This window comes from Ammospiza nelsoni, chromosome 4 (assembly GCF_027579445.1).
Source record: "Ammospiza nelsoni isolate bAmmNel1 chromosome 4, bAmmNel1.pri, whole genome shotgun sequence".
In the NCBI taxonomy this organism is placed as follows: Eukaryota; Metazoa; Chordata; class Aves; order Passeriformes; family Passerellidae; genus Ammospiza; species Ammospiza nelsoni.
In genome coordinates this window covers 67,886,791-68,026,260 of record NC_080636.1, presented here as the reverse complement: position 1 = coordinate 68,026,260, position 139,470 = coordinate 67,886,791, and the positions used below count along the sequence as shown (strand labels likewise).

General features: G+C 45.1%; 9 protein-coding genes across 13 annotated transcripts; 1 reads left to right on the top strand and 8 right to left on the bottom strand.

Moving 5' to 3' along the window:
- Window positions 1–27,859: 27,859 nt before the first annotated feature.
- On the bottom strand, window positions 27,860–31,222 carry LOC132072730 (3'-5' exoribonuclease 1-like; the record flags this gene model as incomplete). Its single annotated transcript, XM_059471220.1, has 3 exons — window positions 27,860–28,745; window positions 29,929–30,040; window positions 31,107–31,222. Coding segments are annotated over 3 exons (516 nt in total), but the record flags the coding sequence as incomplete, so codon positions are not given.
- A 3,384-nt stretch (window positions 31,223–34,606) lies between these two features.
- Window positions 34,607–38,742, bottom strand: LOC132072249 (alcohol dehydrogenase 1-like). Its single transcript, XM_059470404.1, has 9 exons — window positions 38,695–38,742; window positions 37,684–37,782; window positions 37,085–37,226; window positions 36,896–36,983; window positions 36,576–36,795; window positions 36,191–36,451; window positions 35,766–35,901; window positions 35,262–35,400; window positions 34,607–34,850 (listed from the first exon to the last, which is right to left on the bottom strand). Exons 1-9 carry the CDS (start codon window positions 38,710–38,712, stop codon window positions 34,826–34,828), a joined length of 1,128 nt encoding a protein of 375 aa, XP_059326387.1. The 5' UTR covers window positions 38,713–38,742; the 3' UTR covers window positions 34,607–34,825.
- Window positions 38,743–43,031: 4,289 nt separating this feature from the next.
- LOC132072259 (alcohol dehydrogenase 1-like) lies at window positions 43,032–47,170 on the bottom strand. The gene is made up of 9 exons (XM_059470423.1): window positions 47,004–47,170; window positions 45,993–46,091; window positions 45,394–45,535; window positions 45,205–45,292; window positions 44,885–45,104; window positions 44,500–44,760; window positions 44,075–44,210; window positions 43,571–43,709; window positions 43,032–43,159 (listed from the first exon to the last, which is right to left on the bottom strand). The coding sequence occupies exons 1-9, from the start codon at window positions 47,019–47,021 to the stop codon at window positions 43,135–43,137; spliced, it is 1,128 nt and encodes a 375-aa protein (XP_059326406.1). The 5' UTR covers window positions 47,022–47,170; the 3' UTR covers window positions 43,032–43,134.
- Window positions 47,171–51,223: 4,053 nt separating this feature from the next.
- LOC132072241 (alcohol dehydrogenase 1-like) lies at window positions 51,224–55,478 on the bottom strand. Its single transcript, XM_059470383.1, has 9 exons — window positions 55,312–55,478; window positions 54,301–54,399; window positions 53,702–53,843; window positions 53,513–53,600; window positions 53,193–53,412; window positions 52,808–53,068; window positions 52,383–52,518; window positions 51,879–52,017; window positions 51,224–51,467 (listed from the first exon to the last, which is right to left on the bottom strand). The coding sequence occupies exons 1-9, from the start codon at window positions 55,327–55,329 to the stop codon at window positions 51,443–51,445; spliced, it is 1,128 nt and encodes a 375-aa protein (XP_059326366.1). The 5' UTR covers window positions 55,330–55,478; the 3' UTR covers window positions 51,224–51,442.
- A 4,054-nt stretch (window positions 55,479–59,532) lies between these two features.
- On the bottom strand, window positions 59,533–64,271 carry LOC132072231 (alcohol dehydrogenase 1-like). The gene is made up of 9 exons (XM_059470371.1): window positions 63,933–64,271; window positions 62,523–62,621; window positions 62,178–62,319; window positions 61,774–61,861; window positions 61,454–61,673; window positions 61,069–61,329; window positions 60,644–60,779; window positions 60,188–60,326; window positions 59,533–59,776 (listed from the first exon to the last, which is right to left on the bottom strand). The coding sequence occupies exons 1-9, from the start codon at window positions 63,948–63,950 to the stop codon at window positions 59,752–59,754; spliced, it is 1,128 nt and encodes a 375-aa protein (XP_059326354.1). The 5' UTR covers window positions 63,951–64,271; the 3' UTR covers window positions 59,533–59,751.
- A 2,604-nt stretch (window positions 64,272–66,875) lies between these two features.
- Window positions 66,876–78,579, bottom strand: LOC132072093 (alcohol dehydrogenase 1). Its single transcript, XM_059470094.1, has 9 exons — window positions 78,353–78,579; window positions 75,365–75,466; window positions 74,031–74,169; window positions 72,917–73,004; window positions 72,589–72,808; window positions 71,632–71,892; window positions 71,001–71,136; window positions 69,421–69,559; window positions 66,876–68,007 (listed from the first exon to the last, which is right to left on the bottom strand). The coding sequence occupies exons 1-9, from the start codon at window positions 78,368–78,370 to the stop codon at window positions 67,983–67,985; spliced, it is 1,128 nt and encodes a 375-aa protein (XP_059326077.1). The 5' UTR covers window positions 78,371–78,579; the 3' UTR covers window positions 66,876–67,982.
- A 3,605-nt stretch (window positions 78,580–82,184) lies between these two features.
- Window positions 82,185–93,162, bottom strand: TRMT10A (tRNA methyltransferase 10A). Of its 4 annotated transcripts, none has more exons than XM_059471088.1 (9): window positions 93,133–93,162; window positions 91,734–92,025; window positions 91,549–91,600; window positions 90,573–90,731; window positions 90,071–90,142; window positions 89,547–89,621; window positions 88,425–88,574; window positions 87,756–87,861; window positions 82,185–86,434 (listed from the first exon to the last, which is right to left on the bottom strand). In XM_059471088.1, the coding sequence occupies exons 2-9, from the start codon at window positions 91,994–91,996 to the stop codon at window positions 86,268–86,270; spliced, it is 1,044 nt and encodes a 347-aa protein (XP_059327071.1). In that variant the 5' UTR covers window positions 91,997–92,025; window positions 93,133–93,162; the 3' UTR covers window positions 82,185–86,267. The 4 variants fall into 4 exon arrangements, with proteins under 4 accessions (XP_059327071.1, XP_059327070.1, XP_059327072.1 ...); XM_059471087.1 differs by lacking the exon at window positions 93,133–93,162 and adding an exon at window positions 93,034–93,109; XM_059471089.1 differs by lacking the exon at window positions 93,133–93,162 and adding an exon at window positions 92,692–92,857.
- A 1,927-nt stretch (window positions 93,163–95,089) lies between these two features.
- On the top strand, window positions 95,090–123,920 carry MTTP (microsomal triglyceride transfer protein). 2 transcript variants are annotated; one of them, XM_059471352.1, is made up of 18 exons: window positions 95,090–95,192; window positions 101,479–101,666; window positions 102,233–102,376; window positions 104,400–104,507; window positions 105,262–105,378; window positions 106,421–106,560; window positions 107,389–107,539; window positions 110,842–110,999; window positions 111,870–112,038; window positions 112,626–112,733; window positions 113,638–113,850; window positions 114,862–115,073; window positions 115,657–115,754; window positions 115,856–115,977; window positions 116,745–116,972; window positions 120,748–120,872; window positions 121,223–121,393; window positions 122,277–123,920. In XM_059471352.1, exons 3-18 carry the CDS (start codon window positions 102,233–102,235, stop codon window positions 122,443–122,445), a joined length of 2,433 nt encoding a protein of 810 aa, XP_059327335.1. In that variant the 5' UTR covers window positions 95,090–95,192; window positions 101,479–101,666; the 3' UTR covers window positions 122,446–123,920. The 2 variants fall into 2 exon arrangements, with proteins under 2 accessions (XP_059327335.1, XP_059327334.1); XM_059471351.1 differs by lacking the exon at window positions 95,090–95,192 and adding an exon at window positions 96,928–97,204.
- A 2,942-nt stretch (window positions 123,921–126,862) lies between these two features.
- On the bottom strand, window positions 126,863–138,827 carry C4H4orf54 (chromosome 4 C4orf54 homolog). The gene is made up of 3 exons (XM_059471219.1): window positions 134,407–138,827; window positions 130,229–130,351; window positions 126,863–128,120 (listed from the first exon to the last, which is right to left on the bottom strand). The coding sequence occupies exon 1, from the start codon at window positions 138,825–138,827 to the stop codon at window positions 134,415–134,417; it is 4,413 nt and encodes a 1,470-aa protein (XP_059327202.1). The 3' UTR covers window positions 126,863–128,120; window positions 130,229–130,351; window positions 134,407–134,414.
- Window positions 138,828–139,470: the final 643 nt, after the last annotated feature.

Here is a 139,470-nt window from a genome sequence, read left to right as displayed (position 1 = left end):
GCTTCCCTTGCCTCTGCAGCCCTGGGATGGGAGGAGCCCCGAGCGTTCTCTCTGCTCCCAGGTTTCCCCACTAATCACTGTGTTCCCGAAGTGCTCTTCACTCTTCCCCTGCTTGCAGTGCCAGGAACAGCCTTTTCGGGTTTCTCTGCTTTTGTTTTCAGTCAATCTCCCTCTTCTCCCCTTCCCCCACCTCGGCTTGATCTGGGATCAGGGCTTTGCTCTGTGTGCTGGGCTGTGATGGATGCTGGGAGAGGTGTTGCAGAAGGGGGGGCAGGCTCTTTTCTAATACCAGGATCAAGTGAAAGTTAGGCCCTTCCTTATGTCTAAGTCATTATCCTTGTCACTACAATAAGAAGCATGAGGAGCAATCGTGCCCCTTTGCAGAAAGGGAACAGCTGCTGCAAATGCCAGCCAGGGGGCCAGCTTTGGCATTCGACCTGGCTCTCACCACAAAGACTGAGCCTTGGTGATGCTCTGAAGGTGTATTTCAATCGGCTCCTGAGCTGGGTGGGATTTGCTGCTTACAGATAAGGTAAGGTGGGAAGCTGTGGGGGAAGGGGAGGGAGGTGTGTTTGTCTTGGTGTGTGCTGGTTTGAGCAGCTCTAGGCTGTGCTTCCCATCTTCCTGCAGAGCCTTGCACAGAGTGAGCTTGGCCTTTGCTCTATACAGTGATAAAACCGAGCACCTCCTGTCTGTGGCTTTCCCCAAGTCCCTTGCTGTCATAAAAGTACTTTTTTAACAACTGTGGTTCTTTTAATCAAGCATACAACACAGGGCTCTTTTAAAAGGTAATTGGATTGTTTTTCTGGCAGCATAAAAGAAAAAAAAATTAAAAGGTATTTGTGTCCCTGCCTCAGGTGCTTGGGGTGGCTTGGCCAGGGCTGTTTTCACATCTGAATGCTGGCCCAAGCTCATGAATGAGAAAACTGCAGCTAGACATTTCCTGTAACAGCTTTGTGGCTGAAAACCCCATCTGAGGACAGTTTCAGTTTAGGACATAAGGGAAGTCCAAGCCATCTATGGTAGCTGAGGAGATGGTGCAACATTAGAAGGGCCAAGAGAGCTCAGCTCTGGGGTTTCTCCCTAATGCCCAGGTGTGTTATATGCTAGATGATACAGATATTGCAATTGCTGCATTTATAAAGCCCTTGGTGGCAGGTGTGATTGTGTACTTGCTGGTTAATATACAAAGATTTCTTAGAATGCTCATGCCATTGCACCCCCTCCCCCAACCACTTTTCTCTCTGTATCCTGAGAGATTTTGATGCCACCTCTGGGTAGAGATAACTAAGCTGTGGTATCATGTTGATCTTGGATGTGTTCGGAGGTTCTGGTTTCCAGAGTTTGTGTTCCAGGCACAGTTTGGTTAAGGAGAGGAGGGCAAATATTCCCTGCTCCATGTCCGCCTCCCATTGGCCTGGGGATGCTGTCCTACAGGGGGGGCAGCTCTGCTGAGCCACTGCTGTCACAGCAGCCTCTGGAGCACACTGGATTGATTGCAGGGCCTGGCTACAGTGACAAAGGCAGGATGTGGGCTCCCTGCACCTGCATCCTGGCAAAGCAGAGTCCCAAATGTTGTGTAAATGTCAATTCATGAGCACCCCACATTCTTGCTTCAGATGTTTGCCAGGGGGACCCATGTGGGAATGCTCTAGGGAAAACTGCCCAGAATGAGAGAATATGCAGAGGAATGTGTCTCTTCCAAATCATGGGAGTGTAAATGTGTCCAGGCAGTACTTTGCTGCTGGACCAAACTTTTCCTTGGTTTTAAATGTAGCTCTTAAAGGCATTTGCAGTGGAGAGTGATGTGTGGAAGACGTGTCTGCCTTGCAACCAGTGAGCAGCACAGAGCAGGTCATTTCCCAACAGCAGTCAGCTGTTCTTCAGGTTTCTCTCCACAAAGCAGCAGCAAATGAGCCTCTCTAAGACTGGGTCTTTGGGGGAAAGTCTCTTGACCACAAGGCAAGGGGTAAACAGGACCAGCATGTTTCAGCATGGCCCATGGAGTTCCCTGCTGCTCTGTAGTGTCTCCCTTGCTCGGGCACTGCCCTTGTCTCTCTTACACACCATGATGCTGTTTCCAGTGTCGCCATCACCAGACTGAAGCATCAGCTTGATTTCACAATGTCTTCCACAAGCTTGTGTGTGGTCACAGGGGGCAGGAAGGGCACTTGTGTGTGGTGGGAGGAGGCTGTGCTGAGGACACTGCTCTCAGCAGCCCCAAGAGCACTCTGTACTCCTGGGAACAGCACAGAGTTTTGCCAAAAAGCCGGCAGCATGGGGCTGGGTTGTGATGCTCCCAAACTCCCCTGGTGTTTTCACAGACTTGTTCCTATTGGGCAGTTCAGCTGGCTCTAAATTATTACAATAAACCATATTTATGTCCTTGGGGTTTTTTTTATGGAGCTAAGCTCCAAACCAGCTGCTCTGGCCCAGCAAGATTCTGCTGCTCTGCAGCCAGAGAAACTGCCCAGCCTGTCTTTATCCTCCCCCTTGGAGGGGTGCCCTGCCAAACAGTTAGCTGTTTCTAAAGACTGGTTATTGACATTTACACAAGGCTTAAAGAAAGAAAAAAGGTGTCTTTGTGGAAAAATAACTGCAGCTGGCCTGTTCCTTTGGCACAGATAAGTCAGACCAGTCACCAGTTTAAGTACTTTGGCTCCTGGAATGGGATTTGGGCAAGCCCTTCCAGCTGATGCATTAGTCACGGATCTCTTCTCCCCTCTGATGCTGCTATGCAGTCTCAGGAGGACGGAAGGCTCCAACTCCATAACTCAGGAGAAATATGTTTAAAAGGCATAAGAGGAGGGTGAAACATGCATAAATGCTTTTATAGCTTCCCACTGTTTCTGGTGTGGGAATCTTGTTGTGACCATGGTGATGCCTTCTACCTAGCAAATCCTTGACAGGCTCAAGTGGGAGGAGGTCTCTGAGATGTCTGCTCCTAGCAAAACCACTCTCACAGCTAACTGTGGTCACTCAAGGCCTTACCCATGTGGATGAACTCAATGTTGGAGATGCCACCACATCTCTGTGCCCTGTCTCAGGGTTGCACTGCCCTCCTAGGGGAAAAGACCTCTCCTAGGTCCTCAGGAATCAAGGGACTCTGCACAATGTTGTAGTCTTGACAAAACACCTGGTTTCTTCCAGCTCCTGGCCAGATTCAGGACATATAGTTGTGGGTGTACAAGATAAGCAGCCACAGGACAAAAATATTTCAGGGCTGGCAAGTCCTAATACATGTAGTTTGGAGCAAGGGAGCAGCTGCCATGTACATACAGCAAGATCCTTGTCATCTTCCAAGGCATCCTGCAGTAAAAGATAGAGCCATATTCCCAGTACAGTTGCTGGAAAACCCCACTGTCAAGAGTCAAAGGCCTAAACTGACCTACAGCCCACCTCCCAATCTAAGCAAAACAGAGCCCAGTTTCCCTCCCAACACTCTATTTAGCAACGGGGAACTCATGATCTCCTATACCTGCTTCCCATCATTATGGCTCCTGCCAGGACAAAACTGGAGCATTATCAGCAGGAGTGTAACTCCTCAGTGTTTGTGTGGTGACACTCCAGTGCTATGGAGACAGCCACTTTCATAGGGAGAAAAACAACAGCCCCCTCCAGCCCACTGAGGGTTTTATGACATTCCCCTTTCACATGGTGTTCCCTTGGACACCTAGCAGGTGCTGCTTCTCCTGCATTTCCCTACTTGCTGTGAGTTATTGGCATCTGAATGGCCATCAGAAATGCAGTGTTTCTTTATCCATGAGTTTGGCAGAATGTGTCCCAGGCCAGGCTCCAGGGTAGCTGTAGGTGATGTGGCACCTTCCACCCCTCGTGCCACAGCACACTTGGTCACTGGGGTGGGAGACATTGGAGCAGGGCTCCCTCTTGAGCTGAGGACTCTCACAGTGCAGCTTTATTTTCTCCAAGAAGCTGTCTCTGAGTAGATCAAGTCACAAAAGGAGGCAAGCTAAACCCAAATAAATCTACCAAACCCTCTGCTTCTCCACAGTGGCTTCGGCAGGAGAAGAATTTCACTTCAGAGACCACAGCAATTATCTCTTGAATGCTTTATAGCCATGCAAGCAATCATAGCAGACACACACTAACTTTTAAGCTGGTGGTCAACAAGATCTCTTAGACAACCAATGAATCTACACACAAATATTTCAATGCTTCTAAATGCCCTGCAATTACAGCCCAGTGCTGATAAACTGAGCCATAAAGCCAGCAGGGATGCACTCCTGGGGGTGCAGGATGACTGAGCACTTTAGTAATTTTTCCTTTTTTTTTACAGGACAGCAATGCAGCAGCAAGGCAAGTTACAACAAACAGAAATAATGCCTGGTCTAGTACAAGTGAATGATCCAGGCTGCAGGCCTCTCCTGGAGTGGAGAAGATGGTCTCACAATGTAGGGCCAGGGACAAGCCCCTCAAGCTGGGTTATATAACCTGGCATCAGAAACACTCACTACTCTTGCTTTCTGTGGGCTGGAAGGACTAAATCTATCAAAGCTGTAGCTGGAGACAGCTTGGGAAAATCCTGCATCATATTTGAATGTCTGGGATGAAAAAGTGCCAACATGCTTGCACATCATGCCAAGCTGAGCCAGCAGAGGCTCTTGGGTTTCTTCTGTCTGTGTACAATTATGGTCACACTCAGCATGAAAGCACTGCTCAGATCCCCAGACTTTGCAGCTGCACGGCCACACTGGAGAAGGCACAGAACCTCTGAACACCTCTAAGCCACCTGTCAACTTGAGCCATGCTTCCTAAGGGGCTGGGAATGGGCTCCCGGTCACTCCTGACCCATCCCCTTGGTCTTCTGTGTCTCAGTGATCCCTTAGCTGAGTGGAGTCATGCTGGCATTCCAGCACAGCACACGCAGTCACTCATCTCTTCTTGCCATCAGCCAGCTCCCCACAGCAAAGTCCCCCCAGTGACGACAAGCATCTTCCCCCATGCTGGGTAGAAAGAGCAAGGAAGAAAGAATTAACAAAATGAGAAATCTCCCAGAGTCTGGAAAAAGCGCCCATCTGGCAGCATCTCGCAGCTCCACCCTCAGGGAATCTGCGTTTCTGACACTCAGTCTGCCTGCTTGAGGGAATACCCTCCTAGAATCAGCCACGAGCAGAGAGACTTGTGAGCCAGTTCTGCACAATTTGCTCTAAGGGTCCTCCCAGCTCTATCTCCAGCCAAACAAAAGCAAAGGCTCTTTTCTTCTGAAATATACAGGAGGTCATGAGCTAACCTGCAGCTAATCTATATTTTCAGCTCTGATGTTGCTTTTCAGCTCTGCTGCTTGTGTTTGTGCTTGGCTGCTTCTTCCTTTCCAAATTCCAGAGGTGGGTTTTTTTCCTTAATAGAGAATGAAGAAATTTGGGTATGGTCTTACAGGAAAAGATCAGATGCAGTTTATAGCATCTTGCACCAAAGGAACACTGAGAACAGCTAGAATCATCAAACTCATCTGTGCTTGAATCAGTAGCCAGATTTTTCGAAGGTGCAGAAGACCCAGTAAGAGGAATGGGTGAGCAGTCACCAAGGCAGGTTCCCATATACAGTACAGATTCTGAGAACAGAAAATTTGGAATCCTGGAGATATCTCCATAACTCAAACTTTTCCATTGATTGGAGAGAATGATCTCTTCTGTTTGGCTCAGAGCAGCTCTGCAGCCCAGCAGACCAAGATGTAAATAGAGCCCCAGGGAACCAGACCACTCCAAACTGGTGCAGTTTTTGAACTGTGGGCATGAATCATCCAAATAACTTCCTTCAGGCAATACGGGGAAGAAATGTCACTAACCATGTGAAAATTGAGACCATATGTTTTTAGGATATTTTTTGAAAGGAGTATCCTTGAGAAAGCTACTTGAGTGACTTCAAGGCTGGTTCCCAGGTCAGACCCCAGCAGATCAGTCCCTCCTCCTCTGGTGCCAGGGACTCTCTCGACTCTGGTCGTTATTTTCAGTGCAGCCAGTATCTATCTTTTTCTGCACCACCTAGTCAAAAGCCGCAAGTCCTTCAAGGCCAAGACAAAGCTTGTGTTTTCTTTGTTTGGAAAAAAAAATGAATGCCGGAAAAAACCAGATGCCTGAGAGCTGCCTCTGGCATCTCCCATCTGTGCATGAAGGCAACTCCTCCACAGCAGCAGCAGCCTCTCCTTCCACTTGGCAGGTGTTGTTGGACCAAAGCCATGGGTACAGGATCTATTTTCTGTTGAGCTTGCAAAGGAGACGTGGTTGCCTGGCACAGCCTTGTATTTCAACAGCTGATCTGATAACACAGAGGTGCTGGCCTCTGTTCTCTGTGATCATTCCCTGAAGAAGCAGGGTGATTACTTTTTCTTTCCATGAGGAAGCTGTTGAATATAACCTGGCGCCTCAAAGGTTTTTTTTTACCCTGTGCAATTAGGAATTTGTGGTTTTTTCACATTCTGAAAGGTGGCATTTTGTCCCTCTTGGGAAGCCTGTCCCTCATCATGCAGCTCTCTGTGTGCCATTAATGCAGCCACATGTGGGTGTGCCAGTGCCTCCCCAGTGCTTTGACCTGGTTACCCCACCCTGAACAACCTTGGCTATAGCACCCACATTTCTAAAGGGCATGCACCAATGGCTGGGAATCTGGGAGAAGTCAAAGTGAGCCCTAATAAGGCAAGGCAGCTAGTTATTACTAAGCTGCTATTTCTACTGCAAGAAGCCCTGGAGCAGCAAAACTGCTCACTTCATATATGTTCATTAGCAGCATGGATAAGAGCAGCATTGATTGCAGGCTATAATTAGATCTCTGGGACCTTTTTGGACTGGCTTTCTCTGGCATTGTGCTACTTTGAAAGGACTTCCAGTTTCTTTTCTGAATGGTTGGGATGGCATTTCCCTATTCAGCAGATTTGGGACCGTTTCTGTTTTCTCCATTGTGGCTCACAGAGCGCTCCCAACTTGGTGCCACAAGCCCCACGCCACAGAATTATCAAAAGCTCCATTGTTTGACCACTCCTGGTCCCTTGAGTTGTAGAGTTGGCCAGACTGCAGCTCTCTTCTTGGAACTGCATGGCCAACCTGCCAGGCAGCCCTCCCTGATTCACTTAGCTTGCCAAGATGTAGTTTTGTGAGTACCTTCCTCTGGTGATGACTCTGATTCTCCTGGAATCACTTTCTTAGCGTGCTCTGTGCAGCCAGCCTAGAGCATTCCCACAAGGAACAGATGCCTCAAGCCAGCACTGAGCACGTACTCAGGGAATGGTGGCCTACATGGAAATTCTTACTCCTCTCTTGGAATGCTGGAAAACAGCCTCAGCATCCACTCTGTGAAAAGCAGGAGAGGAAGAGCCAAGGGAAAGATGCATAGCATGAAGGGCTGGAGTTGAGGTATCAACAGCTCACGTGGTAAACAGGACCCAAGGGTGTCTCTGCCCGTGGTTTCCCCTCCCAGTGCTGGTGCGCTGGAGACAACCATTAAGCACAGCCCTGTGGTGGGCATCTTTCCTTCCCATGTTCCCAGATTCTTCCTGTATCTTCTCGTGCACTGCCCACTCAGGAGCTGGCAGGCAGGGGCAGAGGCGCTGGGAGCCGATCTGGGATTAGGAAGCCAGAGGCAAACGTGCACATGCCAGATCTTGGCTGACCTGTGTGCTGAGGGAGGCTATCTGAGGGAGGAAGTTTTTGTCTCTGGTTTTGAACCCAATGCATCTGGTCCTGGTAGTTCGATTTGCAAACTGCAGACTGAGATGCAAATTGAGCTCTGGGTGGGGGCCCAGGGAGACAAGAGGCCAAGAACTGCCAACCTTTGGGATAACAAAAGGCACGAAGAGGGGTGGTGCCAGCCCGGTGAATGGACACTTGAGAGACACAGCGAGCTGAGAATTGCTGACCTTTTTGATAACAAAGGAGATGAGGAGGGGTGATGCCAGCAGAGAGGGGGCTAGGAGCCCGGAGGAAGAGTGACACTTGAATGAGGGTAGATGTTGAGGGTATAAGAAGCCCAGGGGTTCCATTGTTGGGGTCCTCCTCGAAGGCACCAGCTCCAGGTGTTTCTGTGTTACTGTGCCATGAGTAAATGGCTTTATGGAATGGGACATCAGAGACTGCTGTGGGAAACCTGGGGTCAGACTGGTAAGGAAACCTGGTCTGACCGTGTGTGAGTGGGGTGTGCAGGGAGTCATGGGGGCACCTGTTGGGTCACTGGAGCCACTCACCATGAAAGGGCTTCAGTCCCAGCAGTCTGGCCTTGGGAGTGTGACTCTTGAGAGTCTCCTGAATGGTCAGACTGGGAATTTTCTTTAACACCCAAGGCCAAACCAACTGAGATTAAAGCTTATTTCTGAGTAGCACTCTCTTTGAGGACAGAAATTCACCCAGAACTAAAGCTTTTGGAGATGAGCCTCTTTAGTCTTCCTGCCTTGTCATCAGAGACTTGTTGACCTCATGCTGATGTGTGACCTGAACCAGAAATGAGTGCCTGCCTCTTAGCAGTACCTTCACACAGCAGTACAAACTCTGGCCCACCCAATGCAAGTTAACTGTGCTATTTTCTGCAATGTCAACATGAATTTTATCTATTGTTTATCCTTTAAAGCTATGCAAATAATTTGAAATAAGTTTATCTTTGTGCCATAGCCTCCTCTTCCCTTCTCTCTCTATTCCCTGATCTTAAACTGCTGTTCTACCAGTTTAAAGCTAAAGCAGTTTAATGTTAAAGCTCTGCTCTAACAAATGACTTTGTGAAACTATTTGCTTACGTTTTAAATTTGTTCTCTGTGTGAGATCTAAGCCAGATCTGCTGAGGTTAGTGGCTGTCACAGGGGCTTATTGCCTGTTACTCCTCTGAACTCAGGAAGAACCAGTCCAGCAAAGGGAGCAGGTGTTTTATTCTCGTGTTTTTTTAATTACCTGTATCAGCTGTTCACGTGCACATCACAGTGTCTAGCCACAAGGTCATCATTGGTAGAACATGGCTTGGCTGGACCTGAGAAACTCTATGATAAGCAAGGGGTGAAAAAGAAATTCCAAGCCTGAGTTTCAGAGGCCAGCACAGGTTCTGACCTAGCTCATGCTGATTAGCAGGCAAGAATTTAACCAGCAGAGGCAGCGCCTCTCTCTGTCAAGACAACCATGGGTTGGAGGAAGGGATGGCCACAACCATTTTGTTCCAAGGCATTTGACAAGGCAATGCTTAGCTTGCACTGGAGCCAAAGTCCATTAGTTTAGCAACAAAAAAACCCAGACTTTCTAATGTAATCTGATACCACTATTTAATGTCTACTGTGTCAATTATTAACAGAGTTCCACCCAATGCCTTATCACTGGGACACTGGAAGAATTTACTTCCAAGGGCAGGTTTGATATGCTTTGCATAACCTAGATTTTATAATTACCCCCAATACCTTAGCCTTACTTACACTTATAAATTCTCAAGCATGATGTGGCTTACTGCCCCTTCATGAAAAGTAGAATGAGGGGAAGAAGTGAGTGGTGGAAGAGAACAGGCTGGAGGAAAGGCAGAGAGGGCAGCTCTGTTTTTTATTGGTATTTAGTTTGCACTGAAAATGCACACACCTAAAAAATGGAATATTTAAAGGACACTCAGGCAGGGACGTGTTTACAAGGTAAACACAAATCCTTTTCTGGCCAGACAGTAACTCAGGCTGTCTCTCTCATACCATAAGACACTCCTGGTCTACTCTCCCTGCCTTGGTTTCTCTCTGGAAACCCACTGTTTCTAAAGGAGCACATCATACTCCCTCACTTCTACTGGGGCAAGGTTGCTCCTGAGATGTCCACAGCATAGTGGTACCCAAACATCTGGTGCTCCTGCTGAGCAGCCAGCCATGCCCTGATGTGAGAAACGTGACAGCCATGCTGCTCAAGGGCCTGGCTTCTCACCCAATAATTGGCTTGAAGAAGGAGAAAAAATAGTTTGCAGGAGTATCATGGAGAGACATCAGGATGGGGTTATTAATAGCAGGCAAGACAGAACCTGCAGGCCACGTGTCACAGGGCTGCGTGGTGAGGCCATCGTGTGGGATGTGCAGCTCAAAGGGCTTCATGGAGAGGCACCCCTGTGCACCTGCACCTACTCAACCTTCACACTGAATATCCTGCTGCTTTGGGAGGTTGTTAGGCTGCCTCACCCCTGGACCTGCTAACTGTCAGGGAAGTCCCTCTGTCCTCAGGACTGCAGATCCAGATGCTTTTTTGCCAGAATATACTGCATTTATTTGTGGCACCTCAAGAATTTTCCTTTCCCTGTTTTCTGGCCAGCTTCCTATTTTTTTCCGGGCAACTTGGGTTATTATCACACCATGTTAAAGCCCTAAAAAGTTACCTGAAGTGAGTGTGCTCACTTGCCATTGAGATATGCCATCTCAAACTCCCCTTTACAGAGCCCTCACCTTTGCACACAGACCACAGCTTTCTTTCCATGGGATCTGCACCTCACATGTCTCCGGTGATATTACAGCATTCCTCACAAATCATTCCCCCACAGAGTTCAAGTCTCCCTTTACTGCCAGCACTGTGCTGGCTCCCACTTTACAGCAGTAAAACCAGATTTATTAATTTCATTGTGTTACTAAAAAGTGAAATTTTTTCGCAGTATTTGCAAACTACCCTTCTTCCCAGATTTCACCATGACCAGGAAGGGGAGGAAGATGCTACTCTAGTTTCATTTACTTGAAGAAGTGTTTGGCAGGCAGCTAAAGAGAAGAACATGGCACAGTTAAACAAGAAGAGGGTATATCTGTGGCCAGAAAACAAATCTGCCTAGACAGACAGCCTCTTTCTTTCCATGGGGCAGGTCCCAGGGAAGGCCCAGCTGCCCATGTGGAAATCATCTTCCAGGACAGCCTCAGGGGTGACTCCATCCACATACCCACCCTGCTGAGAACAAGATGCCCTGCACAGGGGCCCAGCTAAACAAACATCTACTCCTTTATGGAGAGCACATGGAAGGGGCCAGTGATCTGGGAGGGACTGGCAGGCATGCTGAGGGACAGAAAAGAGAGCCTAGGAGAGGCTGGAGAAGGATGATAAGGAAAGGATTCTCCTTGGTGGCTTTGCTCTCCCCTCGTGCCACTTCCAATACACAGCCACCAGGAGGGCAGTGATGGGTGGGTTGGTGAGGGGCTGTTCTCATGGGCTGGTGGAGGAGGGAGGGACCTGGAGAAGGAGCCCAAGGCCAAGAAGGTGAGTAGAGATGCCCCAGCACCACGGAATGGGAATTATGGGAGACTGAAGGGAATGGCAGTGAGAGGCCTTTTCTGTTTCCACTGTGTGCTTTCACAAGTCTGAGGAAGGACAGCAGAGTTCCCCAGGCTCACCAAGGCCATCCTCCTCCACCACAGTGCTCCACGTCAGAGGAGAGTGAGGAACTAGTGAGAAGGCACTCCTCTCCCCAAGACACAGCAGCAGCCACAGACAAGGGCGCCTCAAGGTGAGGCAAGCTGCGCATTTCTCACCTAACCAGCAAGCAGCACTGTCCATCAGATTTCCCCGAGGAAAGGAGGAGAAAAAATGTGTGTCACACCCTGACCAGAGGGCAGCCAGCAGCTCTCAGTCACACCAGCTGTCACAGAACTGCAAAGTAACCCTGGGGCTCAGTTGAGCCAAACCCTGTTGCACCAAAATTATTTTAGGAAAGCATATGCAACTCTAAGTCAGAAGGTCCATGGGAAACACTCAGTGGGAGATGGATGTAAAGTTTCCCCAAAGTTTCTTGTAGGGTGGGTTAAGAAGCCTTTCCTCAGGTGGCCATGAATAGCCATCTAAACACAGGGTATCAGGATCAGCTGTGGTTCTGCTGGAGCCAGCTTTTGCCTTTTTGGAGGCAAAAATTCTCCCCATGAACTAATATTAAGTCATTTAGGAGCAGGGTTTTCATGAAAAAAGTCTGGGCCAAGGAATGAGTTGGTTAAGAGGAAAATGAAGATATTTAAAAGACCAAACATCAAATGTTTGAAAACTGTGTGGTGAAACATGTGGAGAAATCCAACCCAAAGTATCCCTTGAGCCTTGATTCACATTCTCTTTGACCCTCCATCCTGGTTTGGGGTGAGGAAAGAATACAATATTGCTATTTTTGTGGCACAGGCAAACCCCTCCCCACAAGGGTGTTTGAATTCACCACGAGAGAGGCCTGAAGGCTTGTAGGGAGCAGTGTCTGCCTGTGGCACAGCTATGGCTTTCTTCCCACTGAAACAAACACATGCCCTGAACTTAGGTCTTTCATTCACTCTTCAGGGAGTTTTTTAACCAAAAAGAAGGATTAGAATGGAAAAAATATTTCTGTGGGTACTGCATTGGAGTCTGGGGCTTCCTTGACTCATAGTGTTGGCAGAGCAAACCCTGGACATCAAAGCTGGACCCATACCTTGGAGTCTTTAAAATCCCATTGGAACTCAGCTCCTGCTGTCTGGAAAGGCTCTGTGCCAGGCTCTGAGCCTGCTGCTTCTTACCCAGGGCAGGGTTATTACTGCCTGCTGGCTCCAAACCTTTTCCCTGGTGACAACAGTCATATTTTCCCCAGCTGCTGCAAGTTTCCTTTCCTCAGCTAACCCTCACACCAGAGAGAGCTGTGGACTCACGGGATACCGGTCCTCTCCCTCGGTGTGAATCCCCCAGAGGGAGATGGGGAGAAGACAGCCCTCCTCCTCACTCCTCCATGGCACAGGGGAACGTGAGCATGTGCCACTGTTCCTCTCTCTGAGATAAGATGGACAGAGCCCAATGCAGACACAGATGTATAGCCAGCCATCCCAGCACTCTCCTGACCCAGCAGGGTCAGATCAGTGGTGCTGGTAAAGCACTGAAGCCACTGCCTTGCACAGAAGTAACCAACAGAGGTTCCCAGTTCTTCACTATGAGAACTGATCCCAAGAATTCTGGCAGTGATCAGTGCTCAGACACAGAGATGGGAGAAGCCTGGAGAGGTAGGGGAGGTGAGGTTTCCCAAGAGGCAAGGAAGAAATGGAATCTTTCTTCAGTGAAGTCATGAGGCTGAGATGGCGGCCTGCAAAGATGGGCAAGGACACGCAGTACTGGGCCTTGGTGTGGAGGATCTGTTCCATGACCTTGCCAGGCACAGGGCTGAGGCTGACAGGTCAGTAATTCCCAGGGTCCTCCTTTCTACCCTTTCTTAAGATGGGTGCAGTGTTCCCCTTTTCCAGTCACCTTTGGCTGACTGCCATGACCCGTGGCAGGCAGATCAGGGGCCAGTGTGGCTCCAGCAGCCTTTGCACAAATGGGTTAATGCAGACAGAACAAAGGTCAGACAGGAGACAGACAAGAGGGAAGCCTGGACAACTGAGGAGCAGTCCAGGGGAAAGATCAGCGCTACAAAGCTCTAAGGAAGGCCCAGCACTGCTTCTCTGGGTTTGCTCTTGCAGCAGGGCTGTGTGACAGTCTCCCAGCCCAGCTCACGCTGAATGTGACCACAGAGGAATGCTGCCAAGCAAAGGCATTCATAATACATGAAGGCTGTGGTGGACATTCTGGTGATAATCACCACATTTTAAGCCTGTTGGCAACGTTTTCAGAGTTGGCATCGTCCCCATGAAGTCATCTAATGAGCCTGTGTTGGAGTGAGAATCTCACTATCTTCCATATAGGGAATGAAACCTCGTGTCACTCCCTGCTGCCCTGCCCCTGAGTTTCTAAATCCTGTTTAAAAACAAGATGCTTCTGAGTTCAGACTCCTTTAGTGAAAGCCATATGAACTGTTGCTATCCAAAACAGTTTGAATTGTGTACACTGAAAGACTGTAAAACTGGAATCAGAAAGCCACTCAGAAGTGGTAAAAATGGCTGCAGAACTACTCCCTCTTCATTTCTGCTGCTTTCTTAATGAGTACCTGCCAAAGGAGACAAATGCTTTTTAATTGTTAATTCCTCAGAGCTGCTAAGTAGACTAATACCAAGCTAGCTGAAGTCTGACATATCTGCTTTTTAAAATATGTTTTTAAATAAGCACACAACATTTCCTTCAAAAAACATCTTTGCTGTGCAAAAGAGCAAAAGCCAGCAGTCTGTGTTTAATTGAGTCCCTCTATGTTTGGCTTGCGTGCACTTTAGAAGACTGACAGAAGTATGCAAACATGGGAACAGTGCCAGCTTTTGCACAGTTAATGAGGAAAAAATCCCACAGTCTCTGCTTCTGCAGAAGCACTGCCTCCCATGAGCTGATCCTTACACAACCAACAAAGAGAAGAGAGAAGCAGTCAGCACAGTCACTTGTGCTGAGCTCTCCTTCCCTTCTCCCTCCAGCAGCACAGGGACATGGGGTCTGGGTCGTGTTTTAGCCCATGGTGCTGTGAGATGGTTTGTTCAACTCTCCGGTAGGTATCTGTAGTCTTTCTGTCAGTCATCTCTGCCTTGGTCAAACATTGCTCCTGGGGAGGTCAGAGGTCTGCAGGAAGGTGAGAACTGCTGCAGTAGGCTGTCAGTCTGCTGTAGCAGAAAACACCCATGAAACTTCTCTTCCAAGCAAAAATCAAGGCTGAGCATACCAGTAGTGGGAATTCTTCTCCAGGGACATCGCACTCCATGAGACTTGGTGCAGGACCACTGGTGGTGAGAGATTCCCTGCTGCTCTGGCTCCTGAGAGCAGAAAAGGCAGACTGGAAGTGCAGAGATCAAGGATGTTTGTGTTGCTCCAAACACAAACACTTGACACGTGGCAAATCCCATGGCCCATTACAGTTTTCAGCCCTCTCCCAGGAACAGGGCAGGGGAGTAAGTCTTGGTGCCAAACCTGAGGTGACATGTCCAAGTGCCAGAGCCCCACAGTGACCAGAAGTGAGAACAGGCATAGCAGTGTGGGACACAGCTGGGCTGCTCTGGTCAGGCCCTCGTGCACCCCAAGGCACCAGGGCTGCACAGGAGACCCCCAAGAAGGAGTCACTGTGCAGCTGACACTCTGTCCAAGCTGTAAAACCAATCACTTGCCTCTGGCAGAACAAGTGTTCTCCACTCTCAGCTCTGAGCTCTTGAGCAAGGAGACCTCGCTGCGTTTCCTCCCTCAGAGACCTTTTCTGTGCTGCTCTGAGGGTGAGCTAAGGACACACCAACCAGCTTGCAGTCAAAGACATGGCTGTGAGCTGACCATGTAAGCAGAATTCAGTATGAGCACAGCCTACCAGCAACTGCAAGGCCTTCTCAAGGGAAAAGGCTCTCAAAATCATTCAAAAACATCCAGAGCCCTACAGCCTTGTGTGGCAACACCAAGAAAAGAAATTCCAAAGAGAAGATTTACTACTGGACAAACACAGAAAGGGACTGGCTCTGAATTTTGTAACACCTCTGAAACTCAAAGCTTCCTTCTCAGATGATGTTTTCTCTTATGCACAATCCTTAAACAGAGAGTTTTCAGCAGTACCAGCAGAAAGTATTGCAGCTGGCTTAAGCTATTGCCAGCACAGGTGAAAATGCCTACAGTGGCACAAGGATCCAGTGGGATCTATTTTCTGGAGGTTACTGACCTCAGATATATCAGTGCTTTTCATCTCCCACTGCTAGTTGTGCTTGCCTCTCCGTGAAAGATTGCCTGAACTCACTTGGACAGCATTTTGCTCCAGTTAGATCTGGAAAAAAGAACACTTGAATAAGCAATGACCCTTCTCAAAGTGAGATCCTCATTGCCCCAGTGACATTTCCAGTTGTTTGACATCTTGAGCAACACAAAATGCATGAATTTGTCCTCAGCTGATTCTTACAAACTAAACAAACCAGAACACAATGCTGCTACAAAATTGCTACATCACAGGAGACTGCAAATATCTGAAAATGGAAATAAAGTGTAAGGTAAACATGATTTCAATACTTTCTTATATTTTCCTTGGTAGAGAAAAGACTTTCTGTATATTAATGAAGAATTCTTGCAAGAATTCTTGCTTGTTGAATGTTTCAGTAATCCACAGACAAATCAAGAACCTGTGGTATCAAACATTAACAAATTTAAAAAAGAAGCTAGGGCTGAAAAAAAAAGAAAAAAAAGATTAGCAATTTGGAAAAAATTTCAGGAAAGGCTAAAACTTGAAATTGGCCTGAGCATTTTGAGTGATGCTTATGGCTACACAATGCACCTTCCTGCTCTTTCTGGAGAATTGGCTACTAGCACTTCCATGACTTGGAAGCCATTGTTCCTGCTCACCTCCAAGTCCTTGTCGGTTAACCTTGGAAATGTACTTGGAGTCATCTTGGACACCTAAGAAAGGGCCAGATATAGGCAATGAACAAAACTATGAAGTTCCATGTCCTGCCTTGACTCTTTCCTCAGTCCTGTCTCTCTCTGAGCACAGTCAGACCCTTCCTGCCTGACAGGACACTTCCCCCAGTGCCAAGAGCTCAGAAGTACATTGAGTAAAAGGTGAGAGCAGCATTATTTCCCCACACCCTGCCTCTCCCTGCAGCCATGGCTCAGAAGAAAGGCATGTCTCTCCATCACACATGCACCATTTATAACAGAAACCACCCTGTCCAAGGACTGTTCCTGCCTTACCAGTAAGGACTGTGGTTTTCTGCCAACTTGTATTTTTGGAGGCTGTTTACATATAATGACTGCTCAGATCACTCCAGTTTGTTGACATCTTTTTTTTTTTTTTTTTTTTTTTTTTTCTGGAGATCCTCAAACTGGATGCTGTTCTTCTGAAACAAAGCTACAAACACCATCTCCTTTGCTCCTGTCAAGTGGGTGGAGGCTCATCAGGAGAAATCACCTCTGAGGGCAAACAACATGTAGCTGTAGCTCTAGAACGTCAAGGATACTTTTTGTCCTGTCCAAAAACAAGAGTGAGGCTGGATAAGCACCAGCAGGAATTGTCCTTAGAGGTGTGACAAGCTCTGCAAAAAACAGGGCAACAGCTGGGAGAGAGGGTGTACTTGTGGACACAGAATCCATGGTAACATGGACTGCAGGAAAGGCATAGTCACTGGCAAATATGCATCTGGGTTTAAGGTTTATGCTACCATTACATTTGCATACTATTTATTCATTTTCTTGTCCATATTGTGCAATTTTGTTTTCTTCTGAGTCCCTTAGCATTCGCTGAAGACTCCTTTTTGTATTGAGCCTGCCAGTTTTGGGGTCATTTGAACTGGAATGAATCCTATAGTGTTATATACAGAGGGTGTCCTACAGCCATCAGAAAAAGGCAAAGAGGAAAGAGGTGCTACCTGGAGAAACCTTGAGACAATTCAAGAAGTAAGATCTCAGGGGACACTGAGCGAATTCCACCGCCAGTGGCAAGATGGCATTGGGAAGAAAAATTGCTGAACTCCAGGAAGGTGTTTCAGATGCCCACCTGCAGCTAGCATCCATCCCCCCACCTCCAGTCTCCTCTAAAACAACATTGGCTGCTTTACTGCTTTGGTATTAGCAGCCTGGTGAAAGAATTTGTGCCTGATTTGTCAGGCAAAAAAGGGAACTGGTTTGCAGTGATGCTGTCACACAAGGTGAAAGCCACCTGTGAAATAGTGCAGGCCCCAGGCCAAACACAGAGACAAGTCCATAATGGCATTAGCTGCTAAATTTGCAAAGCCTTTGACTGCAGCACTATTATCTAAATTTAAGTGTAGCAGGACTGGTTGAATTATTCACTGGTAAACCTTAGCCCTGCTACCTGTTCACAGATGTTTACAGATGTCTGTTACACAGAACAGTACAAACTGTTCATGCAAACACATTTCAGCCTGGGAGCTGTTTGCCAGTCTTCACTTCTGTAGCTCCCTGCCCCATGGATTGTGCCAAGGATGGTATCCATGCTCCCTCCAGTACCTAAATCCTATCTAGGGGCAGAAGAGAGACACAACCCATAGGGAGGAGCAGGATTCTGCCTGTAAAGCACATGGCTAAGTTTCACCACTGTTTTTGCAGATGCTTATGCATGTATTTGCTTATATCCACTTTGTGTTCTTTCTTGTTCTCGTGTGTCAGACCATCCTCTTTCTCTGGAGGGGCTTTTTTGCCCATCTGAGGGACCAGACTGAAGAGAGTGAAGAGTCCATTGTTAGATGCACTTCTCTTACTGCTGTCCCTCTGTTTATAGCCAGCCCTCTGTCCTTTTCTGCCTTCAACAGTCTCACAGTCATTCCCAATTCTCTTGGCTAAATAATTAAAACAAAGCACTCCCATGCTTGTGCAAGAGGCTAGGGCTGTACCACCAGTGTCACATGCATATCCCTTTGAGGCCTTGCACTACCTTTTCCAGAGGCAGGACTCTGTTACCAGGAACAGCCTCTAGTGCAGAAAAACTGCTTTTTGAGAAGGAGGGATGGAGCTGAAGGGAGCCCAGAAAGACCGGCTGCTCCAAAATTACAAAGGGGAAAATAAATAATATAATATAATAAAATAATAAAGAACTATTTTTTTTCCTTCCATTTTTGGGGGGCATTCATTTTGCAGGTGAGGGACAGTTCTCTTGCCAACACCTTCACCTGTAATCAGCTGTGACTCAGTGTCTTGCAAGACTGGGTTCACTGCCCAGTGCTATGGTTTGCTTCACTAGTTTTAACACAGTTGCACAGAAATTAGCTCTGTCCCACCCATGCAGAATGTACCTTTTCATGTTCCACCAGGAGAGACAATAGTCTCAGTCTTTGTGGTTTTTGCAGACAACCACAGAGATACTGTAGCAGCCATAAGTTGCCCTGAGAGGGAGTGACACCTAAGCATGAAAGTATGAAGACCAGGCATCCCAAATGAGATTGAAGAAGAACCTTCAATCTTCAATCTAAGATTCTGAAAAGCTGAAATCACTTCATCCCAGCTTAAACTTTAGCACCAAACCATTATCAAAAAATAAGCACCATACTTTTGTCACTTCAGACTCTCCCCAGCTTTGAACCAGTTCAAGATTTTCTAAAGGCCAAAGGCTAAGCACCTCGATCTGCAGTTGAGGACTGTGGCAAGTAATTGACCTCCAGATCAGCTCCTCCACCACCCCTGTGCAAAGTGCAAAGTATAGCAGAACATGATCTCAACCTTCACAATCAAAGAGCAGTTGTCACTATTGATTTTCACTGAAGCGCAGAAATAAAACACCTAAATCCAGACCTAGCCATCTTCCTCCCATGCTTTTTGAGACTGCTGGTGAGTGAGCTGCAGAGAGACACATCCCCATTTCCCAAAGCCTTTGATGTCTGGGAAATCATGTGTGGGCCTCAAAACTGCATTCCCTCTCCTGGGTCCCTGAAATCCCCATCTCTCTAGCGAAAGTTCTGTGGAAGCTTGGATGCTGCACAGCACCAGCAGCAGCAAGTTTCCACCTCCCAGCGAAGTCATATAAAGAGGCAGCAAAGACCAAGGGGACAGTTCATCCTCTGACAGTACCTGTCTCTTCCTGTTAAGCTGACTGGGCCATGGGATTGCTCCAGGGACACCATTCCAGTGCCTACACATGGGTATGAGCAGCAGCGCTACTGGAAATGTCTCAGGCCTCCAGGCTGGCCTCCAGCTGCTGCTTCAGATGACAGGAGGTCCTGCAGGTCCCACATGCTTTGTGCAGACACCTCAGATACCAGAGGGCACCAGACACCTATGTTTAGGTAGCTAAATCTTTCCCCTAGCAGGCCCTACAGGTGTAATTCTTAAAGAGCTTAAGATAGAGGGACTTATGTGTTGTTTGTGCCAAGCTGTTCTGAGAGAGGAAGAAATAAAGTGGAATTGGAACAGGACTAGTTTGAAATCTATAACTCTATGGTAAATCCAGCAAGTGACAACCATTTCTAATCAACAGGCATCCTTCTGTCTTCTTGAGAGAACAACTCCCTAGTTGGTCTCTGTTTACCGTTAAACTCTGCTGAAAATGCATGCTCCATCATACTTCTGTGCACCATATCTGGAAAGACTCACAGACTCCTTTTCCATTTCAAAGCCTGTCATTTTAGGTTGTACCCTTTGGAGTGGATCAACAAAATTGTTTTGTAGCAGGAAACTACAGTCCCCTGCCATCTTTTGAGTTTTCTCTCATGTCAGTAGGTTTTGGAAGGATGGCTCCAAACACAGCCACATTGCCCTCTGTATTTGTGTGGGATGTGTACAATCCAGTAAATCATCAGTGACTTTACAGCATCTTAAATGGCCCACAGCCACCCTGTAGCTTGAGGATTTATCTGCATATATACTCCTAAGACCAATTTCTATGCTCTCATGAAGCCAAAATAAATCAAACAACATGGATGGGTAGAGAATCCTGGCATAACTATAATTCTAGGATTATCTTGTCCTAGCTCTGTGAATCATTAGGGTAAACTCACTGTCTTTTGTCTCTTTATCTCAACAACTAATAGTGCCAATCCCATTCCTTTATTATCCAACCAGCATATTTTAATGCCTTGAGATTTCAGATTTGTCTTGTCAGGTTTAGGCTGTCTGTGGTTTATTCCATGTAGGTATTCCTGGAAGTGTTAGAAGCCAGGTTGGATGGCCTTTGAACAACCTGATCTAGTGGAAGACGTCCCTGCCCATGGCAGAAGTGCTGAAACCAGATGATCTTTAAGGCCCCTTCCAATCCAGACCATTCTAGGATTATTTGAGCTGTAGGTGTGCTAATTTTGATGACCTGCTAACACATGTGCCATCAGCACCTGTCATTCTCAGACACCTCTAATTATTTCTTTCTGATGCTTCTAGACATTCTTTCTATTTATGTCAGTGTGTCTTCCACTAATCTTTACAACTCTTGGCAGCATAAAAGAGCAGAAGAGCAATTGCTGATGTTCTTTGCAGTCATCACAAACACAGTTCAGAGGGTTTTATGCTGCCAGCTGAAGTGACTGCATGCACTCAGAGCTCTTGGAAGTCTCAGTGCTAGAGCCAGAGCAGACTGCAATGCCCCATTGCTCAGGAAAACATTCCCAGAAGACACATCCTGCAAGTCCAGAGAGGATATGCAGAGCCAGCTGCTTTGGAGACAAGGAGCTTGTGTGGAATTCCCCCAGGCAAGGGCCTGCCTTCAAAAGCTCAGCCAAAATTACAACAGCAGCAGCACGGCTTCTTCCTCTGGTGGCAACCTACACTAAAATGTTGCCTACTGAGAGGAAACAGTAGAGGGCTTAGGGAAGACAGCAGCTGGGTACGCAAGGCAGCTGGTTTCCATTTCTTGCACTTTCCTTAGTCATTGCTTAAACTTGAACAGCAATTTAATTCTGTGCCTGGATTTCTTCTTTAGAACACGACTAGTAACTTCCCTGAAAACCACAGTTGGTGTCAAAAAGTCACTACACTTGTCCATTTCCTTAAAGCAACCACAGGGCTCAGCACACGCTTTTGGAGGTTGTGTGTCTGACAGCGAGGAGCTGCCCAACTGTGGCAGGATGCCATGGTCAGGACCACAGCATGGGGAAGCAGAGGAAGAAAGGGAACAAAAGGGAAGCTGCATCCCAGACATGCAGAGAAAAGCTGGTGCAGGACAGAGTGGAAAGCTTGAAAAGCAAAAGTGGGACAGAAAAGCAAAAAGTGGGACAGAAAGGAGACAGTTGTACTTCAAGGTATGTATGTTATAGACACTCTGTCCTGCCAAAAAAACCATAAGTGAACAGAGCAGGGGTTGTCTGCCAGGTTGAAAGTTAGGTGGTGTGGATAGAGGAACAGAGGTCAGCTAGAGTGCATGAAGACAATTCAGTCCATTCTACACATGCTCCAAAACTCAAAGATTAGGGGTGGGGGGAGCACTTTAAAGATTACAACAGCTTATATGGCCCTAGAGCACAAGGAGCTGGCTGAACTGTGGGATTCAGTGCTCAAGGAGATTTTGCACAATTAAAAAAATATTCTGCACATGGCAGAAGAGGAGGAACAGATGGAAAGGTCCCCATAGCAATGGCCATGTGGCTGCAGCCACCAACTCAGTTGTTAAGATGTGAAGACATTTCATATCCAGTATGAACACGGTGGGATAAGCTTCCTTTATACCCAGCAGCACACAGCCAAGATTCATGCTCTTCATCTCTTGGACACAAAAGCTGATGTTTCCATCTCAGAGCATTTTGCTCACTACCACAGCTACCAAGAGCGTCTGTGGCCTCTTGAGTCAGAAAAGCAGTTCTACAATCTTGAGCATGACCACCTTGGTTGAAGGCAGAAGTTTCATCCAGTATGACACACCTGCTACACCACCTACAGAAATGTTTCACGCACAGACTGAACCAAGCACAGGGGAACTTATTCAGTCTCTGCCAAATCGTGTCACTAAAAGACAAAAACTCCCATGTCTCTGTCAGTCAGTATCCACCAAGGTGGGGCAGGTTCTCTTGGCAGGAGGACAACATGGCAGCATTTCTTTTTTCTCCCTGAAAGGGAGCTAAATCATAGGCTTTTACAATGATTATGTTCACATAGTGAAAGAGCACTGTCTGGAGATCATTCATTTTGGAAGCCTTGATCCAACACTTGCAGGGACATCACCATCTCCCAGACTAGAGTGAAAGAGAACTACCTCCTGCTATGTTAAAATCATATGCAGACCTCTTCATCTTCCCAATCCCTCAAATACAAAATGTTGAAGAGTTTTCTCAGTTTAAAAAACGTTATTTTCCTCTTTCAAGGCCAACACAAAATTTTCCATGCTTGAAGACTAATGACAATCTATCAGAAAAATCAAAGGCATTTGAACAGGTTTACTTGCAGAATCTAGTAAAGTGTCACACTACTTCCTGCACATGATGCAACATTTACCAATGCAGCTCTAGTGTGGAAATAAATACCAATCACACAAATACCCATCACACATCTAATTTAATTATCATTTCGTTTCAAAATGTCCTTCCCATGATTTTTAATCTCTAATGGTGGCAGCCCCTCTAGCGATGTGCATGTGGTAGCATGCTTGAATGAAAGTGCCATTAAACCATGAGAATTTGCCACAAACTGTTTGCCATAACATGTGAAGGAAGCCAACAGAATCTCCATTTACTTATACTGTCTTCCCTACTGTTGGTGTCTGCTAAATGGTTGTGGCAGCATTCAGGAACCCCAGCACCACACTCCACAAGGCAGCAGTCCCTGATCTGATAAGGTTTCTGTAAGACCTGTGCGTAACAGTGAGGCCAGCAGTGCAGACAGGATTGCAGCAGAGAGTACAGCTGCTTCCAGACATGGCTTGTTAGAAAATCAGTACAGGCAGGGTCAGAGAAGGACTATTTCATATATGCAAAACAAGCAAGAAAAAGGAGCAAACCAGCAAATTTCAGGGAAGCCAGCCCCCAATACCAGCAAATGTGAAGTTTTTGAGAAGGGTCCAAAGAAGAAACATGCCCACATGACTCTGCAGGGAAAAACCAAAGCATCAGCATAGCTGAAGAAATCAGCTCCCAGAGATCTGCAGCACACCACCAGAGAGGCTTTGCAGGCACCACCAAAATTCCCTCCAATGCAGGAAGCCTGATTTCTGTTTCAGCTGTGCCCCTCCCAGGCTTCTCAGCTCAAATAAATGCTCCTTTTCTTCAGGTCTGCCTGTTTACTGAAGTGTGCCTAGAGTAGTGTGACCCAGATTGTGCTTAAATACAGCCAAGCTCAGCACAGTAGCATGTCACCTCTCTGGACATGGTGCTTGGCATCCCAAAGAGCCTGTTGTCATAGATCAGCTGTATCAAATGCTCAGACTATATGGACAGGTAATATCTGGCCTAGACTGCCTAGATTAACTAGTAAAATGTCACTTCTCCCTTCTTTTGAGTCCTCTGTCATCTCAGTCCCTATATGCACAAATGGAAATGAATCACAAACATAGGAGTGTTTTCAAATGAGCAAAGGAGGGCACACTGAGTCTCACAGCAGGCTGCTACACCTGCCTCTAAATTACATATAAAACACTTTCATGCTGCACACAGCATAAGTATTCAACTACTTACCTAGCTTGAATTCAAGCTAGGAATAAAATAATTTTTACTCAGCATGAGACTCTCTGGGAAGGTGTGTCATGCTCCACAGCCCAGGTCCTGCATACCACTCCAAACCTGAGCACAACCACAATGAAGCAATTCCTGCTTATTGGGACATCTCTGGCTCATAGAGATCCATCTGGCTACATGTGCTCTTTAAAAATTAACATTGCTGAAACAGGGCAAATAAACAAAGGAGGTCAGAATCACCTGCAAATACTTTACCAATGCAAGATCACTACTACCGTTCACTTCAAACAGCAAAACCTCATAGTTAGCACTAATTTAGCCAGCAAAGTAGGCAAAAACTTCACCATGATATATCTGCAAGTCGCACCACAAGCTTTACAATTAAGATGTGCAGTCATGACCACACCAAGTTAAAATCACAGGAGCAGGACATGGTGCTCCCCATGGGCATTCCTGAACTGAGTGGCCACAGAGCAGACAGATGCCTGACCCATGGAATCACATCCCTAATCAGAACACACCCAGAGGTCATCCCTGCCGTAAAGAGGTGTTCAAGGCTCCTGCCATTTACTCAAAAAAGACTTTTTGCCATATGGAGCCACTTTAGTGTGAAGCAATCACAATCTTTTTGTTTAAAAAGCACATCCCTTAAGCTGTTTCAGGTTTTCCTCACACAACACCAAGCCCTCCAATTTAAAAAGGGCAAAAGCCAGTCAGCATTGGAGGCAGTGAATGGGAAAGGACTGAACTAGAAAGAACCCAAGAGAGATGCAACCGCTCAACCTCCAAAGTCTTGTGAGCACCCATACTTGCAGATCAGCACCCCGTTTTCTGTTGGAGGAAGGTGTTCTGGACAAAGTGTGAGCCTGTTCCCAACCATGGCTCTGCAGCTGAGGCCACAGCTCAGTACAAGGCAGAGCAGCAGCGTGCACTGAGCACACCCCGGGCACCTCATGGATCTCCATCTGGGGAGTTCTCCTGGCGAGATGTCACTGCCACCCCATGGGGCTGCCAAAGGTGAAGTCCCTGAAAAGAATGGTTTTGGTTGCAGCAGGAATGACGTTCTATACATTTGGCCCATCTCAAAAGCCTGCAGTCAGTAACTGGGTCTCCTCTACCCTCCATACTTCCATACAGATTTCCAATTTCTCTATAAAGGGCCTGTCAGTTGTTTTTAGAAAGAGCATACACGATCTTACCTGGCACAAGCCTCTCTGCAGAAGAGACAAATGTTTATTAGTGGAAGAAAAAGGGAAAAGGAGGAATTAAAACCAGCCATGGTGTGTGAGAGGGTGAGAGAAATGAGTGAAAAAACACTGCTTTCACAAGGTCACCGAAGAGCTGTCAAGGCCTGCAGGGAAACACAGAGAGCTCTCCAAGGGCATGACAACAGTGAACTGAGTTTTTACTTATTTCCACTGCTGAGAATAGCCCCTTCCTCATTGCAATGTTCATTTCCAACAAAATATGGAAACAAATACCCTGTTAAACCAATTTATTAAATTACCTTGCTATCAGACAAGCTCAGGCAAAAGCAGTTTCTGTGGACAGCTGAGCTGCTGTGAGTGGCCCCTGTAGCCACACCTCCAACAAGGAGTTAATGGGATGCTATGAACTGTTGTAACCTCTCTTTCCCATTTGCTCAGGCATTTGCTCACTGAAACAGAGGCTACTGCTCTTTAACCTGTCTGAGAAACCTTTTCCCCTAACATAACCCCAAGATTCTGTGAAGCCCTCTCACGTTCATATAAATATACATTAAGAAATCTACTTGAAAGCACGCATGTTGAAATTAGTCTGCAATCCCTTTGTTTAAAGTTGCTGCTGTTCCACAAATGCTGTCTGCAGTAGAATTGCTCAAGTACAGCTCCTGAAATGTGAAATAAAAAGCAACAATAGAACAAAGCTTCTAACTTGAACAAGGCAATCAATGTCTGCATGGGTTTTTTTCTGCATAAAAATGAGATTGGATTTTTTTTTACATAGTTGTCAATTATTTTTTCCAGCATGGGAAGACTCCTGTAATAAATTAAAATATTCATTACAGCAGATGCTCTCAGCAAGCTTCTTTGGATGAACAAATGAGATCAACTTGAAAAAACACTGTTTGGCTGAATATGAGCATCACTAGTAAAATCACCAAACAATTTTTTCCCCTGTGGTCTGAAGTATCCAGGAAAATTTATTTCAAAACTGAGTGTTGTGAACTAGTCACATGCATGGGATTTAAGCCATCCATCCATGGCAATGTTGCTGGTCTACTGGAGAAGACAAATCATGAGTTGAGCTGATGCCAAGACCCCCCAAGACTGTTGAAATCATCTCATGCTTTACAGACCAAATTCAGTACCTGACATGTTTAAAAATATAAAATTATTTTAATAAGTTTGTTTAAATTTTAAACAAATCAGCAAACATTTTTAAAATTCATTTCATCTCAAAATCACAGAATCAAATACTCTGTGAAAATACTTACACCTTACAGTTTGATATTAATTCAACAGATAAAATAGTGTCTGGAATGATTCTACTGATTTCTGCAGCTCACTGATAGAAAACATCCCAGCCAAACAGAAAACAGTTATGATTTAACCCTTATCTCAAAATATCTTTTTGAAGTTACTTAGCAAAAATAAACAACTCTGTACTTAAAATAAATTATGTACAATTACAACAGCTCTTATGCAATCTGTAGTATAATCTGTAAAAAAAAAAAGTTTCTCATTTGACTGTGAGCCTGTTCCAGACCTGTAAATAAAGACTAGTGATAAAGTCTCTGGCTGCCACCATGCCCTGGGGAGACCTGATCTGCTGAACTAGACTCAATTTTGTCAAAGAAACTTGCACAAATGTAACTCAGACACAATAAAGTAAATTACCATGGTACTTCAGAAAAAGGGGATACTACAGTCACTACAGTGAAAAGCATGTATATAGGAATTTGTACAAAATCTGGGCTGGCAGATAAATGGCATTTGAGGAGAAAGCATATCAGAGATTTCTATTTTACCTTGTGAAAATCCATCAAGTAGGGCTACAAAATGAAAAACAACTATAAAGTTCAACAAAGTTCTCTACAATAGAGCAACTATCTGCTTTCAGGCAAAAAACCAAAACAAAACAAAACAAAACAAAACCAAAAACAAAAAACCCCCCAGAAAACCCAAACTTTCAGGGAAGAAAAACTCAACACCAAAAACCATAACTCAGAAGCAGTTATGACTGTCCAAATCTGTGACTCAAGAAAGAAATCATATGAAGCAACTGAGAATTGACTAATATTTCTCCCGCCTCCATGAACTTAAAATGGAAGTTTTCACAGTTCCATTGATGCAGTTTAACAGTCAGAAGAGCAAAACAGGGCTGAGAGGAGTTGGATTAGTCAGTCAGTGTTCTTAACAAAGTTTATTAATTGGTTATTTTGTGTCCTGAATGTAGGTGGTAAAAAGGGTGAATTGTAATACAGGGATAGCAAATTTTTTTTAAACCAAGAGCAACCAAAATACATTATTTCACTTTTCAGAACAACCATTCTAATGCAAAGTTGAATCACATTTATGGTGCACTTTGTAACAGCCCTCTGAGACAAAGCAAATTAGTATTTTGGCCTCCTTTGAATATCATCTTATCTGAGGCCTGAGGAGTAAGCAGAAGTTGCTAGTAATTAACTGTGGCCTTTAGCAATAAAATTATATTAATCTTCCAATGCTAGATTTTGTAATAAAAGCATAGCTCCATGGTGGCAGAAGCACAAGAAGATACCAAAAATAGCTGGACATGTCTTCAGCCATGAATGAGAAGCTTCTTGTTTTGTTTTATGTAATAATCACAGAGAATGAAATTTTGGCAACTTGGCATGTTTTGAACTTACTTTTACTTCACTCATTTTTAAGAGCAAATGGCTGATGGTGTTTAAAAACAACATTAAATGAAGGACAGCTTTGCAGGAATAGGAGATGGGATCCTTAAAGTGAAAATCTAAAGAACCTTTTTGTTTGAAACAATAGAAAAATACCATCATTCTACATTGATGAAATTTTTATTCAACACCCAGCCTTTCCATTTGATGGGGAAGCAGACAAATATATCCCTTAAAGAAGAACCTCAAACAACAGAATACTCCTCTACTGCTTTAGAACTGATGAATGCACACCCATTTCTCCTAGACTTCGTAAAAAATAAAAAAATTGATAGGAACCCTTAGCAGAGTGCCTCATCAGGAAGGGCCAGCCCAACCACTGCTCTTTCAGTTCTCCCGGGAATGGCTTATTTGTGTGCAATGAATAAGCAGATAGATGCTGGATACCATTGGAGTACATCACAGTGAACAAATACTGCCCACAGGCTGGGGTGGCACAGCAGCACACAGGCCCAATCCCTCTTAGCAGGTGCTCAAATTACACCTTCTTAAAAGCTCAACACTTTGTCTGGATTCCAGATATCAACCTCACTGCTAGCAGAAGTCACCAGTACAAAAATAAATTGCTGTAATAGGCTTCAAAGAACAAACAGCTTCCATGCTCCTCTTTATTTCAACAGAGATGATTAGTTAAGGTGCTTTAGGATTCTGCACGGCAGACAAGCTGGCAGAGGTGCCCATTTAACAACTCTGGAGTCTTTAGCGGGTATGTGAGGGCAGCCCCCGGGGCAGAGCCCTGATCTGCCAGTTTCTGTAGCGGGGCATCTGTGGAGCAGGGGCTCCCTCTAAGGGGCCTGAGGAGGAGACTGTCATCAGCTGTCCACCGTGAATTCTCTCATTCACCCGCAGGTCACAGCCATCCTGCAGCATCCTTATGGCGATCCTCGCAATGTTTTTAGAGTCATCAAGTCCGCTGTGAGGTCTCCCATCATAACTCATGCCCAGATTTTCAAGCATGATTGTCAGCTTGGTCTGACTCCTAGGAACCTGATGGAGAAAGTGAGTAACATTCAAGGATTAGGTTGGGTACCAAGTCTTTTTAATCTAACACGGGGCAGTAGAAACACATGCAGATTTTAAGCCTACTTAAATCACAAATGACTTTCATGTTGCCTTCTGTCAGATCACTTACCATTTAACTTCAAAGCACCTTGGTGAGACAGAGACTCTCATTTTAACAGAGGAGATATAGTCAACAGGAGTTTGTCTAGACCTGGGACCTGGGTCAAGAGCCTCTGACCAGCACCAGCTCAAGATACTCTTGTGCTGGCAAGGGTGGAAGCTGTGACCTAGATAAGTTTAACCATCTTTATAAAAAACAAAAAACATTGACATTGCAGAGTGAATCTGAGTTTGGTTTTCCTTTTAAATTCTAGGTGATTAAAGAAGCACCAAGCTCCTGATTCTCACTGACATCGAGCTCCTGAATGCTTTCAACCTTCACAGGATCTGATCAGCAACACCTACAGCAACCCTGTAACATTTGTCCAGCACAAAGTAAAGCTCTTCCCTAATTAAATGTCAATCTCTCTTTTATCTAGAGCTTACATTTTGGATGAAAAGGCCCTTCAAATGAAGACCATTAGCTATGCTGAAATCCCTTTCAAAAAAAGTACTTTAGTGTAGGCTGATTGGGAATTTGCTAGAATCTCCAATAACTCATTTTATGGTAGTCTGACAGAAAGCAGCAATAAGGTCCAGCACTGAACTCAGTATTACTTTTCTCTTGACAATTTGATTCCACTGTAGATACATCCTAATCTTTCTCTGTCTCCATTACACTGTCAAAAGTCAAGATTCTATGAGGGGAATGGTACAAATTAGTTTTTTAGTGTATTGCATGAAAACAGGAAAAAGTAATCAAAAAATCAAGACAGTCTTTCCAGCTGAACTACTTGATCTAAGAGGAGTGGTATAACATTTTTAGACAATCCTTGAAGGAGCACATCCCGATTCTTAAAAACAAGATTAAAATAAAAATGTAGTAATTATATGATCTTCAATTAGTGAAGTGAGATCTGCACATGAAACACATTTGAAAATCAGGCACCAGGTAAGTAGTTCAAGTACTATAATTTTATACTACACAAGTAGAGATGACAAGCACAGCAGGTCATTCTAGACTTTTAAACCAAAACTTCCCGTAAGAGAAACAACAATTTGTATAAACCTTGTACAGGTTCCCATAATTGTGAGTATTGATCCACTTTTTGGCAAAAGAAGGGTATTTGGTACGGCTAATAAAGCACTGGATGTTCAAAAATTTACTCATGTCCCAAGATCTTAGAAAGTCAAAAGAGGAATATTGTTAGTCATATATAATCCTGTGTTCAACATATTGTACTGGTGTAGAACTAAAAGCTGTCTTGTCTCTGGTGATCAGTAGAATGAAAACAGTTTGGGAAAAGCTCATTTGCTGTAATCCTGGTAAAGAATTTTTTGATACGAATTTGTTAATCATGGGGGAAAAAATAATGACAGGGGCAAGACTTTCACCAGGATGATTTCACAGTGCTTGGGACAAAAAATAGCACACCAACTACCACATCAACACTGAAAACTGCCAGTAAATTAGATGCTTACACAGCCCTCGGGGAAGCAAGCAACACCTTAAATATTCGTGATAATCTGTGTATGCATTTATCTCTCTACTTCAGGTAGGTTATTGAAACTAGACTGCACCAAGTTTTATGAGAAATCAGATCTCTATGAAAATATGGAGAAATTATAATCCTATTTATTTAGCAGCCTGCCTTCATGAAGGGAACCACCCCAACAAGTTTTTAAGCTGCAAGCTAAAGTAAAGCTTTTTTCCTCCCATCTCTTCCAGTTGTCTATGCAATCTCACCTATACAACAGATATTTTAATGCACCTGTTTTCCTTTAAGGAATTTCACCGAGAGGATTCCTCTGGAGGGGAATTCCAGAGACATTTAGGCCCAGTAACATAACCAGTCTTGCATCAGATTTTCTTTAGCATTTTCTTTTTTTAATTCTGTAGCTTCCAAAGATAGCAATGTAATTATAGGTTAAAAACTAAAAATTGCAGAGTGTTATTTTTAGGTATTATGTGCTAGATATAAATGGAGAATTACAGCAGCAACAAAGTATAAAGTCTTCAGCATCACTCTGTTGCATACAGACCACTAGGAAAGAAATGGCGCCCTCTGATGGATTTAAGCTTCATTTTGAATAGTTCAGTTCAGCTTTACAAATTTTACTAAAAGCTTCAATTAAAATAAAACCAGCAAAATGGCAGCGTCCTGATCCATCTTTAGCAGTACTCTCACAAATATTAAACGTGGTTTTGCAGTTTTAGATTGTGCTGAAGGCTGCATAAGGACATACCCATCAGTCAACATGGAATAGCTGTACTTTGTTCCCGGTTCCCATTGTCTCATCCACTCTATGCCATTCTGCAGAACTTGAGGAAAAATATCAGCTTTATCAACAATGTCGTAAGGGAACAAAATTAAAAAAAAAAAAGCCCCCCCCCCCCCCCCCCCCACCAAATCCCCAAAATACAACCAACAAAACCAAAACCCAACAAAGTAAGGAACATTTTTTCAGGAAAAAATCCCTCAGCATATATAAAACTTATAACCTAAGAGAAGGTCACAAACACATCATATACTACCTGAATTCTGCTTTCAATTTTAAAATCACAACAATTGCTAAATAGCTATAGAAATGTAATCTGTTTTACCAAAAATTTTCCCAAGTAACGATAAGATTTTTTCCTCCTGAGGCACTAAATTAATTTAACCAACCAACTCCCCAGCACTACTTCCTCATTCCTGCTGCCTACAGAAACAACACACTATTTTTCTCAGCTGACCTTCTTCACAATATCTCAATATCTGGCCTGGCCACAGAATTATTAATCTTGCAGGTCATTGCCAGTACAGTAGGAACTACACTATACTCTCGTGCTTCTGCCCCAGTGAACACAAACCCATCTTATAGTACGTTCATTTTTTCACATTTTTCTAGCACACATATTCAGAGTAACAAACTCTCCATCTAAAGGTACTTCTCTGCAGTGATTAAATCCTGAGCCCCATCACCAGGGTTTGTAGCAAGTGTCAGATCTGTACTGGATGGGGTCAATTTTCTACTACTAGCATAATACTACATCTTTTTTCTAACTGTTGCAAAAAAAAAAAGCAATAGCAAATCCTCCAGGTTTATGAATTCCAAAAGGGTCAAGACCAAGACATTTGTTTAACTAAGGCAGGACAGTAGCTTGATGTCCTCCCACAAATTTTTCTTAAAGATTACATCAAAAGAAATACAAGACTGAATTAAAAACCACATAGTTTTAACCTGAGACCAAAAAGAAGAATTAGGAATGAAGTTTTGGTTCCATCAGCACATTATTCCCTCATTTGGTCATTTTCTGAAGGGACTGCCAGGGTGGATGACTACCCCCCACCTCCCCACAGTCCTGGCATTGCTCACTACTTCTTTCCAGTGATATATTCCACTATATTTGTCATATTTTCTGTTATACTTCCAACATGAAGGAAAAGATGTCACTAAAAGTGGTGTAACAGCTTGCAAATACACAGAGAGATCTGCTGAACCTTTGGCAAATGTTACCTTAAGAAATACAGCCTTGAAGACATATGTTGTGGAGCATTGCTGTGAGAAATGAATAAACATCCTTTCACTCCTTCTCCCTGACATCAAGCAGAAAAGAGAAGGGGAACTCGACAGAGGTCACACACAAAAGTGAAGAGCTCTGTAGAAACATCTTTGGATTCTAATCTGGACTGACACCTATCCTATTCGTTACTAGTGTTATGTATAATGGACACAACTCCTGCTTCAAAGTCAGAATAACCCTCTGTTTGAATGTTTTAAAGGCAAAATTAGTAGGCCTCATTCCAGCCTTCTGAACCAAAGTACGCAAGAATCAACAGTCTACTTAGGCAAGTAGTGGTTCAAGATAACATGCTAAAAAATGCAGCAAAAATTCCACAAAGTAAATTGAATTATTCATACATTTCTAAGAGAATTATCATATCTATTACATGTATGACATTAGGGAAATTATTAATATTAATATTAATATTAATATATACATTTATACTGTTGAGATATTGTAATATGTGGGTCACAAAGAAAACTAAGGCAACCCTTCACCAAATGCAGAAATTGTTTTCTATACATCTTTTATTGGGCTTGGATATATAATTTAACAGTAATTGATATAATCACACTTTTACTTTCACAGCATCAATTAGATGCATATTTATCTATTTGTAAAGCTGATTTTTTATGCCTTTTCAGTTGTAAAATTGCCCAGATATTAATTATTTTATCCATATCCTTCCCCAGAAAAGCATACATGTCAGACCTCAAGGTATTACCTGGTATATTTTTTCTCTATTAGCTCCTGGAGAAGAACACTGCCAATAATCCAGTAAGAGGTAAGATTTCTAAAGCAGCATCTAGGTAATGCTGCTGAACCCTTAAAATGGATAAAAAAGCACTGTGTTTTCTTGGGTCTCAGATCAAGATAGGTCTCCAGGCCCTTTCCCGCTGGAACTGGAGAAAGGGCAAAAATGGTCCACTTGGAGAAAGAAGAAAGGCGTCATTGCAAGAATGATGCCTTTATAGGGACTTCTAAATTCTCCTTTGGTGGTGTCCTATGTTGGTATAAATCTTGTGCAAAGGGGAGAGAAATGAGAAATGATAGGTAATAGATGAAACAAGGGAAAATATATATTAGAGGAATATTTAGAATTCCCATGGAGTTTCTTTTCAATGGATACTGAATAGTTGGAAACAATGCACCATAACACAATCCTCTTCCCACAAACAGTCTGCTGCTACTACACACCAAGACATCCGGAAAGGAAACGGAATCTTGCAAACCCGAAAAAAAAGGCTTACAAACACCCTGGAAAGGAGATAGGATCAAATGAAATGCAACAGAAAAAAACCCAAAAACCAGAAAATTGGGACATTTAGAGACTACCAGAAAATGGTCTCTGAGAAAATGAGCTGCAGTGCAAAGGACCAAAACATGCCAAAACTAAGCTCACAGATGTTGCAAAAGCAGGGGAAAAAATCAAGGAGGAAGACACAGCTTGGAGGGGAAGATATGTGGGACATGGCATGGATGCTTAAAAAAAAAATCTTCCCAAAGACAAAGCCCTCAATAGGCATGGCATGAGGTAGTAAAAATTGGTGGATAGGATGGGATTTATTTATCTTTGATAACTCATTTGTGTGTTCATGATATTCTGTATGATTGCAGATTGTGCTAAGAGGTTTCCAGAAGTTCAAAGGGCTGTGGGATGTGATAAATGTTGCACAAAAGAGGTCAAAAGGCACAGTAATGTTATGGGTCCAGTGTCAGAAACTGATAGAAGGATCTGTTTAACAGAATGGCCATTTGGAGTGATAAGCCTGTTCTTTGGGGAATATTTTCCAGAGTTGTGCTGTAATATACCGTGGGACTTGGTGTGGAAAATATATTAAAAGTACAATAACATTTGCCAAAAATGAAACAGCATCCATGGAAGCTGTATGAGTGTTACATCATTATAGGAAAGTTATCTACTGCTTTCTATAATATGCTTCAGAGCAGCAGCAGCAGGGGTTGTTTCCCTGCTGGGCTTTGCTGGAGGCTGCAGCATTCACCCAGCTGGGGACAGGGGCGGAGAGGAGCGGGCCCAGTTCTCTGAGGGAGATGAAGGAGGGGGCAGCAGCAGAGGAGGGGCACAGGCTGTTGCTCACTGCTGAGGACAAGGGTGTGGTGGAAGGGATGTGATGTGAGGGAGAGCTCCCCCTGTCCTCTGGGAACACTTTTGATTGAGTGTACTGCATGGGACGAGTTTGACAGTAAACCTTTATTAGTAAAAGCACTTTCCTGGGAGAGACATCCTTCCATGTCCTGTCTGGGCACAGCAGGACCAGCAGTGGCAGCAGCACAGGTGAGTTCCTCATTCTCTTCTCCTGGTGCCCCACAAGGGGAGGTGCTGGTTGAGAAGGGCCCGGGCCTGGAGAGCACCTGCTGCTCTGGTCCCTCCGCTCGGCTTCCTAGGCCGCGTCCCTCAGAAGAGCAGGACAGTGCGGATACTGAAACGTGGAAGGGAAGGGAGGCTTGGCTGCAGCTCAGGAGCAGGCAGTGTGGCAGGCAGGTGTGCCTGGGGACCGGCCACCTTCTCTGCCATCCAGCCTCTTCCTGACTGAGCTGCATGAGGCGTGCAGCAGCGGGGCAGCCTTCAAATCCCTGCTGACGGGAGCCCCTCATGGGATAAGGCCACAGGATCTGTGCTGAGCTGAACCATGAGCAGGAGGGTTGCCTGTGCTGAACATGGGCTCTTCCCTTGGGGCTGTGGCAGATCTTGCCAGCACTCAGCTGGGAAGCCCTGCTTCCTCAAAAGGCTCAGGTGCTCTTTGGGAAGCCAGTGTTGCATGCTCTGCCTGTTGGAACTTTAGGAGGAGGTGCTGAGGTTTGCTGAACCTCCTGCTGGTTCAGGGTCTCACCTTTTTCCTGCACGTAGCAACTCAAATCCCTCGTTCACTTTAGCGAATGGCAGCGTGTGCGTGATCAGCAAGTCCAAATTGAATTTCTTCTCCAAGTAGCCGGAAACTAATTTGGGGATACATTCTCTTGTCTTCCAGCCTAGAAACAGGAGAGAGCAGCTGCATGAATATTGGGGGAAAGGCTCTTTTGGCACGGTAGTGTTACTGTCAGGGTCAGGACTAGTGACCAGTGCTGGTGCCACACCCTTGTGAGATGTTTTCTGCTCTTTGGGATGAGTGGGTTACTGTGTGACACAGGTGGAGGACTATTTGCATGTCTAATGCTAATGTTCAATACAGGCAGTGGCATGCTCCTCTTTAGTTGTCTTTTGCTTGAAAACCCTCTTTTCCTATGGATTGTCAACCATCTTTTCCTATGGATTGTCAACCATCTTTTCCTATGGATTGTCAACTGCCAAGAAACAAAAAGCTGAATTGTTTAGAGTGCCTTCTGAAGTACAATACCTCCAACCAAAGTCCCTTTCCATATACGCCCCGTCAGCAGAAGTGTGGGATCGATGGAAATCTCTGAACCAGAATCCACTTCTCCAACCATCACACAGACACCAGTGCTCATATTGCAGGAAGCCAAGGCAGCAATCTGATGGGACAGGCAGGAGAATGAGAGAGAGCCCTTATGGGTCAGTCAGGGGAGTGCTCTTTTTGTGCAATCTCCTGCTCCTCCCTGGGAATCTGAAAACATGCCATGTCCCCTTGTGGAGCACACCTGGAGAGCATGGGGCTTTTTTTAAGATCATGCTGTTTTCTCTCACAAACATATGCCCAGCAGTGCAGGCAGCCTGTGAGGATCTTCCCATGGGGGTCAATTTTGCCCTGAGAGGAGCCTGTGATGATCTGGGAGGGAGGACAGATGCTCAAGTGCCACCTACCATGGTGTCCTTGTGCCCGATGGCCTCAAAGGAGTAGTCCACGCCCTGCCCGGTCATCTCAGTGAGCACCTCCTGGATGGGCTTCTGGAAGTCTCGAGGGTTGATGCAGTCGGTGGCTCCCAGCTCCTTGGCCTTGGCAAACTTGTCCTTGTTGATGTCCACGGCAATGATGCGGGAAGCTCCAGCTGCCTTGCAGCCCATGACAATTGAGAGGCCAATTCCTCCGAGGCCAAAAACAGCACAGGTGGAGCCTGGTTTTACCTGCACAGATGGGAGCCTGTGGGTCTCCAGCAGCAAGAGCAGGAAGAGGAGAAGGTTTCTTTTGCACAGGATTGATGAGCATGTGAGGGTGACCCTGGAGTGCTAAACAGGCCTGAACACCAACCTTGGCTGTGTTGATGGCAGCCCCATAGCCTGTGGAAAACCCACAGCCAAACAAGCAGACTTTGTCTAGAGGTGCTGCAGCATCTATCTTGGCAACAGTGTACTCTGGGACCACGGTGTATTCTGCAAAGGTGCTGACCCACAGGAAGTGATGGATCTGCTTCCCTTTGCATGAGAAGCGGCTGGTCTTGTCCGGCAGCAGGTTTTGTGGTTCAGAGAAACTGTGGAGGAGATGCAAGTATTTGTATTTGATTGAGTGAAGCACTGATTTGTCATAAAGTCCATCCCATGTAGGTGTAGGGGAAGGCAAAGTAAACTTACTGGGACTTCTGGCAATAATTGGATTCAGGATTCCGGCAGAAGCTGCATTTCCCACACTGAGGGTGGCAAAGTGGGATCACTTTGTCACCTGGAAGAAAGCAATATCCCATGTTATGTGGTTCTAAGGATGCTACCTGTGGCAGATCTGATTCCTGGTCATGTGATTTTTTGTGTGTGTGTGTCAGTTACCTGGTTTCACAGAGGTCACTCCTTCTCCAACGCTTTCCACAATTCCAGCTCCTTCATGTCCAGGTATAACTGGGAATTCTGCATTAGGAAAGCAACCTTGCAGAAGGTGATCATCTGTGCGACAGATACCTGTGGCCACAAGCTGTTTGGAGAGGAACAAGCAGATGTCCTGGCCTCTGTCTAACTCAGTTTGTGGAAGCAATTTTTCCAGGGATGTTATGATGCCCCTCAGTCAGTGCTGGCACTCTATGACAGCACACTGAGCCCAGGCTGGGCTTTCCCCTTCTGCTGACTCTGAATGCTCCATGTGGCTTTCCTCTGCACTGAGCTTGAGGTGGAAGTGGAGGAGAGGCCACAGTGTGGACACCAGAGCCCTGTCCAGCAGAGCAAGGGCTGGAGACAGGAATTCCTATGTGACAGCTTAGACAAGAATTAGTCCAAAAAGGAGCCCCTGGCAGATAGTGCATTTGAGCCAAGGCAGCCCTGGGCAATGAAAGCCTCTTGGAGAATGCAGATCCCTGAGTTTTACTGAAGGTATAACCACAAGAAGAGCAATTCCCACAAGGAAGGAAGAAAAAGTTATTGAGATGTATTTTTACCTTGATCCGGACTTCCCCTGCCTTTGGGGGTGCAACTTCCACCTCCTCAACAGAGAGTTTGCCCGGGGCCCAGGCAACAGCAGCCCTGCACCTGATAACCTGGAAACAAGCAAGAGGAATTCATTGCATGGGAACGTTTGCCTTTAGCACACGGCTGGGGGAAGTCATCCTGCAATCACCTAAACCCGAGGTGCTCAAACCTGGTGATGCTCAACTGCACCTGAAACCACGTGCTGTCCAATGACCACTGGCCTGGTTTAGGGTCTGAGGAAACCCCATTTGTGGTTTGTGACACAAAGAGTGTCAGGTGTAGCCTTAGAAAGCTGCTGGGTTCTGATGGCTTTGGTGGAGTTTTCATAATATCCCCATGCGTTACTGGCCAGACTGTGCTGCCATGAGCACTGCAGACCCTACCTGATGGAAATGCCAATGGAGAGCTTTGATGTCAGCCTTGTGACACACTGGGCTGAAGGTGAGCAAGAGGGACTATGAAATTGTCCCCATCTGATGGGCACCTGGATACTTTATTTCCTTTAGCAAGTTTTGATTTGCGTGTGACATGGCACAAACCCTTCCCCGATCAACTCAAAGCAGTTTGGCATCAGCAAGATGGGGCTTGCAGCCTGGAAAGGCTATTGCCATGGACAAGGCTGAGTGCAGGAGGTGAGCGGCTGAAGAGGGCACCACTGAAGAGCTGCGTTTGCTGCCAGAGCAGGAGCTCAGGGTGGGATTTTTGAGCAGGAGGGTGCTTTTCAGGCAGCACAATTGCAAATTTTGTCTCCTGAGCAGCCGAGCAGGACAGAGGGGGAATGCACTACCGAATGCAGGTCTGGACGTGTGCAGTTGCCCGAGAGCAGTGTCTGGTGAAATTCTCAGGGGTTTGGGAGAGGGGGGAGAGTAAGGTCAGAGGAAAGAGGGCACACGGAGTGGTGTGCAGGCTGAGCCTTCTGCAGCGGATTTGGCCAAGAGCAGGGCACCTGGGAAGGAGGATGGGAAATGCCTTGTCCTTACTTTTCCCGCAGTGGCCATGAGGTCGTAGCAGAGCCGTGTCTGTGGCTGTGGCAGGCTGGAGGGAAGCTGCTGCCCGGGCGTGCTGCAGGATCCGCCAGGCGTGGAGCGGGAGCAGTCCCGGCGCGGCACCGTCTCTGGAGAGCGCTGGTTAATGTGTGTCGGGGGCTGGATGCTGCACAGGGAGTGCTGAGGGGAGGAGCTGGACAGCGGCAGGGAGATGGATGGGGGCAGAGGTCCTCCAGGGAGACTTTTATCAGTGACTCTGCCCTTGGGTCATTGCCTGCCCTCCCTGCCTGAAAGGCTCAGGAAGCTCGGAAACGTTGGATTATTCCTTCCAGATGATTCTGGCAGGTGTGGAGGGAGGAGATCTGCGTCTCTGCTGGGGCTTCTTGGCATCCCCTTTTTTGCCAGGTTGGAGCAGTTGACCTGGTGGCAATTCACACCAGCATATTTGCAAAGAGGTTAAAAATTAAAAAAAAAAAAAAAAAAACCAAACAAAATCCAGTTAAAGGCAGTGAAGATGTGGTGTGGATGACAAAGACACGTTGCTGTCTGGGTTGAAGCTTTACTGTCTGTGGTATTGGAGCTATTTTCACCACAGCAGTAAGGGGAAGGTCTGTCAAGAAAGGATTTTTTTTTCCAAGGATACGTTTGCTTCACTCCAGTGTAACCAGGTTTGTAGGTAGGTTCACTCCACCCAGGCTTTTCAGGTTCCCCAGAGCTGTTTTCTGCTGAGGCATTGGACAAGGTGGTGTATTGCAGGGATTGGATGAGCAAGAGCTTGTTGGAGGACCAGGCTGAGATGAGCAGCCTGAGTGTGATGTTACCCCCACAGTTAGAAAGGAATCTTCCTTCTGTGTGGCTGAAAAGACACTTTTGCAAACCTAAGGCATGGGATAATTTCCTAGAAGACTGCCACTAATGACATAAACCCCCTTTTGGATCACTGAGCATTTAGAATGCTATAATGAGGAGAAGTTAGGTCTTTGGCTATTGGGAATAATTATATAGGTATATATAGGTTCCTCTTTTTTTTATCAAGGGACATTTGTTGATATTTGGATTAGCAAATGGGACTAGACATGATCAGAAAAAAAGTGTAACATTCATGAATGAGGAGGGCATTGCTCTGTAGACTCAAGCATGGCACATTCAGCTCTATGGTAGATTCATATGTCCTTCACAAAATCACAGGATGGCCTTGGTTACGTGGGACCTCAAAGATCATGTTGTACCACCCACCCTGCCATGGGCAGGAACACCTCTCTCTAGAGGAAATTGCTCATAGCCACATCTGAGTGGCCTCAGATGCTGCCAGGGATGGGGCATTGGCCACTTCTCAGCCTGTTCCAGTGCCTCAGCACTGTCACAGTAAAGAATTTCCTCTTAATATCTGATCAAACTTGCTATATTTCATGCCTCTTATCCTAGCAGGGCAAACCCACCAGATGCTGTAGAAGAAGAATACAGTTCTTCTCCAGGATTTTCATGTGCTTTCCTGTGCCTTGCAGTGCCCTCTTCAGCCCCAAGGTGGGCTGATTTAAGTGCTCAGCCAAAACCAAAAATACTCTGTAGGCTGTGCAGACAGACCCACTGTACAGAACTCCTGGGACACAGAGTAGTTGGCTTTGATTCCCATTCTGTCTTCTGCATTGCACAAGGGCTGGAAGGCAATTCCAGAGGATGAAAGCTCAGATAGCCCATAGGGTTGGCAGTGTTTGAAGTTGAAACCAACAAATTGCAAAAGTCCTGTAACAAATAAGGAATTCATTCACCTGCTTCCTAGATAGCATTCCATACAGATGGCTTATGATCTCATCTCACACCTAAGGACATAAATGTGCTCCTTGTGCTGGCACTTCATGGCTCTGAAGACATGTCTAGTGTCTGCTGTTGAGTGGATAATCTACACAATAGTTGTAAAAAGATCTTTCAAATATGTACTGTTATTTTTACTTAAAACATCCATGTGATGCTCTAGTCCCCCAGATCTGCAAACCCACCACTGATGTGTAATGAGAATTTCTGTCTGCCCTGCTTGCAGTTGTTAAGGGCCATGGGGAGCTGGCACCTCTGCAAAACATTTGAAATGTATGTAATTATTGTAGGGAGCTGATACTGAGATCCTCTTGCTATGCAGATTTTTTGTATCTGTTTCAGACAGGAGATTGTTGTTGTTTTTGTCTTATCCAGGTAATAGAGGGAAAATAAGATCAAACTTGTATGTCAGCAGGCATGGATTTAATGATTAACTTTTCAATGGCCAATCCTGTGTATCTACATTCTAAATAATTGCTATCCTGACTTGCTGTATGTAGTCATGTATCTGATAAGCTTTAAGAGCTGATCTGTGAGGTCAGATGCCCTTACACACAGGCACAGACCTCAAGGTGTTTGTCTTCATCTTGGTAGTCAGTTTTGTGTCCCCTACTTTATGTTCTGGTTGTTTGCTGCCTGTATCAAAGAGGTGGAAAGACAGTAGAATATTTGACAGAAATCTCTGTGGAACGTATGCTGAAACGCAGTTATGAGGGCTAAGTACAAATCTTATCTTTCCTGGTGCCAGCATCAGGTTTCTGTAATTTTTAATTACAAGTCAGGGTCTGATATGAGTTCCCTTATTAATGACCCAGCATTACATTTCTGTTCAGTGTAAGAGGGCACCTGTTTCAGAGACAATTTTTGCATTCTACTGTGAAGGACAAACTAGACCATATCCTACAAGATTTGTTAGCAGTATTAATAATTCCCTATTCTAAAAGACGCCCTGGTGCTTTAATTTCCATAAGAACAGAAATATTTTGCACCTCTTACAAAATGATAGTGGTCTGAGGCAAATGAGGTAAGGAAAGTGGGAGTTAGATTCACTCTGATATATTGTACCTAGCAGAGATATAGAAAACAATTCTGACAAAGATCTATTAAAATGAGCAATTGATTGAGTTCATCCTAGTGGAGGAGAATGGCTAGGGAAGAAATGTTAAAATAGAGAACAGGACTCTTGGAACAATTGCTGATTTTGAGTCCATGCTATCATAGAATGATGGAATATCTCAACTTGGGGGGGACCCATTAGGACCACAGCTTCTGTTTTCTTTCTTTTTTTTTTTCCTCAAAAAAATTTCCTTTGTGGGACTAGCTGTGATCATAATACATCCTCCACAATTTCACTCTGCAATTACATTGCCAAGGAGGAACTTTACTTTATGATTTCTGATAGCCTAGGAATAGCACCTCTAGCACCCACATTTGTGTGTGATGGGACACAAATGCACATGTCTCTTCCCCATTACAGTCTGTACATTTCTCTGAGGTTGTTTCAAGATGAAAACTAGAGCAGGAGAAAAGCCTCCATTCTAAGATCAGGATCTAAAGAGGACAAATAAGAATGAAGGAAGGAAGGAAAACTGAGGAGGGAATAGTACAGAGCACAGTGATGGGTCTATAGTAGATGCCCATGCTGACATCCACGTGATTTGTCTGCCCCTTGATTCTCACCCAGAGGCTCTCAACTGTGCCATTACAGCTGCATACATTCCAACCCTTCTATTCCATGCAGTGCCGCCTGCCTGCCTCTTCTGCCCTGCCTTTCCCTCCTGAAGAGCCTGTAACCATCCAACCATCCCAGGGCACTCCAGTCACAGGACTTGTCCCACCAGTTTCATTTATGCCAATGATATCAAGTCTCTGGCACCTGACAAAAGTTTCCAGGTCACCATTGCTTGTTCCTCAAACTGCATTCATTGGTATAGAAATATTTTCACGAAGTAGTGGTGTTTTGTAGCCAACACTTATCAAGCAGATATAGGGGTTCCCTTCCTGCTCCTCTCCTCACGCTTTGGCACACAATGCCACTGCTCATCACTGGCCAGCCTGGTATTCTCCCATTCCCCTTCCCAGACTAGTTTAAACCTCTGTCAAGCAGCCATGCTAGCTCCTGTGCTAGAACTCCTTCTCCACTCTGAGAACAGCTCATCCTGTCAGGTGGCTGTATACGAGGAGGTGAATGGATCACCCCACAGTCAAATACCCAGTATTTTTGTTTTGCTTGCACCAGCCTTGGAGCCATGCATTGACCCCAAGGATCTGCCTATTCCTACCAGTATAATTCCTTGTTACCGACAGGTCAAGGAAATCACTACCAGTGTTCCTGATCTGTCAACCAATTGTCCCAAGGCCCTGGAAGCTCTATTGATGGAGTGCACAGTATTAGATGAGTTGGTTTAAAAACCTTTATTAGTAAAAGCATTTTCCTGGAGAGACATCCTTCCATGTCCTGTCTGGGCACAGCAGGACCAGCAGTGGCAGCAGCACAGGTGAGTTCCTCATTCTCTCTTTCTTCCTGGTGCCCCACAAGGGGAGGTGCTGGTTGAGAAGGGCCCGGGCCTGGAGAGCACCTGCTGCTCTGGTCCCTCCGCTCGGCTTCCTAGGCCGCGTCCCTCAGAAGAGCAGGACAGTGCGGATACTGAAACGTGGAAGGGAAGGGAGGCTTGGCTGCAGCTCAGGAGCAGGCAGTGTGGCAGGCAGGTGTGTCTGGGGACCGGCCACCTTCTCTGCCATCCAGCCTCTTCCTGACTGAGCTGCATGAGGCGTGCAGCAGCGGGGCAGCCTTCAAATCCCTGCTGACGGGAGCCCCTCATGGGATAAGGCCACAGGATCTGTGCTGAGCTGAACCATGAGCAGGAGGGTTGCCTGTGCTGAACATGGGCTCTTCCCTTGGGGCTGTGGCAGATCTTGCCAGCACTCAGCTGGGAGGCCCTGCTTCCTCAAAAGGCTCAGGTGCTCTTTGGGAAGCCAGTGTTGCATGCTCTGCCTGTTGGAACTTTAGGAGGAGGTGCTGAGGTTTGCTGAACCTCCTGCTGGTTCAGGGTCTCACCTTTTTCCTGCACGTAGCAACTCAAATCCCTCGTTCACTTTAGCGAATGGCAGCGTGTGCGTGATCAGCAAGTCCAAATTGAATTTCTTCTCCAAGTAGCCGGAAACTAATTTGGGGATACATTCTCTTGTCTTCCAGCCTAGAAACAGGAGAGAGCAGCTGCATGAATATTGGGGGAAAGGCTCTTTTGGCACGGTAGTGTTACTGTCAGGGTCAGGACTAGTGACCAGTGCTGGTGCCACACCCTTGTGAGATGTTTTCTGCTCTTTGGGATGAGTGGGTTACTGTGTGACACAGGTGGAGGACTATTTGCATGTCTAATGCTAATGTTCAATACAGGCAGTGGCATGCTCCTCTTTAGTTGTCTTTTGCTTGAAAACCCTCTTTTCCTATGGATTGTCAACCATCTTTTCCTATGGATTGTCAACCATCTTTTCCTATGGATTGTCAACTGCCAAGAAACAAAAAGCTGAATTGTTTAGAGTGCCTTCTGAAGTACAATACCTCCAACCAAAGTCCCTTTCCATATACGCCCCGTCAGCAGAAGTGTGGGATCGATGGAAATCTCTGAACCAGAATCCACTTCTCCAACCATCACACAGACACCAGTGCTCATATTGCAGGAAGCCAAGGCAGCAATCTGATGGGACAGGCAGGAGAATGAGAGAGAGCCCTTATGGGTCAGTCAGGGGAGTGCTCTTTTTGTGCAATCTCCTGCTCCTCCCTGGGAATCTGAAAACATGCCATGTCCCCTTGTGGAGCACACCTGGAGAGCATGGGGCTTTTTTTAAGATCATGCTGTTTTCTCTCACAAACATATGCCCAGCAGTGCAGGCAGCCTGTGAGGATCTTCCCATGGGGGTCAATTTTGCCCTGAGAGGAGCCTGTGATGATCTGGGAGGGAGGACAGATGCTCAAGTGCCACCTACCATGGTGTCCTTGTGCCCGATGGCCTCAAAGGAGTAGTCCACGCCCTGCCCAGTCATCTCAGTGAGCACCTCCTGGATGGGCTTCTGGAAGTCTCGAGGGTTGATGCAGTCGGTGGCTCCCAGCTCCTTGGCCTTGGCAAACTTGTCCTTGTTGATGTCCACGGCAATGATGCGGGAAGCTCCAGCTGCCTTGCAGCCCATGACAATTGAGAGGCCAATTCCTCCGAGGCCAAAAACAGCACAGGTGGAGCCTGGTTTTACCTGCACAGATGGGAGCCTGTGGGTCTCCAGCAGCAAGAGCAGGAGGAGGAGAAGGTTTCTTTTGCACAGGATTGATGAGCATGTGAGGGTGACCCTGGAGTGCTAAACAGGCCTGAACACCAACCTTGGCTGTGTTGATGGCAGCCCCATAGCCTGTGGAAAACCCACAGCCAAACAAGCAGACTTTGTCTAGAGGTGCTGCAGCATCTATCTTGGCAACAGTGTACTCTGGGACCACGGTGTATTCTGCAAAGGTGCTGACCCACAGGAAGTGATGGATCTGCTTCCCTTTGCATGAGAAGCGGCTGGTCTTGTCCGGCAGCAGGTTTTGTGGTTCAGAGAAACTGTGGAGGAGATGCAAGTATTTGTATTTGATTGAGTGAAGCACTGATTTGTCATAAAGTCCATCCCATGTAGGTGTAGGGGAAGGCAAAGTAAACTTACTGGGACTTCTGGCAATAATTGGATTCAGGATTCCGGCAGAAGCTGCATTTCCCACACTGAGGGTGGCAAAGTGGGATCACTTTGTCACCTGGAAGAAAGCAATATCCCATGTTATGTGGTTCTAAGGATGCTACCTGTGGCAGATCTGATTCCTGGTCATGTGATTTTTTGTGTGTGTGTGTCAGTTACCTGGTTTCACAGAGGTCACTCCTTCTCCAACGCTTTCCACAATTCCAGCTCCTTCATGTCCAGGTATAACTGGGAATTCTGCATTAGGAAAGCAACCTTGCAGAAGGTGATCATCTGTGCGACAGATACCTGTGGCCACAAGCTGTTTGGAGAGGAACAAGCAGATGTCCTGGCCTCTGTCTAACTCAGTTTGTGGAAGCAATTTTTCCAGGGATGTTATGATGCCCCTCAGTCAGTGCTGGCACTCTATGACAGCACACTGAGCCCAGGCTGGGCTTTCCCCTTCTGCTGACTCTGAATGCTCCATGTGGCTTTCCTCTGCACTGAGCTTGAGGTGGAAGTGGAGGAGAGGCCACAGTGTGGACACCAGAGCCCTGTCCAGCAGAGCAAGGGCTGGAGACAGGAATTCCTATGTGACAGCTTAGACAAGAATTAGTCCAAAAAGGAGCCCCTGGCAGATAGTGCATTTGAGCCAAGGCAGCCCTGGGCAATGAAAGCCTCTTGGAGAATGCAGATCCCTGAGTTTTACTGAAGGTATAACCACAAGAAGAGCAATTCCCACAAGGAAGGAAGAAAAAGTTATTGAGATGTATTTTTACCTTGATCCGGACTTCCCCTGCCTTTGGGGGTGCAACTTCCACCTCCTCAACAGAGAGTTTGCCCGGGGCCCAGGCAACAGCAGCCCTGCACCTGATAACCTGGAAACAAGCAAGAGGAATTCATTGCATGGGAACGTTTGCCTTTAGCACACGGCTGGGGGAAGTCATCCTGCAATCACCTAAACCCGAGGTGCTCAAACCTGGTGATGCTCAACTGCACCTGAAACCACGTGCTGTCCAATGACCACTGGCCTGGTTTAGGGTCTGAGGAAACCCCATTTGTGGTTTGTGACACAAAGAGTGTCAGGTGTAGCCTTAGAAAGCTGCTGGGTTCTGATGGCTTTGGTGGAGTTTTCATAATATCCCCATGCGTTACTGGCCAGACTGTGCTGCCATGAGCACTGCAGACCCTACCTGATGGAAATGCCAATGGAGAGCTTTGATGTCAGCCTTGTGACACACTGGGCTGAAGGTGAGCGAGAGGGACTATGAAATTGTCCCCATCTGATGGGCACCTGGATACTTTATTTCCTTTAGCAAGTTTTGATTTGCGTGTGACATGGCACAAACCCTTCCCCGATCAACTCAAAGCAGTTTGGCATCAGCAAGATGGGGCTTGCAGCCTGGAAAGGCTATTGCCATGGACAAGGCTGAGTGCAGGAGGTGAGCGGCTGAAGAGGGCACCACTGAAGAGCTGCGTTTGCTGCCAGAGCAGGAGCTCAGGGTGGGATTTTTGAGCAGGAGGGTGCTTTTCAGGCAGCACAATTGCAAATTTTGTCTCCTGAGCAGCCGAGCAGGACAGAGGGGGAATGCACTACCGAATGCAGGTCTGGACGTGTGCAGTTGCCCGAGAGCAGTGTCTGGTGAAATTCTCAGGGGTTTGGGAGAGGAGGGAGAGTAAGGTCAGAGGAAAGAGGGCACACGGAGTGGTGTGCAGGCTGAGCCTTCTGCAGCGGATTTGGCCAAGAGCAGGGCACCTGGGAAGGAGGATGGGAAATGCCTTGTCCTTACTTTTCCCGCAGTGGCCATGAGGTCGTAGCAGAGCCGTGTCTGTGGCTGTGGCAGGCTGGAGGGAAGCTGCTGCCCGGGCGTGCTGCAGGATCCGCCAGGCGTGGAGCGGGAGCAGTCCCGGCGCGGCACCGTCTCTGGAGAGCGCTGGTTAATGTGTGTCGGGGGCTGGATGCTGCACAGGGAGTGCTGAGGGGAGGAGCTGGACAGCGGCAGGGAGATGGATGGGGGCAGAGGTCCTCCAGGGAGCCTTTTATCAGTGACTCTGCCCTTGGGTCATTGCCTGCCCTCCCTGCCTGAAAGGCTCAGGAAGCTCGGAAACGTTGGATTATTCCTTCCAGATGATTCTGGCAGGTGTGGAGGGAGGAGATCTGCGTCTCTGCTGGGGCTTCTTGGCATCCCCTTTTTTGCCAGGTTGGAGCAGTTGACCTGGTGGCAATTCACACCAGCATATTTGCAAAGAGGTTAAAAATTAAAAAAAAAAAAAAAAAACCAAACAAAATCCAGTTAAAGGCAGTGAAGATGTGGTGTGGATGACAAAGACACATTGCTGTCTGGGTTGAAGCTTTACTGTCTGTGGTATTGGAGCTATTTTCACCACAGCAGTAAGGGGAAGGTCTGTCAAGAAAGGATTTTTTTTTCCAAGGATACGTTTGCTTCACTCCAGTGTAACCAGGTTTGTAGGTAGGTTCACTCCACCCAGGCTTTTCAGGTTCCCCAGAGCTGTTTTCTGCTGAGGCATTGGACAAGGTGGTGTATTGCAGGGATTGGATGAGCAAGAGCTTGTTGGAGGACCAGGCTGAGATGAGCAGCCTGAGTGTGATGTTACCCCCACAGTTAGAAAGGAATCTTCCTTCTGTGTGGCTGAAAAGACACTTTTGCAAACCTAAGGCATGGGATAATTTCCTAGAAGACTGCCACTAATGACATAAACCCCCTTTTGGATCACTGAGCATTTAGAATGCTATAATGAGGAGAAGTTAGGTCTTTGGCTATTGGGAATAATTATATAGGTATATATAGGTTCCTCTTTTTTTTATCAAGGGACATTTGTTGATATTTGGATTAGCAAATGGGACTAGACATGATCAGAAAAAAAGTGTAACATTCATGAATGAGGAGGGCATTGCTCTGTAGACTCAAGCATGGCACATTCAGCTCTATGGTAGATTCATATGTCCTTCACAAAATCACAGGATGGCCTTGGTTACGTGGGACCTCAAAGATCATGTTGTACCACCCACCCTGCCATGGGCAGGAACACCTCTCTCTAGAGGAAATTGCTCATAGCCACATCTGAGTGGCCTCAGATGCTGCCAGGGATGGGGCATTGGCCACTTCTCAGCCTGTTCCAGTGCCTCAGCACTGTCACAGTAAAGAATTTCCTCTTAATATCTGATCAAACTTGCTATATTTCATGCCTCTTATCCTAGCAGGGCAAACCCACCAGATGCTGTAGAAGAAGAATACAGTTCTTCTCCAGGATTTTCATGTGCTTTCCTGTGCCTTGCAGTGCCCTCTTCAGCCCCAAGGTGGGCTGATTTAAGTGCTCAGCCAAAACCAAAAATACTCTGTAGGCTGTGCAGACAGACCCACTGTACAGAACTCCTGGGACACAGAGTAGTTGGCTTTGATTCCCATTCTGTCTTCTGCATTGCACAAGGGCTGGAAGGCAATTCCAGAGGATGAAAGCTCAGATAGCCCATAGGGTTGGCAGTGTTTGAAGTTGAAACCAACAAATTGCAAAAGTCCTGTAACAAATAAGGAATTCATTCACCTGCTTCCTAGATAGCATTCCATACAGATGGCTTATGATCTCATCTCACACCTAAGGACATAAATGTGCTCCTTGTGCTGGCACTTCATGGCTCTGAAGACATGTCTAGTGTCTGCTGTTGAGTGGATAATCTACACAATAGTTGTAAAAAGATCTTTCAAATATGTACTGTTGTTTTTACTTAAAACATCCATGTGACGCTCTAGTCCCCCAGATCTGCAAACCCACCACTGATGTGTAATGAGAATTTCTGTCTGCCCTGCTTGCAGTTGTTAAGGGCCATGGGGAGCTGGCACCTCTGCAAAACATTTGAAATGTATGTAATTATTGTAGGGAGCTGATACTGAGATCCTCTTGCTATGCAGATTTTTTGTATCTGTTTCAGACAGGAGATTGTTGTTGTTTTTGTCTTATCCAGGTAATAGAGGGAAAATAAGATCAAACTTGTATGTCAGCAGGCATGGATTTAATGATTAACTTTTCAATGGCCAATCCTGTGTATCTACATTCTAAATAATTGCTATCCTGACTTGCTGTATGTAGTCATGTATCTGATAAGCTTTAAGAGCTGATCTGTGAGGTCAGATGCCCTTACACACAGGCACAGACCTCAAGGTGTTTGTCTTCATCTTGGTAGTCAGTTTTGTGTCCCCTACTTTATGTTCTGGTTGTTTGCTGCCTGTATCAAAGAGGTGGAAAGACAGTAGAATATTTGACAGAAATCTCTGTGGAACGTATGCTGAAACGCAGTTATGAGGGCTAAGTACAAATCTTATCTTTCCTGGTGCCAGCATCAGGTTTCTGTAATTTTTAATTACAAGTCAGAGTCTGATATGAGTTCCCTTATTAATGACCCAGCATTACATTTCTGTTCAGTGTAAGAGGGCACCTGTTTCAGAGACAATTTTTGCATTCTACTGTGAAGGACAAACTAGACCATATCCTACAAGATTTGTTAGCAGTATTAATAATTCCCTATTCTAAAAGACGCCCTGGTGCTTTAATTTCCATAAGAACAGAAATATTTTGCACCTCTTACAAAATGATAGTGGTCTGAGGCAAATGAGGTAAGGAAAGTGGGAGTTAGATTCACTCTGATATATTGTACCTAGCAGAGATATAGAAAACAATTCTGACAAAGATCTATTAAAATGAGCAATTGATTGAGTTCATCCTAGTGGAGGAGAATGGCTAGGGAAGAAATGTTAAAATAGAGAACAGGACTCTTGGAACAATTGCTGATTTTGAGTCCATGCTATCATAGAATGATGGAATATCTCAACTTGGGGGGGACCCATTAGGACCACAGCCTTGCCTTTCTGTTTTCTTTCTTTTTTTTTTTCCTCAAAAAAATTTCCTTTGTGGGACTAGCTGTGATCATAATACATCCTCCACAATTTCACTCTGCAATTACATTGCCAAGGAGGAACTTTACTTTATGATTTCTGATAGCCTAGGAATAGCACCTCTAGCACCCACATTTGTGTGTGATGGGACACAAATGCACATGTCTCTTCCCCATTACAGTCTGTACATTTCTCTGAGGTTGTTTCAAGATGAAAACTAGAGCAGGAGAAAAGCCTCCATTCTAAGATCAGGATCTAAAGAGGACAAATAAGAATGAAGGAAGGAAGGAAAACTGAGGAGGGAATAGTACAGAGCACAGTGATGGGTCTATAGTAGATGCCCATGCTGACATCCACGTGATTTGTCTGCCCCTTGATTCTCACCCAGAGGCTCTCAACTGTGCCATTACAGCTGCATACATTCCAACCCTTCTATTCCATGCAGTGCCGCCTGCCTGCCTCTTCTGCCCTGCCTTTCCCTCCTGAAGAGCCTGTAACCATCCAACCATCCCAGGGCACTCCAGTCACAGGACTTGTCCCACCAGTTTCATTTATGCCAATGATATCAAGTCTCTGGCACCTGACAAAAGTTTCCAGGTCACCATTGCTTGTTCCTCAAACTGCATTCATTGGTATAGAAATATTTTCACGAGTGGTGTTTTGTAGCCAACACTTATCAAGCAGATATAGGGGTTCCCTTCCTGCTCCTCTCCTCACGCTTTGGCACACAATGCCACTGCTCATCACTGGCCAGCCTGGTATTCTCCCATTCCCCTTCCCAGACTAGTTTAAACCTCTGTCAAGCAGCCATGCTAGCTCCTGTGCTAGAACTCCTTCTCCACTCTGAGAACAGCTCATCCTGTCAGGTGGCTGTATACGAGGAGGTGAATGGATCACCCCACAGTCAAATACCCAGTATTTTTGTTTTGCTTGCACCAGCCTTGGAGCCATGCATTGACCCCAAGGATCTGCCTATTCCTACCAGTATAATTCCTTGTTACCGACAGGTCAAGGAAATCACTACCAGTGTTCCTGATCTGTCAACCAGTTGTCCCAAGGCCCTGGAAGCTCTATTGATGGAGTGCACAGTATTAGATGAGTTGGTTTAAAAACCTTTATTAGTAAAAGCATTTTCCTGGGAGAGACATCCTTCCATGTCCTGTCTGGGCACAGCAGGACCAGCAGTGGCAGCAGCACAGGTGAGTTCCTCATTCTCTTCTCCTGGTGCCCCACAAGGGGAGGTGCTGGTTGAGAAGGGCCCGGGCCTGGAGAGCACCTGCTGCTCTGGTCCCTCCGCTCGGCTTCCTAGGCCGCGTCCCTCAGAAGAGCAGGACAGTGCGGATACTGAAACGTGGAAGGGAAGGGAGGCTTGGCTGCAGCTCAGGAGCAGGCAGTGTGGCAGGCAGGTGTGTCTGGGGACCGGCCACCTTCTCTGCCATCCAGCCTCTTCCTGACTGAGCTGCATGAGGCGTGCAGCAGCGGGGCAGCCTTCAAATCCCTGCTGACGGGAGCCCCTCATGGGATAAGGCCACAGGATCTGTGCTGAGCTGAACCATGAGCAGGAGGGTTGCCTGTGCTGAACATGGGCTCTTCCCTTGGGGCTGTGGCAGATCTTGCCAGCACTCAGCTGGGAGGCCCTGCTTCCTCAAAAGGCTCAGGTGCTCTTTGGGAAGCCAGTGTTGCATGCTCTGCCTGTTGGAACTTTAGGAGGAGGTGCTGAGGTTTGCTGAACCTCCTGCTGGTTCAGGGTCTCACCTTTTTCCTGCACGTAGCAACTCAAATCCCTCGTTCACTTTAGCGAATGGCAGCGTGTGCGTGATCAGCAAGTCCAAATTGAATTTCTTCTCCAAGTAGCCGGAAACTAATTTGGGGATACATTCTCTTGTCTTCCAGCCTAGAAACAGGAGAGAGCAGCTGCATGAATATTGGGGGAAAGGCTCTTTTGGCACGGTAGTGTTACTGTCAGGGTCAGGACTAGTGACCAGTGCTGGTGCCACACCCTTGTGAGATGTTTTCTGCTCTTTGGGATGAGTGGGTTACTGTGTGACACAGGTGGAGGACTATTTGCATGTCTAATGCTAATGTTCAATACAGGCAGTGGCATGCTCCTCTTTAGTTGTCTTTTGCTTGAAAACCCTCTTTTCCTATGGATTGTCAACCATCTTTTCCTATGGATTGTCAACCATCTTTTCCTATGGATTGTCAACTGCCAAGAAACAAAAAGCTGAATTGTTTAGAGTGCCTTCTGAAGTACAATACCTCCAACCAAAGTCCCTTTCCATATACGCCCCGTCAGCAGAAGTGTGGGATCGATGGAAATCTCTGAACCAGAATCCACTTCTCCAACCATCACACAGACACCAGTGCTCATATTGCAGGAAGCCAAGGCAGCAATCTGATGGGACAGGCAGGAGAATGAGAGAGAGCCCTTATGGGTCAGTCAGGGGAGTGCTCTTTTTGTGCAATCTCCTGCTCCTCCCTGGGAATCTGAAAACATGCCATGTCCCCTTGTGGAGCACACCTGGAGAGCATGGGGCTTTTTTTAAGATCATGCTGTTTTCTCTCACAAACATATGCCCAGCAGTGCAGGCAGCCTGTGAGGATCTTCCCATGGGGGTCAATTTTGCCCTGAGAGGAGCCTGTGATGATCTGGGAGGGAGGACAGATGCTCAAGTGCCACCTACCATGGTGTCCTTGTGCCCGATGGCCTCAAAGGAGTAGTCCACGCCCTGCCCAGTCATCTCAGTGAGCACCTCCTGGATGGGCTTCTGGAAGTCTCGAGGGTTGATGCAGTCGGTGGCTCCCAGCTCCTTGGCCTTGGCAAACTTGTCCTTGTTGATGTCCACGGCAATGATGCGGGAAGCTCCAGCTGCCTTGCAGCCCATGACAATTGAGAGGCCAATTCCTCCGAGGCCAAAAACAGCACAGGTGGAGCCTGGTTTTACCTGCACAGATGGGAGCCTGTGGGTCTCCAGCAGCAAGAGCAGGAGGAGGAGAAGGTTTCTTTTGCACAGGATTGATGAGCATGTGAGGGTGACCCTGGAGTGCTAAACAGGCCTGAACACCAACCTTGGCTGTGTTGATGGCAGCCCCATAGCCTGTGGAAAACCCACAGCCAAACAAGCAGACTTTGTCTAGAGGTGCTGCAGCATCTATCTTGGCAACAGTGTACTCTGGGACCACGGTGTATTCTGCAAAGGTGCTGACCCACAGGAAGTGATGGATCTGCTTCCCTTTGCATGAGAAGCGGCTGGTCTTGTCCGGCAGCAGGTTTTGTGGTTCAGAGAAACTGTGGAGGAGATGCAAGTATTTGTATTTGATTGAGTGAAGCACTGATTTGTCATAAAGTCCATCCCATGTAGGTGTAGGGGAAGGCAAAGTAAACTTACTGGGACTTCTGGCAATAATTGGATTCAGGATTCCGGCAGAAGCTGCATTTCCCACACTGAGGGTGGCAAAGTGGGATCACTTTGTCACCTGGAAGAAAGCAATATCCCATGTTATGTGGTTCTAAGGATGCTACCTGTGGCAGATCTGATTCCTGGTCATGTGATTTTTTGTGTGTGTGTGTCAGTTACCTGGTTTCACAGAGGTCACTCCTTCTCCAACGCTTTCCACAATTCCAGCTCCTTCATGTCCAGGTATAACTGGGAATTCTGCATTAGGAAAGCAACCTTGCAGAAGGTGATCATCTGTGCGACAGATACCTGTGGCCACAAGCTGTTTGGAGAGGAACAAGCAGATGTCCTGGCCTCTGTCTAACTCAGTTTGTGGAAGCAATTTTTCCAGGGATGTTATGATGCCCCTCAGTCAGTGCTGGCACTCTATGACAGCACACTGAGCCCAGGCTGGGCTTTCCCCTTCTGCTGACTCTGAATGCTCCATGTGGCTTTCCTCTGCACTGAGCTTGAGGTGGAAGTGGAGGAGAGGCCACAGTGTGGACACCAGAGCCCTGTCCAGCAGAGCAAGGGCTGGAGACAGGAATTCCTATGTGACAGCTTAGACAAGAATTAGTCCAAAAAGGAGCCCCTGGCAGATAGTGCATTTGAGCCAAGGCAGCCCTGGGCAATGAAAGCCTCTTGGAGAATGCAGATCCCTGAGTTTTACTGAAGGTATAACCACAAGAAGAGCAATTCCCACAAGGAAGGAAGAAAAAGTTATTGAGATGTATTTTTACCTTGATCCGGACTTCCCCTGCCTTTGGGGGTGCAACTTCCACCTCCTCAACAGAGAGTTTGCCCGGGGCCCAGGCAACAGCAGCCCTGCACCTGATAACCTGGAAACAAGCAAGAGGAATTCATTGCATGGGAACGTTTGCCTTTAGCACACGGCTGGGGGAAGTCATCCTGCAATCACCTAAACCCGAGGTGCTCAAACCTGGTGATGCTCAACTGCACCTGAAACCACGTGCTGTCCAATGACCACTGGCCTGGTTTAGGGTCTGAGGAAACCCCATTTGTGGTTTGTGACACAAAGAGTGTCAGGTGTAGCCTTAGAAAGCTGCTGGGTTCTGATGGCTTTGGTGGAGTTTTCATAATATCCCCATGCGTTACTGGCCAGACTGTGCTGCCATGAGCACTGCAGACCCTACCTGATGGAAATGCCAATGGAGAGCTTTGATGTCAGCCTTGTGACACACTGGGCTGAAGGTGAGCGAGAGGGACTATGAAATTGTCCCCATCTGATGGGCACCTGGATACTTTATTTCCTTTAGCAAGTTTTGATTTGCGTGTGACATGGCACAAACCCTTCCCCGATCAACTCAAAGCAGTTTGGCATCAGCAAGATGGGGCTTGCAGCCTGGAAAGGCTATTGCCATGGACAAGGCTGAGTGCAGGAGGTGAGCGGCTGAAGAGGGCACCACTGAAGAGCTGCGTTTGCTGCCAGAGCAGGAGCTCAGGGTGGGATTTTTGAGCAGGAGGGTGCTTTTCAGGCAGCACAATTGCAAATTTTGTCTCCTGAGCAGCCGAGCAGGACAGAGGGGGAATGCACTACCGAATGCAGGTCTGGACGTGTGCAGTTGCCCGAGAGCAGTGTCTGGTGAAATTCTCAGGGGTTTGGGAGAGGAGGGAGAGTAAGGTCAGAGGAAAGAGGGCACACGGAGTGGTGTGCAGGCTGAGCCTTCTGCAGCGGATTTGGCCAAGAGCAGGGCACCTGGGAAGGAGGATGGGAAATGCCTTGTCCTTACTTTTCCCGCAGTGGCCATGAGGTCGTAGCAGAGCCGTGTCTGTGGCTGTGGCAGGCTGGAGGGAAGCTGCTGCCCGGGCGTGCTGCAGGATCCGCCAGGCGTGGAGCGGGAGCAGTCCCGGCGCGGCACCGTCTCTGGAGAGCGCTGGTTAATGTGTGTCGGGGGCTGGATGCTGCACAGGGAGTGCTGAGGGGAGGAGCTGGACAGCGGCAGGGAGATGGATGGGGGCAGAGGTCCTCCAGGGAGCCTTTTATCAGTGACTCTGCCCTTGGGTCATTGCCTGCCCTCCCTGCCTGAAAGGCTCAGGAAGCTCGGAAACGTTGGATTATTCCTTCCAGATGATTCTGGCAGGTGTGGAGGGAGGAGATCTGCGTCTCTGCTGGGGCTTCTTGGCATCCCCTTTTTTGCCAGGTTGGAGCAGTTGACCTGGTGGCAATTCACACCAGCATATTTGCAAAGAGGTTAAAAATTAAAAAAAAAAAAAAAAAAACCAAACAAAATCCAGTTAAAGGCAGTGAAGATGTGGTGTGGATGACAAAGACACGTTGCTGTCTGGGTTGAAGCTTTACTGTCTGTGGTATTGGAGCTATTTTCACCACAGCAGTAAGGGGAAGGTCTGTCAAGAAAGGATTTTTTTTTCCAAGGATACGTTTGCTTCACTCCAGTGTAACCAGGTTTGTAGGTAGGTTCACTCCACCCAGGCTTTTCAGGTTCCCCAGAGCTGTTTTCTGCTGAGGCATTGGACAAGGTGGTGTATTGCAGGGATTGGATGAGCAAGAGCTTGTTGGAGGACCAGGCTGAGATGAGCAGCCTGAGTGTGATGTTACCCCCACAGTTAGAAAGGAATCTTCCTTCTGTGTGGCTGAAAAGACACTTTTGCAAACCTAAGGCATGGGATAATTTCCTAGAAGACTGCCACTAATGACATAAACCCCCTTTTGGATCACTGAGCATTTAGAATGCTATAATGAGGAGAAGTTAGGTCTTTGGCTATTGGGAATAATTATATAGGTATATATAGGTTCCTCTTTTTTTTATCAAGGGACATTTGTTGATATTTGGATTAGCAAATGGGACTAGACATGATCAGAAAAAAAGTGTAACATTCATGAATGAGGAGGGCATTGCTCTGTAGACTCAAGCATGGCACATTCAGCTCTATGGTAGATTCATATGTCCTTCACAAAATCACAGGATGGCCTTGGTTACGTGGGACCTCAAAGATCATGTTGTACCACCCACCCTGCCATGGGCAGGAACACCTCTCTCTAGAGGAAATTGCTCATAGCCACATCTGAGTGGCCTCAGATGCTGCCAGGGATGGGGCATTGGCCACTTCTCAGCCTGTTCCAGTGCCTCAGCACTGTCACAGTAAAGAATTTCCTCTTAATATCTGATCAAACTTGCTATATTTCATGCCTCTTATCCTAGCAGGGCAAACCCACCAGATGCTGTAGAAGAAGAATACAGTTCTTCTCCAGGATTTTCATGTGCTTTCCTGTGCCTTGCAGTGCCCTCTTCAGCCCCAAGGTGGGCTGATTTAAGTGCTCAGCCAAAACCAAAAATACTCTGTAGGCTGTGCAGACAGACCCACTGTACAGAACTCCTGGGACACAGAGTAGTTGGCTTTGATTCCCATTCTGTCTTCTGCATTGCACAAGGGCTGGAAGGCAATTCCAGAGGATGAAAGCTCAGATAGCCCATAGGGTTGGCAGTGTTTGAAGTTGAAACCAACAAATTGCAAAAGTCCTGTAACAAATAAGGAATTCATTCACCTGCTTCCTAGATAGCATTCCATACAGATGGCTTATGATCTCATCTCACACCTAAGGACATAAATGTGCTCCTTGTGCTGGCACTTCATGGCTCTGAAGACATGTCTAGTGTCTGCTGTTGAGTGGATAATCTACACAATAGTTGTAAAAAGATCTTTCAAATATGTACTGTTGTTTTTACTTAAAACATCCATGTGACGCTCTAGTCCCCCAGATCTGCAAACCCACCACTGATGTGTAATGAGAATTTCTGTCTGCCCTGCTTGCAGTTGTTAAGGGCCATGGGGAGCTGGCACCTCTGCAAAACATTTGAAATGTATGTAATTATTGTAGGGAGCTGATACTGAGATCCTCTTGCTATGCAGATTTTTTGTATCTGTTTCAGACAGGAGATTGTTGTTGTTTTTGTCTTATCCAGGTAATAGAGGGAAAATAAGATCAAACTTGTATGTCAGCAGGCATGGATTTAATGATTAACTTTTCAATGGCCAATCCTGTGTATCTACATTCTAAATAATTGCTATCCTGACTTGCTGTATGTAGTCATGTATCTGATAAGCTTTAAGAGCTGATCTGTGAGGTCAGATGCCCTTACACACAGGCACAGACCTCAAGGTGTTTGTCTTCATCTTGGTAGTCAGTTTTGTGTCCCCTACTTTATGTTCTGGTTGTTTGCTGCCTGTATCAAAGAGGTGGAAAGACAGTAGAATATTTGACAGAAATCTCTGTGGAACGTATGCTGAAACGCAGTTATGAGGGCTAAGTACAAATCTTATCTTTCCTGGTGCCAGCATCAGGTTTCTGTAATTTTTAATTACAAGTCAGAGTCTGATATGAGTTCCCTTATTAATGACCCAGCATTACATTTCTGTTCAGTGTAAGAGGGCACCTGTTTCAGAGACAATTTTTGCATTCTACTGTGAAGGACAAACTAGACCATATCCTACAAGATTTGTTAGCAGTATTAATAATTCCCTATTCTAAAAGACGCCCTGGTGCTTTAATTTCCATAAGAACAGAAATATTTTGCACCTCTTACAAAATGATAGTGGTCTGAGGCAAATGAGGTAAGGAAAGTGGGAGTTAGATTCACTCTGATATATTGTACCTAGCAGAGATATAGAAAACAATTCTGACAAAGATCTATTAAAATGAGCAATTGATTGAGTTCATCCTAGTGGAGGAGAATGGCTAGGGAAGAAATGTTAAAATAGAGAACAGGACTCTTGGAACAATTGCTGATTTTGAGTCCATGCTATCATAGAATGATGGAATATCTCAACTTGGGGGGGACCCATTAGGACCACAGCCTTGCCTTTCTGTTTTCTTTCTTTTTTTTTTTCCTCAAAAAAATTTCCTTTGTGGGACTAGCTGTGATCATAATACATCCTCCACAATTTCACTCTGCAATTACATTGCCAAGGAGGAACTTTACTTTATGATTTCTGATAGCCTAGGAATAGCACCTCTAGCACCCACATTTGTGTGTGATGGGACACAAATGCACATGTCTCTTCCCCATTACAGTCTGTACATTTCTCTGAGGTTGTTTCAAGATGAAAACTAGAGCAGGAGAAAAGCCTCCATTCTAAGATCAGGATCTAAAGAGGACAAATAAGAATGAAGGAAGGAAGGAAAACTGAGGAGGGAATAGTACAGAGCACAGTGATGGGTCTATAGTAGATGCCCATGCTGACATCCACGTGATTTGTCTGCCCCTTGATTCTCACCCAGAGGCTCTCAACTGTGCCATTACAGCTGCATACATTCCAACCCTTCTATTCCATGCAGTGCCGCCTGCCTGCCTCTTCTGCCCTGCCTTTCCCTCCTGAAGAGCCTGTAACCATCCAACCATCCCAGGGCACTCCAGTCACAGGACTTGTCCCACCAGTTTCATTTATGCCAATGATATCAAGTCTCTGGCACCTGACAAAAGTTTCCAGGTCACCATTGCTTGTTCCTCAAACTGCATTCATTGGTATAGAAATATTTTCACGAGTGGTGTTTTGTAGCCAACACTTATCAAGCAGATATAGGGGTTCCCTTCCTGCTCCTCTCCTCACGCTTTGGCACACAATGCCACTGCTCATCACTGGCCAGCCTGGTATTCTCCCATTCCCCTTCCCAGACTAGTTTAAACCTCTGTCAAGCAGCCATGCTAGCTCCTGTGCTAGAACTCCTTCTCCACTCTGAGAACAGCTCATCCTGTCAGGTGGCTGTATACGAGGAGGTGAATGGATCACCCCACAGTCAAATACCCAGTATTTTTGTTTTGCTTGCACCAGCCTTGGAGCCATGCATTGACCCCAAGGATCTGCCTATTCCTACCAGTATAATTCCTTGTTACCGACAGGTCAAGGAAATCACTACCAGTGTTCCTGATCTGTCAACCAATTGTCCCAAGGCCCTGGAAGCTCTATTGATGGAGTGCACAGTATTAGATGAGTTGGTTTAAAAACCTTTATTAGTAAAAGCATTTTCCTGGGAGAGACATCCTTCCATGTCCTGTCTGGGCACAGCAGGACCAGCAGTGGCAGCAGCACAGGTGAGTTCCTCATTCTCTTCTCCTGGTGCCCCACAAGGGGAGGTGCTGGTTGAGAAGGGCCCGGGCCTGGAGAGCACCTGCTGCTCTGGTCCCTCCGCTCGGCTTCCTAGGCCGCGTCCCTCAGAAGAGCAGGACAGTGCGGATACTGAAACGTGGAAGGGAAGGGAGGCTTGGCTGCAGCTCAGGAGCAGGCAGTGTGGCAGGCAGGTGTGCCTGGGGACCGGCCACCTTCTCTGCCATCCAGCCTCTTCCTGACTGAGCTGCATGAGGCGTGCAGCAGCGGGGCAGCCTTCAAATCCCTGCTGACGGGAGCCCCTCATGGGATAAGGCCACAGGATCTGTGCTGAGCTGAACCATGAGCAGGAGGGTTGCCTGTGCTGAACATGGGCTCTTCCCTTGGGGCTGTGGCAGATCTTGCCAGCACTCAGCTGGGAGGCCCTGCTTCCTCAAAAGGCTCAGGTGCTCTTTGGGAAGCCAGTGTTGCATGCTCTGCCTGTTGGAACTTTAGGAGGAGGTGCTGAGGTTTGCTGAACCTCCTGCTGGTTCAGGGTCTCACCTTTTTCCTGCACGTAGCAACTCAAATCCCTCGTTCACTTTAGCGAATGGCAGCGTGTGCGTGATCAGCAAGTCCAAATTGAATTTCTTCTCCAAGTAGCCGGAAACTAATTTGGGGATACATTCTCTCGTCTTCCAGCCTAGAAACAGGAGAGAGCAGCTGCATGAATATTGGGGGAAAGGCTCTTTTGGCACGGTAGTGTTACTGTCAGGGTCAGGACTAGTGACCAGTGCTGGTGCCACACCCTTGTGAGATGTTTTCTGCTCTTTGGGATGAGTGGGTTACTGTGTGACACAGGTGGAGGACTATTTGCATGTCTAATGCTAATGTTCAATACAGGCAGTGGCATGCTCCTCTTTAGTTGTCTTTTGCTTGAAAACCCTCTTTTCCTATGGATTGTCAACTGCCAAGAAACAAAAAGCTGAATTGTTTAGAGTGCCTCCTTAAGTACAATACCTCCGAGCGCAGATCCCTTCCATGTACGCCCAATCAGCAGAAGTGTGGGATCGATGGAAATCTCTGAACCAGAATCCAGTACACCAACCATCACACAGACACCAGTGCTCATATTGCAGGAAGCCAAGGCAGCAATCTGATGGGACAGGCAGGAGAATGAGAGAGAGCCCTTATGGGTCAGTCAGGGGAGTGCTCTTTTTGTGCAATCTCCTGCTCCTCCCTGGGAATCTGAAAACATGCCATGTCCCCTTGTGGAGCACACCTGGAGAGCATGGGGCTTTTTTTAAGATCATGCTGTTTTCTCTCACAAACATATGCCCAGCAGTGCAGGCAGCCTGTGAGGATCTTCCCATGGGGGTCAATTTTGCCCTGAGAGGAGCCTGTGATGATCTGGGAGGGAGGACAGATGCTCAAGTGCCACCTACCATGGTGTCCTTGTGCCCGATGGCCTCAAAGGAGTAGTCCACGCCCTGCCCGGTCATCTCAGTGAGCACCTCCTGGATGGGCTTCTGGAAGTCTCGAGGGTTGATGCAGTCGGTGGCTCCCAGCTCCTTGGCCTTGGCAAACTTGTCCTTGTTGATGTCCACGGCAATGATGCGGGAAGCTCCAGCTGCCTTGCAGCCCATGACTATAGAGAGACCAACTCCTCCAAGGCCAAAAACAGCACAGGTGGAGCCTGGTTTTACCTACACAGAGGGGAGCCTGTGAGTCTCCAGCAGCAAGAGCAGGAAGAGGAGAAGGTTTCTTTTGCACAGGATTGATGAGCATGTGAGGTTGACCCTGGAGTGCTAAACAGGCCTGAACACCAACCTTGGCTGTGTTGATGGCAGCCCCATAGCCTGTGGAAAACCCACAGCCAAACAAGCAGACTTTGTCTAGAGGTGCTGCAGCATCTATCTTGGCAACAGTGTACTCTGGGACCACGGTGTATTCTGCAAAGGTGCTGACCCACAGGAAGTGATGGATCTGCTTCCCTTTGCATGAGAAGCGGCTGGTCTTGTCCGGCAGCAGGTTTTGTGGTTCAGAGAAACTGTGGAGGAGATGCAAGTATTTGTATTTGATTGAGTGAAGCACTGATTTGTCATAAAGTCCATCCCATGTAGGTGTAGGGGAAGGCAAAGTAAACTTACTGGGACTTCTGGCAATAATTGGATTCAGGATTCCGGCAGAAGCTGCATTCCCCACACTGAGGGATGCAAAGTGGTATCACTTTGTCTCCTGCAACAAAATGGATCTCTGTAAGGTGCCTTTAGCTCCACAGTCCCTGAGGGCATTGCCTTTTGAATCACCTCTTCTGAGCTTTATGATGGTAGAAACCTACAATGAACCCTCTTGTTTCCCTGTGAGGATGAATGCTCCACTCCTCATTTGTCTACATGGGGAACAGACTGTAAAATTGGACATGAGTGTCCAGTGCATTGATTCTGCACTTTGTTTTTTAACCAGTGACTCAGGAGAAGGGAGAAATTTCTGAGCTCTTGGCAGAGCTGTGAGGACTGAATCCTGGACATGTGTTTGAGTGTTTGTTGGTTACCTGGTTTCACAGCAGTCACTCCTTCTCCAATGCTTTCCACAATCCCAGCTCCTTCATGGCCAGGAATAAATGGGAATTCCATATTAGGCAAGGAACCTTTCAAACCGTGTTCATCTGTGTGACAGATGCCAGTGGCCACAATCTGTTCGGAGAGGAAAGAGTAAATGGTGATTTCTAGAAATATTCCAGACATTGTTTGTTTCAGTTTGTGGAAGGATGTTCCACAGAACTTCTCTGGGCAGTTAAGGTGATGGGTGGACACTGATCACTGGATTATATCCAAGCTACAGCCACAAGAAGAACAGCTCCCTTCAGGGAGAAAAAATTATTGAAATGTATTTTTACCTTGATCCGGACTTCCCCTGCCTTTGGGGGTGCAACTTCCACCTCCTCAACAGAGAGTTTGCCCGGGGCCCAGGCAACAGCAGCCCTGCACCTGATAACCTGGAAACAACCAAGAGGAATTCATTGCAGGGAAAGGTTCTGTTACAGGGCTTGCAAGGGTTTTTCAGGGTGAAGAGAGAGACGAGAATGTTGACCTCATGTTCAGAAGGCTTGATTTATTATTTTATTATATATATTACATTATAACTATACTAAAAAGAAATAAAGTTCTCAGAATGCTAGGTAAGCTAAGAATAGAAAAGGAATCAATAAACAAAGGTCTGTGTCTCAGCACAGAGTGAGACCCAGCTCTGCCTTGAGTGGTCAGTAAATCCAAACATTCACCCAAGACCAATCACGGACGCACCTATTGCATTCCACAGCAGCAGATAACCATTGTTTACATTTTGTTGCTGAGGCCACAGCTTCTCAGAAGGGAGAAAAATCCTAAAGAAAGGATTTTTCACAAAAGATGTCTGTGACAAGGTTCACCTTTGACAACAGCCCAGGACAGTTGTCCTACAATCACCAAAGCCAAGGCTGCACAACACATGTCTGTGCACACTGCAACACTTCCAGAGCTACACAACTGCCCTGTGCTGTTTTCTGAGGGTTGCTGGTTGGGTGGGATTTGGTGGGGGAGCAGAGACATTGGAGTGCTCAGCTGTATGCAATGCTAAACAACGTTCAGTAAACACTGGCATTGTGTGAAATACAAAATGAAGTGACTGGTTTGTCTGGTGTATGGGCAGATGTGACAGCAACATGAGCGCTTCTGCAGGTTAAGGCAAGCAAGACTGAACTGTTCATTTCAGTGAGCTGATGGTATCTAAAAAGAGGTTACAAAACAGTCCCAGCCTGGGACTGGCTGGCAACTGGATCATTTCTCTCCTTGCCAAAAGGATGATTTATGCGTGACATGGCACAAACCCTTCCCCGATCAACTCAAAGCAGTTTGGCATCAGCAAGATGGGGCTTGCAGACTGGAAAGGTTATTGCCATGGACAAGGCTGAGTGCAGGAGGTGAGCGGCTGAAGAGGGCACCACTGAAGAGCTGCGTTTGCTGCCAGAGCAGGAGCTCAGGGTGGGATTTTTGAGCAGGAGGGTGCTTTTCAGGCAGCACAATTGCAAATTTTGTCTCCTGAGCAGCCGAGCAGGACAGAGGGGGAATGCACTACCGAATGCAGGTCTGGACGTGTGCAGTTGCCCGAGAGCAGTGTCTGGTGAAATTCTCAGGGGTTTGGGAGAGGGGGGAGAGTAAGGTCAGAGGAAAGAGGGCACACGGAGTGGTGTGCAGGCTGAGCCTTCTGCAGCGGATTTGGCCAAGAGCAGGGCACCTGGGAAGGAGGATGGGAAATGCCTTGTCCTTACTTTTCCCGCAGTGGCCATGAGGTCGTAGCAGAGCCGTGGCTGTGGCTGTGGCAGGCTGGAGGGAAGCTGCTGCCCGGGCGTGCTGCAGGATCCGCCAGGCGTGGAGCGGGAGCAGTCCCGGCGCGGCACCGTCTCTGGAGAGCGCTGGTTAATGTGTGTCGGGGGCTGGATGCTGCACAGGGAGTGCTGAGGGGAGGAGCTGGACAGCGGCAGGGAGATGGATGGGGGCAGAAATCCTCCAGGGAGCCTTTTATCAGTGACTCTGCCCTTGGATCATTGCCTGCCCTCCCTGCCTGAAAGGCTCAGGAAGCTCGGAAACGTTGGATTATTCCTTCCAGATGATTCTGGCAGGTGTGGAGGGAGGAGATCTGCGTCTCTGCTGGGGCTTCTTGGCATCCCCTTTTTTGCCAGGTTGGAGCAGTTGACCTGGTGGCCATTTACACCAGCATATTTGCAAAGAGGTTAAAAATTAAAAAATAAACAAAATCCAGTTAAAGGCAGTGAAGATGTGGTGTGGATGACAAAGACACATTGCTGTCTGGGTTGAAGCTTTACTGTCTGTGGTATTGGAGCTATTTTCACCACAGCAGTAAGGGGAACGTCTGTCAAGAAAGGAATTTGTTTTCCAAGGACACATTTGCTTCACTCCAGTGTAGCCAGGTTTGTTGGTTCACATCCCCTGGGCTCTTTAGGTTCCCCCAGAGTTGTTTTCTTCTGAGGCATTGGAAAAGGTGATGTGTAGGAGAAACAGGATGAGCAAGAGCTTATTGGAGGACTGGGCTAAGATGAGCACTGTGTGTGTTTGGGAACTGTTTCTGTGTTTGGGAAGAGGTCAGCCCCACGTTTACACGTTCAGTGGAGTGCCCGCAGAGGTTTGTGTTGGTGCTGGCTACTGAATGTCCCAGCCCTCTCTCATGGGCTGGGGAGGAGGTTCATAGCGGCTGCAGGGCTCAGAGTTGGCTGGCCAAGCCCCCAGCTCTCAAGAACCCTGAACATATCTCCAGCTCCAGGGATGCAGCCCAGCTGCTCTGTCCTGCCCCAGCAGCTGTCTGAGCTCTCACACAGAGCATGCCAGCCCTGTGGTGGGACAGTGGTCCCAGCCACATGGGTGTGCTGCTCGGCATTCAGTTCTCCAGCCCTGCTGGTCAACTCGACCTCTAGGTGAAGACACGCTCCTGTCTTGGAGGTGAGCAGCTGGCTCTAGAGCAGACATGCACTTGTGGATCACTTTTATCTGTGTTTTAGGTAAACAGGGATGTTTAACAGTTTTTCCCAAGAAATTTCTACTTTTTCATACATTTGTTTGCAAACCTCTGGTAGCCTCAATCAGACCATAAACAATGATGATGTATAATTTCCCAGGAATAAGGAGTTTTAGAATGAAGTTTTAAAGATTTTCAGTATTCAGCCTGGTCAACCTGTTTCATTTAAAAAGAAATAAATCTATCATGACTTCTAGTATGTTTTGTGTATCTTGTTAGAGAAAAATAAATTCACTTGTCCAGAGCAATTTTTTCACTTGTCCAAACATTTGCTAACCCCCGAACAAACATGGGCTTCTTGTCTCCCAGGTATCTGTGTAGCACAATTGTTCTTATTACTGGGATCTGTGCTCTCCATCTGATAACCTGGAAGCATTGGAGGGAATTATGTTGTGTGGGAATGATCATTTGGCTTTGATGCGCTGTCAAGGAGCATGATCTTAAAAGCATGTGAAAGTAGAGCTGCACACTGGAGCATGTGCCATTTCCTGGGGGAGTGTCTGAGTGGGTGGGGTGTGGTGGGAGAGCAGAAACATGGGAGTGCTCAGCTGTAAGCAAAGCCAAGTGATGTTCAGTTAAACTCTTCCGTAGTTCAAGGTCTGAGGAAACACCCTTTGTGCTTTGTCTGGTAGTTAGATTGCTTCTTGGGAAATTCCTGGATTTTTCATGTGTTTGGTGGATTTTTCCTGGTGTCATCATGTGCTAGTGGACAGCTGGTGCTCTGATGGGGCATGTGGTCTCTACTCGCTGCCAGGAAAGCTCCTAAAGGGAGGCTTACACAGGGCTGTGCAAGAGCTGTCCAGAGCTGTCCTGGGCTCCCCAGGAGTACCTCAGAGCCAGAGAGTCATCAGGAAGGGCTGGCAGAAACCTTCTGTCCAAGCTATACAATCACACAAACAAATTCATCTTCAGCTGAGTGTTGATGAGGGTCTGCAGGGCAAAATAAGCTAGGAAAGTAGGAACTTTTTGTTGTTTCTCAGTCAGAATACACTTCATTCCTCCATGTGAAGACAGATCTAGATGGCTGCCTTATAAAATATCCCTAATAAAAATTATATAATGGGTTTATTGTTTTGGACTCCAGCAGCTATTGTACGAAAGATACTAACAGCTGGAATTTACTACGCTTGGCAGACGACAACCACAAAAATGGGCTTTGCATCATCCTGAAGAGGACAGAAGTGAGGTTTGTTGTACTTCAGCTCTTTTACACTGACGACTGAAGTTCAGCTCTCAATTGTTGTGTAAATTGAGTTTATAGAAATGTTTAAGGTTAAACTGTAATCTCTTGATTCTCAAATCATTAAACTGTGATCTCGTACTCAAATCATGAGACTAGCTGTGCCACTCAAAGGCCGTTTCTGCTGACAGGTAAGTCATCCGTAGCACAGTCCTCTTGCTTCACATGGCACCTCTTCTACCCAGGTGCCATGTGTGTGAGTGCCTGCAAGCTCTGATTAGTCCATGCTAAAGATATGTCAATGTTGACCATATTTGCCAAGATAGAAATAGCCTTGTTTCTGTTTCCACATTGCAAATTCAGAAAACTGTAAGATGCTCTATGTTTGGATTGTTGCAAACTGTTACCACTCACCTGTCTCTTCCCATTTATTCTGTATTCATACTTAAGAAATTAAGGAACCTCCCCTTTGTATAATGGAAACAAAAAACTTGATGCACGTTCGTGTTTCTTCACTCTGTTTCCCAAACTTCAGAGGCATTTGTATAAATTGGCCAAAGGTGTTAAACCACACTGATCAACAACTAAAACAGCCTCAAGACAGAGGCATAAAGGTAAAAAAATGCCAAACCACCAAATACAAACCATAACACAGAACAATAATATGCCAGTTTTACATAAAATATCTGGGAGTGGTAATCTGGTAAAATACTGAGTGGTGAGACATTCTACAGTACCTAAGTCTATGGAGATTCTCAGTTCAGTTGAAGAAAGAACAGAGATAATTTCTCCCAGGCCAAGCCTGGGAATCTTATAGGAAAGAATTAAAACAACTATTATCTCTCTTTCTGTAACTATTATTAATAGTTATGGTTCTTCACAGTGTGCTATTCATAGTCACCAGTAGTGTGAGATGTTTCTACTTTGAGACCAATCAAGTATCACTTTATTGAGTCACATTATAAGAGATCCATTACTTTCATTAAAGTTAGCCTTCTGATCCACCTGAAGACTGGAGTCTTTCTTTCCATCCCTGACTTGACAGCGTCATAAGTCTATGATTTACTTAAATTATTGATTCAAACACATGGTCACCATAAATTTTAATTTCTGCTATATCATTCCTTGCTTATTAGGCACTGGAATGATACAGTCCTTCAGGATGGATACACAGTTCTAATCTAGAGTTTCACTATGCTGAACTGCACCTACAAATTTCTTAAGCTTGCAGTGTTATGGAAGCCTAAACAAAGAGCATATTTCCTTTTTATTTTACTAAAAGATTGCATATTATAAGTAATTTGTAAAAATCCAAATTTTTAGAACATCTGTGACAGGAGCAAGTCCTGTAATTCATAACTGGATATTAAAATTGCAGCACAATATAAAGAATATAAAACAGGAATGAGGAGAGGGAGGTAGTAGGAAAAAGATGGTTTCATTTATAAATTCTGTTCTTGAAATGTGGGGTTTGAGCTTGATTCTTTTATTCAAGGGCAGTGGTAGATCCTTCAGGAAAGCCTTGGTCTGCATTTCATGTAAGTTGAATTGGAGGACGGTGAAGTTCATACTGGTGCTGAGCCATCCGCTGCTTAATGTCTGGGAATCCTAAAATGTCAGGACACTGCGGATGCTGCAGTATAAAAAGACAAGTTAGTGACTAGAAGATCCCCTGGGCTGGCATCAACAGAACACTGCTGTTTTCTCTTGTAATTTGTGCTATTGCTGTCAAACAGGTACTCCCTCCCTGCCTGCCCCCACCCCAGCCTGCAGCAAAATGACAGAACAGATGTGCAAACTTTGCTGCAGATGTGGAGAACAAAATTCACAGAAGACTGCAAAGCCCTCACTGATGAAGCCCAGGGCTCCTGGTAATTTATTACCAGCTACAGCCAGAGAAGTTCCTCAGAGAGGGGCTTGGACACATCTTTCCAATTACAGAGTAACTGGTACAGCTTACTCTGCTCTGAAATGCTGAAGTATTATACTCTGTAAAATGATCCGCTGCGATGTGCCTCCATCTTCACGATGACTATCAGTATCTTAGCAAAGCTGCTGGCATCTCTGTCCTCACCACTTTTCCATTTGTTATACTAAAGACTAAAACTAACATTTATAGCCTATGTAAAATAAGGACAGTCAAAAAATGAAGTGTGTGCTGCATCGTTAGAACCTGAGAACAAACCTCAGGGGCTGAAATTCTGCTGTTACTTGCTTTTATATTCAGAGCGAGGAACATCTAAAATAACTGCTAGCAAATGACAATGAAAAGAAAACATGAATGTAACTCTTCAGATTCTGTAAGTTATAAACATCTAGACCTTTCAGAGGGTAGTCTCCACACATACTAAGATATACAAATCTATTTCCTACTTCTTCTAAGGACAATTTTCAATTCCCGTGGTGAGTCTTGTTAAATGTCTCTGTCAAAAAATATTTCCAATTTCTTTACCCTGAGAAAACAGTCTGAGCTGAAATTTCATGTTATTTGAGGAATGCACAAGAGCTAAATTCCGAGTTTGCAATGTATATATATACCAAGTACTTTAACTTTTTAAAAGCTCTGATGCTCAAGGTAAAGTACCCAGTGATTTTAGACCAGTTGGACTGGGATTGTGTTCCCTAACTCACAAGAGAAATTGGCTATTTCTGTGTTCCTGCTCCTCATCCCGAAATGTTTCTTGGTATATGATGTAGCTAACCCTTGGCATTCAACAGCTTGGCACGCCTATGCTCCCTTGGTTGTGTGCTTTTTTCCAGTGAGTACTGGGACTTCCTCAATTGTGCAGTCTTTTCTCCCTCTGCCACCCAGTGTCTCTGCTCAAACCACAATCTGAAAGTTCCTCTGCAAGGGCCCGCTGCATTTCAGAAGCTGAAGGTTTACTGACTTTATGACTCCAGCTGCAGCCCATGGGAACACACTGGGAGGGATTAAAGGGCATGCTGGGCTGCCTTCCCCATTCTCTGCCATGAAGTCAGACTTTGTCTTACCATAGATCTCCTTTAGGTTATTTATACAGAACCTTTACAGTGAAATTATGCTTACCTCTTCCCTGTCCTTAGAAGATCAAATCCTTCATTGATCTTTGTGAAAGGTAGTGTGTGGGTTATTAGTGGATCCAGAACAAACTTTTTCTTCATGTAGTCAGCAACCAGTTTGGGAACTGCATCTTTACTCTTCCAGCCTGAAAAAATCCCCACAGAAAATGCACGATGAAATTAAATGCTTCTGAAAATTCATAAAACCCAGGGCAGCTTAAATTTTTAGATAAACTTTCTATGGCAGAGTAATGGGATGAAATGTGGCTGCATGGCTTTACCTTTGTAACACAGGGTGCCAGCAGAAAACATGGGACAAAGTGCAGCTATTCCACATATGGCAAACCCAGCAGACCAGTATAATTGTCAGTCTTTACAGAATCCAAACTTTCCCCCACATCAAGCACTTCCAACTTAATCACGTCACACAAAAGCCAGAGTGCTGACATCCGTGTTGGTAAGTTGAAACTTGATTGTCTGCTCAAAAGTGGGGAGCGGGTGGTGGATGTGTCTCTCTTTTATTATAAACACCACCAGATAAAGTGTCATAAATAGTAGACTGCCCTTCCAGAGGAACCTGATTTGTCTCTGCTATTTTATTCAGCTGTCTTTTTGAATACATAAGAGGAACAGGTCATGAGTGAGAAAACCTGTTGTTGGAAACAAGTTTTCTGTGGCCTTTGAGTTCAGTGAGCTAGGACTTCCTGAGTGTGGGACTGCTGAGAGAGCTCCAAAAAGAGAAAGAATGGGAAGGGATTCTTGGCAGCTGGCCAAGGGCTAAGCTGGGGGTCTGACCCCTGTGGAAATCAGCTGAGTATAAGCCCTGATGTCCTTTACAGTTCTGACACTCCATCTATCCTGCTATCTCTCCGTCTTTTTCTATTCCACTACTGCACTTGCTCTTTTCCTCTCCTCCCTCTGTCCTCTCTCCCTCTTTATGATTTTCTCTTTTTTTTTCTTTTTGCTTTATTTTCTATCCTTTATCTCCTCTTTTCTCTCTCCTTCTCATTTTTCTTCCTTTTTATTTTTATCTATCCTACTCCCTCCCTTCCCCCTCATTTTCCTTTTCTCTTTTGCTTCTCTCCCTTTTCTCTCATCTTCCTTCCTCCCTTCTTCCCTTCCCTTCTTTTTTCCTTTCCTTTCCTTTCCTTTCCTTTCCTTTCCTTTCCTTTCCTTTCCTTTCCTTTCCTTTCCTTTCCTTTCCTTTCCTTTCCTTTCCTTTCCTTTCCTTTCCTTTCCTTTCCTTTCCTTTCCTTTCCTTTCCTTTCCTTTCCTTTCCTTTCCTTTCCTTTCCTTCTCTTCTGCTCTATTTTCTGTTTTCTTATATCTCTCTTTGTCTCTTCTTCTCTTCCCTTTCTTCCCCCTCCCTCCCTCCCTCCCTCCCTCCCTCCCCTTCTGGTTTTTAGCTTCCTTCACTTGACATTATAGTTCCCGTAATTAATTCCATTTCAACTTCTTTATCAGCAAAACAACCGTCAATACTGCTTCCAATAACAGCCTGAGCAATTAATTTCATGTATCCTGTTTCAGTCAAGATGATTTACAAGTTTCTCAAGCCAGGTAAATCACATCTTTCCAAGTCCTTACCTCCAAAGACAGAGCCTTTCCAGCTGCGACCAGAGAAGAGGAGCATGGGATCAAAGGTGATCTTTTGTGCTGCAGGGGGCACTCCCACAATCACACTGACTCCGTAGTTATACTGACAACAGGCCAAGGCTGCAGCCTGCATTAGAGACAGAGGGACACCCAGGGTCAGGCAAGATTTGTCCTTGGGCACAGAAGTTTGAATTCCATCTCCTCCTCTCATGGCTCTGCTTGCAATTTTTTTGTAGCTGAAACCACATAAAAAATTGTCCATTTTATCTCCTCACACCATTGTATCTGCTCTCACTGGTGTTAAGTATATCCTAGCTTTGCTCTTCTTGCCCATTTTGTCTAAATTATTAGTGATAAGTCACTTTTGGAGAGCATGAGAAATATTGAGAAATATGTGACATGTAGCCACCCTGGTGTGGCCAGGGCACTACAGTGAAGTTCCCTTTCCTAAATTTCTGAGTATGCTTCTGTCCCTTCATCTCACTGGCCCACAGCTGGACTTCACAGGTTTGAAGTGAGCTTGGTACTTGGCCAGTGGTTCCCAGCTCCTCTTCATCCTCAGTGCTTGGTGGCTTGGTGAAGGGAGTGCTGAGGAGTGTCACCCCCTCCTTTGGTGGCATACCATGGTATCCGTACGGCCGATGACCTCGAAGGAGTAGTCCACACCCCCGCCGGTCATTTCCGTCAACACTTCATGGATGGGCTTATTGAAATCTTTGGGGTTGATGCAGTCAGTGGCTCCCAGCTCCTTGGCCTTGGCAAACTTGTCACTGTTGATGTCCACGGCAATGATGCGGGAAGCCCCGGCCACCTTGCAGCCCATGATAACGGAGAGGCCAACTCCTCCGAGGCCAAAAACAGCACAGGTGGAGCCTGGTTCCACCTGTAATAACAACCATGTAAACATGGCATAATGTTACAGGCTAGGGAAACTACCATGCACTTCCTCATTGTCAGCAGGATTTCACTTAAGCCACTTCTTGCAATTTAGAGAAATTCCTGCTGAGAAGGAATTTGCACATGCATACCTGCTAGTGCAGTAGCCAGCTGTACTGTTATAATGCTACGTGTGACTAAGAGGAATTCTCCCTAAAATACATTTCTGAGACCAGGTTTTCATTATATGTCTCAGCTTTGGGTTTAGACACACCTTTTTTTTATGACGCTTTATATTCCAGTGGTGTTAAGATCTGTAGTGTCACTCAACTCCTGACAGTGCCAGCTCTAAAACTCACATTCATATATTGCTACAATTGTGAGTGTTGCCTATATGTGTTGCTTCTATCTATTCCTATACTTTAGTTACAATAAAAAAAATTAACTCTGTTATAACATTTTTCTAGGGGTGATAAAGCTATAAGGGAAAACACTATAGATGGTAATAAATAATTTTACTGGATTTTGAATTGAAGACTTCTGAGTATACCCTAGAGACAGAATCTGAAGTAGGCAAAGAACTGGTATCTTCTTTCCGCAGAGTCTGTACCTTCTCGCTGCCATGCTGACAACCCACTTGCAGGCTACACAATCTTGAATAGACACCACAAAAAATATCAGAAACACCCAGCACAATATTTACCTTGGCAGTCTGCAGAGCAGCCCCGTAACCAGTTGAAAATCCACAGCCAATTAGACAAACTTTTTCCAGAGGAGCAGCGGAATCAATTTTGGCCACAGCAGATTCATGCAGTACTGTGTATTCAGTGAAGGTACTTGTACCAAGAAAATGGTGAATTGCTTTTCCTTTACAGGTGAATCTCGTGGTGCCATCAGCCATTAATCCACCACTTGTACCAAGACTGTTTGAAAGATGACCAGAAATAATGGCAAGTGAAACTTGTTGATAGTAATCCATTTTGGGTAAAGTCAAATTAAATTAGGGTTGTAAATAATCCAGAAAAACTCACTCAGTTTTACTGCACAGATTACTCTTGGTGTTTAAGCAGTTCTGGCACTCCCCACACTGTGGAACAAAGAGTGGAATAACCTTGTCTCCTAGAAATAAAACAGTAATGACAGAGGATTAAAAAGGCAAATAAGAAGCATGCAGGTAAAAACATGAAGTAAGTGTATTTAATCTCCAGGCAAATATACACTAGGAACACAGCCATGGTTTTATTTCCTTCTGCTACATTTTTAAGATGAACCATCTCTCTGTCTTTTATATAAAAGACATAATTAGGTCAAAGTTATTACAACTAATTTTGATACGCAAAATTTCTGGTGTCTTTCCACAGAACTGAGTGTGACCTATGTCATAAAACCATGTTATTTTCTCTTAATAATTTAACCCTTGTTAGAATTTTTTCCGTCCAATAAAAGTGTAGAGGAATCCCATCTCATCTTGCAGCACTTGGCTGAAAATTGTCGTCTTTCACTGACTATCTATGCACTGTGGTTCAAAGGGAACAGGGAGAGGAGCAGCTGGTCCAGATGAGTGTGCTCAGAGCAATCAGCCCTCAGGGAAAAGTGCTGCCTCACCTGCACTGGTGCTGCCCACATGCAAAGCCTGCAGGCAGGGTGGGCAACCCAGCTGTGCCCTGGTGCTTTTAAAGTGAGGTAAGACCTCAGTTCTGGTCAACTTAAGTCAATGGATTCTTTAGCTGTTAAGAGAATTAAAAGGTGTTTGACTTGTTTGTCATTTAGTGCTTTGCTTTGCCTTATCCTTGAGAAAGGTGAGCCACATAAACTGTTCAGAGAACCTGCAGCTAATGCCTGATTTCACATGAACAACAGCAAAGACTCTACGTTCTTAGTCCCACAACAGGAAAAGCATGATGTAGGTGGAAAGCAAGCTGCAGATGTTTTTTGCCAAAACCAAAAGAAATTGAGTAGAAAATCTGAAAGTATATTGGGGACACAGAAAGGCATAAACAGCAGGTTTATATCCTTTGAGGTATCCTTGAAAAAATTGAAATTGGAATATTTTCCTGCGCAGTAAAAATACTCACAAAAGAAATAATCTTTGACTTGAGGGTCTGGAAACTTAGCACAGGATTTGTTTTCAGTGCTGTTTCATACCTGGCTTGACTGCAGTCACTCCCTGCCCAACACTCTCCACAACACCAGCTGCTTCATGCCCAAGAATTATTGGAAAAGGCATAACCAGTGCACCAGTTATCACATGGTCATCAGAGCGGCAGATCCCAGTGGCCATGATCTGATTCACAGGAAAGACAAGAATATTTCTGCTTTTAACTGTGTCATGTCATATATGGAAGTGAAATGATATTCTAATTTGGAGAAGCCACTTGCTTCTCCCCAAAATCCAACATGCACACAATAAATCTACAGGTAAAACAAATTTAGCTGTCTAAGATTTTCATGGTGTTTATTAGTCTTTAATCTACACGGCAATGCCCCTTTGTGAATCTTTGCTATGCAGTACTGAGCTGTATGGGGAGTCCAATGGTTTTTCTGTAGAACCAATGTTCTAGCAATACAATTATATAGGGAGAACAGAGTAAATTAAATTATTCCTGATATTTATATATAAATACTTAAAAAGAAAAGTGTGAAATATTTAAAGAGTGTGAAATATTATATAAATATTATAAAATTATGTAAATACAAATTACCCATCACATATTATTGATAAACATATAAATATTGTGTATATTTTGTATTTATTACATTTAGATTATATGATAATGTATAATAGATATTTTATATAAATAATGTATTATAGAATGATTTTATATTATAGATAATTGCACAATAATTATGTTACTGTGCTGTGTATATATTTAAAATATTTGTATATATTACATTAAAAAATGTAGGCTACATAGTGTTTTATATGACATTTTGCCTTTTCTTCCAGCTAGAACAGCATTATTTCTTTTGAAATATTCAGGTATGTGTTTACAACTTTTATTCTGACAAATGGATTTGTCAACCCCATGACAGGGTTTTACTCACGTATGTAACACTTGAAACTGCTCAAAAATTAAGGCAGCTGCTACATTCCACTGAGGCCAATATCCAGGTAAAAAAGGAAGCTCCCAGGCCTAATGAGCTACTTCCTAGCACAGATTCAAACAAAGTAAAATAAATTTTCTTGCTCCACACTACAGAAAATTCTGATTTTTGCCTTGTACTGTAATTTTTTCAGCCTATTAGAAAAACAGATGTCAGTAAACAAAAAATACAACCCTGAAAAAATTATTTTTTTTAAAAGAACCTCATTATCAAATTAAGGACTTTAAATGTGTTTCATAGAAGCTGACTGATTAATAACTACTTTCTAGTAGAATGTTTTCTGACTGGGTTTTAAAAATTTATAGAACTAATTCCGATTAAAAGCAAGATAGAATGCAAGTCATAGGAGGTGTTTTAAATTTTATTTTCAATACCTTTACACGCACTTCATGTTCTTTTGGTGGGGCAACTTCCACATCCTCAATACTGAATGGTTTGTTGGCTTCCCACAGCACTGCTGCCTTGCATTTAATAACCTTCAAACAGAGCAAAGAAAATGGGAATGGCATTTGCATTTTCAAGTCACCACACAGATTCTTCCCTTTTGCATGTGAAACTCCTGCTCATATTTGTGTAGATGAGAGGGAAACTACAGGGAAGAAAACCAAACCAAGCAACAAAAAAGTCAACACCAAAGGTCAGTGTAAGCCTGCTTTTCCCCTCACCAAAATCATGTCTGACTTTGCTCATCATTCTGTCACTTCTGTCAAGTTTTCAGCCGCATCATGTGTAATAGTCTCCTAGGTAATGGGATACCCTACCCATTCTCATTGCTCCTTTGCGAACTTCCTTGGTCAATTTCTTTTCCTGTGTTGGATTACTTGTCTGCATTTCTATCTTCCTGAAGATGGCACACTAAATGATGTCACTTATCAGGCTGTGATGAAGTCTGTATTGCCTAGAACTGTCTGTGTTGGGAACTGACAAAATTGCTAAAAATGGAATTCAGAGCCTAGTACAGCTTTATAAAACTTCTAGTAGAGCTCAAGTTCAGGCATGAGGTGATGGCTGAAAGGACACCTGTGCAAACTGATGTAGCACTACACAGAGGTAATTTTGAACAGTCTCTTTAATTGCAGTATTATGCACGCTAAGGTACCCCCCTTCTCAGAAGGGATACTTGACTCAGGTGGATTTACTACCCAACTATCCAGACAGTTTTTTTTCCATCTCTTAGACTGAAGTTTGTCCATTAACTCTTCAGGCTTTGTCCAGGTAATGACAGGCTTTAGGGCGCCTCTGACCATCTGCCACTGAGAGAAAAATCCCCTCAGAACAGAGAAGAGCACTGTCCACACCTCATCCCAGGCTCTCAAACAGGTTTCCTCCCTGCAAGCTCAGTCCTAGTGTATTCAAAAGCAGTGGGACCTCTCTGTCCCCATAATTGCTGTTCCTCCTTGGAGGTGTTTGAAGATCTCATTCTAGGTCTTTAAACAACCCCAGTCCCTGAAATATTATTTTCCTGGGTGACACACTATAAAGTCCTCAGTCCTTCTGTTAAGTCTACTGACTGCAAGTGTCCAGGTGACATGATCTTGAAAAGGAAACAGAGGGGAATCAAATCTAGGATGCAAGAAGTTTAGCACATGCATATTTATCACGCGTGACCAGGACAACTTAACACCAGCGTGCTGCAAAAGTCACAGGGGAAAACAACAAACAAACAAATGTTTAGTATCAAAACTTTTGAAGTAGAAGTAGAAATAATGTCTGATTACCCACAAACTGAAAACTGGTAACAAAGAAAATAATTACTAGGAAATTCTAAACAAATAAAATAGCAGACTTCAGCAGCTAGACACAGAAGTGGGGTGGGCACAATGCTTTGAAAAAAAATGCATCAAGAGATATTTGCACTAAATTTAAATTTAATGTTTAGATGCAAGTGTGATTAGTGAAAAATTCACAAGTGTGGTCAAAGATCACATTTCAAATGGCACCAGCTTACCTAAAAAGGCAATATATATATTTGTATTGTATCCCACATAACACAGTGATGATCCCATGACTTGCACATGCAAAGCACATGTAGTGTTTCTAAGAACAAAGGTCAACAAGTGTGGATTGCCGAGAACAAACAAATCTCTCCTATAATGAGACATTATTAATTATGTATTTTTCTGACTGCTTAGTCCCTGTGAGCTTTTATGGATTGCAATAGGGTCCCACAGATGCAGCAACAGCACAATATCACCCACCTCATCTGCTAAGACAAGCACTGCCTTAACAGTTGTTTCTCTGCTCCTGTGTTCTACCAGCTGTGTGAGTTACTGCAGGGGGAGGGCAGGTGTAGAAACACACCCTTCTGCAGGACACACATTATGCTGTTTGGTTACATAAATTGCAACTGTAACTCCCGTGTTATTCTCAGATAAACATGGTGAAATCAAAGCAGTTAAGCTACATCACAACCCTTCATTTACTGATCTCCATCCTATGCTGAGTAGGGGACTGAACTTGGTGAATTTACCTACAGTAAGCTACAATTAATTTTGTATTTGCAGTAACTCAGAGTTAAAGAGCATTTTTTCCTCTCTCTTTTGGTTTTAGAATAGTGAAGATAGCTGGCAGTAACAGCAAATGATCTTAGTGCTATCTTAAGACACATTCTAGGAAGTTGCCTGCTTTCAGTTGTTTCCCATTTCTAGTTGCATGTCCCTTAATCCCTCTTGCAGATCCCTGGGTGCCTGTTAGCATCTGGCCAGCATTGCAAGAAGGAACATGTATTCGTATCAACCTCCATCTCTCTTGTAATCCAATTTCTAGCAAAGATATAACTTGAGTCACAGTTCAGTATTGCAGTATTGCATTGCATGCGAAATTTACTTCTGGTGTTCATTAACTAAAGTTTGAGACTTGTTATATGCATATTCAAATTTAATAACTGTCCTAATGGCAGCACAATTCACCCTGAAATTTCACACAATATTAGCTATATCTTCTTTTTAGAAAACAAGCTGATAGAATTATAAATTAAACTAAAAATAGTTTAAAAAATAGTTTAAACTGTAGGATCTCAGAGTGGAAATAAATACATTGATCTAAACATTTAGTACATTCTATCATATTTTAAACTATCCAGAGATTAAAAAGTTTGCTAACCCAGACAGGATGTTATACTTATTCTGGTGCTATTACCTTATGTTGCCTCAAATAAACTACTGCCTTGAAGAGTTAACAACCATTTCCTGAGAAACTACAGTAGCCTGCAAATAAAGGCAGCTCTTCTGTACCAGCTTCATCCTAAACTTTAACCTGTGCTATACCACCAGGACTTACAGTGTCCCTGCAAAGAATTCAGACTTAAAAATGCATTACTCAGCTGCAGCAAAGAAATTTTCCTAATACAAACTGTTGCTTACTTTGCCTGCCGTGCTCATGTTGACCGCTGTGTCTGTTTCAAAGCTTGCCACCGCTGATTTCCTGCACCAAGAACTCAGTTACCCGCAGAGCAGTTGGGTTGCTGGCACCACAAGCCCTCTCCAGCACACGGGAACCTGGCTGTGTGAAGTGCTCCCACAAGTGGACTGTTCTGATCTTTTAGCCAAGCCTCCCAGCTCAGAGCCCCACCCCTTAATCAGAAGAAGTGCTAGAATGACAGTGAAGCACTCATTGGATTAAACCTCACTCTTTCAGTGCTTCCCTCTTCTTGACTCCTTTGTCATGCTCTTCCTACCCTTTTTTTGCAGCTCACCTGTGGTTGCCCTCAATGTCATGGGGCAAAAGCAACAGCCCTGGTTAGAAGTTATTTCCCTTTTTCCACCTCCCTGGAAGCTGATCTCCCAACCCACTAGTCTCAGGGGCACTGTAGGTGCAAAGAGAAACGGAGAGAGTGCCTCTTGAATTCACAGCAACAGGGACACAGTGAGAACATGAAGGCTTTGCTGATGAACTTTGGTGACACTTGTAAGAGCCCAGCTCATCCATGAAGACATGGGATTGTGCAGATTGCTTAAGAATCATACACTGACTGTGTGCCTGTGGCTGTATGTGCTCCTGAATTCTTCGTGTTACAGTCCGGCTACTCATTAATCTGTTGGAATGGCTTTCACTTCACTGTGTCCAAGGACAATGTGCCAATCATGCTGAGGGCAGAACAAAAATCAGTAAGTCAGAAGTGCTGTGACAGAATGTTTCTTACCACATGGAACCCCCTGCTTGTTTTGTGCTTGACCTGTTGGTTCTGTCAATACCCACAAGCACAGCCCCATCACTGCTCACATGCCCGCACACTTCCCCTCTCCGGGCACGACACATTGCTGCAAGGGACTGGGTGGAAGTCGGCACTGCATGCCTTTCCTGGGGACTTCAAACCTCATCTATTTTTAAATTATGCCCAGCATCCTGAAATCAAGATTTTTCTTTCATAAACAAGTAAAAAAGAGATAAAATGCTGCATATAACCTTAGTAGTAATTACTAAGTATAGCTTTCTCTCATGTTTACCTGTATGACTGTAACTAATTCAAGAAGAGATTCTTCTCTTCCCTAGTCATACTGGCTACTCTATTTCTGATCCAGGCCAGGAAGCCACTGGCCTTCTTGGCTACCAGAGCACATGCTTACTTATGTTCAGCTGCTATCAACCAGCACCTCAGGTCCTTTTCCTCCAGGCAGCTTTTCCTGTGGTGCTGCCTGGGGTTGTTGTTACTGAGGGCTGGACTTGGCACTTGGCCTAGTTGAACATCTGTGCTGGTTTTGGCTCGTGCAGAGTTAGTTTTCTTCACTGTGGCTGGTTTGGGACTGGGTTTTGGATTCGTGCTGAACATAGGGCTGATAATGTAGGGATTTTTTGGTATTGCTAAGCATGGTTTATAGAGCCGAGACCTTTTCTGTGTTTCATATGGCCACACTGGTGAGGAAATTGGGGGTGTGTGGGAGGGGTGTGTGTGTGGGAGACCTCATGGTCTTTAGGCAAAAGGTGACAAGAAAAGAGACAGCACAGGGTTCCAGTGAAGCGTGAGCAGACTTGCATAACCATGTTGCAGAAGTTGCTTTATTTGCCTTGCTCTGCCCAATTCCTAAAGATAAATGAGGGTGAGGCTCCAGCTGAGGGCATACATGGAATGGCCCTGGAATGCAAGGAAACCACAGTGCCACCCCTTTACAACTTGCTTGCACAGGCCCTCAGCTGAACCCTTTGCCAGAAAATACTTAGCTGATCCCTAGATCTCTCCACTTTTAGGCCTGTCACTATGAAGAGAAATTTTTTCTGTGTTTATCTACATGTTGTGCAATTAAAATCTCTTCTTTCTGGTGACCAGTGACATGACCCAAGGGGATGGCATGAAGTTGTGTCAGGGGAGGTTTAAGTTGAATATTAGGAAAAGGTTTTTCACCTATAGGGTGATTGGGCACCTGAACAGGCTCCCCAAGGCAGTGGTCACAGCACCAGACTGACAGAATTCAAGAAGGGATTGGACAATGCTCTCAGGCAAAGGGTGTGACTCTTGGCGCTGCCCTGCACAAGGCCTGGAGTTGGACTTTGATGCAGGTCCCTTCCAATTAGAATAGCCTGTAATTCTATGGAGATATGATACATAATTCCTTTAACATTTTTTTTATCTCAATTTATCCAACTGAACATGATGCAGTAATATCCCCTCTCCAGTTATTTATTAACCTCAGCAGATTTCAGTGAAATATGTGTCAGAGGCTGAAGACAAAGAGCATACTGGAGGTGTTCAAGGCTGGTGAGCCTGCACACAGAAGCAGTGGGCAAAGGCCTGTTCTTGCCACTCCAGGTTATCTTCACTTGGGGACTGTAACTTGGGCAAATGTTAACATGAAACATTGACCATGCTCAGCAGATTGTAGCCATAGCTACAGTTTCTGCCTACAAGGCACTTGTAGCAAAGCGGTTCTTTGCTGCCACTTGCCAGGCAGCACAGCTTGCTTCCCACTCCTTACTCCTGCCAGGGCTGAGCAGCCTTGCACTGCTTGCCTGAAGCACTGCATGATGTTGACTGCAGGTGAAGAGAGCTAGTGCTTTCTGAAATAGCTTTCTTGTAATGAAAAATTAGTTCTGCACTGAACGTGGCTCTATTTAACAGGAGACTATTTTAACCACAGCTCAAGTGACCTAGAGAGAACCTGTTGTTCTCTAGCTCTTCAGAGAACAACAAAAAAAAGCTTTTAAGAGCAGTTATGCATCACAGATTTAACTGACAAATAATAAAATGCATACTAACTTTAGCTAAAACTTTAGAATTTTTAAAAAGAGGTTACTTCTTCCTTATCTACCATGTTGATTTTTAAGCTTACTAAAGTTACCTTTGTTTCTTTCCGACAGTCAACTTAGCTGTTAAGAAAAATAAACCTTCTGGGGGGTGTTTAAATTGAAAATCCAGCATTTCTTCTTACTGTGTGATAGCAATTTCCAAGTTACCCTCTTAAGAGTCACTTCCGAAGAACTTGGTAACACAAAAGCCCTGGAACACACATGTTAGCAGAAAATAGGAAAAAAAGAGCAACATTTCTGAAGTCCCACCCTACACGGTATAGAAGCTGTGACTGCTCCAACTCCTTTGTATTTTTCCACCTGCACATTTAAGAATGTCCACAAGATTAGGTATACAAAACCCTAAGTGCAAGTGCTCATTGTTATTGAAGTACAGAGATTGAGCAGAACTAGCTGGCAGGGCAAGTTATGCCCTTCAAAAAGTTTAGGGATTGTCTGAAGATTATACAAATGTGCATGACACGGCAATGGAGCTGAATTAAGCACATACAGGATGTCATCCAGTTTTGTGAGAACATGAACAAAGACATCCAGAAATAAACACCTTTCCAAACACACACAGGAAATAAATCGACTGCTCACAGGACAATGCCTTATTCATTTTAGTAAGCTGAAGAAATGCTAAAGCTGAAAGGTGTAAATTGGCTTGTGGGTTTAGAGCAAGTACTAGAAGAATTTGAAGGGGAAAATAATATTCAAGGAGAGTACTCAATCAAGCATCAACACCCCTTTTTAAAATAATGCTTTTCTTCCTTTTAGGCCTCTTATCACAGACAAACAAGGCAAACAAGAAATTAAAAAGCACATCTTACAGTACTTGAAATAAAAATGCAGCAAAAGGGAATAAAAACAAATCAAACATTTGATTATTTGGCTTTAGGATTGTCAGTAGTAGATGCTGTTGTTCTAGCTAACAAAGCCACCTTCTTGGAAGAGAGACAATTAAGGCACACATTTCAAAGATGGGCCAAAGTTTATTCAGCTTTAGATTTGGAAGTCACACTGAAGTCCACCTCTGCTTTTCAATAACTAATAAATTAGGATAAGAAGATAGTGTGCTTACTGATAGCTTATTTTAAAGCCCTCCTGCAGAATAAATGGATTCTTTACAATAATACGAGCCAATACCAATAATAGTGCAGTGAACCTGTAATCTTCAGTGTGATCTACAGCACAGCCTGAGCAATAAAAAGTTCTGTTTAAATCAGAGAAACACCAAACTCTTCAAAATTCCCTGACCTTATCCTCAAGCTCTAAGGATTTTAGAAATGCCACATCCTGCACCTGGTAGTCACATTACCCCAAGATTGCCCTGAGTGCATGTGTCTTGTCATGCACACAGGATTTTGGAATAACCATCAGTGTGGATCCCCTTGGACAGCTACACCCCTGAGCTCCATGCAAAACTCATCATTGTCAACTTTGTGACCAAAAGCCTCTGAGATGGGGCACTTCAGAGAGGCTCTTTTCTACTCAGGTGCTCTTCTGCACCTGATTCATATCTAGAATCAAACACTACTGCTCCATAAGCAAACATGGAGCACTATGGGACATATGGGACATATGGGACAATGAGCATATGGGACATGTGGAAGCCAAATCAAAGGCAAATTGAGCTGAATCCAGGAAATGGACAAGAAGGGGGAAAGTACAGCAACCTGCAGCAGTACAGTGTTTGGGAAATTGTCACAACATGGATGCAGATAAACACTGCTGAGGTTCCTGACTTCAGAAATCTGAACCACGGAGATAGAGGCTCAGTGGGAACAAAACAACAGGATTATTTATGGCACCTTGCTGTGGCCTCCCCACTGAATGCAACTAAAAGAAAGTTTGCCTATTTCAGTGAGGTTTGACTTTCTGCCACATCCCCTTCCTATTTTCTGTTTCTTTCTTTTCAGGTTCCTTGAGCCATACCTTCTTTATTGCCTTTCTAATGCTTTCCTACATAGGTTTAAAGACCTCTGGATATATTCTGCTGCCCAGCATGGCCGAGCAATAGTTCTGGGAGTACCTGAAATTTTACAAAGCTTAGGGATGAAAGTCAGAGCTTTCTTAAGCTCAGCAATGACGCCTGGTGGCGTTTCTTAAGCTCAGCAATGATGCCAGGTGTTTCACGCCTGGTGGTGAAACACAGGGATCCTGTTCTAGAGCTGTGCAGAGTGTTTTTTTAATGTTCTGTTCTTCAACATTGTGGCCCAGGAACAAATCACATTGGAGATCTCTAAGTCTTGGTTAGACAAGCATGTCAGAGCTGATCTTCACTGAGGACAGCAGTGTGAAGCAGAGAACTTCCCAGTGTGTTTTCCTACAGTTGCATTAACTTCATACACCTAAAGCTGGTTCAAAGAAAGATCTTTCTGTAAGTCCTAAAGCACTGTATGTAAATATTTATTTCTGGCATCAGAAACAAATTCCTTGTCATTTCTTATTATAAAACAGTACAGTGATTTATCTCTGCTTCCAGTGTAATGCATTTGTAGGCCATGCCTGAAATATGAAAGTGACCATCTTGAAAATATTGAGAGCAGCCAGGTCTGTAGATTGCAAATGAAGAATAAACGTGCTTTCTTAAGGAGCATGCCACAAGCTAGAACACCAGAGTGCCAAACACTGCTATAACTTGTACACACTATGTAAATCCAAAATGAAAAACAATTAAAAGTCCTCATCCTCACAGTGAAGAATTTCTTCCTAATATCTAACCTAAACCCACCCTCTGTCAGTTAAAAGCCATTCCTTCTTGTCCTATCACCACCTGTCCCTGTAAGAAGCACCTCTCCAGCTTTCCTGTAGGCTCCCTTCAGGTACTGGAAGGTGCTGTAAGGTGTCCCCAGAGCCTTCTCTTCTCCTGGGCTGAGCAGCACCAGCTCTCCCAGCCTGTATGCAGGAGAGGTGCTCCAGCACTCTGAGCATCTTCATGGCCTCCTCTGGACTTGCTCAAACATGGGCTTCATATGCTGTGAGCCCCAGCTCCGGCCACAGCAGTCCAGGCAGGGTCTCAGCAGAGCAGGAGGATCACCTTCCTTGAGCTGCTGTCATGCTTCTTATGATGGGGGACAGGCAGACCCCACTGTGTGGGTGAGACAAGCAACACATATGAACAGGCAGCAGCCACTGAGCTGTTGTGACACAGTGCAGTTGGCATGAGCTGCCTCTGAACAGCAATACACCCCAGACCATGTTTTCTTTCTATTTCTCCATAAACAGGTAAGCTTCAGATTTAAGCAACTGAATTTTAAAACATCTGGATGTGTGTATCTTATTTCACTGGTAATGTTGTAAGGCTGTGTTTTAAGTTGTACAACAGTTCTATAAGATGCTTTGGAACCCTTCCAGCATGTCTCTAAAAGCCTCCAGTTTGTCTGAGCTCCTATACTCTCAAGCCTGAGTAAATAAGGCACATGTATGAAATGGTCTTAAGGAAACCTTGGACAGACTGAAGAGTCTTAGATCAGGTTTAGTATGGGCTACGTGGATTAACATGAGGTTCTCTCAGCTGTAGAGGCGTAATTCCTTGAAATGTTACACATTTCAGTTAGAGAATCAGTGTTATACACGCTGGGTACACTTATGCTGCCTTTTTTGTTACAGAAATAAAACCAGCAATGCTTTTATGAAAAGGCTGATCTAGTTTCTGCAACAAAGCAATCACACTTTTGTAAAGCCTAAGAAAAGCCCCATGGATCTTCAGTAACAAACCATAATCCATCCTTTTAACAGAATAAACTTTTCTATTTGCCTTTTAGAAAGCATAGAGAGAAGTGCACTAAGAGTGTAAGTCATAACCAGCTGTGTGCCGAGCCTTCACAGACCATAGGGAGCCACAGGGATCCCACTTGCAGTCTCCACTTGAAAGCAGCAGCAATAAAGGGAAGAAGAAAAATGGGCAAAAGGCAAATCATAGCTGAATCAGCCCTCTGACTGCAGCTCAGCAGAGAGGAACACTTGGGATGCCATGACCTCAAGCTCTTCAGGCATGAGAAACCTGTGTGAGAGGTGCACTTATTCAGGCACTGCAGCCACCTGGCTACTCCCTGGAGAAGAGAGGGACAGGCAGGCTCACAGGGCTGAAGCAAAGCCTCACTTCCAGGATGTCCACTTCACTACTCTGCCACAGCACTGAAGTCAGGGGATGAATCAGAATCAGAACGTCCATCCAAGACTAAGATTATGATTTTTTTTTAAAGGAAAAATATCTGATAGACAATACAATACATACAGGATCCTGTGATTACACAGTAATACTGAATCTGAGTGACCTGTAAAGGAAGAGTTCCTCTCTCCTGGTGTTGTTCTGAGGCCATGTGATAAATTTTGCTGAGAATATGAAGGAATAATCAAAAGTGATTGAATCACCTCACTGTGCACCATGTGCCTACCAAGGCACAGGATTTGCACCTGTGCTAACACCCAACCCTCTCAAGCTCAAGTATAAAGCACTGGCTTAACCCCACATTCATACTTCACCTACTGACCCCAGCCAACTAAACACAATAGATAAATCAGGCAGTTCAGTTGCTTGTGATTCTCTGTTGAGATACTCAGGAAAATCAGAATTTTTGTTTGGAGTGTTCATGCACACTTTGCAGCAGGCACTAGTGGTACAGGTTTTGGAACCAAAGGAGCACTTGTCATTCACTGCTTTTAAGAAAACTTTTGAACAGAAATGGAGACAAGAATGTATACATTAAAATATTAACTACTAATGCTCTTGGAATTTACATCCAACTTGGTATGTATAAAAAATAATATTAAAAAAATTAAATTAAACAGCTTCCCTGGGAAAAAATGCAGCATTTTCCATTAATTTCTTTTTTTCCTCTCTCTTTTAAAAAGCTATTATATTGAAGTTTCAGGGTAAAACCTGCATTTAACTTAACCTTTCATACACAGAAACAGCTCTGGGACTACCGAGCACTGAGACAATTCAGCATTACAAGTGCTGCAGATGGTCTTTGAAGCAAAACTCCTTCCTGCCCCAGTTTTATTCCACAAACTGCATGTCTCGTCATTCCCATCATCCAATTCTGAAGCCTAGCTGCTGTCCGAGTCATTGTCTTCATCTTCTTTCCCAGACAGAGCATGTTTGGATGAATCATTGGCTTCTCCCAAAGGAACAGCCCCTTTCCTCTGTGGCAGGACACTGAAAAAGGCCTCCTTCCAGTCTCTCTTCTCCAGGTAAGCCAGGATGATCTCAAACACTGCAACATCAGAAAAGCCCATCAGCTTTTACAGGGAGGTAAGTGAATTGCTAATAGAAACACACCCCCAAATCCGTCTTTACAGAGGTTTAGGTGCATGCTCTTGTGGTTTCTTCAGAGCAGAGCTGATGAAATGCAGGCAGGAACAGACACTGCAATTCTGCTACTGCTGCAGCCCGAAGCCAAGCACAGCCCAAGTCTCCAGCTGCATGACAGTATTTCTGTTAGGAACTGAGACAAATACTTCAGTCTCACCAGTGCCTTCTGTACAGGCACCAATGCTTTCACATGTTTGATAGGAATCCTGCTGTGGATGCACTTGATTAAAGATTTTGACCCCTCCTAAAATTAGCTCTAATTAGCTTTTCCTTTCTATATAAAGCAACAGTGAAAGATCCAATTTTTGTAACATGTAAAATCTTAAAAATACATAAGTTTTTTTGATAATTTTTTGGACATTTTTTAAGTCCTGTGCCATACCATATTCGCCTCCATGCTTAAATAATCTTTATTATCTTGCAAATGCCAACCTCATTAAAATGGCACTTTCAGAAAATAAAGTTATCACTGAGCAATGTGTTACATAAAAAAATAAACTTGAAATAAAGTAAGGTAAGTTAAGCTAAAGAATGTGCAGTGGAGCGCAATAAAGGCATTGGCACCATGTCAAAAATTTCCATGAAGGTCTGAGTAGGCTGCATTTTGCATGTATTTTTGTTTAATGACACTGAAAGACAATCTAATAATAAAGCTGAAAGTTTAAAAGGAGCAGGATTCAAGGCTTGGTTAAGCCATTAATACTTCAATCAGAACCAGGAAATCAGGTAAAAATACAGTTATGAAAGTTCAGTAGCTGGAGTACTGCTGATACCAACTGAGGAAAGTCTACAGGTACTGAGGCAGTTACTGCTGAACAAAGCTGTTGAAAGAGGTGAAAACATCACACTCATTCATCCTCCCTTGGCATAAAATGTGTACCCTACAATAAAATACAATGTTGGATAGTTTTCAACATTTTACTCACTTATACAGTAAACCTGGAAACAAGACCAGGATGGTAAGAAAGCCACAAGTAATCCTCAGACAAGCCAACAGGACACAATGTTCACTTCTAAATGGCTAAGATGTCATTTACATTTAACCATATCTACAATATTTAAAGGTCAGGGCAATTAGTGTATTCTGAAGGCAACTAAATTCAAGAAATATCAACATAATAAAACAAGGTTTAGGCATCTGCACTACAGTGCAGTGGGTTTGAAGTGTGACTATTACAGGTACATTCTAAAATAATGTAATTGTTTTGTGATTTAGAACTTACCATGATTGACAGCTAACACCTTCCGACTGTTCATTTTGACAAAGTTTCCAAGTGGGAGCTGTGCGTGACCAATTCCCTGCTCTACAGCTTTTCTGTAAGTAATTCCCTGGGGAAAAGACACCAAAACAAGTGGATTGAGAATTACTGTTTCAGATGAGCCCATACAGATTCACTACAAGTATCATTTCCTGGCAAAAGTTTTGCCTGTGCTGCCATGGTGTTGCTTTAGAAGTTGGTTACAAAAAGAAACTTAACCGATTGGACAGCACCTTCATCAAGGGCTACCACCACTGGAAAACTCACTACTTTATATGATTTTCACATTGTGACCTGTGGTCAAAAGGACTGTAAATGAAACTTGTTCATGCAGCTGCAGCTCTAGAACCATCAGCTGTTGGCTGTTTTAAAGGCGAGCTTGTGTTAAAGTACAAAGATATTCAGGTTGTAGTCACTCAATATTTTTTTCAGAGGAAGAGTAAAGAATAAGAAAACTCTGGAACACAAGCCACTGCTACCACCACAAGTGTTTTTCACATTTCTTCAACATTTTTTAAAATTCTTTTTTGAAGAAGACTTCTCATTATTAATTATGTTAGTTTACACATGAACAGCAATAATGTCAAATAAGGCGCCAAAAAAAAGCTGCAAAGGAACAGACCCACAGCTTACCTTGTGGTGATTGTGATCCACCAGTCCTCCAATCACATAGGCTTTCTTCTCATCAAGCTCGCTGAGAACGTCTGGGGAATCTGAGGTAAGATATACTAGGTCTTCTTTCTTTATTAGCTCACTATAGTGCTCTGTTCTAATTTGGATATCCTCAAAAAAAGGTAGTTAAAAGAAGTTACATTCAACTGATGAATTGCTGGCCAAGCTTTACAGACCCATGATGGGACTGGCAAAATAAATCCAACAGTATGTGGTCATTCCACATTCCTCCTTCACGTTCAAATACGTAGCACAGTGCAGATTGATTTTCTCTGTAAACAATCCAGTCCCTAGAGCACTGATTTGTAAAAATAAACATGAAATTTTCTGAGACCCAGAAGAACTTTACACGTCCTTAAGTTCTTGTGATTCCTGTCAAACATTGCCATATTTCTCCTATGGATCCAAGTAGTTTTCAAGCCCGTTAAAAAAGTGAACCCAGAAGCAAACGCTTAGTTCACATTACTTGTTCAGTAAGAGAAGTTTATGCTAAGCTCTCATGGAGCAGCTATTGCACAAGAACTGCTGGAAACAGGACTGCTTTTATTTGTTCTAAGTGCTCCTCCTCTGCAGCTGTTGGAATAGTGGCTTAACAGGGAGTCACAAGGAAAACCAACAAGAGCTTGACCACAGGAGAAGCGACTTCTCTCCAGAACACTTCAGCGCTGAAAGGAACGTGATGAAAGTGAAAGTGCACACCAGAGAACCACATCCCAACTGGAAAGTCTTGTTTTGGACATGGATAAAAGAGCACTGCCAAGACAGACAACTGATGGAACTGCCTAAATCAAGGAGTCCTGCTCAGTCTATCAAGAATGGAATTTGTTAAAAAAAATAAGTGAAAATGGATTTGTGTGTAGTTTTTCAAGCAAAAAATCAAATCTAGATTCAAGAGAAGCAGTCTTTGGCTTATTAAAGTTAAATCAATTAAAAGGACAAAAAGCTACACTTTTTCAAATATGCTATTGCTCACATGTATTACAAAAACCCATGCTGAAAAAAATAATGTTCTTCACAACTAACAATATAGTTAACAACTACAATCAAGACTTTAACTTTTTACAGAAATACTCAAATATTCACCTTCCAATTCACCCATCCTTTGTCATTTTCGTTCATGTTTGTCTTCAGCTGTCCCCCATGGCTGGTCAAGTAAAACTTCAAACAGAACAAACAAGAGGTACAAAATACAAAAATGTCAATTTGCCACAATCTGTTTCCTCTCTTTCTACCCTTAACTGCTAGCTAAAACTCATATTTTTCAGATGGAAGTGGTACTAGGACTATATTCATATAGTTAGTGATACGTTTAAAAGACAAATTCAGACTTACAATGACTTTTTAAAAAATTCAGACTTACAATGACTTTTTAAAAAATCTGCCACAGCTAAAACCAAGAGTATCAACAGCCTCTTACTGGCACACCTGGATCTGGCACTTTTCATCTGCATGCACATACTGTTCCATATATAGGTGTATCCTTATAACATGTGTTATAATAGAAGTAATTTTCTTATGAAAGAGGCAGCTTAAATATTTTCTTTTCCTACTACAGTTCTCATGTTTGGTACTTGGCAACAGTCAGCGTTCAGTTTGTTCAAACTCACCTGCACAGGATGAAATGCCTTGCGGTTTTCTGCGTAACATCTCTGAATCTGCTTGTGAAGCTTCTTAACATCCTGTACACAACACAGTTTGTTTTTATTTAGTCCTTTATACAGACCATCACAAAATGCTTTACCATGAGCCAGTCAGAAGCTAAAGAGAGAAAAAGGAAGCTTTTAACTGGCTAAAGTGACTACTCAGAGAGTATGGGCATCAGATCCTGAGAGGAAAAGCACCCATTGTGAGGGGATTATGCTGACAAGGAGACAGACACATCTTCCACACAGGTGTACTTAGACACCTCTATGCATTGCGCCTGATTTACATTATTCTAGGGGAAAAAAAATCACAGGGATTTAATGAACATACAGAATTAATCTGAGGAATCAAACAGGTTTATCTCTGTGACAACACTCAGTCTGTAACCCATGGGAAAATCCTGAGAACATACAGTCTATATTTAAGAGAATTAAATATACCTAGTTAATCTGAAGCTCCTTTTACCTTTAACACCATCAGGTCATCAAAGCTGCAGTCCACGATGAGGCGAAGCGTGCTAGGAACAACTTCCCTGCGCATGCACTTTCTGCCATTCCCCTCACTACTGGAATCCAATTTTGACTGACGTTCCAGTTTTCTCTTCTGGCGTTTTTCTTTTCGTTTCTGCCTAAGTAAACAAACAAATCAATCCTCTAAAAGTGCTGCCAACTCTGCTGAGGTACTGTGTTGTGCACACAAATGCAGACTTCTAGGGCCAAAGTGGTTGTCCTGTGACTGTGATAGTTTAAACTCAGCCTGTTGCCTGCATTTGTGCCACACTGAGACCAGCACAAAACACACTCCCCCCACTTTTGTGAAGTTCTGTAAATATCTACAGACATCTGACACAAATTCAATTTGCTTAATTAACCCAATGCTGGGAGTCTCATGGATTTAAAGGTGTTCTGAGTCAAGTCTCGTAACAGAACTAGACAAAAAGTAGTTAGTTTACACATGAACAGCAATCACAGTATCAGGACCAGAATGAGGAAGACAATTTACATCCCGTTTCACTGCACAGTTTTTCAAAAGGCTTCTGAAGAAACTGTTCCATCCCCCTGTCCTCCTGACAGAAGCAGGCAGTTGGGAGATCAAATTTCAGAGACAGCAACAACCACTGTCTTGGGAAGGAGGACGTGGCAATCAGTGGGATAAGAATAAACCACCATCAGCACATCTGCAGATACACTTTCTCTCAACACATCAAAACAGAAGCTCTATATAAGTCAGCGTAACTTGTAGCACAGCACTTCATGTCTCAAATGCGGCTGCTTTTATTCAGTGTCTTTGTAAGAATCTCAAGTCTGACAGCACCAGGAAAAGAGGAACAAGGCCACACGTTCTGTCTCCCTTCTAACAAATAACAACATGCATGTTTGAATCCCCCCTCACATCCTCCTGAAGCCGAGGAACAATTCTAGTATGAGGAGGGGACGCTTACCTCTACAGCCTCTTGAGTGCAGACCAAGTGGCCTGGGGCTACTGCTTTAAACCTGGTGTGGGAGAAAACTGGTTCAACTGCCTTGATTTGATGAAGCAATTCACAAGCACATTCTGCTGACACATCGTTATTATTAGCACTAAATATTACATGGGAACCATGGGAAGCTGCTTTGCAAACCATACCTCCGTAGATCTTTCTGTTCTTCCCACTGCTTCTGCTTCAACAGCTTCTTCCTTTGCCTCTTGGACATGGACTCAAGGCATGAGCCTGCCTCCAGTCTCTCTACTGGATTGTCATTTGACTTCACCTTTCCGTCCACATCAGGAACTTCAGGGAATGGGGTATTTTCCATTGGCACCTCTGGACTGTCTGTGGGTGACTCAGATGACATTAGCTTTTGGCTGGGTTTTCTGACTTGTTTGTCAGCACATGCCGGATATTTCATTAAAAACAATTCTTCTGCTCACCAGTTCTCTAGGAAACAAAGTGATATAAGTGTCATTAACAAGATGTTAAACTAGAATAAACACCACTCAACACCTACTATAAGCCTGAATAAAGAATAAGAGAAGGCCTTTTTTGTTTGTTTAAAGCCTGTGCAAATAATAACATGGAACATTCTAAAAAGATTATAACCTATATTCTGAGAGTCTAAAATTCTGCCTGCTAGATCTGCAGGTAGTGAATAGCTTCTGATTAAAAACTTTGCAAAAGAACACCAGCATAAATTTAGGGAATCATACTGAATCAAATGTAATATAACAAAAAGTAATAGCAGGACGTGTACACAAACACAAAAAATTAAGGACGTGTCTTACAATATAACTACAGCAGCATATTAGAGAAATATGTAATATAGAAGTATGTAATTTTAAAGTGACTAAAGCCATTTGGGGGGGAAAAAAAGAAGTATGAACGAGCTGTACTCCTTCAAAATTAATTTTTATTTCTCCCGAAAACAAAAGACACTGGCCACTAAAAGACACTGACCACTGTCAGAAGACAAACACAAGTAAAAGGATGAACAACTGTTATTCAGCAAAACACTCTCAGTTCAAACCAACTACAGTTATAACCAGTCCTTTCCCATGGCTAGCACGATTTTTCCGCACTAGCAGCTCGTCTGTGCTCGACACTCACACAATTCCCCAAGGACAACTTCACCGGAGAACGCTGCATCTCCACCAGGCAGGAAACAGCAACCCCCTGCTGCCTGCAGCGGCAGCACAGACAGGAAACACAGCGCAGCAGAAACCCAGCGGAGCTTTTGCTGGCACATCCCTATTTCCCTGTGTGAGGGCGTTCGCACACCGAGCCCTGCACACCTGAGTGCCTGCATACAGGCGCACAGACACACATACACATACACATACACACACACACACACAGACGCAAGCACACGTGTATCTACACACGGACACGCCATACGCCCCTCATGACTGCAGAGGGCAGGCCGCAGGCCCGCGGAGGGCCGTGACCCACCCCGGCGGCGGGGCCGGGCCGGGCGCGGAGCGGGTCCGCGCTGAGGGCCCCTGGGGGCCGCCATGTTCCCCCCCCCGCCCCCGAGGGGCCGCAACGTACCCGCGAGCCGCCCCGCGCGCGGCCGGCGTGGGAAGGGGCGGAGCCGCGCACGCGCAGGCGCGCGCGAGAGGGAAGCAGAGCGGCGTCCGCGTGAGGCCGCCGGGCTGGGCGCCCCCCAGCGGCGGGCGGTGTCAGGGCGCGCGCCACCTCCCTCACACCCCCAGCCGTGGCTTTGGGGGCTCCGTGGGGATAAAGGGCAGCGAAAAGGAAGAGAAAAGCTTATTTTTATCTGATGGTTTGAGTTCAGGCAGGGGCCAGCGAAGTATTTTTGGCTGGTGGCATTCCTCCGGGCAGATCTGTAGCTGCAGAGGTCCCCGGCAGTGCCGCGCTCCCTCCGCCCCCGCGGGAGAGGGCCGCGCCTTCGCGCTTCCTATTTTTAAAGGCCGCCGACAATTAGGTTTTTAAACTCCGGTGTCAGTGCCCAGCGAAGGCAGTGAAGTTCTTTCACTGCCAGATAACTTTACGAAAGAATGCTGCCCTGTTTCAGGAGTCGGTTTTGGAGACTGGGATGATATTCTATGGGAACAATGTATGTTGGGCAGCCTGAGTATGTAGATGTCTGTTTGCCCCCGGTTAACGAGGCACACAAAGTTAGCAAACACACGAGCGTGCGCTGCCATAATCCCCTTTCCGTGTGCATCAGTGTTTAGCTCAGGTTTCATGGGTGCCACATATACACACTCGGACAGTTTTAGTGCTGGTTTCGGGTTTGCCACAGCTGTGTTGCACTCACAAAACTGCGTGGTGTCACTATAGTGAGACACTGACCTTTCAACTGCTGCTGGAATTAAATATTTGCTGTAGTATTTGATCTAATGTGTGATTCCTGTTCAGTGCATTGCTTTAAAAATAGCTCGATTTGCATTTGCTGGGGTCTATTTAAAACCTCACTCACGTTACTATTAATATCTAGCTTGACACGCCAGCATCATAAAAGCCCAAATGCTCCAGTCTCCCTGTGGAGAATCCTTTGGTGTTTTTTGGTCACTGAAAGGGAGCAGATGAGTTACCAATAGAAGCCTTTTTTTTTTTTTAAAAAGCGAAAGACATCTGACAAAGTCATGTAATACTCAGATGTGCTTTTTCCTAGAATGAAGAAGCTGCTTACGCAGTTTGTTTTTCTCATAGTGCCCTCTGCAAAGCATCAGTATTGCTCATCCAGCCCCCTGTGTCCTCAGACAACAACAGAGCATCATGCAATGTTTTCCAAAGTCTGCCAAGTGGTGACAAAGTGAAATGAAAAACTGAGCAGTCGCAAATATTGGGAAAGAGCTGTCTGTCTAAATTTCATTATTTTTATAGGGCCTTAACGTGACCTTTTCAAGATGCTGATCCCAATGGTGAGTCACCCTCTCTCCCAGCAACTGAAATAACTAAATATTCCAGAGCTCAAAGCTGCAGCTCAAGAGGCAGACTATGGAGAAGAAAAAAGATACTCAGGGGAGGCTCAGGTGTGGCCAATATCATTGCTCCCCGTGGGCTGGGCCTGACTGCAGCACTCTTGAGGAAGGCTCAGGTTGCAAACTGGCTTTGGCCAGTGGCTTGGGTGGGCATCTCTGACCCCCTGCCCCCTGTGGCAGAAACAGGGGGTCTTATTCACCCAAAGCCTGCGAGCTGGGCAGCAGCTGAAGGGTAAGGATGCACTGAGGTACTTTGGTTTGAGTTGAAGGGGTACTGAAGGTTTGAGTTGAAAAGCAAGATCTTTGTGCTGTTGCTTCAGAAGAGAAGGCAGAAAGAAACATTTTGTTGACTCAGAACAGGGGAGGAAATCTCATTAGTTTTATTAGGCTGTATAAAGATATGAGCCCTATAGTTTGGACTCTGGAAAATGTGCAGCAGCAGGAATACTTTGACCCCAGTCTGTATGCCAGCATGGCGTGAGGCATCCATGAGGGGCTGAGCCTGTACGTGGAGTGGACTTTGGTGGGCACAGCGCCGTTTGCACGGGTGTAATCTGCCTGAAAGGAAGTCACTGCTGATTAACTCTGGCCATAACTGGGGTGAGGCTCAGGCCTCCTGTTTCTAAGATGTCTGAAGAGCACCCCAGCTCTGTGTTACAGGTAAGCCTGTGGGTGTATAAATGTGTGTGCACGTGGAAATGTATGGACAAAATTCCTCTACGTGACAGTTGTGCCCTTAGCTCTGCAATTGACACAGCTACAGTGGTATCCAAAGAGAGATGTGGATTTACATCAGCAGGAGATCTGGCTAGGGATATTCTAACAGAGGCCTTTTTTTAAAAAAGTATTTTATTTGAAAGAAGAAATAAATTTCCTGTGTCTCAAGAGCACAGAAAGAGGACAATTGCTCTTCTTCAGATTTCAAACCAACGTCACCTCCCCCTTCTGAGTAAAATGTCAATGCTACTTTTCTGAAGCAGGACCCATATCTCTGGTCTTTCTCTAGATGGAGTTGGTTTTGCACCAAGATAGTGTCCTTATTGTTTTCAAAACAGCACTGAAAGCCTGGAAAGCTCCTTGTTTACTAAATGCAGCAAAAGGAGGCCTCTGCCTCAGCCCCTTGAATTCGGGAGCATGCCACAACCTGTGCTGAGAAAGCAGCATAACCAACCACAAATGGGGAAGAAGCAAAGGCAGACCCCTGGGGTTTCCTAATCTCCTCCCTCCCACGTGTGCACACACAAACAAAATACAGGAAGAGGCCCAGGGGTAACTTCACAAGGTGCAGATGAGCATGGGGGAGAAGCAGTGGCATGGGCCTGTTGTTTCCCACTGCTGGGCAATGATTGACATCCACAGGGTTTGCTCAACTTCTCTTTACCACAAAAAAAAAAAAAAAAAACAGAGGAGGCACTTATACCCCTCAAGGTGAAGGCTGCTCTCACTTTACCATCCCTCACAGAGAATGAGGCCCTCTGGGAGCATCTAATTGCAGCCTGGGGTGGCACTTGCTGGGTTGGGTTGTGTGTAGATCGCAGTCACATGAAATCAACCTGAGGAAGTGAAGTGGAAGACTGTGTGGATGGCTCCCATATGTGTTTCCTTTGCTGGCAGGGACAGATCCTGCTTCCTCCCAGAGCTGGGAAGGCTTTGTGTGCTGGGGAGAGGCATGCAGCCTCGCAGGGCATGCCAAGAAACATGGAGGGTTGGCCTGCTGCCCCACTGACACCTGAGGGACAGCTGAAGGACATCCTTTAACCAGCCCTGTGGCCATGAGGTTAGTGTGAGAGGGCCTGGGATTTACGGTCAGAGCAAAAGGGAGGCATGTGGGTTAGTCAGGCAGGGCCTTTTCAAGGGAGGTGGTGAAGGAAGCACAAGAAAAGGGGGAAGGGCTTGGTTTGCCCTGCTCCCAGACCTTGCCAAGCTGGTACCCTTCATGGAGACGGGACAAAATGTCTTGTTTTATCTCATCTTTCAGGCTCTAACCTCTACCACTGCAATGATATAAGATGGGGGCTGGGGATGCTGAAAGAAAGAACATTGATTTAGTATGGTACAGTGCAACGGGCACTGACATCACATCTGAGTCTGTAATGAAGTAGGATCCGTTTTTGGGATGGCACTGATAAATCCCATGTACTTCTGTTTCCTGGAAGACCCTTAAAAAAACTCTGCTTCTGTGGTTGCTCAGAGATGATGACAGATGATGCAAGACAGTGGAAACAGTGGTCAAGATCTGGCCCCTGGCAGAAACAGAGCTGATGGTCCTTTCATTCAGAGAGAGGAGTGGTGGCAGGATCTGGTTCTTCCAGCACTGGAGGTGGGCTCTGCTGCTCAGAAATGGGTCTGTGTGGGCTCAGTATTCAAAAATGAAAGCCGGGGCGATCGATAAAATGGGGTAGAAACTGCCAGTTACCTTAGTTCTTAATAATTAACTGGAAGTCCTTTAATGAACTTAGTACCTGAGTGTGGAATTTGGAATCTGACCTTTACTACATCTAGATAAACAGTGTGGCCAAGCCTGTGGCTCTCTCTGCAAGCTCCACTCTCAGCTCACTTCTTGGAGGTTCTCACACTTCATGCTGCAGTCAGGAGCTCGGCTGAGTCCAGCATGATTCTTCTTACCGTGCTGTTCCTTTGCATCATTTCCACCTACTCAGCCTCTGTGAAAGGTAGGTCTGTACTGGGCTTGGTTCAGCTTCTGCCTCAGCAGAGGCAAAACCAGTGTGTGTATGCAGATCTCTGTTTTGCTTCAGAAAATTATCAGCTTTACTCAGACATGCTTGAGTAATACAAGATGCATTTACTAGCTAGGTTTAAGTGCTTGTGGCATTCCTCTCAGCAGAGGTGATGGAGGAGATGATGTTTTCAAGTGCACAGGGGCAGTGGTGTTACCAGAAGATCAGAAATCTTGAACTTGCTTAATCAGGACATACTGTGGGGGCACTGACTTCAAAGGGACTTTTCACACGCTCAGAAGTTAAACACATGGAGTGTTCTGTGGAGCAGAGCCAGGAAGTGCTCAGGGCTGCCCAGGTTTCAGCTTCTGAGCAGTTGACTCAGCTACCACTGAAGTCAGTAAGAAGCATCCTGTTAATTTCATGAGAACATTGCTCTGTAGTAAGTCTTCAAAATCTGGATGTCTGCAGAAACCCTGTGAGCAGAGCTTTACTCAGGTGTCCTGACAAAGTCAAGGGTATGAAATCTTGGAGACTGCTTCAGCAGTGCCAATGTATGAAAAGGAAAGGTGTCTGTAGTAGTGACTCTCCATGTACAACTTCCCATTAAATTTAGAGGAGCAGTAACCTTAAGCTGAGTTTTTTAGTTTAATGAGGATGTCTTCATCATGAAGGGAAGCAGGGGGAGCGCAACATCCTGGGCTAAGCTCTTTAAAGGGCTGTAGAGATGCTCTCATGGGTGCCACCTCCTGCATTCTGCAGGGAATCCAGGACACTGTGTAAGCACTGAGCAGCAACCTTCCTTCTTCCCTGCCTCTATACACCCTCATGACAGGAGTTATAAAGGAGAGAAATTTGCAAGCAGTGCCTCTTTACCTGTCAGTTTATTTCATGAGACTGCCACGTTCCGTTTATGGCTAGGCACCAATGTCCCACATTTCTGGTGTCTGATCTTCCCAGCTTCCCCTTAATATCAATTAAACAAAGCTTCTTGATGTGAAGTAGTATTTGCTTGTCACATTCCCCAGGATACTGAGCAAGCATTTTCCCTTGAATTAGTCATCCCTTCAGCTCTGCCAGATTTCCTCTCTCTTGTGCAGAGGGATTGAGAGCTAAATTACTGGCCCAAAGGCCACTTAGGGCCTCAGGGTGAGAGCTGGGATTAGGATTAGTGTTTTACCTTTTCATCAGGCCACGCTGCCTTTTGGAAATATTGAAACATTATTCTGTTTGATTCAGGTAGGTCAGCACACGTAAAACTTTCCTACTGCAGTTCCACTTGAAAAATGTTTTCAAATAAGCGGATGGGGTTTGCTTTTTAAAGCTATCTGGTGTCAGAGATAGTGGCAAAAATGATTTATGAAGCTAGAGCTGGCAAGTAGTTAGAGACACACATGCTGTGCATGCCATATGTATTAATAAAAGGCACAGGACTTGACAGCTGTCTCTGCTCATGCAGTGTAACCTTCTGTATTATACAGTATCATGATTTAATTATAGACTTGGCATGTTACCCTTAATGACAGACACTTAACGTTACTAGTCAAACTATGTGTTATGCACTCCACCTTGCAAGCAGCACTTCTGACCCCCAGAGAGCTTGGCTGGGCTGCTGGCAGTCTGTGTGTCCATCTCTCCTCCCTTCTCAGGCAGTGGGACACTTGCCATCAGCTGAAATGTCAATGGCTGCACAGGCAGCAAGGATCCCAGCGCTGTGCTGAATACAAAGGAAGGAGCTTCTAAAAGGGTCACTTTCTATTAAGAAAAGTTTCTATCAGAAAGGTGTTGCAATATTCCTGTCAGAATAGTACTGGTGTTTTCTTCGTGGAAGTTGGCATGAAAATTTAGTTTTGTTGTTTTGAGTACTGGTTCTGCTCAGTGACCCTGTGCCTCTGTCTGTCATCTGTCACCTCTCAGCCTGACCACACTCTTCATTTGTCTCTCTTGGGTTCCCCATTTCCACAGGGATAAGTGCTAACTCTTTGGGACTGCTTTCAATACTGCCTCATCCCTGCTGCTTCTCTTATCATCATCCACTCTTGGCCTACCCTTGCCCAGTCTGGCAACTAAAGGTGTCTTCTGCCCTGGATCCTGCAGTGTTTTCTATGTGTGAATTGGTAAAAGTTTTCAATACCTCATGTTCTTCTAGCTCCCAGGAATACTTTGCAATTATTCATTTCTTTCATGACACTTGCAAGAAGGTCCTGCATCATTTGCTCATCTGTTTCCTTTAGGATGGAACAGCTCTATTGTATGTGGGGATAAGCAAATGCTAAAAGGGAGGAGGAGGGAAGGAACTCTTACAAAAAAAGAATAAAACCATGTGTGTGTTCAGCTGTGGGGAAAGGAAGAGGGTAGGTGAAAGGTGCTTTTAACTGAGAATAGGGAGGGAGCAAAACCACAACATGCGCCTTAACTAATAAGACTTGTCTCTGAGCACCCAAATAATTTCTCTTGGATGTGCTATTCCCCTACTTTTTTCCTGTAGATGGGGCTGTGTTTAGAATGCACGTAGTGGGTGGTATTCCTAAAATCTCAGCCAATACTAAGTCCTTTGCACTGCAGTTTCTGCTGCAAATCAAGGACATTGTGAACCAAGGACATTTTGAACTGGCTCCAAGGCACTGCAGGGAATCTGTCCCTGAAAGGCATAGCCACCTCTGAGCAGGCACTGAGCACCCTCTACTCTCAGGGGTAAGGTAGCTTCAAAGCAGGGAACTGGGGAAGGAAATTGGCTAGGAAATTTACAGTAAACCTCCAAGAAGGGTTACATGCCTCTTGGTGACTTTGTTTGGAAACAGACACACAAACATGCAAAACCAGACAGCCCCATTGTGCCAACATGAATCCTTCAACCTCCCTGGGAAAAAATCAATAGTTACAGCTTTGGCCTCTCACATGTGAGCAGGCTGAGCCCACTGGGATCACCAGACTTGCTGCACCACATCCCCAGCTGGCATAAAGTCTGTTTAGTTCTGTAACTTTGCCAGTTTACACAACTTGCAGATTAAACTTGCTGGAGTGTCCATTTTGCTCAGGGAAAGGTTCTTTGAAGCTGACCTTAATCCACTGCTATGGTATCTGAGTGAACAGGGAAACAATGTGATGCAAAGTCTTAATGAAGCAGGGGTTTTGAACTGCAGAATGTATCCATCCAGCCATGATGGAACTACCCGTGCACCCACCTAAATGGGCTTTAAAATATTAAAGTGAAATAAGACTGATTTTCCTTTCCAACAATGCAGTGATTTGAAGCTTATTTAAGTGAGTCAGATAAAACAGAGAGGTATAAGATAAATCAGGATAGCCTGATGAATCTCTGCAGGGGGCTTTGAAGACACTGATTCCATTACAGCATGCCTAAGAATTTTTCTGAGCTGTTGTGGGAGATTTTTCTTCTTTCCTCTGCCCTTCCCTGCACTTGTCATAAGATTGAGATGCATGTCCCTGAGGACAGCACTTTGTGTTTCTTAGATTACCTCTGTTGTGAGCATGTTTCTGCTCTGTACCTCCTGAACTCCATGAAGAAATCTCCAGTGCATTCAGTGGTGCAGCATTTGGGTGTGTGAGGCTGGTGCTGTGCTGCTTACAGATAGCACCTAAGGTTACTCTGTGTGTGTTTGCTTTGAGAATGTTAAGAGCACTTAGTGTACAGCCAGCTTATTTTCCCTTCTCTTCCCTTTTACATTCCTTAAAATATATAAATTAACAGAAGAGACACAGCTATGGGAACAATTATTTAGTTGAAAGAACAAGAGCTTAATTATTTTATCTAAAAAATACATTCTTAATGTTTTAATCACATTCATGTCACCTTGGGCAAGTCTCTCCATGGAAAGATTCCCAATAAATGTGCAAGAGATGCAGATAATTATTTATGTTGGCCCCAACAAATCACATCAGTGCATTTCACATTGCTAAGCACACAAATTGTGTGATTATTAACAGTATTTTGAGTTGCAAATAATTTTGGATTAATTTGTAATGCTAACATAGCTGAAGAGAAGAATCTGACAGTCTTAAAGAGCTAGAAAAAGGATTTTGTCACCTTTCTTATGTTAAATATGTATGATCAGTGTCAACTTAATCACAAAAAACCCCAGCTGCTTCAGTGAGACAGCCTCTGTAATCAGGAGTAGTAGGATCAGTCCCATAAATCTTTTGCTTGTAATTAAATTTTTCATTTTTCTGAAGGTTTCTTAGAGAAAATGGTAGATTATGAGAGTTAGTCAATTCTAAAATGCTGTTTGTTTTTTCTTTCCAAACAGGGCACACTACAGGGCCCAGCCTAAATAATGACAAGCTATATAAGTTTGCTTACTCAGCTGAAGTCTATGTTGATCAAGTGAAAGCATCCCTGCAGAAAAGTGCAGGATATCGGATTTCTTCTGGTGTGGATGTCAACCTCTTATGGAGAAATCCTGACAATGATGATGACCAGCTGGTCAAAATTACGGTAATTATTGCCTTCAGACAACTTAAAACATACCCAATCTTTTCTGCACTTATCTAGCTGCTGATCTAATCTCAGAGAACTCACTTTCAGAACACAAGCTAAACCTTTTGTTCTCGAGTCTCATCAACTAAACCCAGCTGCTTTGATGATCTAATTCCTATAGAATAAGATTTCACAAGTAACTATCTAACATCATAAGCCAGCACTTCAGAATGTCTCCTGTATTTAGAAATTGCTTCATACAGCACCTATAGCTTCAAGTGACTGGTGTGCAAGCCCTTACCTGAGGGGCAATAGGTTGTCCTCAGTTGTAACTGCAAATATTTTTTAAGTAGAAACTGGGTTTGTTACTTAGCTTTCTGGTGACATTTTCTGGGACTTATTTCCCCAGTGGAGAGCACTGGCTTCTTTTGTAAACTTTGACATAGTAATCATGGAAGATTAATAATCAGAACCAGAAATGCAGAAAGAGAGAACATTGATTATGTGATTTAGTCTATCTACTCTACTCCAGGCCAATTCTACACTGCTCTCTACATTAATTTTCTCTGCTTTTGCTTTGCTAGATGAAAGATGTTCAGGTTGAAAATGTGAATGAGCGTCCAGCTGATAAAAACATCTTCAAAGGAAAAAGCACAGAGAAGATCATCGGGAAAGAGTATCTGGAGGCTTTGCAGAGGCCCATAATGGTTGAGCTAGTCCGTGGAAAGGTAAGCGCCTGTCTTTTAAAATTCAGTCCCTAAGGAAACATGACAGAAATCTTTTGTAACAGACTTGAAGAATTTACCAGTTCACTATTCACTCAGTGTTTTTAATAAGCCATTGTGTCCTGTCATTCTGTGTGCAATACAGTAGTTGAGAACAGACTGTAATTTACCTTCTAGCCCAAGCCTAGAAGAACACCACGCAGTGGGGAAGTAAAGAGCAGATTATTCACAAAGATAGGTACACATTGGATATATGCACAATTGCTGTGTGGGATTTGTGCTATTGATTTCAGCCAGGGCAGGATTTTGTCCAAGATCTGAAGGCAGAAAAGCAGATACAATTTGTCATGAGGGATGTTCTACAGAGTCTGTGAGGAACTCAGTAGAGTGTTAATCACTTTTTAAACCCTTATCAAGTATTTTACCAGGATTGCTTTTCCTAGCTCCTTGGTTTTCTTATTTATTTCTGTGTCACCTGCCAAGTTAATGAGCTTGATGCTGAAAGACCTACAGCCTTATATGTTTTTCCCCCACTGGGAGACAGTCTCCAAAAATCAGAAGAGAAGGGTCAGAGAGCCGATGTGTCTCAACATGTGCCTGGGTTTTATATCATACCCTGGGAGAACACCAAAGTGCTGTCCCAGCACAGGAGCACCCATGTCCATTTGTAGCTCTCAGTGTCCCCCTTTCTCTAACACACTTTCTCTAAGAAGGGGATTCAAGTACATCCATCCCACTCTCTTTTCCCCTGCAGAGCTGCTTATGAGAGCTACCCTTGTACTCAGCCTACTCTTGTGGCCAGGGAGTGGTGGGGCTCAAGCCATGGCTGCTTCTGTCTCCTGCCCCTGGTCCTTCACCCTCCTGTTGCTTGTGGCATTGGGCCAAGAGCCCCATTTTCCCCTCTGCAGCCCGAGCAATGCTCAGCAGGTGGGGCAGGAGGGGCTGTGAGAAAGGAGGAAGGTTGAAGGTCACACTCCCTTTTCCCATCTGCAGAGTGCAGTGAGAGCTGTGACACTCTATCCCAGCAGGATCTTTACCTCCTGCTGTAAATAGGCACTGAGCACATACCCTGGCTGCCAGCTCAGCCTGCTGAATTGCAGCTGCTATCAGACCTGCTCAGTAACTTTCAGACTCAGCCTTGTCATCAGTTTTACACAACATAAAAAGAAACAGGACAGCGCTGGCTGTGAACTGCACACATCCCTACATGAAAACAGAGGTAACCAGAAGAACACAGAATGCATCTGCTCCTCATACATTGCACACTTTCATATGCTAAGGCTAAGATGTAGTATTAAAACTTGAGCTTTTTCTCAGGTGGTAGGGTCTATATGCTCCTTTTATGATTTCTTTGTGGTATGACAATTTCAACCCTGGCACAGTAAATTTCACTTTTCAGGGTTACCCCAAGATAACATACTGGTTGCACTTACAGTTCCAGATAAAGGGGCATTTCTAAAGCACCTTGAATGCAGAGTGGAGGTGCAAAGTCTTGTTACCAGAGGAGAGGCTCAAGCACAATAGTTGACCCATGAAGTGCAAAGGTTGTGATATGTTTGACACGTCATTGAAGTCATTCTATCTGTGATTTATCTATGATTCATCCTGAGTTTTTGTAACCTGTGATTAAAGTGCAACAGATATTATGCCCCTGTGGGGAGTGATTACCTGAGGATTATGCAGAAAAATGAGTCGCCTGTGGAAGTATGAAAAGTTTCCCATTTCCCATCTAAATTCTCTCTAATTCCAGGAGGAGAGATGCTCACTGCACTGAAACTGTACTTAGGTTCAGCTGAAGGCCAAAATGTGTTTGTACAGTTATTGCCAGGCCCTGCAGCCTCCACAGTTTGCTCAAAATAAGCAAATAACAGATCCAAAGTAAAGGTTTTTCTAGAGTGGATCCTCACTATTCCTTTCTAATTTAACCAGATTTGTTACACACTTTTGAATGCTTACTATATGTTTGGGTTTTTTTTTGGTTTTTTTTTGTTTTTGTTTTTGTTTTTGTTTTTTTCAATTCCTACAGATCAAAACCTTCTACTCATATCAAAATGAACCTGGTTTTACTCAGAACATTAAGAGAGGTCTGGCCAGCCTTTTCCAGCTGCAGCTGCACTCTGGCTCTTCCCGTGAGGTATGGTGCTCTATCAGGCAAGATTATCATCACATGAGGAACAGGCAGAGCCTGATCTCCTCTGGAAGGCAGACCTGTGGTTCCTGCTGACTTCAGAAAGAGTGAACTGTGATAGAAATCAGTCCTTTGATAACATTTGAGGTTAGGGACTTAAGGACAGTCTTCTGCATATTTGGTGGCACCAATCAAATCGCTGCAATTAGCATAAAGAAGTAGTGCAATCCATTTGATTTAAAATGCCTTTATAAATCTAGCACAATTTGGTAATAAACCACCTTAAACCAGGTCACTATAAAAGTGATTATACTGCTCTTTAAAGTTGGCTGATTCCTAAATTCAATTTAGTGGAATCCCATTCTAAATCCAAGTACCCACACAAAGTCAGCACTGATTTAGCTGCATCCATTTAAGTTGCCTTCCATTGTTATATTTCTAAACCTGTCCCCTTAAACAAAGCTCAAATTTAACTCAAACTTGTGAGTATAGTGTAAGCTGCCTGGTATTTCCTAATTATTTTTTTTAAACAGCCATTGTTACTTTTCTTCCTAGCCATCTAATGAACAGTACCCCTGCCAATCCAAAGCAGATAGTTAGAACCACTGACATCCTCAAAACGGTTAAATAAACCCAAGCAGTACAGCATCTCAGGTACAGGATTCCAGCAGTGGAGAAAATGCTTCATCTTTGGAAGGTGTTGGGGGGTGTCCCAAAGATAAATTCAAGAAATTGTCCTAACCTAACTCTCTTTTCCAAGGTGGACATTTCTGGGAAATGTGATACTACTTACAATGTGCGGCAAGATCAAGTGACTAAAATAAAAGACCTGGACTCCTGTGAAATAGAAAAGAAAGGATTTACCAGCCACAACAAGGTATGATTTCTTTAACAAAATAAAATATATTCTTCCTATTTAAAATATATTCTTAGCAGCCCCTACTCATCTTCTCAGAAGTCCTTCTAGCATTAGAGGAAGCAGATTCTATATGTAAATTTTGTAGTTTTTCTAGCCCAAATGTCACATGTAGTTCCCATGGAGAGAACAGGGAATGGATTTCTCCTGTGGTGTAAACCACTTTGGCTCAGCTGATACAGATACAGTCATAGTGTTAATAGTAAGTTTTTCCCCATCTGCTGTAAATGCCAGGCAAGATGCTGACTCCTGAATGGAGCCTGGTTAGGCTTGCCTGGAAGGTCAAAGGCTTCCCTCATGCACAGGTGTAATACAGGAGATGTGCCATAGGGGTAAATGAAGCCCTACTACAGCCCTAGAGGTCCTCCAGTTAGTAAATGACTTTCTAAGTAGTCACTGCTGAGGACAGGCTGGACACCTGCTGGAGGCACTGGGATTCTCCACATCAGAAACTGACCTTTCTGAGCTCAGAGAAGTACAAACACACCACACACTCTCTTAGTAACTGCCTTAACGCTATGACTGGGTTGCCCATTTTCACACTACAAAGACATCATCTTGATTACAAAACAAGAAGCAAAGACAGCCACCTTGTTTGATCTGTGAACATAACAATCTGTTCATTGATCTGTTTGTGAACATGACAATCTTATTTACAAGATATTTCTCTGGAAAAGATTTTTGTCTTATTTAAAGCATATCTTAAACTAAATGTAGTACTGGGTCTTTTCTCAGTTGCAGCCTGCTCCACATCTTCCTCCCCTGCTCCTACTGTCCTTTACCCTGGTACATACTAAATTTGAAGCACATGGTGTAGAAGTGAGTGGGTACTTACTGCAGAGGGAATACTTGAAAACCTGGTTCATAGGCTTGAGATGCCTGCCTATATGCGCCTTCCTCATATGGCTCTGCTTCATTCCAAGTCTTGCCCTCATTTGGAACAGTGAGCTCTTTTCCTATGTTGTTTGTTGTATAACCCGCTTTCTGTTTTAATTATTTTCAGATCTTGGATATCAGTACAAAAGCCACATCTGCTACAGTTTATGTGCTGGAAGACAGTTTCATTAAATCCATTAAGGCAGAAGAAAATTTCGTTTTTGCTCTGAATTACCGACGAAAAACAGGTGCCAAAATAGTTTCAAAGTAAGTTGGGCAATTGGGCTGTCATTGATGGTGGAGGACTAGTGCTTCAAGTTAGGTTACATGTGTAGGTTTTATAGAATTAAGATCTAAGGCTGTGAACTCTCCAGGATTTAGGTCTCTTTTTTATCCATATACAGGTCCAACTGTGCCAGGTACCAGGTCCAACTTTGATTAAGGGTTCTACCACACCACAAATAATAAATAATGGCTTTTATAAGAAGTTAACAGGCAACAGCAGGAATTGGCCAAACCCTCTTAATCTACCCATTAGTGCTATAGGTGTTCTGTCATCTCATTTCTCAAGAAATACTTCTGATGGATTTCCATTTCTAGCATATGAGAGTTTGGAAGCATAGAAAATAAAATCTACTGCATAGAAAGGAAACAACAGTGAAACCTAGATCTGTGTTAGACTCCAGACTCCAAAACACTGAAAGTGTGGACATACTCATACAAGATAAATAATTCAGGCAACTCGGTAATAATAGATATTTAAAAGAAAAAGTACATTCAAAAATTTCACTTTCCAGATCTTTTAAGAACAAATATATGCAACATTTCAGAATGTATGTGAATACTGAAGGCTGTTTATCAAGTATAACAAATCTGTGCTTTAGAAAGTCTCTCACACAGGTATCAATTGCTTCTGTTACCTTAAAAGCCCCACAGACTTGCCATGTTCTGAACATTTTAAAATAAGAATTTAGTCAGTCTGCATTCTACATTTTTTAGTCTGCGGAGGGGTTTTTTGTTTCCCCTTGGTGTGATTTCTGCATCTGTGGGCTGGTGGTTGGGCTCTGATGGTGTCCTGACTGTGTGGATGTGCAGGCAGAGGCTGGAGCTGAAGTCAGTCCAAGCTGGGACGGGACTGATCGCTGCAAAGCAAGTCGCTGGTGTGATCAAGACCTTGGACCCCAATTATGTTGCCATTGCCCTGGAAGCAGAGCCAGTGAAATCTGAATGCAAAAAGTGCCCTTCAGTAAGTAAACACAGGTTCATTGGACATCAGGTTGCTTAGCTGAGCAGGACAAGTGTGAAAGCAAATTTTCTGTCCAAGCAGAACTAGGACAGGTCCAGCATAGCAATATAAAATGCACCCTGGAGTAGGGAGTACAGAAGTGTTGCAATGGTGCTCACCCCACAAGAGTGTCGTAAGATCTACCACTAAAAGTACCAACCTTTTTGCTCTCTTTTAAAGACTGCAATATTTCTCCAGATCACTAGAAAATACAGCACCCTGTTGTTTTATCTCACCTTGCCAGCCTTTAGCTGGGTGCACCTTATTTCCTCTGGGTGAAAATTAATTTTAAGATTGCTGACTGGTGTTTGTAAACAGTTTTATCATGGAGGAGCTGATCTGTTCCCAGGATTCAAGTTCTTTAGCCATTCCTCAGGCAGGCTAAGCATTTGTTGGTGGTATATTTAACGTCTTCTTACTACCTGACCCCGAGGAAGTCTTTTGTTAGGATTTTATAGATATTTTGCAAGTATAAAATGGGACTTTAGTGTTCTTGGGGAGTCCAATAATGTTCTCATTTTTCCCTGGGAAAAACATTGCCTTGTTTTTTTATATTTAAGACATCTGAAGGCTAAGAGCATGACAGTGTAAATGCATCATCTTTTGTTTTGCTAATGATGTTCATCATAACCTAAATAGATTACTACAGTGACTTTTAGCAAACAGTATTAATGCTATTACCATTGAGGAATGAATGGGAACATTAAGGATCATTATTCTCCAGTGTTGATAAGCAAGATATAGTTTCTATTCAGCACACAGAATTTTAGTCCTCCCGAGATACTCCTTATGAGCACAAATATGTTCCTGTATTGGAACTTTTGCTTTTTATTATTATTTGGAAGTAGCATTACACTGTAATAATTTTTCTTATCTAATGCTTGTTGAGCCACAGGGAAGACCAAAAAAAATATTTGGAGAATATAGAAATGATGCTGCCTGTGTGCTGGGGCAGTTCTAACAGGGAATATCAAGGCATCTTAAACAGAGTAGGGACAGGTGGTTTTTCCTTGACTCTGCCTGTCGGGGTTTGTGCTGACCAATTTGTCACTTGGGACTGAGTTTGTCATAACAGTTATAATTTTCAGACCAAGATAACAAACACAGGGTATAATTCCAGAGCACTGCCTGGGGACTGACCTATGTCATTATAAACCTAATGGCACAGGGAGAATGAAGTTCTGCTTTCTCACTGTATTTTTCAGTAACTGCTATGAAAAGATGGGCTCTATAAACAGAACACTGTATCCAAAGCAGCAACATAGCATATGCTACTTATATTTCATGGTATACATTAATGCCCTGCTGACATGCTATGCCTTAGGGTTTTACATTCTCAAAGCCCTTTTTAAATTGTAACAGGTCTTATCTCTATCTTTATGAATTTGATAAAATAATCATTACTACCCTCATTTCCCTGAGGTTATGGCAAATGTTTGCACTTAAAATCAGGTCTAGATTTCTATGTTAAGACAACATAAAGCATGCTCTTTTCAGAAGAGCTCATGTATCTTACACTCTTTTATGCTCATGGTTACTATGGGGAAGGATTCTTGCCCCTTCTGAAGGTGAGATGGGTTTGTTCTGTCTTGTGCAGCCACCCTTTGTACATTGGTAAGCAGCTGTCATACACAGACATTCAAAACCGACTCCTGCTCAGTTTAGAACCTCTTGGTTTCATTGGAGTTTTCCTAGAGTGCCCACAAGACCTCTGTTCTGATCTCTCTGTCAGAGAAACACAGGTCTGTGTCCACGCTGAATTGTCATGTGGAAGTGTGTGCATCTTGTGCCTGAATGTTTGGGTTTTTAAATCCAAACTGCCTGACATTCACATCAGGAGAATGAGGGCCCTCAGAAAAGTCAACTGTGAATGGTGTTTTTAATGCCATGGTCACTGCAGGAGATGGCAGCTGCTCCTGAGCACCCACCAAGGAAGGCCTGTTCTCCACTCTCTTTTTCTTGAGATAGCTCCAGCTTGCATCTCCCACCTTGCTTGTCTCTAGGGTATGGGCCAAACTGCCTAAGAGCAGCCCACACAGCTGGGCTCTGCACAGGAGAAAATGTAGGAGTAATGAGGTTAGAGGGTTTTTTTTTTGCTGGACTGTGGTGCAACTTCAACAGGGGGAATAAAAAGTGACCTATATATTTATCCAATTTCAGTTAATAATAGCTACACTGACCTTGGTGCTAAGCACTAATTACCAGTGGAGGTTAAAAGACCCATCTGTGCCTCAGAACATGAGCTCCTCCCAGCTGGTTATTAATCCTCAGGAAATATCCTATGTCTCAATCATTGTTGCCTAATTATTGTTTGTTACAGTCAATAGAAGTTGCACTCTGTACTGATGAATGATACTTCTAATTGCCAGCAGGTTCAAGTGCTATTGCCCAACACAAAATCCACAGAGGGGAACTATTTTAGTGAAGGTCAGATGGGTGCTACTTTTATTTCCCACTCAGGAAAACTGCAGTAAAGGCTGTTGCAAAGAACAGCTGAGTTTTCACCAAGGAATGTTCTCGATAACTTGAGATAACAGAGGCAAAGGCAAGGGAGAGAAGAAAGGTCAAAATACTGGCACCAGTTTCTTATGGGAGTGTAATTGGAAGGACAGATATGGGTGCTTTGCTACCATGTTGGCTTTTTCAGGTAAAAAATGTGATGTGGGAATAAATACAGCAACCATCATTTCACCTTTTATTTTGTACAATAGCTACAAATCCCTTTTTATGAAATTTTATGAAAAAAACCTGGGAATAACTTCTTGGATATTTAATCCTGTTCTGTACTAACCCAAAATTACCATCTTCTCAAAAAAAATGATTAATTAGTGGATTGGGGATTGTGCATCTCCCTTTTTTTTTTTTAAGTCTACTTAGGGAAAAATGGGAACATAAGGCAAACACAATATTCACCAGAAAGCACAGTAAATTTGCAAGAGAAGAGATTTCCCTTTATTCCAGTTACAGTATAAATAAATTGTATTGTTCCAAAAGAGATTGCAGTGAAGGTCATGTACAACATCAGGAAAATAATAAAGAGTTGGAAGAGAGACAGCTATAGAAAGATTTCTAAGATATTTGTGCTGGGATATCATAAATTACCTAATACTGAGCTAAAGGATCATAGGTCTGTTGGATTTCAGCTACTTTGAGCAACAGCATTTGCTCAAAGTAGCTGAAATCATATCAGCATTTATTTAGTCTGATTTTGAGAACTGAAGCTATAATCTGAGAGATTTCACATAATATGAATTGTTTTGCAGCTTTCTGAGCACTGGAAGAACATCAGAGAACAAATGCATCCTGACAAACTTTCCAAGCCTGATGCAGCAAAAAGCTTTTTGTCCTTCATTCAGAACATCAGGAAAGCTACGAAGGAGGAGATACTGAAAATTATTAAAAGTGAAAATAAAGAGCTTCTGTAAGTTACCATGAACAAGCTTTTAAAAGGTTTAAATTACTGAAAAATGCAGAAGGGCAGATTGCATACAAAGAGATTGAGTTCTGCTGGTGATGTCCTAGCAATGCAAACCCAGTGTTCAGTACTGTCTACAGGAAAAGGATTTTTTTTAAAGTTATGTTTGTTCTTGTAATATAATAAATTTTCAGCACACCCTTCAGCCACCAGGGTTGTATCTACAGTGCAAGGCCAACATGGTTTGTAGTTTAGCCAAAGGTTCTCAAACCAAATAGTTGTTCTGAAACACCTTATAACTTGTTCTTGACTTCCCATTGGTTTCCTTCAATAGGAAATACAACAAAGAAGTACTCCCAGGCAATGTTGATGCCTGGGAATTGTCCGAGTATTAGAGTTTGGTTGTGAACAGCATGCACACTGAAACTTGAGAGCTGAAAAGCATTTCTGAATCATGTGGTTGGGATCTTTCAAATAAATTGTAGCAGTTGTTAGCAATGGAGATAAACCTGAGAGTCACTCGGGAAGCATAGAAGCCTTTTCTCTATGTTTCATTGTGCATGCAGTACTAAAACACTTCTTTAAAACTACAGCCTTTTCCTGTAAACTTTAATACACTTGTGATGGTTGGGTGTTTAAACTTTTTTTGTCTCTTATTTGCATAAATTAAAATACTATCCATGGATATGAATCTGTGTGCCATTTTGAGGTGAAAGTTCAGGGACACTTTTTCCAACAAGAGTAAAAGATTCTCTTACTTGCAATGAAGAGCTGTTTCAGTACATAAGCTTCTTTCTCTCAATATGCAGCCAAGTCTTTTCAGTATTGACTGGCTCATTGCAAGGATGTGTTCATTTAATTTGCACTTCTTTGTAGTCCACAGGTAGTGGATGCTGTAACCTCGGCTCAGACCCCAGAATCACTGGAGGCCATGCTGGAGTTTCTTGACTTTAAGGATGCAAGCACTTTTATCCTGCAGGAGCGGTTCCTGTATGCCTGTGGATTTGCTTCTCATCCCAGTGAAACTCTCCTGAAATCATTAACTGTAAGTCCAACGACAAAAAAAACCAAAAACACAACAGAGCTAATATTCTTATGCCTTGTCCCAGTCAAAGGGGAAGAGAAGAAGAAACAACTGTTGCTGTTTCTAATTTTCCTTTCTTTATGCCTTCCAGGGTTTCCAATAAGTGTGCTATTGACACAAAGCCTGCAAGCAACAAATATTCCTATACCCAGACTGAAAGTCTAATTACTTTGTAAAATATTACCAAAATCCATTACTGGAAAAAGAAACATAATACTGAATGTTAAGAAAATAATTTGAGGATTGTTTGATTGTTGCATTATGAAAGTTCTGTAATCAGAACTGTAAATCCCCCCTTTTTTTTCCAAATGAATCTACTTGAGACACTGAATGTAACTGAAGGTGAAAATGACACTGAGTTATTATATGTAATATATATGTAATGATAGAGCTGTGCTGTGCTTAGCCTGAGCCCAGGCCATCGTGGTAATCACTGCCCTTGCATTGCATTATTGTTCACAGAAAATGAGGGAACCTGTTGAACCCACAGCAGTGTGGCTTGTCGTGTTTACTCTGAGACACTAAACAGCTTTGCTTTTGCATGACAGGAGAAGTTCAAGGGAGATGTCGCCAGTCAAGAAATCAGAGAAACTCTTGTCATTGTCATGGGAGCACTCATTAGAAAGCTGTGTGACAGGGATGGCTGCAAGCTGCCAGTGAGTATCTGATGGTCACTGCTGCCCAAATTCTGGTCTGCAACACACAGGACCAATCCCTGGTGACATTACTGGGGGAGCATGACAGACATGGGAAGCAGATTCTCCCACTTAAAATAAGTCCATGAACTCCTATGTTTGATAGAGGATTGTATTTTTTTTTTTTATAATGACCTCTACTTTATCAGATTTAGGCTTTAATCTTGTCTCTTCCCATTTCTGTGGCTGAACCTGTCAGCAGAAGCAGTATTTGTGCTGTCTTGTCCAAAAGCTTTGCATATCCTCAGAGAAACACTGGCCAACTCAGGGTCTGTTTATTATTTGCAATCATCTTAGGTTATTTCACCTCTGTAAAGAAAATTCACTGATTCAAATATTCAACTGTGCCCTGAACATCCATAGAAGGAGGAAGACTTTTACTCTGAGCATGAACTGAGTAGATGCTGGTGTTAGAGGATGAGAATGATCAGAGAAGGCAGCTGGATCTGTTTTGTTCAGCACTGCAGCACAGCACTGAAAACTTACAGAGCCCTTTTAATTACCTGAACAGGCCCTTTTAATGTCCCTTGTTAATTGCCAAGTACTTTTATAACATCATGTTCTGAGGCACTGAAGAACACTTCCCTTGCCTTTTTTTGTGGGAACTTGTTGGCCCCACAAGGAGGACCTGTGAAGTCCCTGAATCAGATCAGGAGCAGCTGGCAAGTGCTAACACTCTGGATCAGGTGTCACTGTGGCTGCAGTCACTTTGGTTATGCTTGAAGGAAGCCATCAACGTACAAATGAAATCTTTCCTAGCCCGGTGCCACAAAACATGCCAGAACCCTGCCCTGCCCCTTCTGCTCCTGCAAGGGGAAAAAGGGAGGTTTATGATCACCATTTAATGTGCTGTTGATTTTCTTAGGCTGTTGTGGAAGCGAAAAGGTTGATTCTGAATAGGCTGGAGAAGGCCAGCAAAGACGACAACGTGCAGATGTACCTGCTGGCACTGAAGAATGCACTCCTTCCCGAAGCAATTCCAGTGCTCCTGAAGTATGCTGAGTCAGGAGAAGGGCCCATCAGCAGCCTTGCTGCCACTGCCTTGCAGAGATATGATCCTTCTTTTCTCACCAAAGAGGTAAGAAAATTTGCTGCCCAAGAAAAGAAGTGCAGGAGACTGTATTAAAAATAAAGGGTAAATTCACAGAATTCATTTCTTGTCATCACCAACATGGACAGTGAGGTTGAGTCCAATCTCAGTAAGTTTGCTGATGGCACCAAGCTGTGTGGTGCAGTCAACATGCTGAAGGCAAGGAATGGACTGGTGGACACATGCTAGTCAGCCCTTGGCTCCAGGGTCGCACACAGCCACCAAAGGCAGCCGGCAGTCTGCAGGGAGAACCGGGCTCTGCTCGCCAGAGGGAGCACTTGGGCACCTGTGCAGCTCTGTTCTTCCTTGTGCTTTCACACAGGGAGAGCACACAAAGTAAGAGAAGGGTAAAATAGCTGCATTTTACCCTGCAGCCTCTAAGAATAGGAAAAGACATAGAAAACAGTGGGACAAGAGGTCCTTCCTCTGCTGCATTACCTTGTATTCCATTTCATACCTGCTGGCCATCAGGATTGAGGCTGTCCGGGTGCTGCTCTGCAATGAGCATATAGGAGGCCATTCAGTGGGACTACATGGCTTTCCACAAATTCCCCCGTGACAAAGATGTGTCACAATCTTCTCAGGGACACGCCACCACAGGCACTATCTAGAAAATTAAAATAACAATATTCTTGGTTTTTAAAGTACATGTTTCCTTAACAGTCAAGAAAATCTCTGTCTTACCACTGCTGCATTTGTTCTTAGTGCTGCTACTTATTTACAGCCCTGCTTTAAAACCAGTGTGTAAGGCTGTATTTGGTCTGTGGCTGAGAGAACATAACAGATGTCCCACTTGTCCTTGTGGTCACTGAGCTATACATGTCTCAACATTCCAAAAGGACCATGAAAAACATGATGCTGAAAATATATCCTTATGTATTAGCCTTAGCTATGGAGCTAACTAATCTAACTTAAGCTGATATTATAAACGACATTCCAACCTGTACTTTGCCCAGTCATCTGTATGAGCACTTAGTGAATAATGTGTTTCCTGACCAGGTGAAGGAAACAATGAACAGGATATACCACCAGACTCGCAAAATCCACGAAAAGACAGTGAGAACCACAGCAGCTGCCATCCTCTTAAACAGTAACCCATCCTACATGGAAGTGAAAAACATCCTGCTCTCCATTGGGGAACTGCCTATGGAGATGAACAAGTACATGCTGTCCATGATCCAAGATATACTGCGCTTTGAAATGCCTTCCAGGTACATTAAGTTCAGTGTAAATAAATACAGCCCTTCCTTACAGAGAACACACAGGTTCTCATGAATTACTAAAACTTAAGGAGAGTATAAAGGAATATCTTATTTTTATGTCCCTTGTATTGTTATTTCAGAATAAATCCCTTAATTTCAATGTCATTATTTTAATAGCTGTTCACATTTTCACAGGTACAAAAAATAATTGGGCATCTGACTTGCATTACTGTGAAAAATGTCTTCTGTCTCTCAAATGGTCCCTTGCTTCTGTATTTTCAAAACCAGCGATGTGGAAAAATTTTAAACATCAGAGTGTGAGAATGAAAATAATCAATATATATCTTCTTAAAAACATTAATTTTCAAGCAAAATCTTTGCTTGCCTTTCTTCCTATGACTGCAGGGAGTACCTGAAATTGAAAGAGAGACTGGGTTAGGGCAGATTTTTAGTGGGAAAAGGTTAGGGTTTGGAAGACCCTCTTTCCAACTGGGAAATTCACCCTCTCAAATTTGATCTTTCTATGAAAAAGTACTGTAACATTTTTGTATCTCAGTGGGTTTGTTTGTTTGTTTGTTTTGAAATCCCACAGCAAAACAGTTCGGCAAGTTCTGAAGGACATGCGTGCCCATAACTACGATCGCTTCTCCAAGATGGGCTCTTCCTCTGCCTACACTGGATACATAACACGTATGTAACCATGAAACTGCCTTTGAACCCTCTTTGTATTCCCAAACATTCCATTAATCCACTAGTGTAGTCACAGGTACCTTCTTTCTTTTTCAATTAAGGTGGTCCTGATGTGTCATCCACATACAGCCTCGACATCCTCTACTCTGGCTCTGGCATTTTACGGAGAAGTAACATGAACATCCGTGTTTTTGACAGAAGCACTGACCTTCATGCCATCCAGGTAACAGCCACACTGTGCACAATAACTTAGCCAGTATGTGGTCCTTTTCTTACAGCTTCTAAATCACTTCAGCTAATGCTTAAGACCATAAGGCTTGCTGCACTGGGCAGACAACAAGCCAATAACAGGGGAAAACCAGTAACAGGGGAAAACCCCACAATGTGGCATAAGTTGCCATAAACAAAACAAGTGTTTTGTTTTTCATCATACATTGTGGTCTGTGTCTGTGTAAAGCCTATGCTGTTTCTCTGATGTAATCAATAAAAGCTTTGTGAGTTTGTAAAATCAGGTACCAGTTCAGGTTCAAAGAGTAGATCATATGTACAAATCAAAGAGATTTCAATGTCTGTATTTTAGAATTTTCTTGATATCGGCAAGAATCTTCAGTATTATAACTCTCCTAAATTTATACAGGACAAAAATATTGCAGTGGAACACCTCTGGCCTTTCCTCCCAACTGTCCCTGAAAAATAGTTATATGCACTAAGGAAAATGTGTTTGAAAGAAAACTAGTCTTAGGATTATGATCCGCATGTGGGTAAATCCTGCTCAGCACCTAAAGGGCAAAAACATGGCAAGAGATTATTTTATTTTCCATTTTTCTAAGTACTCTTCCTAGTTCCATTAAGTCTCACCCTCATAGCTTTTCCACTACAACTACATAAATTAGAATTAGGCATTTAGACATCAACAAAATATGTGGTGTTGTTAGTAGTCTGAGTCAGGCAGGATTTTCTCATTGATTCTGTATCACTGTTCCTTCGTAGGTGGTTCTCGAAGCTCAGGGTCTGGAGTCCATAATAGCTGCAACTCCTGATGAAGGCGAGGAAAACCTGGACTCCTTTGCTGGCATGTCAGCCATTCTGTTTGGTTTCCAGCTGAGGCCAGTGACATTTTTCCAAGGGTATGGTGATTTAATGTCTAAAATGCTCTCGGCAACTGGAGATCCCATGAATGTGGTGAAAGGACTTGTCCTCCTCACAGATTTCTTACAGGTACTAACAGCACACTGTTTGCTTCTTTTTCTGTCTCTTAAGCACAGATGGTTCCTCCCCCACACTGCTATTGTAGGACACCTTATTTTCTTTATTCTTAATGCTGAAACTTGACCAGTGTTACGCAGGTTACCTTTTCTAGGAGAGCAATAGAAAAGTCATGGGTATTTAAAACCAGAATGAAATAACATGAAAAGCAACCTAGAACAAAGGTGAGAACAGATATTCTAGAAAATAAACCAGAAACTTAACAAAAGCAAATGCAACTGAGTTTCCTGTTGCAAACTCTTATTGCTCTCAGCTATGACCTCCCCTCCCACAATTTCTTGTAATACACTCTTGTCCCATATGACCACCTAAGTTTTCCTCTTCACAAGTTGTCCAGGGACCTTGTGTCCAGTTAGGCAATAATTGTCAGGTGAATGAATCAGAGAACTATGCTTCAAAGAACAATGCTAAGAGGTCCAAATTTCAACTGTTTATTTCTAGGTAAAACAAGCAATTAAAATGAGGATTACACAGTTTTTATGCAACTGTCATCCCAAATGATTTGCTAATTTTGTGCTTAAATAGATTTACATAGAAATATAACTGGCTACATAATGTGTTATTGGAGGACTAAGAATCTAGACATCTCTCTCAAAGTGCAGGGTCAGCATCTTTGCTCTTCTCAAGCTGGGATCTCCTTAGGACCTGTGGATTTAACAGCTGTACTCAGCTCACAAAACATCTGCAGTCTCAAACTTTACTTTTGGCTTTTCCCATTTAATTCTTGGCCAAAGAAAATGCCAGAAGTAGATGATAAGACGATCCACTCTGCTCAAAATTACGCAGAAACACCCTCTGCACATGACAGGTTTTCCCATCCAGAACCCAGCTCAGCTCCTTCTAATGGTATTTTAAGTCCAGAGGGCTTCCCAAGTAGTGCCCAAATTGGCTAACTAAAGCTCATTCCAGCAGTGCTTTACAGTTCACACGCAGATTATGGGCAAAAACTTTGCTGTGACCTATTTAACAAACAGACCGCAGAGGTGAGAAAGATAATCATGTCTAGTCCTGAGCACAGGGAGCATTTAGAGAACTAAATATTTCCAACTGCTGTGCATGCACGAAGCTCCAGACATACTCTGGCTGAATCAGCTGGCTGGGCACCCCTAGAGCTCTGCTCGCCAGCAAATTCTCCACTCCTTGCCTTTGGAGAGCCTCTCAAAAGTCTGGGGCAGCCAGGCTGGGACTGTGGGCCATTTTTAACAATATCAGGGTGCAGGGTTTTCAGTCAGTCACTGCCTTTTTGGATGCCTTGGCAGCAGTGTCTTACCTCCATACCCCACAAAAGCAGGAATGGTTTAAAGCACTGTTGAACACAGCTTCAGGCTGAGCTCCCTTTTAAGCACAGCCCATCTTTCTAAGAATGGTCTTATAGCTACACTCCAACTCAACAGCACATCAACATGGTTTTGGCACTTCCCTGTGGCCACAGTGTTGTTTGAGGGCTAAGAATAACCCAGAAGTTATATTCCTGCTAGAAAATAAACAGCTCTCATAAAACTATTTTTGAGACTCCTAGGTCACCTGCATTAAAGTTCAGCAGTGTTAATAGTTCTCCTAGGCAACACACCTGCCAGAAGCCCAGAGAAATGAAATACTGTATTGATAGGTCAGAGAAGCCATTTGAAAGCCAGACCCCAGTGGAAGGTAGCCAGTTCCCAGAGAAGTGCTTGTTGCAGCCATCTCTATGTTGCATTACAGTAAGATTGCATTACAGTGCAATACATAAATATACTTTAAAGACACTTTCTTATTGATACATGGCACATTTCAGCATTTTAAACAGTAAAAAATGACTGATTCTGATCTTTTGGGTCACATTTTCCACTACAAATGGGACACAAAGCTTAAAATAGGAAAGCAAAGGAAAATACTTCTCCTTAGGAGGCTGGGTCCCTGTGATTTACACCTCCCATCAGCCTGGATTGGATTTGCACATGAGACGAGGGACGGGGCTGAGCTATAAATAAGGAAATAGATGAGCTAGTAAAACACAAGACAAGTGCTCTTTAACTTCTCTGCTGGTTTCAGTGACAAATACAGCTTAATTCTAGGTAGCATTAAAGTCTTGAACCGTGCAGCCTTTGTAAACCCAGCCTACTTTAATACTCTTGGATGTAATGTGACAATACATCTAAAAATATCTGCTCCTCTGGTTGTGTGTACTGTCTCTGCCAGCATGTATACTGTTACCTCCTCACTCATTAGCAGCTACCCACCAATCCAGTCCCAATTAAGAGCAAAGTAAAATAAAGTAAAACAAGCTTTATGTCTACACCTAAACAGACCAACAAGGGAAGTATTTTATGTCTCATTGCAGTCAATATAAAAACTCCCTTTGATTTCAGAAAGGTTTCAATTTCAATCCATGATTTTAACTTGGGTGAAAATAAGAAATCAGAGCATCATATGACCACACTTGCTGGGGTCACGCTGGATTTATAAGCCACAGCCAGCCCACTGCATTCTTTAAATCTCAAGCCCACTTTAGCAGCAACTGACTGCCAAGATGGCTCTGCCAAGCTGGTTCTGTCAAGGAAATAATTTCAAGGATAATTAACTTACCCTAAAAGGTGAAGTAAGCATGTACAGCTACCATAATTATCCGAGTCTTCGATTACAGCCAGATAACTTTAATGTTCTGAACAAAACCCTTCCCTGATGTTGCTCCTTGCTATAGGGATTAGGAAGCTAGACTGACTCTCTGCTTGCTTCTTTCTTAAATCTTGGGACAGCATTAGTTGGAGCCACTGGACTACTGAATAGCTAAGAAGAGAATAGAGACTTCTAGGGTGCCTGGACATCAAAAAGGGACAGGAAATTCATATTCCCACATATCCTATAAAGGCCCGAAACATTACAGATGCTGAGAATACCACAGGCACAGAAACCTGAGAGGAGAGAGAAAACCATCTGTGAGACTGAAGAAGGTGTCCTATATATGAGGCACATGATCAAAAGAAGCTTTTCCCAAATTAATATTTCTTTTAAAATGATGAATTAATCCACTAGTTCTTAGAGAAGCAGGACAAATATATATAGATAGATTGCCAAGCTGGGTAAACCCTGAAATCTTGGCTGTGTGTCAAACCTTAAAAGGAATGAACTGCCATGACCCTGAGCTATATTACCACTTCCGAAATTGACTTCATGGATGTGTTTCCAGTCCAGCCTTACAGGTTTCATGAAGCCATGAGCACATTTGATATTTGATAGAAAATGCATTTAATGCCAATTAAGGTGCATTAGTTGATGGGTTTGGCCACCCGGCCACTGAAGAGGTAATTCCTGTCATATGGTGGGTTTGCAGCCACTGCGCAAGTGGCAGCATCCCACTGCCAGTACAGGGGTGCTGGTCACTCTGCACTGCACCTATGCTGGGCTTCCAGCAAGGAGTTCAATCTGATTTAGCTGGACTGCTGTCACAGCCTCCATGGGGCTTGTGCGGTAGCTCTTGGAGACATGATATTCCCTGCAGTGACACTCTGTGCAGAAATGATGCCAGCTGGCACACATGGAGAGGGGAAGGATGCAAGGTGCCTTGCTGTAGCTTCATCCCATTTCCGGGGGAGGGAGGTGCATCAGGATGGTTTTTCCATCCTTTCAGAACGTCCCTCTATTCCTTTTTGTTCCTGCAAAATGGCAAGTGGTGTGAGTGCAGGACCAAAGGGAATAAGGAAACCTCAGAGGTGTGCAGTCAGTAACCTGTGCTTTGCCATGGCTCCAGGAAATCCAGCTGCAGTCTGGGCCCACAGCCAGTGCAGAGTTCATGGGTGGGCTGGCCATCGACATCTCCGGAGGGATGGAGTTCAGCCTGTGGTACCGGGAATCCAAAACCAACGTCAAGAACCGGTGAGATACCCCCAGCACACGCTGTAGCTGTAGGCACCTTAGGCTTCTGAGCCAAGGTAGCACCAATGGCACAAATTTAAATATAAAAGACCTTGCAGATGAGTTAGAATTAAGCAACTAAATAAATAGAATGAAATAGTTATGTGCATGGGAGAATGTCTGTACTTTTCTATTCCTTTCCACCTGGATAATACCAGTTCCCATTGGTCTCGCGTGAATTTATATACCTTTAGGTGGAGAACAGGCTGCTTTGAGGGCAGTTTTTGTTTGTGTGGTAGGACTATTTGTAATTCAATTTCCTCTTTTTTAATGTGTTTTGAAACAATTGTAATGCCTAATTTTTTTTGTAGGGTAGCCATGTTTGTAGCTGGTAACACCGAGGTGGATTCCTTCTTTGTAAAAACTGGTATGGAAACCACTTTGGAAACAGAAACAGCTTTAGACTTCATCTCCACAGTGCAGTTTTCACAGTACCCATTTTTGGTCTGTATGCAGATGGATAGAGTGGACTCTCCATTCAGGTAAGAACTAAGAGCACACACTTTCTGAAGTGTCTTTCCAGCCAGCTGCTGGAACTTTTGGTTTTCACAGACACGAGATTATCCACTGAGGCCAAATTCCAGCCTAACATGATGAGGTGCAGTGCAGGCTGTTACACACACTGACCTCTCTGCTAACCCATTCCTCCCTGAGATTCAGAAATAACTTTTCTGAAGATCACAACTGATCAGCTCTGAATGTGCGCTTCAGTCCAATTTTTTAATTTGACTTTGCAAGTGAATTAACTGAAGTGGCAGGACAGTAGTGCCCTTGTGTGCAATCAGTTCTGATGGCGACCTCAAGTTTTGCCAGCAGTAGTTCTCTATTATACTATTGAGAAAGGAAGTGCAAAGCCATACATGAGCTGAAGTGGAAAGCTCTCTTCATCATCTGCTATTTACTCATGTCAACAAAAGTACCTGGTCTGGTACTCCTGCAGCCATTGTGTTCTATCATACTTTATTAAGGCACCAGTTTTCCTGAAAACTAAACAACTGTTGAATAAGGTTAAAAAGATGTTCTTCAGTAGCCAAAGAATAGTAATTAAATTTGCTTTATTTGGTATATTGCTCTCTTCTAATCCCTATTTGCTAAGACCTAAGGAAGGTAACATTTGTAGAGCCTGTGCCAGATTTCCATTCAGGTTATTCTCATCCAAAAGTGGTTAAAAACCTGAGAGTGTTTTAAGACTTTGAGAACCTTCAGGAAATCCTAAGAAAACAGTGTCTGCTATTCTGCAGCTACTAAAACATCTGCTGCTTCTGTCTGCTGACTGTGGAAGGGCCTGTGTGCTAGGGTTTGGTAGCGGGGTGCAAGCTGTGCCCAGACCTGCTGGTGGCAGAGCCCGGTGCTGTGTCTTTGCAGGACGCACATGACCAAGTACGAGAGCCTGCCCTCCGGCAGGCGCTACACGGCCCGGAGGGGCAAGGCAGCCACGCTGGCCGGGAACGAATACCCCCTGCACCAGGAAAACTCCAACATGTGCAAGAAGGTGTTCGGCACCAAGTCGGACTCTGCTGGCGGCTGGTTTTGAAAGCAGCGCCTGGGCTCCTGCTTTCCTGCACCCCTCAATGACTTCGGCCTGCACACACCTTACCAGCGTGGAGCTTGACCCTGCACTGCTGCATTAATGGGAAATTTGCCATTGATTTCAACGGGCCAGCATCAAACTCTCAGTGTGTGCACAGTGTTTACATATTAACCTGTATTTAAAACTTTTGTAAAAAAAAAGCCCTAAGGCAAATAAAGACCAATTTGGTAGCTTTTCATGCACTTCCATAAGGGTGGTGCTTGTTCTTCATTTTTACTTTTTTGTGCCAAAAGCAAAAGTAATCCTTCATTTTTTTTCTTGGGGAATACAGAAGTCTGTGTTTTTGATGTGTGGAAAGAACAATTATGATGTATAAAGAATGATTATTTATAAATATATTTTAAAGTATTTAGGTATTTTAGGCCTATGACCGATCCCTGTTCAAATATTCGAGTACAATTAACATCCAGATAGGACCATGAATTCCTGCTTACTCAGTATTGCCTGTTTACAAAAAAGCAGGTTTTATTTTACATGATTTTAAAGCATTTTGTGGGTTTTATTAAGCAGGCAGAACTTGATTATTGTTATTTATCTTTTGGAGTTTTTTTATTAACTGCTGTAGTTAAATACAATTGATTAACAGTGTGGGGTTATGTTTCCAGGAGGAACTTACAGTTGCCTTAATTCTGTTCTCATTGAAATCAATGGTGTAATTTCTGTAGCTACCAGAAGCAAGAGCAGAGTTAAGCCAATACTGGCAGCTCATCAAAATTTGTCTCCCTGTGTGTAATCAAGGCAGGTGCATTTCCAAAAATGAGCATTCACTAAGGCAATTCAGAACTACGAAGAAGGAAAGGATCTTGAAAGAAATAGATTTTGGATGCACAGTCTAGCAAAGCCTGTGCTGAGCCAGAACATTTTCTTCTAGGTAAGTTAGGCTTGTATTTCAATGCAAAAAATAATCGCTACTCAGACAAGTCCTCTGATTAAAATTACTTAGACACTTCAAGCAGTGTCTTCATAGGATATGTGAAAAAATAAAAAAAAAGTTTTACATCAGCATTGCAGATTAAAAAAGAATATACCCCATCCCAGCTCAGCTGATCACTCTGATCCATCTGATTTCATTTTTATAAGACAAGGTGGGCAAGTGCTGTTCACAAAAAAAAAAAAAAAAAAAAAAAAAAAAAAAAAAAAAAAAAAGTAAAATAAAAAGGCAAGAACAATTGTTTATTTTTAAAATCCCAAACCCAAAAGCAGCCGAGAAAAACTCATAAATTGTCATGAAAAAAATTTCTTACAAAATTAAGGAAAAAATCCAAACTCTTTTGTGTTGCAAAAGCCAAGAGTGCAGAAATCTGCAAAAATCAAACTGTTAGTGGGATGAAATGGTCTGCTTGTTGTCTTTCCTGAAAATGCTGTCACATTTCTAGTCAAAGCCTAAATAAAACAGGTAAAAATATAGTGTGAAGAAATTGTTTCCAGTCTTATTGTCTGTTACTTCCTGGGTGGGGAAAGCCTCTCATTGGGGAAGGAATGCTGTTGATTGGGGTAAGAGGAACCATTTTACTCACCTTCACAATATGAAGCAATAATTTAAATTGGCACTCAGGTCCTGGGCTCCCTCTCTAATCAGGAGACCTCCTGATTAGATGAGGATGCACCATGGGCTGGAGGTGCCTGCCCAAGCCCTCTGCCCAGAGGAGAGCTAAGACCCAGCCACTCCTCCTCAGCATCCACTCACAGTCTGCTCCCTGTTTAGACACTCTGATACCTCCACTGCTGTTTCAGGAACAAACCGAAGACAAACCTTTTTATTTGTTATTAATACTTGTTCTTTGTGTCACACAAAACAAAAAGAAGAGCAGAGCTACTTACTCACCTGGCAAGAGGCAGTCTCCTCCTGCAGAGACCTGACACCCTGAATACAGAAGGTGGACAATGAAATAGCTGCCATCACTCTTCTACTTGCAAAGAGTTATCAACAGATGACTTAGGCTTGCCTATCAATTTACAGATACCCAAAATCAGATTAAAAAGGTTCTAGATAATGCAGTTTATATCTGTAAGATCTTTGTCTGATACCAGCAATCCTTACACCATACCAGCAAAGCTTACCCCTTCTCAATTGTGTCAAATTGAAGACCCAGCCAGTAAAGGGACATTGTGGACCTCCCACAGCTTTGACACTTAAACAGAGCCCCTGAGACCCCCACTGCTCCTTCAGAAGGGATAAGTGTCTTTGTGGACACCCCCTGGCATGGCAGCAGATGCTTCTGAAGCTATCTGACCCCAACAGCTGGACATAATGGGGATTCCAGGAGAGGTTTAGTCCAGCAGCTGGGTAATGGAAGGCCATGGCTTCCTTACTGGGGCTCCATAGCTACAGAAACAACAAAAGTAATAAACTTCTAAAAATATGGTGAAATGAATACATTGCTCCAGCCTGCATTTGAAGGGAAAACACATTTAGGGTTATAAACAAAGCAAATGCTCTATTTATCCAATTAGTGGGGGTTAATCAAGATGTAAAATACGTATTTAATAGTGGTATTACATATACTTTTAAGTAATCAGCAGTGGTAGCAATTAATAATTCATACCTGGAGTTCAGAGAAGGAAACAAATGCTCAGTCTTTTCTAATTGGAAGCCACAGAAGGAATAGTGCAATGAAAATCCAGCTAAGTCCAAAAAGCAACCCACTTGCAATAGAGACTTGGAAACTTTCCCCTTCATGTTTTTTGAACAGTGTTTTTCAACTACTCTTAAAAAAATATTCATATATATAGAGATACAGTTTGGGTTTGGCAGGCAGATTACACGTTCTCAATAGCAACAAGCCTATGGGTCAGCAATTCTAATGTAGGTGCCATTTTTTTTGTTTGGGTTTTTAGGTTTTTTTAGCGTTATGTTCTATGTTTGGGTAACTTGTTTAGATCTGACATCAGGGAATTATTTGCTTCTCATTTTACTTTGTTCCTACTCTTTTTCACAATAGAGTACTTCTACTGTCATTCCAACCACTTTTACTGTCATTCCGAGTGACATTTTAATGACTATGTAGAAACTTATAAGATTTTCTCCAGCAATCCTTGAAAATCCCAGACATATTCCACCTTTCAGTTCATTTAAAGTATCATAAGAAATCCTCATACTTTAATTTCAGTAGATTCATGTGGTGTGAGGCAGTTTGTGTCTGGACAAACACCGGTTGCATTACTGAGCTTCTTAAGGAAGGGTTAAAGTTCATGTCTCTCAGTTTATTTACTTTTGACCTCTCTTTTGTGGAGGTTTCAGCTTCATTTTTCCATCTATTGTGAGAAACCAGCAGTGCAGTGAAAATCTTGTAACAGATCTCCACTGAAATCAGGCTTCAGGAGCTCTCCTTCAAGAAAAGCAGAGTTCCCAAATTTTCCAGTTGACAACCCCAGGTCCCTTTGCAATTTTGGACTTCTCTGCTTTTAATAAAATGATCCAAGGCCATTCTCTCTGCTCTACACACCCACTATTATTTTGTGTCTGTTTTGGTCACCCTTGATCTCCTGGTAGCCCAACTTGCTTCAGTTTTCCTTCAAGCGAAAGTGTTCTTTTAAACTGCAAAAGCAATACTTCAGTTTTCAAGTCTATTTTGGGATTTTCTGGTGTTTGACTCATGCTTTTTTAAACACTTGGACTTAACAATAGAAACCTTTTCAGTCTCCATGAAGATAGAAGGAAAACATTAAAGCAGCAAAAGATTTTTCCTAGTTATAGTTCAAGCAATAATGCTATCCACTAATAAACTCATCTTATGTATGCTTGTATGCAAATGTTAGGCAATGAAGATAACATGGAGAGTGAGCAGAAAAAAGTTATTTACTCCACCAATTGCTCTCTCTGAACACGTTACAACAGACAAAGATGCAGTTCTTTGGATACCCAAACCCATTCACCAGTCAAAGTTAGTTCACTGAAACAGGGGAGTTTTTTCTTAAATTATACTTGGGTAAAAATATAAGCAATGCCAACTTCCCTTTGTTGTAAGAGGAAAGAATAAAGAGAGATCGGGTCAGAAGGAGACTTTCAATACTGGGACAAACTCAGGGAGACTCTGAGTGTGGGGGTTTTGATCAGCTCTCTAGTGTAATCCCTTCTTCTGTTGCTGTTTACATGTTGAACCAAGTAGTGCCTCTGTTTTCACTTGTTCTGCACAACCCCCAAGGTAACTTTGCAAATATACAACCAGGCAGGACTGCAGGCTTACTTGCAGTGTGTCTTTTACTGAAAAATACATTTTATTTATCATAACATTCAAGAGAAAAAACAAAAACAAAAACAACAAACCCCAACATAATACAAATGCCAACTCATTCAGTTACAAACTTTGGTACTTGGCAGTTTCAGACGCTCTGTTCTCCCATGGCAGTGACGTTCCGAACTTCCCGCCGTGCAATTCCCAGAGCCCTGACGCCGTCCTTCAATCCCAGGCCCACGGCACCCTGCAGTGGGATCACTTTAGGTTTCAGCTACACACTTGCCACAGTGTAGTCTCCATTGAGAGCAGCTCAAAGAGTCCATTTCTCTCCAGTTATACATCTTCTGTTTCTTAATTCTTCCTCCACAGGCAACAGTCATCAACAGTTCATGGCATTTTCCCCTTTGCCTTACAGCCCACCTCTCTCTCATCAGACATACCACCCACATCCTCTTAACAATCATTATGCTTACTTCACATTTGCACTTTTAAATATCTTTACACCAATAACTAACTCACCCCTTTAAAAATGAGAGGAAAAAGAAAGGGGCAGGGAGGAAAAAAAAAAAAAGAAGAAATAAAAAAAAAAAGAAATAGGTGAAAAAAAGCACAAGCATTTTTGAAGTATGTGTTCTCAGGTAGCCACAAGTTAATGGCAACATATAAGCATAAGGAATGACACTTTGGCCATCAACACTAAAGAATAAAGGTAGCACTGAATACAGACAAGGGGGAAAAACACCCCACACAACCCATAAATACATTTCAAATCATTCACCAGTTGATTCACCAAGGGTTAAATTTGATACTGAGTGAAACCAACCCTGTTGCAAAGGACCAGAACAACATTCTGGTGCATCACTCCAGTCCCGCTCAAACTTTTAATTAGATCCTGACCTAAAATGCATGGACAGTTGGCTGGTGCAGCCCTCAAAACCCCAACAGCAGGGCTGGGAGGGAACTTGAGTGGTGCACAGGATTTTGCCCTGCTTTGCACATGGGGTGAATTTCAGCTGTAACATACTATGACTGCACCGTGAAACATATAATACTAGCAGCTTGTGAGCCCTGACATGGAGGGCTTGACTCTAATCCAAGATATGTGGTTACACATCACCCCATCCACTGGAGAAATTCACCACTGGGCATACATGGAGGAGCACCATATTACCAGAGCTTTTTTCTGGTGACCTTTTGTGGCATTATCTGCTGGGTCCAGCTTGACTCAAGCCCAGAGATCGGGTTCTGTAAAGGGAAGAACCTGGTGCTCAGGTCTGCAAGGCATTCAGCACTCTGGGATGAGTTCAGCAAAGCTTTGCATAGATGGGTGAAAGAAAAAATCCTTCCACTGAAGTCCCCAGGAATCTGCTTAAGTATCTGAAGTTGGAGATGCATGTGAAGGCTTTGCTGGGTTATCGAAGCACCTTGCAAAACTGACCCCTTGATGCAAACAAGAAGTCTTTTTAGTAATAGACAAAATCAAGTAAACACTGTTTGACATTAGGATTGACACATTCCACTGAAGTAAACTCCCCTGAGAAAATAAATAGCTGTTGGAATTCCCTCATTTCATTGCTTTCATCTCCACAGACAGTAAAAAAAAAAACAAAACCCTGCAAAATTTACCTCCAACAAACACATGTTGAAATCCTGGGCGGTTGTTTTCTATGCTTTTTTCTTTTCCTTTCAAGTACACTGGGTGAAACTGTAAACCTGAGGTTGTGTGTGCAAACCTATATCTTGTAAACTGCAACGGGAAACTCCTCTCCGAGCACCGATACAGGAAAAGGTAGGACAGGACCATTGTGGAACAGGGATGCTAGTATTATACTGAACATTCTGCACATGTGTATGTCACAGGGAACCAGCCACTCTGGTACCTGCACTGTCCTGCAGTCCCAAGTACTGTTCTGTCTAACACTGATACTCGAATCACAACACCTACGGACCTAGCAGTCATGAGAGAGGGGGAGAAGCGTTCATCTCCTTTAAGAGGCAGTCAGCCCCAGCCCCAGAGGGAAGCTAAAGCTTGTCATGCAGACTGTACAGCTGAAGAGCACAGGGATAAGCCTTACAAAATCTGTGCTCTTTAAAAAGGGTCAGAATATTCACTGGATTTGCACAATGATGAAAATTAGTGAGAAGGCACATAAGAAATCACTCACTATCTGCACAGTTGTAGTGCATTTCATCAGGGCAATTACAACTTGTGCCTGTAAACAAATAAATTGCATTGAAATACCATCTCCCACACATGGTTGAAGACAGTTCTACCTGAGTTTTCTGTACATCATGAGTTACTCAGGAAAATGAAAACCCAGGGCTTATTTTAAAAATGGGAAACACTGAAACTTTCCTAGCTGCAGAAAGCCTTGAGAACAGGGGGAGAAAAATCCTGCCTGCTGGCAAATGCTTAAATGAAGACTTTTGGGATTTGCATTTAGACTTTAAAATTCTAATCTGTTACTTCAAGAAAGCTTTATGTTATATAATTTAGGTTTGGTCTTACATTTATTTGCTTCCCAAAGTGCTTCACTTAGCCAAAATTTTGGGCAGGGAAGAGACTATTGAATTTTAGATTTGGTTTCATAATAACAATTCTCTTTTGCTGAGACAAACTAGTTGCTGGTAACAAGAAACAATCAGTTTGAGCAGAGTTGGACATATAAATCACTGCACTGTCAGTAATCTTATTGTATATTTTTTGTTCAAAAGGTAAATATTTTCTTTGTCAAACAACTAAAGAAACAACTGCATAGTACTGAGGCTGTAAAAGTTAAAAATTATTCTCACTGGGCAGTGACTAGGATTATGTTTTCAACAATGTTGCAATTTAAGGAAGAATAGACTGCAGTCTTAAAGGAAAATAAATGCTGTTCTCTCCACTAGAACCAGGATTTTAAAATATTACATTCAATTTCTGGTTTCCCAGTATTTAAACACTGTCCTAATTAAGGCAACTTGTGATATCCAACACAGTACAGAGGAGCAAACAAAAAATGAAAGCAATCAAATGTGTTTTCTGACATTTACACAGCTTGTTTTGAACCGTGGCAAAAAATAAACACTAAGGATAAATTTAACACTACAGCTCTCTTCCTTTGCAATTCCAACACTACAGCTCTCTTTCTTTGCAATTCCAAGTGAGAAGTAGAGAATACAAAAAACCATCTGATTGCAAATTGTGACTAAAATCTATATGGAAGACCCTAATTTAACGCAATTGGAGAGAGCTGAGGGCTTTATTTCCTTTTTGAAGAGCTGCAAGGCTGCACTGGATCATCACAACACATTCCAGGGATCTGAATGAAGCTGTGTGGTGATCCACACTGAAACACTGCTGCATTTACACCCTGCATTTTATAAACAGCTGCAGTGGCATCACTGCCATTAGCTACCAGCACAGAACAATGCCTAAAGCCTGCAGATCGGCTTCAGCACAAAAAGAACTTTGCACAAACTAATGCAGTAATTTAGTGCTGCTCACATAATTAAAAGTAGGCATACTCCAAAGGAGGGGGGCATTTAGGAGAAAACAAGAAACTTACATGCTTGTTTTGCATGATGAAGCAAAAAAATTGAGAAAACTGTAGAAGCAGTTTTTAGGATTGATGTTGAAGAGTTACCAAGTGTATTTCAAATTAAAGAAGCATAATTCTTCTTCCTTATCCCTGTGGAAAAACAAACAACAAAACCAGAAAAGCATCATTAATATAGATTGTTAGAGAGCTGAACAATCTTTACTCCTCCAGAGAGGCGCATAAATGCCTCCTTTGTCCCCACACTACTCTTGCTCCTCATTTCCTGAGCCCCTGCCAAGGATCAGCCAAGGGTACCTAGGTTTTCAAACTGAGTCAGTTTTGGGCAGCCCTGGTGTTTTGAGCAGAACCCATCCTTGCTGCTCAAGGTGTGGAACATGCTGTGCCTTCCAACCCCACAGCTCCCAGCAGACAGGTCCTGGGGAACCCCAGGGACACAGGTGGAAAGAGGCCAATGTGACCTGTGTGGAATTTCAGTGATCCATCTGCTCGGTTAAAGACCTTCCCTTACCAGCACAGCATCCAGCATGGAACACATCAGGAAAGGGGAAACAACCCACCCCCAGTGCTCTAACAACACTTCCATACTGGCTCAGGAAATCATCCTGGGCAGGAGGAGTCATTAAGGCCACCAGGAACTTATATTGGTACCAAGGCTCAGCACTATTGAAAAGTTTCCTAAATAGCCACAGTTTTGAGCACAAAGTCACACTTATTTCCATTTGTAGACTGATTTACTAGGTCAAATGTTAGAGCCTGTTTGGTTCTTGGAATATTCCAATATTTCCCATGAAAACTGGATAAATTCTTTACTAAATTCTCAGCAAAGGCATCACTATAAGTAAGTCCTATGCATACTACACTGTAAGTAATGTGGAGCATACATCCTGCTGAACAGGGAACAACTAAAACAAAGTTGGTAAAAATTCCAATTTATGAGCCTTTAAAATAATTTTTACATACTATCCACACAAAATTAATTTTTAAAGGAAAGCATAGATTATGTGATAGCAGTTAGGAAGAAAACACAACTGATAAGTATATTTGCATACGCATTCCTGTACCTGTAAGGTGTTTATGCTCATGGTTTAAACAGAACAATAAAAATACCCTTCTAATATTGGCAGTACAATTTACTACAGTTACTTTTTACTTTGCTACCTGTTCTTTTCTCATTTATTTACCTAACACGTGGCAGCAACTCCAGAGGGTAAAATATGGGAACAGATACAAAAGTTAAAACCACATTTTCATTCACTCATACTGGGAATGAGCTCCTGTCAGGCAGTTCATTCTCTTACAGGTCAGTTCTGTCAAGGTCTGGATGCAAGTTTATTTGAACTGAAAACTAGCATCAAGGAAGAAGTGCAGCAGGAAAGGATGATGTTGTTAAAGCTCCCCATTTACTGTGAGTGAAGAAGAGGAGGGAGAGAAGCAACCATAAGATATCACTCAGAAATATGCACGTATTTTCCACTATTTTCTGCATATCAAAAACTTAAGAATAGTTCAGAAATGGCAGCTTGGATTTTGTCAGAACACAAACTGCTGGGATCTATTTTATCCCAATGATTATGCAGGAAAGAGCACCAGATACAAGGGGAAGTGCAGCAGATGTGCAGGGGATTTGGTGTCAATCCACCACAGGCATCACACCTTCAGCAAAACTTCAGGTCCCACTGACCTCCCACAGGTGACAGAGACCAAGATGGAGCAGTCCTTAACACAGTGATACATTTGTGAATGAAGATGTGAAAGAAATACAGCAAAGAAAGGAAGAAGAGAGCATGTGCAGTGCAGAAAGGAATTCAGGAGTGGAGAAAAAGAGCATTCATTCAGCTCATTTTGCCTAGTAAAAAAAAGGGACCTGAAAAGACAGTACTTTATTCAATTTTTGCACTCAAAGGATGAAATCTGGCTGGTTTCAAATCCATGTTACCATCTGCACAGCATTGCTGCAATCAAAAAACCCTGGTCTGGTGTGAAAGCAACTAACTGGAATTAAAAAATTTAACAACAGCTCACCATTACATTCACATGAAATTATACTGATGTTCCTGGGGAAAAACACCATCGTGTTAGGGGAAAAACACTACACTGAGCAAACAAAGACTTTTGATTAGGAATGGAATGACAAAAGATTAAGGAAAATAATGGAAAACAAAAGTAGACATCAAAAGAGAGAAGAAGAGGAAAATTATCCACAGGGACATGAAAGTTATGTAGGTGAATGAAAATAACAGGAAGAAGAAGGCTACAGATGTGATTCCTCGGTGGCATATACCTAATTTTCCACAGAGACATAAGATGGTAAGAAATAACCAAAGTCTAATGACAAGTTAAGCACATCCTGAGCATGCACCACCAGCGTTTTGGGGCAGCTTTCACACAGTTCTGCCGTGTAGAGCTCTGACACAGCACAACAAAGCAGGGCTGCTGTTTTAACTTCACCAGGGAGGAAGAGCAATTTGGTGAGAGCATCACCTGCCTCACCAGGCACTGAAGGCAAGCTAAAAACATAACAGGATAACCCTTTGGGAACTGAGGGGCAGGGCACACCAGGAAATATGATGTTTTTCACTTTTAAAGAGTGAAAAAGACACAAGAAAAGCTGGAGGGTTTTGTTTAGTTACTGTTACAAATACATGTACTATGCACCCTATCTTTTCAAAAACATCACATCTCTAATCTGAAATCTAACAAATTCCTTCTGCTAGCCATCTCAATCCAGCCTCCAGACTAAAGGGAAAATAACTACTTTTTGCCATTTCATCTAGGTTCTAGATTTTACTGGCAAGATGAACTCAAGCAGCACAGCAGAGCTCAAGTTAAACTGGCATATTGCCTGTCCTGAGTGATCCGTAAGGGCCAATGAAAACAACTTCCTCCACAGCCAGGATAAAAGAATGGAACTTTCAACATAAAATAATTACAAGCAGAGAAGCAAGTGTATAAATCACATCAATAAGGTTTCATTCAACAAATAATCTACTATGTAGTAGATGATGCAAGCTAAAAAAAAAAAAAATATTTTAAAGCAAAATAAATAACCCAAGTGCTGGAAGACAAAATTTACCCTCAAGCATGCAACTGGGCAAAGCTCAGCCCAAACTGGTGACAAAACCAAATTTCTGGCTGTTGCCACTCTTCCACTCTTTCTCTTTGCCTTTTCATATACACCAAAAAACTAACTCTGTGAGTTCTTGGTAAGCCATGGAAGATTTGGCAGTTCTGCACGTGATAAAGATGAGCCATGCATTCTAATGCACGAGGCAGAAGGAGCAGTGACACCAGTCCTGAAGGTACTTCTGTAACATTTCAGGTCTTTTAGAATGAAATGCCATCATTCCTTGGTTGTTTTGCACAGGACATACTGCACCACTGGTTTCAGTGCATGCTGTATGCACAGTCCTGCTCTCCAGGACACGTACTCAGCGTCCCTGCAGGCACATCTCTGAATTTGGAGGCTGGCCCTGGGTTACAGCCCCAGGTAGCTGGGCACTGTCAGGACTCTGGCACTACAAGCTCAGAGCTGCTGTGTAAAACCGTGGGCACCTCTGCCCCAGCTTTGCACCTGTGGGCACCTCTGCCCCAGCCAGCAGCCCCATGGCTCCAGGAGAGCTCACCTGGGCCTGCTCCATGCATCCTGCTCCCTCATCCCACTAACAAGAAGGACCCAAAATAAGGGTTTGCTTCCATTAGACCCCTTTTCCACTCCTCTTGAGCTTGGGGAGAAACAGGTACAAGGGAAAGAGAGGTGCCCACCTCCCCGTGGGAGGAAGAGGTGAGAGGTGAGATAAGAGGTGAATGTGATGCCAAGGTGAAGGGGATCTTTCATGGCTTGCAAGGTGGGTCCAGATGATGGATCCAGAGATGCCAAACCACACTGCAATCCCCGGGAGCAATGGGAGGTGCCCCGGCCATAGGGCTGCACAAATACAGGCTGTGTGATGAGTGGCTATGGTGTGCTTCTCTGAAACTGCCAAAAAAAGAAGCTCCAAGTTTTACCGAACTGCACCAACGGGTTTGCCTGACCTTTCTATATTTTACACCCTAGTGAGGGCCCCCTCGGTGAACCCTCTCCCCTGAGCAGAAGCTGTGGCACTGCTGTCACTTGGCCATTAACCCGCTCTCCCTGCCCACCCGCGGTGACTGCCGTGCCCGGCAGGCAGCACCCACCCACTCACCGCGCTCTTCACCGGTGCTCCACCACGAAGCGCATGGTGGTGCCGTCGAAGGAGGGCGGCGCGACGATGCGCGGCCCGGTGGCCGGCGCTGTGATGCTGATGACGGGCTTCGCCTCGGCCGGCCCGTGTCGCGGCGGCGGCGGGCCCTTGCTGCTGGCCACGTAGTAGGGGCTGTCGGGGAACGCCGCCTCCGGCGCGGCGGGGCTGCCGGGCTCTGCGGGGGCGCTGCCGTCGCTGCCCGAGTGCGACAGCGGGCGCTGCAGGGCTCCGGCGGGCAGCACGGCGGCGGCGGGCAGCAGCCCGGGGTACAGCATGTACGTGGCGCCGTAGGCACCGGCATTGAGGGCGAGGGGCGAGAGAGGCAGCGGGACGGGAGCCACGGCCGGCTGCTGGGGCACCGGCACCTCCACGTACTGCCCGGTCTCGGGGTCGAAGAGGCGCCGCTTGAGGGGCTGCTGCACGGGCGTGTCCACCAGGTAGTACTGCCCGGTGCTCACGTCCAGCAGCACCTTGCGCTGCGTCTGCGGGAAGGGCTCGGCCGCGGTGGCGGCGGCGGGCACGGAGGGCGAGAAGCAGAGCAGCGGCGGCGGCGCGGCGCCGGGCAGGGCGGCGAAGGGCAGCGGCGGGCGGTACAGGGCGGCGGGCGCACCCTCGGCGGGCGGCGGGGCGGCGGCGGGGGGCTCCTCGGCGGGCGGGGGTCCGGGCGGCGGTCTGGGGCTGCCGGGGGTCTTGGCGGCGCCGAAGGGCTGCAGGCCGCACAGCGCTGCCGCCGCCGCTGACGCCGACACCGGGCTGGGCCGGACGCCGCCGCCCTCCGTGGCCGCCGCGGCCGGGGGGGAGCCGGGCTCGGCGGCCTTCAGCGGCAGGGACAGATAGTTCCCGCAGTCGGGGCCGCGCTCCGCATCGCCGCCGCCGCCGCCCGCGGGCAGCCGAGGGGAGCGCGGCGGTGCCGGGGCCCGCGGGCCGCCCTCGGGGGGGAGCTTGGCGGGCGCGGGGGCCGCGGCTCCGCCCGCCCCGCGGAGCGTGAGGAGGGCGCGGGGGGCGGCGGGCGGCTCGGTGCGGGGCGGCGGCGGGCCGCGCTGCCGCTGCCGGGCCAGGCTCTCGAAGGCGGCCGCCTTGGCCGAGACCTTGTCGGCGGCGCTGTTGGAGGGGCGGCGGGGCAGCCGCTCGCTGCTCGGGCCCTTGCCCCCCGACGGCTCCTCCGCCTTGTCCGCCGGCGGCGGCGGGGGCGCAGCGGCGGCGGGTCGGGAGCCGGCACCCCGCTCCTGGCTGGCGATAAGGGAGAGGACGTGGCTGTCGGTGATGGGCAGAGGGTCGCTCTTGCGCTTCCACTCGCGCTTGTTGAAGCTGTAGAGCTCCTCCATGCTCCGCACCGCCGCCGTCAGCTTCTCCAGCGCGTTCTGCACCGGCGCCGCCTTGCTCTCCTCCCGCGGGTCCTCCTCCGGTACCCGGCCCCTCTCGGGAGGCGGCGGCGGCTGGTGCCGCCAGGGCGCGGAGGATTTGGAAACGATCTTGAGCACAGCGGGCTGGCGAGCATCGCTCTTGTTGGGGGCGATGGTGGCCACTGGAAGCCTGCCCGAGGTGCGGTGCACCAGCACGGTGCCCTCCGGGGGGCAGGCGGGCGCCTTGCCCGCCGCCTTTGCCCCCGCCTCGGTGGGCTTGGCGCCGGTGTGGCCGACCGCCTGGCAGGTGATGACCACGGGGGAGAGCGCCCGGGGCACACCGGCGATGACCAGCTGCTGCCGGGGCTTCTGCTCCGCGCCGCCTTGCTCGGAGGCGCCGCTACCCTTGTCGCTGCTGTTATCTCCCGAGTCAGCGCTGTAGGAGCTTTTGATGAGCTTCCGCACGTCCCGCACCTGGTGGAGGATCCCCTGCGCTCTGTACTTGCTGTCCCTCACGTCGCGCACTAGGAACTGCGGCACTTTGTCGGTGCCGTCGCCGGCCTTGAGAGGCTTGAGCGGCTGCCCCCTGCCCTCCTCCGGCGGCCGGCCTGCGATCTGCGGCGTCAGCAGCTGCGCGATGCTGAAAGCGGCGTCCCGGGGCTGCTGCACGCTGCCCAGGCTGATCTTGATCTCGGGCGCTTTGGGCTTGGCGGCGGGGGGCGAGGCGGCGGCCGAGGACACGGCGACGGCGGCGGAGCACTTGGTCGCCCTCTTGCCGGGATCCTTCTCGCGAGGGGTGTGCTGAATGGCGGGCACGAACAGGCGGGACATCTTGGTGGACTTGCCGGCAGAGATCTCACCCAGGTCGGCTCGCCAGTCGTTCTTGGGAGAAAGTTTCAGCTTGCCGACGGGCGCCCTCTCCTCCTTCCTTTCCGCCTCCCGCTCCTTCCAGGACCTGAAGGCGCTGTTCTGGCTGCGGAGGAAGGTGGCCTTGATGGCCTCCGAGGCGCTGCGCTTCACCTCGCACAGCTCCTCGGACAGCGCCCGGTCCAGGCTGCGGTTCCCCTCGCGGGCCGGCGACGCCTTGGAGGCCGGGGAGCGGCCCCCGCCGCTCTCGCCCGCATCCTCCGCCGGCGCCGCGGCGCCGTCCGAGCCGCCCTCCGAGTGCCGCGAGTTCTGCCGCTGCACGCCACCCTCCCGGTGCCGCTCCCGGCCGGCGCCGCCGCCGGGGGGTTCGGGCTCCCGGCCCGCGCCCGGCCCGGTGTAGGAGGTGTCGGTGATCTCGCCCCGCTCCATCTTGAACTCGTGCTCCAGCTGCATCTTCTTGGAGATTACGTTTTTGAGGAGGCTGGAGGCGAACCTGGACTTCTTGCTGGAGCCCTTCCCGCCGCCCTCCGCCGCCGGCGGCTCCCCGGCCTCGGCGGCATCGCCGAAGTCCAGCAGGGTCACCACCCGGGAGCCCGCCCGCAGCCGCCGCGGCGTTTCGACGTGGGCGATCTCCCCGTCGAGCTTGCTGACCACGAACTCGAGGGCTTTGGTCTGCGAGCGGCCGGAGCGCAGCAGGCTGGGCTCGGCTCTCGGCCCCAGAGTGCCGCACTTGAGGTCCAGGTAGGTGGACCAGCGGTTGATGCCCAGGGCATTGTCGGACAGGGAGGCGGAGGAGGCGCGGGAGCCGGGGCGCAGGGTGTCGAAATAGGGGTACGCCAGGCTGCGGAAAGCCCTGGCCGTAAGGTTTCGCACCTCTTTGTCGGCATCGTCCAGCTCGCTGACGGCGCTGGAGGCGCCGCTCGAGTGCTCCCCTGCCCTGGCGGCCCCGCAGCGCGTCTGCAGCCGCGCGGGCACCGCGATGAACTTTTTCGCGTGGTCGCGGAGCGCATCCTGTTTTAAACTCGCACTGCGGTCGGGAGCCGCGGCGACACGGAGACTCATGTCGCCTTCATGCTTGGCAGCGTAAACAGTGTTTTGCTTTCCGTGCACGTTGCTAGACTCATTTATAGCCCGGGAAGCGGCTTTGATTGATAGGAGAAGCTGGGCGGCCGGGCTCCCGCCGGGGCGGCCGGGCTGCTTGGACCGGCTTTCCCCCGAGCTGGCGCGCTTGTCCGCGCCGGGGGTGTCGTGTTCGGAGGTAAGGCTGACGATCTCGGTGCTGCTGGTGTTGTCGATGCTGTCCGTCTGGTTGTTGGGGTCGCTGGTGGTCGTGCTAAGGTAGCAGCTATTCTCCTCCTCCTCCGTCAGCGTGTCCCCCGGGGTCTCGTCGCTCCCGAAGGAGGCGTAGTCAACGAAGGAGTAGATCACGTTGTTATCCTCGAAGTCCCAGCGGGCGGCCAGCCCCGCGTCGAAGTCCATGTCGTGGTCCACCTCGCTGAGCTGGATCTCCTGCGTGCTGATATAGTGCGCCTCGTCGCGGCCGCCGCCGGGAGGGGAGCCCGGGGGGGCGCCGGGGGGAGTCGCCTTGCGCCCCGCGACCTCATCCTCCACTTCGCTTTCGTAGCCGAAGGACGACGAGGAGGTTTTGCCCTCCGTCGACACCGGGTCGCCCGTTGCGGGAGAGTCGTCCGCCTTGGTCACGGGCGAAGGGCAGGAGGAGGAGGAGGACTCGGGGCAGCCCCCCGCCTCCGGCGTCCCGCCGCTCCCCGCCGCTTCCACGGAGCCGGGGCCGGTGTCAGCCCCGCATTCCGCCGCCGCCGCCGGGGAAGGAGGGCGATCCCGCCCGCGGTCCGAGGATGCTGGCCGCGCTTCCTCCGCCGGGGGTCCGCCGCTCGCCGAGTCGCCATCCCGGGTCCCGCCGGCTCCGCTGTCCGGTGCGGGACCGGACGCTCCCTCCGCGCCGCCGGCCGAGGCCAGTTCGGGCTTCTGGCGGCTCTCCTCCGGCCCCTGCGGCGAGCCGCGGATCTCCACGTACGCCGCCTCCCTCTCCTCCTGGACGGGCGCCTCCGGGCCGGGGTTCGGGCTCGGGTTTGGGGTCGGGTCCCGCTCCGCCGCCGCCGCGCCCTCCGGGCCGGCTCGGGGGCTGGCGGGCCGCTGGCCGGGCGCGTCCATGCCGGGGCCGTCGGGGCGCGGCAGTGGCCAGCGGGGGCGGGCAGGCACGTGCCGGCGGGACGGGGGGGCGGCGGCGCCCACGCCCTGCCCTCCCCTCCCCTCCGTGCCCTCCCCTCCTTGCCCTGCCCTCCCCTCCGCTCCTCTCCCGTCCCCTCCTCTCCCGTGCCCTCCTCCGCCCGGCGCGCCGGCTCCCGGCCCGGGCGGGCGTCGCCGCCGGGGGGCGGAGGGGTCGGGCCGGGCTCAGCTCCCCCCGCGGCACAGGGCAGCCGCTCCGGACACCGCGGGGGAGCTGGCCCTGCACATCCCGGCACGGGCCCCGGTCCTGCGGGCTTTCCGAGACGCGGACTATACATAGAGCCGGCGTCACTTAGGCCGTCTGAAATCCTATTTTAAACATCTGTGTTTCCCCGTAATAAAGGCGCCCGGACCCCTCTTGGAAGGGGAGAGCTGCCCATGCCTACAGAGATGCTGCCCAGCTCCCCGGGGAGCCGGCGGCACCGGCTGCAGGAGACACCTCCCAGGGCTCTCACTGGCTGAGCACGCAGCGTGTCAGCGGCAAGCGCACCCTCCTCGTTCTACACGTAGCAGTGGCTAAACAGCTGTTTTCTTCCCTAAGCTATCCCCCTGCACCCTGCGTCCCCAG

What these genes read in the sequence shown, in the direction of transcription:
- LOC132072249 (XM_059470404.1), bottom strand. An exon ending in AGTGACCTCTGTGAAACCAG is followed by an intron (nt 36,984 to 37,084) that starts GTAACTGACACA and finishes GCTTTCTTCCAG; the next exon opens with GTGACAAAGTGATCCCACTT. An exon ending in CTGCCATCAACACAGCCAAG is followed by an intron (nt 36,452 to 36,575) that starts GTTGGTGTTCAG and finishes CCATCTGTGCAG; the next exon opens with GTAAAACCAGGCTCCACCTG.
- LOC132072259 (XM_059470423.1), bottom strand. An exon ending in CAGGGGAAGTCCGGATCAAG is followed by an intron (nt 45,536 to 45,992) that starts GTAAAAATACAT and finishes CTCTCCAAACAG; the next exon opens with CTTGTGGCCACAGGTATCTG. An exon ending in GAAAGGGACTTTGGTTGGAG is followed by an intron (nt 43,710 to 44,074) that starts GTATTGTACTTC and finishes TCCTGTTTCTAG; the next exon opens with GCTGGAAGACAAGAGAATGT.
- LOC132072241 (XM_059470383.1), bottom strand. An exon ending in CTGCCATCAACACAGCCAAG is followed by an intron (nt 53,069 to 53,192) that starts GTTGGTGTTCAG and finishes CCATCTGTGCAG; the next exon opens with GTAAAACCAGGCTCCACCTG. An exon ending in TTGCTACGTGCAGGAAAAAG is followed by an intron (nt 51,468 to 51,878) that starts GTGAGACCCTGA and finishes TCCACGTTTCAG; the next exon opens with TATCCGCACTGTCCTGCTCT.
- LOC132072231 (XM_059470371.1), bottom strand. An exon ending in CTGCCATCAACACAGCCAAG is followed by an intron (nt 61,330 to 61,453) that starts GTTGGTGTTCAG and finishes CCCTCTGTGTAG; the next exon opens with GTAAAACCAGGCTCCACCTG. An exon ending in GAAGGGATCTGCGCTCGGAG is followed by an intron (nt 60,327 to 60,643) that starts GTATTGTACTTA and finishes TCCTGTTTCTAG; the next exon opens with GCTGGAAGACGAGAGAATGT.
- LOC132072093 (XM_059470094.1), bottom strand. An exon ending in AACATGAAGTGCGTGTAAAG is followed by an intron (nt 74,170 to 75,364) that starts GTATTGAAAATA and finishes CCTGTGAATCAG; the next exon opens with ATCATGGCCACTGGGATCTG. An exon ending in CTGCTCTGCAGACTGCCAAG is followed by an intron (nt 71,893 to 72,588) that starts GTAAATATTGTG and finishes TTGTTATTACAG; the next exon opens with GTGGAACCAGGCTCCACCTG.
- TRMT10A (XM_059471088.1), bottom strand. Translation starts at nt 91,996, where the DNA reads ATGAAATATCCGGCATGTGCTGACAAACAAGTCAGAAAACCCAGCCAA. An exon ending in AAGGATGGGTGAATTGGAAG is followed by an intron (nt 88,575 to 89,546) that starts GTGAATATTTGA and finishes CCTTTTTTTGAG; the next exon opens with GATATCCAAATTAGAACAGA. An exon ending in TGGATCACAATCACCACAAG is followed by an intron (nt 87,862 to 88,424) that starts GTAAGCTGTGGG and finishes TCTTTTCCCCAG; the next exon opens with GGAATTACTTACAGAAAAGC.
- MTTP (XM_059471351.1), top strand. Translation starts at nt 97,144, where the DNA reads ATGATTCTTCTTACCGTGCTGTTCCTTTGCATCATTTCCACCTACTCA. An exon ending in TTGAGCTAGTCCGTGGAAAG is followed by an intron (nt 102,377 to 104,399) that starts GTAAGCGCCTGT and finishes CAATTCCTACAG; the next exon opens with ATCAAAACCTTCTACTCATA. An exon ending in GGGATGGCTGCAAGCTGCCA is followed by an intron (nt 112,734 to 113,637) that starts GTGAGTATCTGA and finishes TGATTTTCTTAG; the next exon opens with GCTGTTGTGGAAGCGAAAAG.
- C4H4orf54 (XM_059471219.1), bottom strand. Translation starts at nt 138,827, where the DNA reads ATGGACGCGCCCGGCCAGCGGCCCGCCAGCCCCCGAGCCGGCCCGGAG.